Source organism: Wyeomyia smithii, chromosome 2, assembly GCF_029784165.1.
Source record: "Wyeomyia smithii strain HCP4-BCI-WySm-NY-G18 chromosome 2, ASM2978416v1, whole genome shotgun sequence".
Lineage (NCBI taxonomy): Eukaryota > Metazoa > Arthropoda > Insecta > Diptera > Culicidae > Wyeomyia > Wyeomyia smithii.
In genome coordinates, this window is record NC_073695.1 from 2,206,400 (window position 1) to 2,341,869 (window position 135,470).

The following is a 135,470-nucleotide window of genomic DNA, read 5'->3' on the forward strand; positions in this document are numbered from 1 at the left end:
CTGCTAAGGAAGGACGACTGCTGTTGTCGCTGTCTAGAACTATTATGAGCGGCTCCGGCTGAAACAGGCTCTTATATAGGCCAAATAGCATGTTTTCAATTGCAAGGTATATGATTCTGTCGACCGTGCTTGGGAAGCAAGCATATAACGACCAATCAGAGGTAGAACGAAGGAAATTCATCATATACTAACCGATTTATTAGCATTTGAAATTGGACATATTTTGCACTTTTTTCGGTTTTAGATTTTCATTTCACATCCCTATGTAGCCGAACTTCCTGAGAGAAGTATTCTACTTCAAAAAAATATTGAATCCGGAGCCGCTCATAATAGTTCTAGACAGCGACAACAGCAGTCGTCCTTCCTTAGCAGCAGCACTAGCTCTGTGGTTGGTCACCACGTCTCAAGAGCAGCGCGGTTTTTCTCAGCGTGTGTCGCCAGTCAGCCATTATTCCCCCCGTGTTGGGGCAGCATGAAGATTGCCATCAGGAAATCCAATTTTGGAAATCAAAATGCCTTTTTGAAGGCAAATAAACAAGTCATTGAAAGTTAATCATTTTTGTCAACGCAAGCAAGCATTCTGTGTTGCATCCTAACAATTTAAATTTGTCGCACCCGTCTAATTTACTGAATGTGAAATAGCTTCCACAGTGCATGTTGTCCGTGTATCTTAATTCCCCCAATGTTAGGGCAGCTCAAAGGTTGTAATTAGCAACCGATTTTGAACCGCAACATGCTTTTTTCAAGGCAAATAAAAAAATAATTGAAGGTTAATAATTTTCTGGCATCAACACAAGCAGACATTCTGTGCGGGATGCAATCAAATTCTGTTGTAGTTGTCTAATTTTCACTTTATTTAGTAAACCCCCCACTGTAGGGGCAGCGCAAAGGCTGCGATCAGCATAACCGACATTCAATATTAAACTGCCCTGTTAGAACGCATTCACAAAAGCAGTTAGTTCGACTATGCAGAGCTAATATGAAGTCGATTCAAGCAATCAGCATAAAGAGAATTTCGTCGTCTCCCAGCTGCCAAGTTGCAACATGATGCAACACGCAACAGCGAGCAAACGAAATCGCTTGATGTTACAAACCGCAATAAGATACGGGTTAAAACCGTTGCGTGTGTGAGAGCACCATCGGTGTTTATTCGCTGGATACACTATCTACTGAACGCAATAATCTGCTTACAAGCGACACGGGGACGGGAACATTTTCTTCAACCAAGCTGCACAACACGACACAAAACATGTTATTTTGTTGCTTCAATGAGAGTGCTATCGGTCCGGCTCGACAAGAAATCATTTTTGTGCATCCGTGCTACGAAACTGAGGAAAAACTTTAGAAACTGAAAAAAGAGGTGGAGCTAATCAAATGATCGCTCTGAACCAGAATGAAGTCACACATATTTTTCAAGTTATATCATTCCACCACGTACGTAAAATAATTCATTCCTATTTTCATCCCTATATAAGAGCCTGTTTTAGTCGAAGCCGCTCATAGTAGTTCTGAACAGCGACAACAGCAGTCCTCCCTTAGCAGCAGCGGGAGCGAGCAGTGGGTACCATCGATAGCGGATAGCGGCCACAACTGTGGCATGGCTGCGGATAAGCGTAGCAGTTTCAGCGGATCTCACCATCGATAGCAGCAGGGCCAGCAGAAGCAGGTACAGCGGGTACCAATGGCGGCCACAACTGTGGCATGGCTACAGATAGCGTTGCAGTTGCTCAGCAGTAGGGCCAGCGTATAGCGGCCACAACTGTGGCATGGCTATGCATAGCGTAGCTGTTGCAGCGGGTATATCAGCATCGATAGTAGCAGGGTCAGCTGATGCAGCGACACTCCCTTCACTAAAATGCTGTTTCAGCGTGGTAGCGGTAAGCATCAGCAGCAGGCTTGCATGAAGTGAATACATCAGCCAGCAACTTTCTCTAAGGCCTCTGCCATAGTAGACGCGAAAAGCGGCGCAAACCGATTCGCTCGGCCGTAGGTTGATGTACAGCTCTACTGGTGGCTGTACATTAACCTACAGCTGATCGAATCGGTTCGCGTCGCTTTTCGCGTCTATTATGGCAGAGGCCTAATGGGAAAATTGATGTACAGCTCTACTGGTGGCTGTACATTAACCTACAGCTGAGCGAATCGGTTCGCGTCGCTTTTAGCGTCTATTATGGCAGAGGCCTAATGGGAAAGTTGTATCAGTTTGTTCAGAAGAATATTATTGTCGGTAATATTACAGAGATGCGATTACGTAAATCCGATTTTGAATTGAACAATTGTTCTTTTGAGAACAAATAACACACTTATTTGAAGAGTTAATAGCTTTTGGTACCAATAGCAGTATAGTGACAGCCTCAGCGGTAGATGCAGATACAGCCGGTACTTCCCTGAGGCCGATGTAAAGGTAAATGGGAGCAGCACGGCGAAACAGTTCGGGTTATGCTTAGACGCGCGTCATTTTTCGTTGTTGATATTCCCCACATGAAACGACGCGCTTTCGTATGATAGCGGTGGTATTAGCGGTAGATGCATTTGCCAACACTTCCTCCAGTAAAGCCGTGTCTAGTTTTCAATGTGAAAACACCTTTCTCATTGTGTTGACCGTGCGCCTTAGTCCTGACTTTCAATGATAAATTGAACAATTGTCCTTATAAGGACAACAAATGAATTAATGAAGATTCAATTTTGAATTAGAATACTTCTCTCAGGAAGTTCGGCTACATAGGGATGTAAAATGAAAATCTAAAACTGAAAAAAGTGAGAGAAATTTCAAATGCTAATAAATCGGTTAGTTTTCGATGGATTTCCTTAGTTTTTGCAGCAATCGATTAGAAAATCTTCTAAGATTCCTACCAAATGCATGAAATTGCAATTTTATCATTCGAACTAATGTACTATTGGAAACTCTTAAGCCTTGTCAAAACACAAAATTCGACCTCTGATTGGTCGTTATACCGGACCTAGTAAATTGGGAATGCATCATTTGGCCTATATAAGAGCTTCATCAGATAATAAACAAACATTTCATCGGATATTAAATTGAACAACTGAAATTTGAAGAACACAAATGATTATTTGAAGAGTGAATATTTTCTCGTTTTGCGCTATAATCCAAAGTTAATTATCTTCATCTACATGCATACTCTGATTATTATTACGTGTCTGCGTCGCTTAGTGTTTGGCTACGGTCATGCAGAACGCAAATAACGGCGCGATGCGATTCGTCAAGACGAAATCTGTTGAAATGTATAGCTCTACTTCGCCTTAAAAAGAGCTGTACATTTCACAACGGTAAGGCGAATCGCATCGCGCCGGCATTCGCGTTCTGCATAACCGTAGCCTTTGTTCCGTTCCCGTTTAATGATGTCGTATTAAATGTGCATATTACAATTCGGCAGCACTTCAACTTCTCATTTGCACACAATTTAAAAATATCCAATGAACTTCATTCGAAATATCAGACAAAAAGAAATTACAATACTGCCAATGAACGGTCAACGTTTATTTACTAGAAAAAATGACTGACACGCAAGCAGCCAGGTTATCTTTCTTGTAAAAGTATTCTACTTCAACCTTGCGGTCGTGGCTTTGCATACAACCTTCTTGTGATTTTTTTATTAGTGAAGCCCCATACAATCTGTTCCGCAAGGGCTTTTTTGGGGATATATCACTTATTTTGCTCTCATTTGATTCTCGTTCGACCGATTTTAATTCGGTTTGTTGCACAAGGTTAAAAGTTAGCTTTGGAACTCAATCTATTGTGAGTTTCTGGCGAATTATCAGTATTACATTAATGGTATATGGTGCTTTCATCAAACTTTACTCAGTTCTCTAAGTGAAGTGTTTCAATGATAAACGTGTTTCAAATGGTAGACTCCTAACATGTTTATTTTTAAAAACACTAGTACACGCTAAACACCACATCGACCAAACAATTATTTTTAAGATTCAATATTTGCATTATCCGATGCTTCCTCCACGTCCGAGTCGAGAATACACTCGTCACTAGAGGTTTTGCTGATGGTAATCACTGGGATGTTCTCCACCCATTTCGAGGTTTTACGATTTTGATCTACAGCAGCATTCTCGTTATTCAATCCAAGAAAAATGTCCTTTTTCGGTTTAGATTCTTTCGCTGACAAGCGCTTGGAAGGCACAGCCTTCCCGTTTTCTCTTTCGCTGATTTCTGTGAATAAAGTATTCTCCTTCTGAGCCTCTGGCTCCAGACTGTCTGACGCAGTTTTCTCCTTCTGAAGAACTTTTTTCATCATTCGTTGCATCAGCTCGCGGTGCTTATTCCCGCTGCCATCACCTACGTTGTTTTCGTTCGACGACGGTTGCAGTTTAAGCTGTGTTGAGTCCAGGACTTTGTGCCACGAGCTGGATAACCCGTTTGCTCCCTCATTCGATTGACAATGTTGGTTCGTGGCGATTTTGAACATTTTTCGCCGTTCTTCTGTGCGCTCTTTCCTGAGCTGCAGCTTCAAGTCTTGATTGGCTTCCCGCAGGGAACCGGTCAGGGAAATTAAATAGTATATTATTAGGATCAACAGGACGACCAGTGGAATAACGGCTGCAGGGGAAACTATGTAACGGGTGATGATATCTGGGACGATTTTATCGGTTGCGTTTGTTAATAGATGGTAAATTCGGTTCGAATGTGAAAACGGTCCACAGTGCCAGGATGGTTCCAAAAATACTATTGCATAACTGACAGGAAGAACACACAGGAAGAGCATGGTGAGCAGGAGCGCAAAGTAAAAATTGTTCGATCGGGAAGCCCTGTAAAATCGAGTGGATTAATTCAAAGCCATTGTTCCATGGTATTTCTACTCACCTAAAGACCACCTCGTGAGGCACGTTACACGTGAGAACCGTCCACGACCGAAGATACATGATTATGACTAGTTTGAAAATGTTAATCACTGCCAGTCCGGGCGAGAAAAACATTCCCATCCAGACCATGCCTTGGTTGTTCACTAGGTGCAAAATATTCTCTGCTATTTTAAAATCTCCGTACTGAAAAAATAAACAACAGGAAATCGTATCGTATTTTGAACTACGCTTTAGGTTAGTTATCAACCTTCGGGTAAGTTTTCTCCAAATCCCAGCACCAACAGTTGTTCATGAATCGTACAAATAATGCTCTTAGAAAATCCAAGATCATAGTCGAAAAAATTGTAACAATCTGCAATGCAAATAACCCTAAAAAGTTAAGGTTGGACAGTAAATTTAAGATTTTTTACCAAATCCATAATCGTTAATTTCGCCAGCTCTTGCCCGAACATGGTTTCCCAGCACAGAGTGCGAATGTCTGCGTTTCTGAATTTACTTTCCTGAGCACCCACGTGAGGTCGCTCCGTGCTGGAAAACACAGAAATGTGACTGGTAGTGTCAACCACAAAAACCTCCGGAGTCGTCATTACTGACTCGGTCGGAAACTCACTATCCCCAAAATCGAACCGCGTCGTGGTTGGGTTTGAATCCTCTATGCAAACCCATTGATAACATTTTGGTTCATCATGATCGCTCGTACTACGATCGGATGTTTCGAAGACCGCAGCATCCGACGGTTGTGGTTCGGTGAGCTCTGGTGCTACATCGTAATTTACCGCGTCATAATGATTTAGTTGTAGCGATTGAGTGATAAAATCGGCTAGCGATTCTTGGACTGTAGTTTCGGTAACGTTATAATCATCGAAGGTAGTGTAATTGACAATTTCCATCAGATCAAAGCTGGCGTTGATTTCTCTCTTATTAATAGGCACTCCCTCAAATTGAACGGATGGTAAATTACGCATTCGCTGCTCCAGATAATAGGCAGCATCTTCTTCGTCATAGTCAAAGTCGTATTCATCGGCTGGTTTCTCCTCTAATCCAGTAATGGTGGAAGAGGAAGTATAATCGGTTGTTGACGACATCGAGTCGTAAAGCATACTTAGGGTTGTCAAACCCTCGGTTGTTCCACTTGACATTTGAGTGACAGATTGGTTAGTCACGAGTAGGGTTGCTAGCAAAGTTGTGCTCAGCGTGTTTGGGGTGACGCAGTCTACGAAAACTTTGTAACAATTATCCGAAAGGTTGTAGAACAAATCCTGGATCAGTGGTTGCGACATTGGTTTGTCAAAAATCACACTTGATGTCGTCACAGGCGAACCAAATGACCGATTTATGTTTGACAGGAAGCACTGTGTATCGTAGGTGAAATTGGAAGGTTTCATTTTTCTCAACTCGTCCGTCATGTGGGTGATTTTATCGAAAAGAGCGAATATCAGCGAGTACAAATTGAGAAGATTCAGCACCATAATTCGGGCAAGTTGGATTCTGAGTTGCTTTCTTGGATGGTAGTATTCTAGCAAACCTAGTGCCTCGAAAAACATGGGGAAGAAAAATGTTATCAGTGACATGACTATCGTGATTTCATTCCGTGTCCACCACGAATCAGATTCATCGATGTCCATCGATCGTTGAACCACTCGAACAACGGCGAAGGCCGATATTGCTAACAGGCCTAAAATAACAAAGTTGACCGCTATTCGCAAAAGTATTATTCGCCAACTGAAAGAAACACATGAAATTAACTATTTTCTATCTTTGAATAAGGGTAACCAACTTCCTGGTGTCCTTTTTCTTTTCCGCTTCTTCAAGCAGTGCTTCCTTGAAACCTAGAATAATCGAGGCCATCCTATTCTGGGATGTCTCCGTATGTCCTATCATATAGTCCCAACCGGTGAAAAGCTTCCAGGAGAAAACGTAATCATCATCTTTGGAGGAAAGTTTTGACATTCGGGAGTTTTTCGCCATTCTGTAAAAAAACATCATGAATCCCTTTTCCTCTGAAAAATATTCAGGCAGCGTACTTTTTAAGCGTTGCTACAAAACTGTATATGTATACCATCAAACCAGTTAAAAAATATGCCAATGGTAGATTATATCCTCGTGCGATCGCTCCGGAAAACGTAGAATAGTACCTGTGCATTGTAAGTTATTTCTTTTGAATGAATAATAAACATAACCTCAAGATGAATTACCCGTAAAACAACGACGAATACTTCAAGCGTCCCTCAAACTCCCAAATCGTGCTAAAGTTCGACGATATCTCCTTTTCCTGGCGGGACATCGTCTTCCGGATGTCGCACTGCGCTTTCTCGGAATCGTTATAAATTTCCTCGGGCATCATTACGAACACGATAAGCAGAAACGAAATTACAATGTTCACCCAAAACAACCACCGGAGAAAGGTGAAATAGGACGCTACCACCGAACCGAAATGGGACTCGATTTCCTTGACCCGGGATTCCCACGGGATCAAATAGGTCGAAAGATTGGTCATCTCTCTCAGTATTTGGCGCCATTTCTGCGAAGAAATTGATCACTTTGGTTAAAACTAGCATTAGGTAAACTAGGGATATTCACCGTTCCCAGGAATATGTTGAACTGAGTGAGCAAACTCTTCGCCGTTCGTGAAGAGAAATGTTCCTGCAGGACGCCTTCATGTTTTGAGATGTAACTTTTAGCCTGCGAATTAAATTCCATTCGAATAAAATATCACACCTTAAATTAGGTTCAAACACGCACCTGTTTCACTAGCTTCAATTTCCGCTTCATACTCCATGGTTCAAGCTTAACCGACCTTAGAACCTCCTTGTGAAGACGAATATTCTCGAAAATTTTATCCTGTGTAGACTCTTCTCGGGCTTCCTCGAGCGTAATTGCCGTCCTGTTGTGGTGCGATTCAATTAAACATTAGCCGTTGTGATGAAGGCAGAAAGAAAACTTACTCCCCAGAGCTGCTGGTGTACACACTGGAGCGTCTCCGTTCACCACTTCCCATAGCTTGATTCGTCAGGCTCGATGACCGGCGAAGGTTTCGGGGCACCCGCTTCTTCTTGACACTAGCCTTGCGTTTCAAGATTGCGTTGATACTTGCCGAATAATCATCATCGTCGTGTTGTGAGGTCTGAATTTCACTGTTTACGATGCGCTAACTATTGCTATTCAAAAGAAATCTTGAAAATCGAATAATTTACCTGGACAGTAGACTTTCGGGAGATTTCATGGTTGTCAATATTTTTTCATCGAATACTTCATCATCGCTGACGTTGTTTCGCAAGTCCACTCCGCTGTTTCTACGATTGCCGTCCAATTGAAAAGCCCATGTGACGGATAGCTGGGACACCGATGAGGGCGGTGAAAACTGTAATTTTTCGGTATGTACAATCAAGCAGGGAGGTCAACAGGAAGTCGTAGTAAACCACGGTTTTTTTTTCGTTTTTTTTTCAAATTTTCGTATGAGCTTGAGGTTGGAGGTAAGTCTGGAGACAATGTTAGACCTTTGTTTTCGGTGCCGTATAGAGTGTAAGTGGAAAACGGCGGAAAAACATCAATGGCAACAAAATGTGCTACGAGCGATTAGTGTGTCAGTGAAATTAGGACACTCCCCAATATAGCATGTGAAGCAATTATGAATTAAGTTTAGTTTTATAAAAGGTTCAGTCAACACTGACGAACGGTCCTACGGCATTCTACGAATTGTTGGTCGCTGTTGGTTCGCCATCTCACCGAATCTCTTTAACCTCACTTTTCTGACAGTTAGTGGTAACTTTGTTCACATTTTGGACTTTGTGCTTTTTTGCTGGTGGAGCAATCGTGTGCGTGGTAAAAAGGCTGCTCAATTTATAATTGGTCTTAATTTACTGGCACTTCAGGGCATTTTGGTAACAATGGGGTCCTAAAGTTTTACACGGTTTTCTAATTTTTATATATCAGCTGAAAGCGTGCAATTTTTGACCAAAACGTGATTTTTTAAAAACGTTTATCGTTGTCCTTCAATTTTTGAATGAAGAATAAAAAACTGATCAAAATGCCTTAAATGACAGTTCTCCCATATACCGTACATAGGAGAACTGTCATTTAAGACATTTCGAGCAGTTTTTTGACTATTCATTTAAAAATCGAAGGAAAACGATAAACATTTTTCAAAAATCACGTTTTGCTTAGAATACGCAGCTTTTTCAAATGATATATGAAAACTGGTATGGCTTTAGGACCCAATTGAAATGATCCGCTATAATTGAGAGCAATACTGCATCGCCCGAAGGTAAACAAAGCTACCAGTGGCTGTCAAATTTAGATGCGTGACGTCACCGTGCGATGGTCTATTGTAGAACAAGACGGATTTTTCGATCAAGTTGGTTCGGGACGACCAGTTAGTTTATTTGATGAATTATCGAAATTTATCTGCTGCTGCCGAAGCTAAGAACTTATTATTTTATTTATTACTAAAGTTTATACTCCACCGGGTTTTCCGATTCAAGATTCGAGCAAATGATGTCATATTTCAGGAATACTTAGTTTCAAAAGTTGCCGAAGGTTAGGTCAAATATTAGTTTTTCAAACTCAATAAAACCATTGTTCTTTTGCTCTAGAAATTTTCAATCTGGATCACTTTCACGGTTTCAGGACAAAAGAAACCATACTTGAGAGGACACGGAATCTCTCCGCTTTTTCTATCAGCTTTCTACGAAATTCATGGATAATATCAATCAGTTAAGCAACGGTCAGAAAAATAAGTTTTCGATTTTCAATTTTCATCATCATTTTTCACTCTTGAAATTGAAAAACGATATGCACTCAAAAGCACTGCTGGTTAGTGGGAGTTCAATTGTGTGATTTTGAAAATATCGTGTTGAGCGTATTAGTAAAATGATATCAAACATCGAAAGAAGGATTACGCGAAAGCGAAGCAGGTGGTCCCCTGCTTTTCAATCATTGCAGGGCGCCAAATGAGTGGGCGAAAAATCGGAAAAAAATTTGAATTATAATAATAATTTAAATTTTAGTTGACTACCACTTTTTGACTGCTGTTTCGCAACATTATCGAGTAAATAACAAATTGTAGGATAACACCGGACTAGGACGGACAAATTTTCAGGCAAACGTTAACGAATGCGAAACAGTTTATTGGAAAACGATCCTGATCGGAACCTCTTGATTAAGAATAACTGAAAATCTTCTCCATTAGCGCTTGTTGAATAATCAAGGCCTGCTTGGCAGTGCCTACTTCGCTGCCACTTTTGATTATGGCGCCCAATTGTTTTTCGTAGGTCTTCGAATCATCCAACGTTGAGCGCTTTCGTGAAGATGTCTGTCAACTGCCTGTCGGTTCAAATAGGTTCAGCTGCAATGTGGTTGCGTATGAAATGTTGTTTGATTTCAGGTTGTGGGTCAGACCTATGCAACTACGGCTGTCCTTATAGATCGTCACCGGTTGCGTAATCTTAACACCAACATCATGCAGAAAACTGGCTAGCCACATCAGCGGTTAACGCCACGTGCTTCTTGCTTGACCACGAAACTGTAGCCATAAACTTCGAACAAAAAGCCAATGACTGATTTGCGAACCACTGTGTCCGCTTCAGTGTAAGGCAAACAATCTTCGTTGAACTTGACGTCTCTTGCAATAACGATTTTGATCGCCATTCGGTCCTAAAGCTGTTGTTACCATTTAACAGTTCTTAGGGTTTAATTTCGTTTCTCTGCTGGTTCGGAATTCTTGTTACAGCATTACATCCAAAAGTCCGTATCCTGTCAAGGCCTGGTTTTACCTTCATCCAATTCTCTGCACGGGTAACGTTTTCAGCCAAAGCCACCGTACGGCGTAAGGCAACCGTTCAGGAGAAGCGTTACTGTCGGAACCGCTTCCGACTACAACATCTTCGCAGTGTTTGCCTCAGGCAGAATTGATCTTAGCTCTTCGACCAGCGTCTGTCTAAAGCGCTCAGCTACCTACCCCGTTTTGCTGTGGGGTTCCTTGATACTTGTAGCAGTTGAATAGCTCATTTGAAAAATATTCACGGCCTAGGTTCACGGTGAGACTTTTATCCGCCGCTGAGCAGATTACAGCGAACGATACAAAATTACGTGATACATTCCATGCCCGCGATCCGACTGAATACTCTCCAACGAACGTGTGGTTTGTTCTCGAACTCTCTAAAATGGCTCCCGACACTGCTTTGTTATAGCACAAGAGTCGCAGAATCCAATCGAATCAGCTCCTTTACAATACCAAGGGTCATCTCGTGTTTTGCAAGGTAGTTCAGTGCTTGTTGACTTGCATGACCTATACTGCCGTGATATGACATTGTGACGTAGATCCAAGTGATCAGTTTTTCAATACGGCCCAAAAACGAATGAATTTCTCGCCACTTTTGTATTGAAACGGGTGCCTACCGTGCCTGCGTGACGGTGTCTCTGGTTGAAGAACTTATCCGAAAAAAATTAGTATCGCTCTAATACTCGTCATTCGAAAGCTTGAGCTGTCCCCTTTAATATCCTACCAAAATTGAAATGTTCTATCGGGGGGTCTAGAACAATATGTGTTTGAACATATATTTGTAAATGAAAAGCTAGTGAAATGGAAATAAATAATATGTTTCAGAAATATAAAAAGTTATCAGGGTTCTCTGATCGTCTTGAAATATTCAGGGTTGTTTTTATTTATATAACAAAACGAAGCTTCACATAATATCAGATTTTTTGAAAAGGGTTAAATGGGGCAAAAAAGACCCTCGAAAATTTGGAGTCGAAAATCAGCTGAAAAGAAATAAAATGTTGTCACTTTGATTACATTGATTTTGATTGATGATTGATTTGATTGATTCCTTCAAAATTTGACATGGTAATTCTATCCTATAAAAAATAGAAAATGCTGGTTGTTAAGAGTTCCTGTCGTGGTTTCGTTATAGGATATTTACATTTTTCTTCAAAAAATGGTGATTATTACAGCTCTTTTTTGCTTGTCAACAAAACTGGACCCTGTATCTAAGCTATACATTTTATAGAGCAACTTGAGCTTTTTATTTGATGTTATTAAAAAATGCACCGTTTTAGAACGACCGAGAAAATTTTATTATTCATACAGGTTTTAAACCATTATTTAAACCCATTGTGCCAGGAACGCAACTCCGTTTTGTATCGATGTCCCCCAATCGAGCTTAAATTTCCCGGGTTTGTTCATCCATGAATTAAATTGTACATATAAGTTTTTTGGGAAAGGAGATAGTGGGGTGAAATGCAGAGCGGGATTCAGGTGTTGGGGGCCCGGGACAAGAATTTTCGTGGGGCCTCTTTTCTCAAAAAATTAGTTGAAATGATTTAACGCTTCGCTGGAAGGTGACGAGCAAAACACAAAAAAGGTCTCCAACCTGTATTCACGTCTGGCCTAGGACCAGGGGGGGCCCTCGTGTCGAAAGGCCCGGGGCAGCTCTTGAGTTGATCTATAGAACGTATTGTTTAAATTTAGGACCTAGTCCTGATGACAAAAGAAAAGAGTCAGTCGAACTCTAAGCGTGATGGCGGAAACAGTTAAGTTACTCCGTTCAGAAGTGTGCCGTTCAAAGAACAGTAGTACCCCGCCGCACAGTGGTCCAAGGGCAGCCAAAACCTAAAAAGTCAAAGTGAACCAATCCGTAGAATTATATTTTGTATACTTCTTTAATCCTTTCGGGATATAAATCCAAAGTTTGAGTGTAATCCGTTGAGTTTTGATTTTTTTACAGCATTAAGAATAGACAAACATCGTGTTTTTCGGGGATAATCACTGAATGCATTTCATAACTTGAGCCCATCCTGTAGCTTAACAGGATGCGCGTACATGTGTGATGTCTTCAGAGAATCTGTTCACATATGTCCAAGGATTATTTCTATTGATTTCAGGAACTTTTAAACAAATAAAGGTTTGTGTATTGTGTTAAATTGTTGTCTTATAAACATATTCCGGGTTAAATATGCCCTGAAACAATAGTTGCCCATGAGAGCCCGCTATCCAATAGGTTTCATTTGAAAGGTTAATTCATAAGCTTCAAAATTGTGAAGGTTCGAGTTACCTAAAACTACCGATAAATAGCTTTTCATCCAATTTAAGAGAGCAAGAACATATTTTTACACGAGTTATTCTGATTGCGTATCAGGTTCATGCGCTTCATTCAATCGTAGTAGCCAAGGAACACGTGCTTCGCAAACGGCTGTTTCGAATATACACAACGTGGAGAACACGACGTTTAAAGGCTGGATTACACTCTTTGACCAAGCGTCAAATATTTGTCACTTTTTGACATATAAAAATTTTGTTAAAGATAATTGTTTGTCACTCTTCAATTTTTACATGTCGCAAACACGGGCAAACAACAATCATGATGTCAAATGAATTTGACAATTATGTCAGAAGGCCAAATATTTGACTATTGGTCAAAGAGTGTACTACCGGCTTAAGTGTAGCCGCTGATTCTCACTGATAACTCACGCACAACATTTTAAGGGCATTTTGATCACAATTGAGTACTTATGAATATTTCTCGAGAAAATCGTAACCAAATATCGCTAGCGGCGAAGATGTGTTTCGTGGAAGTTTTCTTCGGCCGGGTAAAATATCTAGATGTGTGAAAGTGGCAGTTTAATTTTTGTCAAAAACAATAAATATGTTTGAGTTTTTAATGAAGTGATTCATTCATGCGAACAGAAAAACTTCAACGTTCAAGGTAAGTTAACATACATTGAGTTTCTGAGTGGAATATAAGCAGTAGAGCTTGGCAAACTGAATCATGCCCACAATGCATATCATCTGACGAAGCCGTCAATTACCCTATATATATTAAATACGGGTCAATTTTTTTGATATTGATATGTCAAATGAATTGAAAGTCTGAGAATAATAATAGAATCTATTAGATTCTAATATTATTTTGAGGCGGGGCTTACCGAATGGAAATTGACTCCGGAATGCGCTGCAGGTACTCAGTCATTCTGCAAAGGGTCTTTGGAAGGTCGGTAGAGCTAACACCTTCTAGGTTCCGAAAACAAGACAGACGCAAAAACAAGAATCAACAGCATTGTCTTTTTTTCACTCTATCACTGCCAGACAGTGGAATCTAGAAATTGGTCATACATACATACATACATATAGTCCTGATGACAAAAGAAAAAAAATGATAATATCTAATTATGTAGTCTCGACAGCAACTTTCAATAACCAACATTGTATATTTTTATAGGATAGAATTACCATATCAATTTTCAAAAAAATCGATTAAGCGTACAAAAACTTATGGCTTTTTTTGTCTTTTCAGCAGTTTTTGGACTCAAAATTTTCGAGTTTTTTTTACCCTACTTTACCCTTTCCAAAATACTACAAGGTATATAGCCCATAGGGTTGTATGAAATGGTGACGTGGGACTAAACACTGTAATTAGGGGATTTTTTGTTACAAAAAATAGAGAGTCTGCAGACAGAACCAATGTGTTTGCTCAGCGACTGTACGTACAGTCAGGTTTTTTTTACGCGGGGGATACGTACCTCGTAAAAAAAACCGCGTAAAAAACCGCGCTAATTCAAAAATCCGCGTAAAAAAAACCGCGTAAAAAAACACGTTTTTTTTAAAATCCGCGTAAAGTAGTCCAGCAAGAAGGGCTTTAGAAAAAATCCGAGACACTCTAGAACCAGTAATTAATAGAGTATTTAATTGTCCTCTTTGACGGTCATTCCGGATCTTTCGATGGGCGGAGAGTATTTTTTGGACTATGTCTTTTACTAGATAAACACTTAAACGTTTCTAGTTCCAAACCCACGTTATTCCGGAAATTCGTGATTTTTTTTTTGATTAGCGCAGTATCGCGTGAAAAAAAACGCGTTAATTCAAAAATCCGCGTAAAAAAACCGCGGTTATTCAAAAATCCGCGTAAAAAAACCGCGTTAATTCAAAAATCCGCGTAAAAAAACCTCGTAAAACAAACGCGGTGAAAAAACCTGACTATATTTTTATTTTTAGCCTCCCCTGGAAATCAATTTTTGATATATATTCAACAACACTCGAAAGTATATCGTTTATATCTGACGATATTATGTCTGTAGTATTTTTTCGTGCAAACAACATGTAGTTGACAAGGCACAAGCATATCGTGCTTGTCGAAGAAGCACCAAGAATTTCTCATAGTCAAAGTCAAAGTCAGAATTAAAAAAGTCAGAATTAACTCTATATCCTCAAAAATCAAATCCAATAATACTTACGTTATCAAAATGAATGGTTTTGTCTTATTAAACTCTAATTAAATCAAATCTATAATATGGATCTTACTTTCAAAATAATATGAAAGCCCTTACGAGGGTTCATTAATTGGCAAACATAATAAGATTGTTCAAAATACAAAATCATTACCAAGTTCCAGCAAAATAGTAGCAATCCACAATTACAATTTTATTTTCTCTTGACAATTCTTTTCATTTGCCTACAACTACATTCGCTGTATTACGAACACAGATAATATACGTTTATTATGGTTAAGCTTAGAATAATAATATATCACCTAACAATTTTGAAATGTAAAAAGAGATTCTGTATGAATCTTAGTTAATAAACAATAAAATCACAAGCATTCGCAGGCTCTTACTCTTCTATAAATGTATATAATTAGGAATTCACTCTTTCTATACTATCCAATCATCATTTAGTGAATATCGAAGATAAAATTAAATAAATATCCGTTGCAAAAATTAACAAATCCTTGTTGAGTAAATTATGGTAATCATATTTATGAGATAAACCTTCAATCACCATCAACTGCAGCATTGCAGTTTTTCCTTAATTGCACACGAATAGAAATGTACGAACAAATGTGTACCACTGCAATACGAATAGTATTGCTGCAGTACGAATAGAAATGTACCGCTGAAATGTACGAATAGAAGAGTACCACTGCAATCATAGACGACGAGAGACCTGCGGTTCTTCACTTCACTGGTACTGTTGCTTTTACCGGCATGTTTTCTTTCAAGACATCAGTTTTTATTAGGTTCTTCAGAACCTAACACGCAGGTTTAGAAATTGTTCAAGGATGGGGATTGTTCCAAACTTTTAGGAAAACATTTACCTTCGAGACATCATATTAGTTTAAGCTCATGGAAGCAAAAATAAATTGACCTATTGGGACGGGGAGACTCTGTCAATTCTTATTTCGATATTGATACAGAGAATATCACAGGGAACTGATAGTGTCCATTCACGTCGTCTGTGCTGGAAATGCTCGCATGTAATTGGTTAATTATTCGCGTAAACTTGTTATTGAAACTTTTTATCAATTTTACCGCTTAGCAATGAAATTAAAGTGATAACTAGCATATTACAAAATTGTTATACATTTTATCTATCCAACAACATTAAGAGGCCGGGCATCTAGACAAAGCCGAATAGAGTCGTCTGGTTTGGTCACAGCGACAATACTCAAAGACCAATCGGAATCTGACTCTTCAATAATACCCATAGAACGCCAACGGTCGACTTCTTCCCAGACTTTAGACAGTTTTCTTGGGCTCATTTTATAAGGATATCGGCAAACAGGCGCGGCACTTTGGAATTCTTCCTTAATTACGATCCTGTGCTCTGTTAGCGAGGTCGTATTTAATTTTCCGGGCACTACAGCCTGAAAACAGGTCGTATCCTGTGCGATACAGGCCATCTGTTCCGGAGTAAGTATAGACTCACTCGGAGCATCAATCTCTACTTCTTTGTCCCGTTCCAAACCTGAGTTCAACAGAGCACAAGTTTGCAACTCGGGTGTTATTCCAAAGGCGCGCCAAAAGTCCATACCGAGTATTGAAGAAACTGTTAATTGCTCCACTACAAGGGTGCAAATAACTTGTTTGTCTTGTTTTGGAAAGTGTACGGAAGATATCTTTGTCCAAGGATCGGTAAGGTCTGTCCATTTGCTGAACGAAGTTCAACTGGCCTTTCCAAACCTTTCAATGGACTTTTGGAAAACTTTCGGTACAACTTTTCGGTGATAATGGTGGCATTACTACCACTGTCGAGCAAAGCCTTGAAGGAATGGCCATATACTGCGATAAAAACGAAAGGACGATTATCGGACGGATCATCGAGGCTGATGGTTTCAACAAACAACGGATCACGATAATCCTCAACATGAGCTGGTCGAAAACTGTTGTAAATTTGGGGGTCTAATTTTAGGCTTTCTATGGGGCGCACATCCTTACACAACTGCGACTTTAGTTGGTACGAATCCCGTTTTTTAAGCAGTAGGGACAGCGAGAGACATCGCAACCCTTGAATCCACACAAAATACAGAAGACTCGTCTTGGATTTCTGCACGCCTCATGCTCGTGTCCAGTACCACCGCAGTTGTAACAGACTCCGAGACTAGGAGGTCGATGCTGTTCCACCAGATAGTCGAGTCAAATCACCGGCTTTTGTTTGGATCCCGGTTTCGAATTTCTCTCGACAAGATTCTTTTCCGTCTGAACACCTGGCTTTTTCTTCGTGTTTTCAGACGGCGTTTTGGAAGCAAAATTATCCTTTTGGGAATTTTTGCTCCAAAATGTTTTGGTTTCAACGTGGCTGTTATTCGAACCACCTCCCTTTCCGTTTGGTTGGTCCTTTTTCGAGGGGTTAACCGGCGGATTTACCGAATAAGCAGCGACTTCCTTTTGAGAACCGAACACTTTTCGGTAAATCGGTGTTTTGTACGCATCAATCGATTTACCTAAAGTCATCAATTCTGCAAGCGTACTTACTGGCTTTGAAATTAAAACTTGCTTATAGTCCGGCCTGAGGTTCCGCTTGAGCACGTCGAGTTTTTCGCTCGGTGTCATGGGAACCGTCATAGCACGAAATATTTTTTCCATTTCCTGGAAATAGTCCAGGAAACACTCGTTTCGCATCTGCAGGCGCTGGGAAACCTTTGATTTGAGGGCGGCGTCAAGTTCCGGATGAACGAAATTTGCCTTAAGCTCACAAACCAAATGGTTCCAGTTGTAAAGCCTGTTCTGCGATCTCATAGCCCGATACCAAGTAAGAGCATTGTCAGTGAGTAGGTGCATTGCAGAATTGAACAGCTCCTCCTCTGAAATTTGCTCGCACTGAGCATAATTTTCAACGGAGTCCAGAAATTCATTCAGTCCTAGCCCATCATCTGTCCCAGCGTATTTCTCGATTTTCCAATCGGAAACACGCTGTGGTCGACGATTGTAATGGTAGCCCGAGCAGGATGGTATTTCATTACCCGTACGATTGGGCAAAGGAAAACGTCCACCTGTCGGACTTGACCTTCCATTCCCATGGTGTTTTGGGGCCTGGGACTGAATGGCTGGTAAAGCTGGTTTCGTGTTCTCAATCGGAAGTGACGGACATCGATCTTTCAGCAAGTCCAGGAGTAACTTTTCCACCACGGTTTGGTTCAATGTGGGCGCCAGTGGTGGATCATGTATTTCCGGTTCTACTGGCTCGTCGATTTCGTCCGTCTTCCGTCTTTCGTCCAGATCGGTCTGCAGATCAATCTCGGGAACGCCAGCTGGTTTTGAATGTACCAGCGCCCGAAGTTCACTGACGGATTCACGAAGTGATACAACTTCTTGAACCGTCTTTCGCAAAACTGAAGCAATAGTGTTCAGTGAAGCAATCCCACCCATTAGCGTCTGAGTAGCTTCCAAAAGGCTATCAGACCTTTCAGCCGCTAGAGCTTTATCAAGTTGGGATTGTTGACGTAAAAGTCGAATCTCGTCCCTTAACTCGCTCAAGACAGACCCAACTTCTTCTCCTACGAGCGGACCAGATCCTACACTTTGCGGGGAAATGGGTGCCGTTTGTGTTGGTGGCACGATCGTGCCCAGCAAATCTCCCAAACCTGCTCCACCTTCCCCAGTATTTTCAATTGTGGGAAGTACTGCTGACATATCAAAATGTTCTTGATATGTAGCAGCAACTTCCGCCAACAAACCCAAAATTTCCTGGTTGACCTCCCCTGCTGTATATTTTTGGATTATCTGGAGTCGAGACCCCAGATGGAGTAACCTTGTTCGGTAAACCTCCTTGTTTGGGCATCTATAACGGAGATCTTCCTTAATGGAACTCAACTTCCCAAGGCAGATCTCCATTTCTTCAGCAGCATCCCCAAGAAACACGTGCAAGCGTTCCACTGGAGAAGACCGTTCTTCGGCCAACAATCCCCGTAAACGACGCTGCCGCTGAACCCCAGATGGATCCGAATCAGCCGAGACGACAACATTCCGCGAGCTCAACTCAAAATCTAGCTCGTCGAAATTCAAATGGTCAACCCGCATCAACCAATAAGCTCTGTTGAGCTCTTCAACCATCATTGCCATTTTCTCAATATTCTTGGAAAAGAACTCAAAAGCACAAAGCATTAAGTATTGACACGGTATGAAACTTTGTATTAATTTCGCCCACTAACGATTCTCTTTTATTTCAGGAATTTGAGCTGAATTGGATAAATGTTTCGAATCGGATTTAATTTTAAAGGTTGGCAACCACCTTGACTGGGAAAGACTCAAGCTTTCCACAACTCGTCTGGCAATTCCACCAAAACCAACGCAAAATCACCGATTCAGAAGACAAAAATGATAAATATATAAAATATAAATTTTAATAAATAATATAAATAACAATAAAATTTAAATGAAAAATACGACCGCGAACAATATTGCGGAAGAAACCTCCCCACTTGCGTAACAAAAATTCTAGCAAAAATCCGAATTTTGATAGAGGTACCCCACACTCAAAAAGAAAAAATATTTTTCCTTAGGAAAATATTTTTTTCAGTGCGGTTTTTGCGCTGTGCGCCAATTGTAACAGAGGATCACCCTGTACACACTTAACTTTGCCCGGCGAAACCCTTACAGGGCGGCCAGATACCTCTAACGGACTTTCGGATCTTTGCTAGAACACTGAGAAAGAAAAAAAAATAAACAAAATAAATAAACAAAAACTTATCGGTTTATTCCGTCCTTTTCCTCTTGCTGTTTTGTGGTGGGAAGGAGAGGCTGCGGCGACGCTGCTGCTCGTTGTTGAAATGGCGGTTACCAACAGCTCCTGTAGCAAACTTAGGCGGGGTGGTTTCCTTCGCTCCTGTCACTTAGCCGGGGTAGCGAACACTGCTTACCACCGGCGAGCCAACACAAGTCGTAGCACACGAATCCCGGGCCAGCGGAACAACCTTCGCTGGTCTTACACGTATCCGCGGAACAACCTTCGCGAGACACACAGGACACAGACTGCAAAAAAAAACAGCAGTTAAAACGCGCACAAAAATAAACACAAAACGCGACGTGTGTCCTGTACCGAGATCGAGGCTAAACTGCTCATCCCGCGATGGCTGCCTATGTTGCCGACCACAACCAACCCGCCGTGACGTCTTAGTCAGCACTCAGCACACCACTTTTCCGCAGCTAGAGGGAAATTCCGGCCTATCTAACCCTAAACATTAATTCACAAATATAAAATAAAAATTATCGGCCCTACTAAACGCGACAATATCGTTCACAAACGAAAAAACGAACGAATATAAACGAATTTACGTGAACGATATTCAGCGCAAGTGGTGAGAACTGTCATAACAAGTACACGCTGCTGCGGGAATGCCCAAATGCGGGTAATTTTCACTTTACACTCTCTCGCAGCGGCACCCAAAATTAGGGTTATTTTTACGTTAGCGTTACACATAATTAAGTAAATTTCCCACTCGATGCTAAAATTGTAACCGCACAGGTTACACCGTATCAGCCAGTGTAGTGGAAGACCGTGAAATGTCAATTCGACGCCGATCGCAGCAATTGGGCTTGTGTTATTCGACTACATGGAAGATTTTACGAAAGGATCTTGGTGTAAAGCCTTACAAAATACAGCTCGTACAAGAATTGAAGCTGAACGACTTGCCGCAGCGTCGAATTTTTGGTGAATCCGAAAATCCACTTTTTTATCGAAAAATTGTGTGCAGTGACGAAGCTCATTTCTGGTTAAGTGGGTATGTTAATAAGCCAAATTGCCGCATTTGGATTGAAGAGCAACCAGAGGCAATACAAGAATCGCCAATGCACCCAGAAAAATGCACGGTTTGGTGCGGTTTACACGCTGGAGGCATCATTGGTCCGTACTCCTTCAAAGATGATCAAAATCGCAACGTTACGGTTAATGGCGCTCGCTATCGCGTGATGATTTCTGATTTTTTTTTTTTGCCGGAAATGGAAGAGCTGGGTCTTGTTGACATGTGGTTTCAGCAAGACGGAGCAACGTGCCACACATCGCGCGAATCAATGGACATATTGCGGAATGAGTTCGGTGAGCAATTCATCTCACGAAATGGACCGGTGAATATTTGCATATTTATTTTCGGTTGCAGGTAAACCATACTAACAGTGCAGTACACTCGGGTTATATTTGAGTTTCAATCCTGCATAACAACAATTGCATAAAAATCGAATTTCGATGAAATTCGCGCCGCGTCTGCTGCAACAGTTTGTTGCATTGTCCTTTGAAAGCATAAATTCGATCTAAAAACAAAACTCATCGCGTCACATCATCGCTTGCATCGTTGAATACATCGTGCACTGCATGCATTGCACGCATTTGAACTCAATCGATCAGAGTGTGCGGTGCAAAAAAAACTCAAACTTTCAAGAGGAAGCAGATTCAAGTTGAATTCAAATCTGGAAAAGTGTTACTCAGTTCAACTTTGCATGAGTTCATGCCATCACTGCTCGCCAAAAAACTGCTGCTCCTTCCGCACCACTTTTCCTCTCTTCGGTCAACAGCCGCTGTTTGACTGTCCTGCTCCTCTCGATTATCGTGTGCCGTTACCCGGGGATCATAGCTGTCGGGTAAGGTTAGGAATAGTTGAGCTATCAAGTCGCCTTCTTCCATGTTCACTCCTGCGGTCTTGAATTGCCGGACAAGATCATCAAATGCAACGAAATGAGTTCGCATGGAAATTTCTTTCTCCTTCCGTATCGTACCAACTGTTTTCTTAGCAACGTTTATCTTGAATCTGGTTTTTCACAAAGGGTTCTTCTAGAGCCTTCCACATTCCAGCTGCCGTTTGCTTTTGCCAAAAATTTCATTGAAAAACGCATGTACGCCTTTTCCATGAGAGCTTATCAACTCCTCAAAAACTGCTTGGCAGTGCCTACTTCTTTGAAAATGTTCATTTTGTAAACTTAGGGGAAGGGGTGATAAAATGGACACCCCTTTTCCCAATTTCCTCCACACTACAACTATGAGTCGATAGCGCACATCAACGGAGCCATTAATGGTTGATACAAAAAATACGAAGAAGCACTCAAATATAGTACTTTTCGTAGTTTTTATGAGCATTTTCGAAAGCAGTTTTTTGGGGGTAAAATGGACACGTGTGGGTAAAATGAACATAGGGAGGTGGTAATATGAACACCTTGGGCGTGAACATTAATTATCCCTTTACAGATAGTAAAATGTTGTTCCATAGCACGTGACACACGCATGCATTCACCAGCAGTTCAATTTTCACCGTTTGTCGTAGAATTAATAACAATATATGACCTTATACGCAAGAAACTGAGAAATGGCGGAAGCTTTTCTTACGGACATTCCGCATTCAACGGTACGTTTGGCCGCGGTCATCTGTTCATTGGTCCGAATTTACCCTTGCGTTTTTCTGATATAAACACGAAGCATCTAGATTTTTCAATGGAAATTAACACAATTTTTTCCCCATCAGCATGGGCTGTCCATTTTACCCGCACATACATATTATTGAAAATACCTAAATATATCGAGAAAATCATTTAAACAATTACTAACCTTTGATGATTTCTGCTGGTTAGTAGTCTGAGTACAGATATTAGCAGAGAAGGGCTTATAATGTACTGTTTTACACTAGAAAAAACCTTATTTTTTGTGAGCCAAACATAACATCACCACCACGAATGTACACGTGTTTTTTGTTTTTGTTTATTATTTTGACTGTTTGACTGTATCATGTCGCATACTTTATCTCGAATAACTTCTAGTGCCTCTAAGATAAGGTGCCAAAGAAGTTTGTACTATTTTTCAACGTAATATTCGAGATTTAAACGGGTGTCCATTTTACCACCCCTGTTCATTTTACCCACAGTTCCCCTAACAATGATGAGCGGAGGGTGTCAAATCCAATTTTCGCCTGTAGTTCAAATCGCCGTACGTTCACCCTGCCTATAAAAATGTTTCGTTTTAAAGGCTCACAAAAGTCCGGTGATGTTTTGGACCGATTTGGCAAACTGCCACTAATAGTCGAGAGGCGCCTCAGTGGTACCGTGATAGTCGGGTTGTTTATAATGAAAAAGCCCTCAATCCTCCGAAATGCCCCTAATTTCATCCAATCAAAAATTCATGAAAAATTTAACCTCAACCTTTTAATTTCTTTATTTGACTATTACAAACTTAAGCAAATAAATATGCGTATTTTTAATAAAGGAGCTAACTATGCTCTGTCAAGTTCACTATACAGCCTAACGTTTAGGTAGTTTGCAAGCTATTTTTCATAGAGCATAACTTTGTTTAAATTTGCCCATTTCTATAACAAATCTTGTTACCAGCATCAGGCACACAACTTACTACAGCACATGGGTAAAAAAGTAGACATTTTGGTGTGATTTTTCAATATCAAAATTACCTACAGCTTCCAAAAACGTTAATTGATCCATTCTTGGCCACATATTAATGCAATTCCATGATTCATAAACCTGATATTGGCCATATGTAAACAAAACCATGGTAACGTATTGATGTTTATGCGAAACATGAAATGTATGCAGTTTTTCGAGCTGATATTTTAAACGCATGAGATATGTGAAACTACAGTTTTGGATTAGAAAGTCTCGGTTTGTTCAGTTAATTTACAAATCTGTAACTTCTGTTGTATTTACCAAAACTAACGCTTCGGATTCTCAACCTTAACTTGACTATAATAAATGGCACTTAAGTTACCGAAGTTGATGTTAGCAAATAATACGAAAAAGTTTCTATATGAAAAAGGAAAGAGCGGAAACTTTTTAATGTAGACCAATGACAGACGAAAAATTATTATAGGTCAATGATGTGATGTCAGTGTTATTAAACATTCGATTAAGTTTAAACAAATTCTAACTTGAAGTACTTTGCCCTGCTAGCTATGTGTGAATATAATCTCATTATTTAGTTTGATTATTATATGTACTGGCCCTTCGGTTATTACAAAAACGAGGATTTTCTGCTGTTAAAATATATCTGTATGATAAAGTCAAAATATAAAATAAATTCGTGTGAATCCAACTTTTTCGCGAATTGGCCACAATGGGAGACCCAAGTGGCCAATTTAGAAGAGCTTTGGCCAAAACAGGAACCTAGAGAAGTTTTTTGATTGGAAAATATGTAAACAATACAACATAATTTGATTATTTAAACTCATTGTTAGTGCAGAATATAGGCGATTTCATCCGATTCCCCCGTTGAAATTATTCAATTACATATTTTTCGAAGGAAGAAGGTCAAATATCTCTCATACATAACATACTATGGCCAAAACCGGTGCCCTTACCCTACCTTCAAAGGTTCAATACTTCCCCGTTTTCCCTGATATTCTCTGACTTCCCTAATCAAAAAATGAATTCCCTGACATTCCCTGACTTTTAAGGTTTCCGCCACCCTGCGATGGATGTCGGCAGTTTCTTAAAATTGTCAGGCCCTAGTTACTTTTAATGAAAATTATATACAATTACAATAATTATGACTACCCTAGTTTTCATGACTAAGCAAGTTGAAGTTCTTTTTCTCTTTATTCCATGACTAACATTAAAGGATGCATAAAACAATTCATGCGTTAGAAAAACTATGATTTTCATGATTTTTGTGATTGATTTACTCTTTTACTTTTTGCAAATTTCTAAAGTTCATGAAATTGTTCCCATCGATTTTTTTTTTAGTTTGGTTGGAATTGGTTTAATCTAAAAAAATTGCGCTGAAATTTTGCCTAAAAACTTTTTTCAAGAAGCCAAAACTTTTTATTTCTAAACGAAAATCAAAGACTAAATTTTTTCACGATGACGTGGAGGAAGAGTTTTTATGAGCTTCTTGCTAAAACATATGGAGAGTGTCCAAAACAAAGAAAAACATCGATCGCCATCTTGAATCGCGCCATCATCTCGGAAAAATCAGAATTGAAGGTCCTCCTGGTAGTCAATTGGTAGACGGTTCCGGCGAGAATTGCTCTTGTTCTAAAGATTGGACTCTGAAAAAATGCGACACTTTGTTTTGTGTGTAACTTTTTATCGCGTGTGGTTCTGTCTGCACTGAGGTGAATTCCAGCCCTGCACACCAGTTGAGGGAGAGTTATCAAGAGGCTACAGCGGCCGAAAAGAAACGCAATCACTAAAGGAGGATGGTTAGTCGCAAATGGGACCTTTCACGGGTTACGAAGCCCGGTCAAAACACAGCCCACTTTAGATCACGTGACACGAATGTCGGAGGAGTGACCAGTGAAATATTCAGCAGAAAGCGCGACAGAGGTCCGCGACTCCTTAGCTAATCCCATACTCGTTGGATATGTAGTAAGGATGACGATTCCCTGACGGCGGGTGTTGGAGACAATTAGAGACAGTTATCGGTCGAAGCGACGATGCCCTCGAAAGGCGCAGTACACACACCAGATTTCTGTTATTTTTTGTGGAGATCCATTTGAAAGAAAAACATCGACGGTGAAAATTGGAAGTTGAAACTTTTTGACGTTTTAAAACCCGCCTACTTTTCTCCAATGAATTAGTAGAATCGGACGTTTCTCAGTGATATAACGCTAATCGAATATCGGTTGTTCGATTGTTTTGAAAAAAATTTAACACCCTAAAATCGAAGTTTCTCGAGATCCAGTCGGTATATTTTTTTTTATTTTACCAGAGAGGTAAAATGACCTCAAGAATTGACAATAATACTTGGATTTGATGGCCTTTTTTTCAATAACGCTCCAGCGGGACACCGTGAGATGACTACCCCAAGAACGATTGATGTGAAGACGTATTCTGGATTTGACAATGGGTTGTTAACGACTTGTCTCCATAAAATTGAAATTTTTAATTTTTTTTTATAATCAGGATGGCGGCTTTCGGTTCCTGGAAATTAGCCTAGAAGGGAAAAATACCATCTAATATCGAGATGAGGTCAGCAGGCCAGAATCCGACTCCAGGCGTCATTTCTAAAACCAAGATAACGACCTCCGGTTACACACCGCCTTAAACGGTCTGATACTTCGGAAACCGAAAATTCAATATGGGTGACGCTCAGAGAACGGAAAATTAGGGTAAATGTATCCTTAGTGGAGGTAGTACCAATAGTGGAGGTAGTGCGATATAGAGAGTTTTTTTCTTTTATTTTGAGTAAGACTGGCAAAAAAAGAATAATGCAACATGTTTGTATGGGTTTTATGTAATGTTTAAGGGAAAAATTCCCTTTTTCTAGTGAAACACTAAAGAGAAATAACGTTTTTCCAAATCACTAGCTGAATACCGCTTGATTTTTAGTGTTTTCTTAAGCTGCATTCGATTTTATTTAAGGGATATTTATTAAGTTAAAACAAAGTCTCATATAATTTTTAGTACTTATTGTGTAGAAAACTCATCAATTTAAAGATTCATTAGCACTTAAATCGTTTTTGTTTGATTTAACCCCGTTTTTTTTCAACTGCGCTATTATTGGTACACAGAAACACCGTTGCTCCCATAGTGGAGGCATTCGAATGTTTACAAGTGTCAAACGAAAACAAATCGTTTACAGTTCAGATTTTTGAATATTCAGCGCATATACAGTGTTTGCGCAGCGAACAGCTTTTGAACTATATCGTTACATCATCGCTGCAGGACAATGCCCTTCCTATTCACTACTTCTAAGCTACGAATAAAAACAACATTTCAAAGGACATTTCATTGACACTTGCACTGGAACAAAGGCCATTCAGCAGTCTATTCCACCAAGTTCATTCAACCGCATGGAAGAAGGTGAAAAAAGAGCCGAGAACTTTCTGCGACGCTATTAAACCGATATAAATACGGCACATTTGCGCAAGTTAGTTTTCATTCTGTTTTCAACCGTTTTCGAGTGTACATCCTCAGTTACACAAAAGCTATGATAACAATTGTTGATTTTTTTCAAATTCATTAGTTTTAAAAATGCACAACGAGTTATTTATCATCAAAACAACTAAATTGTCTATCAAATCATATGTTCATAATCCAAAGTTAACTAAGTCTCAATTGGATTCGTTAAAATTTCTCAGAAGTAGCTACTATTTGCGCCACTATTGGTACATTTACCCTACACCAGATATCATTTTGAATTTTTCTGAAACTTAAAAACAACTTATGGAAAGCATTCCGTCCCGAACGCTCGACGAAAACGGACGCATTAAGTGATTGTCTCGCTATAAAGTCGCTACTGTGTGAAGAAGAAATAAAGCATTGCTTACTCGGTCGTGTTTCAAAGAGTGCGAAGTGCGGTGTAAAGACAAACTGATAATCCGAAAGTCATCCTGCTATTGTGCTATAGCTGTGCCGCTGCGAAGCTGCCCGTTCCAGCACCGAAAGACTCGGTGATTGTGCTATTGAAGACAACAAAGAAGAAGAGGTACGTGATTCTTTGCCACTGTTCTTTTGCGCTAGTTTGAGCGCAATGGATGTGGATCCCTCAGCCCCCGATCCCCCGTCTCCAAACCCACCCGACCCTGTCCCTCCTGTTCACCCCCCCCCCCCCTCTGTCCCTGCTTTAGTCAATCCTCGTCCCAGGCTCTACCCAGACGGATCAACGGGTCCACCGGTTCTCTACATGAGGCCCAAACCAGGAGGAAAATCACTGAACACGTTACAAATCGCGAAAGATCTGACGTCACGATACAAGGCCGTGACCGAAATCGCAAAAGTCAGACCAAACAAGCTCCGTGTCGTGGTCAATGATCTGGATCAGGCCAACGATAGAGCTCGCTCTGAGCTCTTTACACGCGAGTATCGCGTGTATGTACCTGCACGAGACGTGGAGATCGACGGTGTAATAACCGATTCGAGTCTGACTGTTGAGTGTATTCTGGGAAGCGGCGTCGGCTGCTTCAAAAAATCCACTACCGAGGCGAAAGTATTGGATGTTAAGCAATTACGGTCCATGCCGCTCGTCTCCGGTAAAAAAGTATACACTCCGTCAGACTCGTTTCGCGTTACGTTTGCCGGATCTGCACTCCCTAGCCACGTTTCTATCAACCAGGCTCGTCTGCCTGTGCGTTTGTATGTGCCCCGTGTTATGAATTGTACCAATTGCAAGCAGTTAGGCCATACAGCTGCCTACTGCTGCAATAAGGCACGGTGTGGCAAGTGTGGGGAGACTCATGCGGAAGATTCTTGCAGTGTAAACGCTGAAAAGTGATTCACTGCGGGGAAAATCTACATGAGCTTTCCGCATGCCCGGTGTACATGCAACGCAGAGATAAAATTAAACGGTCTCTTAAGGAGCGCTCAAAGCGTTCTTACGCGGAGATTCTTAAGAAGACCGTGACCACTTCTACCATAACATCGAACCCCTTTGATCTGTTGTCTTCAGATGAAACCGACTCTGACGAACCACGAGAGGAAACTTCTTTTGCCTGTCTTGGGGAGACTAGAAAGAGGAAAAACCTTTCCTCTCCTAAGCTTCCCAGGAAAGGACCTAAGGTTTCTCAAGATGGAATGAATAATACGAACAAATCTAAAAGTGCTGCGGAAAAGCCGAAGCAAACTCCTCCTGGGCTTGCAAATTTAAAGTCCCAGAAGGAGTTCCCAGCACTTCCTGGAACATCTAAAACCCCAGTTGTTCCATTCGCACACCCAGATAATCAAATAAACTCTGGATTGGTGAATTTTTCTAACATCGTGGATTGGATTTTTGAAAACTTCAATATACCTGATCCAATTAAAAATTTCCTCACAGTACTTCTCCCAACAGTTAGATAATTTTTGAAGCAGTTGACTGCCCAATGGCCCCTCCTTGCAGCGATTGTATCCTTCGATGCCTAATTCATCCGCGTATATGAAGGATCCTATCTCTGTCTTACAGTGGAATTGTAGAAGTATTTTACCAATAATTGATTCATTTAAAGTTTTGATAAATAAAAACAAATGCGATGCATTTTCCCTTTGTGAAACTTGGCTTACTTCAAATATTGATCTTAACTTCCATGATTTTAATATTATTCGCCTTGATCGAGACACCCCATATGGAGGAGTACTTCTAGGGATTAAAAAGTGCTATTCTTTCTATCGTATTAACCTCCCCTCGATTCCAGGCATCGAAGTTGTCGCATGTCAAATGACAATACAAGGTAAAGAGCTTTGTATTGCCTCAATATATATTCCTCCCAGAGCACAGGTTGGGCAACGGCTGCTCTTTGATTTAATAGAACTTCTTCCCTCGCCACGTTTGATTTTGGGAGACTTCAACTCTCATGGTGTGGCTTGGGGTTCCCCTTACAATGATAACCGCTCCTCTTTGATCTATAACCTTTGCGATGACTTCGACATGACTATTTTGAACAACGGTGAAATGACACGTATCCCGAAACCTCCAGCGCGCCCAAGCGCTTTGGATCTATCCTCGATCCTCACGGTAGCGACTATTTGCCTATTCTTATTTCAATTACTAACGGTTCAACTCGCATGCGACCAATTGATATTCCGTATGACCTCACACGGAATGTCGATTGGAATTTATACGAGGAAATGATTTCGAAAACGGTCGATTCGATTCAACATCATCCACCGCTTGAAGAATACAACCTCCTCGCGGGCTTGATTCTCGACGCCGCGTTGCAAGCTCAAACGAAGAAATACCCTGGCGTAACGATCAAAGAACCGCCTCCCACTCCGTGGTGGTACAAAGAGTGCTCCGATGCCTACACGCAAAGATCCGACGCGGATCTGACCTTCCGGGATACAGACGATGCCGACGACTTTAAACGTTATTCGGAGCTTGATACCAAGTTTAAAAGCTTGACTAAGGCAAAGAAACGCGGATATTGGCGTCGGTTCGTAAACGAGACGTCGAGGGAGACATCAATGAGCACTCTTTAGAACACAGCCCGAAGAATGCGGAATCGCGTAACGGTCAACGAAAGCGAGGAGTCTTCGAATAGGTGGATATTTGATTTTGCCAGGAAAGTATGTCCGGACTCTGTTCCTGCGCAAAACCTTGTTCGCGATACGTCTCCGGGCCACGACGCGATAGAATCACCTTTTACGATGGCAGAATTTTCAGTTGCCCTCCTGTCCTGTAACAATAACGCGCCTGGGTTAGATAGAATCAAATTCAACTTGTTGAAGAATCTACCCGGCAATGCCAAGAGGTGCTTGATGAACTTGTTCAATAAGTTCCTGGTGCAAAACATTGTTCCGCAGGATTGGAGGCAAGTGAAGGTGATCGCCATCCAAAAACAGGGAAACCAGCTTCTGATCACAATTCTTATAGGCCGATTGCAATGCTATCCTGTATCCGGAAATTGATGGAAAAAATGATACTCCGTCGTTTAGACCATTGGGTCGAATCAAATGGCCTACTATCAGATACTCAATTTGGCTTCCGCCGTGCCAAAGGGACGAATGATTGTCTTGCGTTGCTTCCAACAGATATTCAGCTGGCGTATGCTCGCAAAGAACAAATGGCGTCTGCGTTCTTGGACATTAAGGGGGCTTTTGATTCCGTTTCTATTGACATTCTTTCGGGCAAACTTCACCGACAAGGATTTTCTCCAATTTTAAACAATTTTTTGCACAATTTGCTGTCCGAAAAGCACATGCATTTTACGCACGGCGATTTGGCAACTTTTCGCATTAGCTACATGGGTCTTCCCCAGGGCTCATGTTTAAGCCCCCTTCTTCACAACTTTTATGTAAATGACATCGACGAATGTCTGGCAAATTCATGCACGATAAGACAACTTGCAGATGACAGTGTAATCTCTGTTACAGGAGCCAAAGCTGCCGATTTGCAAGGACCATTGCAAGATACCTTGGACAATTTGTCTGCTTGGGCTTTACAACTAGGTATCGAATTCTCTCCGGAGAAGACTGAGATAGTAGTTTTTTCTAGGAAGCATGAACCTGCTCAGCTCCAAGCACAATTAATGGGTAAAACGATCTCTCAGGTTTTGGTGCATAAGTATCTTGGTGTCTGGTTCGACTCTAAGGGCACCTGGGGTTGCCATGTTAGGTATCTGATGAAGAAAAGTCAGCAAAGAGTAAATTTTCTTCGTACAATAACCGGATCATGGTGGGGAGCCCACCCAGGAGACCTTATAAGGCTTTACCAAACAACGATATTGTCTGTAATTGAATACGGGTGTTTCTGCTTCCGCTCCGCAGCAAACACACATTTGATCAAACTGGAGCGAATACAATATCGTTGTTTGCGTATCACCTTGGGTTGCATGCAATCAACCCATACGATGAGTTTGGAGATCTTAGCCGGAGTTCTACCGTTGAAAAACCGCTTCTGGAGCCTGTCTTCTCGTATTCTTATCAAATGTGAGGTCTTGAACCGTTCTGTGATTGAAAATTTTGAAAGGTTAATCGAACTCAATTCTCAAACCCGTTTTATGACATTGTATTTCAATCACATGTCCCAAAATATTAACCCTTCTTTGAATATTCCAAATCGTGTCAACTTATCAAACTCTTCTGATTCTACTGTGTTTTTCGAAACATCCATGATAGAAGAAACTCGTGGAATCCCGGATCATTTACGCGTGCAGCAGATCCCTAAAACTTTTTCCAATAAATATCGAAACATCAACTGCGACAATATGTACTACACTGACGGATCACTTCTTGATGCGTCCACTGGCTTCGGTATCTTCAATAACAATTTAACCGTCTCCCATAAGCTCAATAATCCTGCTTCTGTTTACGTCGCAGAATTAGCTGCAATTCAGTACACCCTAGGGATTATCGAAAAAATGCCCACGGACCATTATTTCATCTTTACGGACAGTCTCAGTTCCATTGAGGCTCTCCGATCGATGAAAGATGTTAAGCACTCTCCGTATTTCCTGGGGAAAATACGGGAACATCTGAGTGCTTTATCCGAAAAATCTACTCAGATTACCTTAGCGTGGGTCCCTTCTCACTGCTCGATACCGGGCAATGAGAAAGCGGACTCTTTGGCTAAGGTGGGCGCAACAAACGGTGGAATTTATGAAAGACCAATTGCCTTTAATGAATTTTTCGCATTTGTACGTCAGAATACGAGCATCAGTTGGCAAAATTCTTGGACCAAGGGGGAACTGGGAAGGTGGTTACATTCCATAATCCCCAAGGTGTCGACGAACCCGTGGTTCAAGGGGTTGGATGTAGGTCGAGATTTCATTTGCGTGATGTCTCGGCTTATGTCCAATCACTATAGATTTGATACGCATCTCCGTCGTATTGGGCTCGGGGAGAGTGGTATCTGTGCCTGTGGTGAAGGTTATCACGACATAGAGCACGTTGTTTGGTCATGCCCTGTACACCGTGACGCCAGGTCTAAATTAATAACTTCCCTCCGGGCCGAGGGTAGAGAGCCAGCTGTCCCTGTTCGTGATGTCTTGGCGAGTCGCGACCTACCCTACATGTCCCTTATATACGTTTTCCTGAAATCCATCCATGCCCAAGTCTAGTCCCATTCCTTTCCACCCACATTCAACAAAACGGCAAGAACACGTCGTAGACCTCGATTTTGGAACCAGCAACTGAACCCCACACGAACTCGCTTTGCAACCTAGGTTGTGGTGACCCCAATTTAATGAAAAGTAGTAATCTTCTGAGAGGTCACACCGTCAATCAAATACTACAAGGTATACAGCCCTAGGGGTTGTATGGAATGGTGACGTAGGACTAAATATTTAATATATGCTAAACTAAATATTATTATATGCTGCGCTTAACTGTTCATAGGTAACACTACCGTTAATTTTTGATAGTCGTTATTTTAAAACTAACGAAGCATGGATACATGAAAATTTTACACTAGTAGTAGTTGCGAAAATTCTCATAACTCTTATCTTCAAGCATCTATAGTTCTGAAAAGAACCGATTCCATAATATTCAGTTAAAAATTCGTGCTACAGCTGAACGCTGATAATCGCACCATGAATATTTTGAGTTGACTCGTATGCAGCTCTCGTTTCTCAATGTCGCGTACCTTTAACAGCTGCACTGCTCTAGCTTATGTGTAACAAACTAAACTGAAGCTGAATTTTCTACACGCAGTCTTTTGTATCGAGTTCAGAGCAGATTTTTGCAATTAAGGCGTGGCTACGTAGCTTCGAGAAAGAGGAACAAACCAAAACACCTTCAATACTACTGAGTGATTTTCATAAGCATCAAAAGAAAGGTTTTGCTTTCCCGATGCGCAAATCACTCTGGTTCTTAGATTAACTAATTTTCGTTTCTAACATTTGACTGATAACGGTGTTCGAGTGAACACAAACAAACAATTAAACCGGAAAATCACTCAATTTAGCAGTGAAAATTCTTAAAATGAGGGTTATGTTTTGTTGTGATAAACTATTCATAGGTCTTTGGTGCGCCCTGGTCGTTATTGTAAAAATGATTATTTAGAAATAGATAAAAATTTCACACTAGTAGTAGTTGTGAAAATTCTCATAACTCTTATCTTCATCATCTTATAGTTCTAAAAAGAACCGATTCGATAATCTTCAGCTCGAAATGTATGCTACAGAATGCTGATAATCACACCACTACCGGTAGCATCGATTATTTTGTTGGCCGCGTATAAAATTTGCTCTCCGCTGTGCCCTCCAGCAGCTGTGCCAGCAAAATATCCTGCAGCGTACAATGGTTATTATTGCTGCCGTGTGCAGAATACAGGTAACATGCTCCGCGGTGCCTGAGAGTTGACTCGTATGCAGCTCTCGTTTCTCAATGTCGCAAAGCTTTAACAGCTGCACCGCACTCGCTATTGTGGAACAAACTAAACTGAACCTGAATTTTCCACACGCAGACTTTTGTATCGAGTTCAGCGTAGATTTTTACCATTAAGGCGTGGCCACGCAGCTTAGAGTCAAAATATGTAGGCAGTGGAATTTATTTCGTCCATGTTATTGATATCTGTGCTTGGGAAGCAAGCCAAGAACAAGGGAAATGTATGGGAAAGCTTGACCTTGGAACTTTTCACCTTTTTCCACCATTAAGCAGTAAAGTAACAATGTTGAACATAATATCAAAAAATTGTTACACATTTTACCTATCCACCGAAATATAAATGACTAAGATGCATTAAGTCGTTCGCTTGCTATAACCGTTTGAAATCTGACGCAACATTTGCCAGTTTCATTTTCATTTTCACAAAGTGTAATCTAGTATAGAAAACAAAGACGTAGTCCTACGTCAAAAACTTCAAAGGACGTCTGCTACGCTAAATAATTTTGTACCAACCGAGCCAAGTTTTGGTTTATCCAATAAGCGTTTTTATGACACTTCAAGCAACACTTTTGTTCCGTGTGCCGTGTCAAACAACTTTGTGTGAACAAAAAGAAGAGTTTATACACTGAAAAAACTCCGCACGCTCCATCCAAGTGTTTCATCAATTGGATATGAAAATGACTCTGCATTGTTATTTGTAGAATTTTTTTCATCGAATTCAATCATTTTTCACTTTCGTTTCAAGTTGTCGCACACATCAACTCATATCCATGAGCCGCACTTCATTTACGTATGATTCCAACATTCCTTCCAAGTGAATTGCACTTGAATCTGCCCCACTGTTTCATCACAGTGATTATCATGTGCGAAACACTTTCAGTTGATTTGTTTTGTTTTTATATGTCAAATGAAGTGCCGTTTGTGCTGAAAAGTAGAAAAATGGCGACAGATGAAAAATCAGCGAGTGTAATACGGCTTAGTAGTTCGACGATTTTCCGGACTACATCTTTAAATTTCTGCAAGGTAAGTGATTTATGTCACGTAAAAGAATCGAATTCTTATCTTATTTCGTCCTTCCAGCACAAGATCACAGAGATTCTGACGAAAACATCTTTACGCTAGAGGCAAGTATTTGTTTATTAAAACATCAATTATTTAAATTAAATTAATTTAATTCTTTGTTTGTTTTACAGGTTTCTTTAACCGAAACAAATAGTTTATATTTGGTGATGAATTTTTATAGTAAAATTCCAAATTTATAAATAAAACAAAGGTTTCATTATATGCAATCATTTCCAAGTAAAACTGTTTTCATTTTGAGATCGAATAAAAATCATTCGAAGCTCGGTGAACATTCATTTGAGATTCGAAATCCAAACACTTTATGTTTATATGTCATAACAGGAGAATTGAATGTGTTTTCCTTTTGAAAATGAGGTGTTGCACGATAAATAATTCTAAAGTGTTTCGCACATGAATTTTAAATGTTCTGATCAGTAGGGCGAATTCAAGTGCAAAACACTTTATAATGTCGTGTCGAGTTCTTTCAGTGTACCTATGTGAACGTGACTGTACAAAATTTGCTGGCAAAAGTCTATTTTTTGTGCTTCCTACAAGGATTTAGAAACTACAACAAAACAAGCGTGTATCAATTTTTTTCAATTAAGCGTTGTTTGAAATTGGGGCGTTTTTTCGTGATGATTGCCCTGAAAAGTTTTGAAGCGATTTATTTTTTAATATTTTTTTTCTTGAGCAGCGTGTTTTTTTTTAAGAAACATCTTGAGAGAAATCACTCGTAAAAACCCTCTATCGAATACAAATATTTATCTGTCGAGCTCGCAAAGTATCTCTAAGACATTTTTTTCTGTCTAAGCCTTCCTAGGTTATAGCAAAAAATATACATAAATAGCACAAAAAAGACAATACAGTAATTGGTTGTCCTTACAACTGAACTACAAAACTTCGAGTATCTTCAGTAATTTAGAGCTGATAAAAAGAAATTAAAAATGTATAATCACAACAGCTGTAGACGTAAATTGAAGAATTGAACAAGCTTCTTTCTCCACAAACAAATTTCACCGGCAACTTAGAATGATATCACTACACCACATTTTCCCACTTGAAACTAGATACCAAACGGGAGTAGTTCGATTCCGATTTCCAGGAACGGCGCTTACGTTCACCCGCTACTCGAAACACGACAATACTGAAAGGGTCAAGCGCTGAGTTCGCTGCTTTCTGCGCTGGGTTCGCCACCCGCTGTGTCATCCCACTTGTTTTATCGCCTGTACGAAATTAATTTTTTTATCTTCCTTGTAAAAGCTTACAAACCCGAGTGGCACGGTAAGTGACGAAATGGAAATATTCATAGCCGATTCGTAGGCACCCATCCTTCGCCCCTTTTCCGTGAAGTTTTCCACTAATATGATGCAGTTTCGTTTGCTGACGAGTCGTATTGAAAACCAAATTTGCATTTCAAAGCACGCTTAGTAAACATAATTAGAAATCTAAACTATCACATGTGTACTATTGGGCAAAAATAGGTCAGATACCCTATTCGCTTACACCACCACTCTCACTTGTTACTGCGTTATCCTTCAAAGCGACTCCTTTTGTGTCAGATTCGCGTTGCTGATAAAATTGAAGTGATAGACATTTTCGTTACATTTCTTGGTTTATATTTATAATAAAGAATCACGCTATGCGTTCTGCCTCATTTATTAATTGCAATGGACGGCTGAAGGGATAGTGGCTTTTTGCCATGCTTCCGCTTTCCGCTGTCTGGCTAGGCAAGGCAGGACAGACAAAGTTTTACCTCGTTTTTATGAGCGGCCGTTGTTTCACAACCAATCGAAGACGAGCCTGACAAACTGCGGGTTTTGAGTGTGTCCTGTTTCAAAATCCCCGACGGTTTCCGTTTGATCCTGCCAGGCTGAGAACTATTATCACTCATTTTCGGAAATTCTTGTTCTACCTGTTTGCGTCTTCACTACCCAAATGAACAATGTAGAATGATACTTAGCGTGATGATGCAATCCACCAAAGCAGCGGACGCCCTATGCTACTGTATAAATATTTGCAATCTATGCTCGGTTCCTTACATGTACGCTACCTAGGCTAATAGACGTTAGTAAAATCCCTAAAGGGAGACATGCGAATTAGCTGCCATTAATTGGAAAAGGGGATTGTTCTGGGGTTCTACAGTGATGATTGTGGAAATTACTGCTTGGATTTTTTGTTCCCCATACTATACGTTGTAATTCCAACGCTTTCCGGCGACCACCAATCGAAATGTATCGGTAGGAAAATAGATGGAAAAGGTGGTACATTAGATTACACGTCTGCCATTATTGCCGTGAAGAAGCACGCAAAGGAGTTAAAGCTCTGAAGGGTTGGACAGACGGCTGATATTTATTATGCTTGTCGCGAATCGGTCTATCTAGTGCAGTGATATTTAGTATCCCAATACGTATAGTTTCAACAACACAAATCATCCATTATTGTGGAAAATGTACTGAACAAACCTTATGATCAGATGAAAATGATGTGTTCTAAATTCAAATTAGATAATGTATTTTTTTTGTAAATAAAAATGGTATTGTAGGTCAGTATTTCAGGAGCAATCTGTCTGCATTCAAACAAACAAAAAATATTTCAAATCCATTCAACTTAGCAAACATAGGTACCGTGCTGGATCGAAACCCGTACAGTATCGAAATCCGTACACCTTGATTTTTTTCTTCAGTTTTAAGCATTATAAAAGTGAAAATTCATATGATAGTTACATGTACATATCCGTTGAGTTGTTGGCCTTCTGTTAAATTAAACTATGCGCCAGTAGGCCATGAAATAAAAATATTAAAAATGAAAAATCAATCGTGTATCGGTTTCAGTTGTCATTTCGTTGTATCGTTAGAGAATTTACTAAGGAAACGTTCTTCAGATAAAAACGATTTTTAAGTGGGATATAAGTGTTTTACTCTGTGAATCTCTTTAAAATTGATGGAAAAGGTAAGTCTTGTCTAATAAATAGTGTAAATTGTATTTATTCAACAAAAACAAACGGATTTTGATTCTTTATATTTGTTTGAATCGAAATCCGTACAGCGTGTGTATCATGCATATATTGTTGAACTTTCTTCTTGTTTTCAGCATATAATGGAAGAAAACAAGTATAAATCTACGGCAAACAATTTTAAACGAGCTGTGACTGAGGTGCGCAAGGGAAAGTCGTACCGGGAAGCTTCGAGAGGTTCCGGCGTTCCGGCTCCTACGAAATGCTACGAAAATTGCACTATTTCAGCTGATATCAAAAATTAGAAAACCGTGTGAAACTTTAGGAGCCAGTTGATCCTCAAAATATACTTATTCGGTAATTTAAAGATAAATTATAAATAAAAGATGTTCATTTTTGTACTTCTTCATCTATAGGGAGTTTGATTTATTGTTGTATGGACTTTGATCCAATCTTTATCGCGTGTGGGCGGATTTCGATACAAAAGTGTACGGGTTTTGGTTCAGACAAAAAACTGTGTACGGATTTCGATTCAAAACATGTTCTATTCAAACATGATTTTTTCGAGTTTCAGAGTGATTTTAATCATTTTGCTGGGAAATAGTGATTAAATATAAGTAGACCTATAACTTAATATGTCAGTTTAAAGCAATATGTGATTACTTGATTTTATATTGACCGTCGAAGATTATCATGTACTTAGGTGTACGGATTCCGATCCAGCACGGTATCACTTTCTGAAAATTCAAATTTTGTCTTGCAGGCGATTAGGGAACGCATCGCACAAACCTACAGGTTTTTTTGGTATTGTATCCCAGCCTGCCACTAGATGTCGCTTCATGACTTCTACACTTTCATGTTTTAGTGCAGGTTCCGGCCTCCAACATATTCTAGACGGCGAAGTCCATATGGTTCGGGTCCGGCGAACTCGTTGGTCATTCAAAGCTCGAAATGAACCCTGGAAAATGCTCCACAACCCTCTACTAACACGCAGAGAATCCTGAGTAAGAATCCCCAGGATACCTTAACTCGTTGACGGAATCGTGAAAGGAATCGCAAACACGATCCGGAGAATTCCCACTCAGGATTCTTATTCAAGAATCCTAGTATACCGGGCATTCCTGAGGATTCTTTTTTCAGGAATCCTTTTCAAGGACGCTCACGAATCCAATGTGAGGAATCCTAGAGAATCTATGCGAATCGTATGTGTTCGTCCGGGAATTCAGTGCTGGGTTTTCTACGCTTTGTTAGTCGGTGTTGAGTTCTTTTAGAACGACCTGCTCGACAGCGTTCTGTAGAACTAGTTCCCGATATGCATGTTTGTTGATCTTCACTCCTTTAGAGACAAAAACCAGCAGAGTCTGACCATCACGGGTGATTCCGACTTAAACCATCACCGATGCTGATTTCTGTAGCTTGGTTGCCGTCAGCTCGCTGGCGTAGGTTGACGATCTTTTTGGCAACCAAACTCTGACGTGCTGCTTATTCACGAACTGTTGTTGGTAATATGTTCTGATGTTCTCTAACTTTCCTTTCACGGCGACATTTACCATCACCTCCGGTTTTTACCCGTTCTAGTTTCTGCCTCACCGAAAGCTTTTAAACCTTTCGGATCTTGTAGGGTTTAATTGGGAGTGTATTTTTCAGGACCCGGAGATCAGATATATTGCGTTCACCGCCAATTTATTGGTAATTCGTCAGGGATTTAGATTGAAGCGTCTCTTAACGATCTTCACCATGGCAGGTGTCACCACAGTACTTCGTTAATAGGACAGCTCACGAACTATGTTTCTATGTTCGAGACCCCCTTTTTCCGGATAACACTCGATTAGGGACCATCCACATACCACGTGGACAGCTTGGGGGGGGGGGGGGTTGTGTAATGTCCACGGTCCCTACAAAAAAAAAAGGAATTAACATGGGCATTTGTCCACGGGGGGGGGGGGGGGGGTGTCAAAACCGTTAAAATTCTGTCCACGTCGTATGTGGATGGCCCCTTACAAAAGTAACACATACATCTACTGACAGCTAAGACACAACGTAAGTTAAGTGACGACGGGTGTTCAATGAATAGTTTTTGTTTCGAAAATTTCTTTTATGAATACTTTTTTATTTACCTAACAACCGCCATGACAACGATGATTGACTATCTACCGATGATTGGTGGAAAAAAGAAGAAAATAGTTTTTCCCAATTTTCTTATTTTTATGGTAAACTGAACTGGTACAGAACGAAATAACACTAACTCAATAAGAACCATTGTAAAATCGGGAAGGGTTTATGCGGGATGTAGCCAAAAAGTTGAATCTGTCCAAGTCTTTCGTTCAGAGAACCAAGGACCGGGAAGGACTGCATACGTACGCAGAAGGCTCCAAATCGTGACGAACGGAAAAATAGGCCCGAAAACCCAGATGCTGCCCAGAAACCTTATTGTCTCATTATGGATGATAAGACTCACGTCAAGGTGTACTTCCGGTATCCTCCGGGTTATTCACTGTCCAGCACAAGTTTGATGTTAAGGAGGAAGTAAGGAAGCAGAAACTCTCGAAGTTTGCCAAGAAAAACTTGATTTGACGAGCGAAAAATGTGGCAAAACGGTGGCGCCGTTTCTGACCACCGGGACTGTAAACGGGGTGATCTAACATCCTCAAAAAGTGACTACGGAAGGGGGACCCGCCAACAGCCATAAATCCGATAGCCATACGGATGCCTGAACTATTTTTTCTTCCCCTTCCAATTTTGAAGACATAAAATGAAAAAAAAAAAGTAACGGCCTAATTAAAGAATCAAATGAGAGGGTCTTTTCAATCAATAGTTATCGCAACGTATAGATATAGGATAAAAATCCAGATTTTTTGAAACTCTTTTAGCTGAAAGTAGCTCTCAGCCCAAAAATTTTCCATGTTAATTTTTTTCGGAGGTATTACTACAACTTGATGTTTCATACATTTTCAAGGCAAAGCGGCGGCCTCTCGCTTTAAATGCGGAAGGGGGTTGAATATGGACTCAAAATATGGCTATTTTCAGCAAAAAACTAGAGATATCTTTACAACAAATAAAAATATCAAACCAATATGTTGTACAAAAATGCGAGGTTTAGCAGAGTTAATAAAATATTAGAACATCTTGAGTTGTTTCGACGATTACAGAAAAAGTTATGGACGAAAAACTAATTTTGAGGAGTGTTCCTCGTAAAACTCTATTTCGACGTACAGATAGAAGATTACAGTGTTCAGCAATTCTTTTTCTTATAGATTTTCCTACAACTTTGCTGAAGAAAGCAATCTGGTATTTTGAAAATTATAAAAAATAGTTTTTATATCTTACTATTAGGGGGATTGATAATGTGGAATAAACTTGCTGAAGACACTGGGTACATAAAATTAATATTTCACAGTCAAATCTAAAACGATCACGATTTTTCGAGTACAGACCACTGTGCACTGTTAGAAAAATTGTAATTTTAATTGTTAAGTATTGTTTGCTTTCGCATCATACGTAGGGATTTGAACCTACTTGTCAAAAAAGGGAAGTAAACTTAATTGCTATAAAGAGAGCTTATCGTAGCAAATGAAGATTGCAACGATTTTTGTCAAAAATTGGTAATAATTTATTTGACATAGTGTACCAAACCAAGGAGGACGCTATTCCTTTGAAGCGTTTTCTTCCTTGTTGAACAACAACTTGACCAGATCGGTACAGCATAAAGCATTGCTGGTCTAAAAATTTGTTTTTAAATCAAAAGTTTATTCTTTAAACAAAGTTCAGAATTCCCGTTAATGAGAGGATATAAACATCTCGTATATCTTGTTAAACTCTCAATGTGCCCTTTGAAAATAAGTTTTAACCAATCTGCTGTATTTCTAGGCTTACTCACTACTGAGGGTTATCCCCTACAGCGTGGAAAATTCCTTTAAACGCAGTATCATTTTATTCTTCAGGTAATTTAGCGAACAATAATTAAACCAAGACATTAGAATATGTTGGCTAACCCAAATCATAGTGAATTGCAGTATTGATTTCAATTTCAAATTAACATTTGGCGCTGTTAGAGACAAAAATAGGTTTTAATCTGAAAGAAAGGCGCCAGCTGGCTTTGTTTTTATTCTCACGAATGTCATCGTGAACCAGACAAGAAATGTCATTGGGAACCGGGAGGCATGATGAAATAAAATATGGAGTGTATCGCAGTCGGTGTAAATTCATCCGGCATTTATTTTTTCAAGATAATTTCTCTATCTTTCTATCTATTCTATTCTATCTTTTACTGTAGTTCATTTCCAGTCTATAGATTATATTTAAGTTGCACATTTACTAACTTTTTCTCTCACTTTATCAAAAGCAAGCATATCAATATTTTGACTAACGTCGCTCAACCATCAAATTAGAATTGAAATACTGTATAGTTTATTTTTAATTTACAAGTAAATATGAACTTTCACTGTTATTTGAAATTGACGGTGAAGTTAATATCTCTTCACATATATTGTAAAAAATGGTGGAGTTTTTTTAGTAAAATAATATATAACCATCTCCTAACGTCATGTAGAAATTTATAATTAGATTCGTAAAACAACAATTTGTTTGTGCCGTGTCGAATAAATGTTGTGTGAACAAAAAAAAAATGATGTAGAAAATGGAATAAGCTTAAAGTAAGAGCAATAATAATTTTGACACTCTCAGTATAGATGTAAATTTCATATAGGTGAGATCTCATTAGGCAATGACAGTTGATATCGAAAACAATCTGCCTAAAACAATAAAACATTGCTGATGCCTGTCACTGTAAAATTGAGATTGTTTTGAGTTCCTAACATTTATTTGTAAGAGCATTGCGCGGAAGCGACACATCGACTGAATTGGTTATTATTTTGAGCTGGTTAACATGCATTGCATGATTTCAAGAAAAGTATTATACCCAACTTAAACTCTTTAGGAATATATTAAAACCGGAACTACATATTTGGATCTCATGCGATCGTACAACGTCGCATTCGGCCTCGCGTCCATTCGGCCTTGCGTCCATTCGGCCTTGTGTCCATTCGGCCTCGCGTCCATTCGGCCTCGCGTCCATTCGGCCTCGCGTCCATTCGGCCTCGCGTCCATTCGGCCTCGCGTCCATTCGGCCTCGCGTCCATTCGGCCTCGCGTCCATTCGGCCTCGCGTCCATTCGGCCTCGCGTCCATTCGGCCTCGCGTCCATTCGGCCTCGCGTCCATTCGGCCTCGCGTTCATTCGGCCTCGCGTCCATTCGGCCTCGCGTCCGTTATGCCTTTTGGCAGTATGCCTCGTATCCATTATGCCTCACATCCATTATGCCTCGCGTCTGTATGCCTAGCATACTATGCCTAACATCCATATGCCTAGCGTCCATATGCCTCGTGTCCCGTCCCCGCATTGCATACCTTTAATGCATATGTCCGTTTCCAACCGCACGGATGCACGGATGGGAACTGAATCCATGAATCTACTTTCGCTATATCAAAAATATATTTTTATAATTAACCGATATGACAATCATCTCAAGTTTGAACATATTTTTGAATAACATCATCACAGATGCGCACGCTGACTTGATTAAAACGATTGTAGAACGAAGTAGACGAAAACAAAATTGAACTGTCATTGAGCTGGCGCCTCTCTCTTAGGCTATTGACATACTGAGACGTCAAATGAAGCGAAGCAAGAAGCGTCGCAAAGCGTCCGAGCTACTTCTTCGAACGTCTATATGAAACGCTCAAACCGGTCATACTCGAGTGGCAACGACGCGTCGGTAGAGGCGGCGAAACAGTACGAGTAGTGTTTTGACGCGCGTATACTTACGCGGTAATACCTTGTTCAGACTAAATTTTTCATCGCAAGGTGCTTTATATTTGCTTTGTTTTGGTTTGGTAATTGAAAAAAAGCAAATAGAAAACATTTTCGTTTACAAAATGTTAAAATGTTTGAAAAATTTTAGTGCAGTTCAGACTAAACCTGATATTGCCAGGAGCTTTATGTTCGCTTTATTTTGGTCTGAAATATAGAAAGTATCGGGGAAAATTTCCAGGTAGTCAGGAAAATAACACTGGTATTTTTGATTGATATTGCATGCCTAACTAGCAATGGGCGATCTTTGAAAAAAAAATCGATTCTCCTGCATCGATTAATACAACCAATAAAATCGATTTATAAGAAAATCGAGTCTGAAAAATCGATTCAACAAAAAATCGATTTTTGTTTGGTATAAGCTTTTTACGACCTTTTTTGGCTATATTTATGGTGATTTTGTTTTGTTTGCGTTTTCTAGTTTATCAATCATGTTCAACGAGTTTTCGTTCACAACATCTACTAACGATACGGCTTTTTTAGTTTATTGCCATCTTCTTTTGCCGCGTCGCCTTTGGCGGTGTTTTCCACTAAGAAAAACTTTTCGCCACTTTTCGTTGTCGCTCATCCCATAGACCATTTCACGAGACGTTTGTGAACTTGATTCATGAACGAAATTTTGACAGAAAGTTTCCTTCGGTTCTTAAATAAAAAACAAAAATAAATCGGCACAATGACAGTTGGTAGATGGGCGAACTGTCATTGTAGCGGTTTCGAGCAAATTTCAAGCAGTTTCAAATCGTGATTTAAAAAGCGAAGGACAATGATAGAATTTTTTTTAAATAATGTTTTACTTAAGTTCCGAACTTTCAGATGATAGAAAAAACTGATATAGCTGAACAACCCAATTCATAAAAAAATCGGTACATCCGCAGCACAAACTCAAATAAACAAAAATGGCGAGCGCGACACCATGCAGAACAGAATGCAGCAAAGCATATACACGAACATTTAATTCAACTTTTGCAATATTTAAGTTAACGAGTACCCCGCTACTCATAGTTGAAAAAGAAGCGCATACACTGAGAGAAAAACACTTAAGAATTTCATAAGTTACAACTTATAAACATGCTTAATTTCGTTTTCATAAGACACTTATGCATTACACATCAAAGTGTATAATCTTTATAAGTCTATCTTACGATTTGTATTTATACGTCATATGCATCTCATATGCGTAAGTTATGATTTTCATAAACGTCAACATTGTGAAAATTTCATACTCATATCTTATGAAACCTGCAAAATGGCGAAGCAGTATTGCATCGTTCTTGATGAGCCGAGTTTGTTAGATACAAGTTATAAGCTTTTCAGAAGCGCTAATCTGAAATTTGCGCAGCGAGTGTCTTTTAATGAAGAAACTGTTAACTGTTAATGAAGAAACTGGTAAAGAATTATTTTGAAACTGGGTTAAAAATTGTAGAAAAAAGTGTAAGTACCTATCAACAAATCCCATAATTACTTCATGTCATATATATTTATTTTAGCATCTGTTCGTTGAAGAAGACAACGCTGACGACATTCAGCAAGAGGAATCAAGAGAAATAAAATTTGAAGTACTTTATTATCATCATAATATCACCACGACATAGCAGGATATACTTTTTAGGACAAAATTAACAGTTTTTGAAACTTTTACTTGTACTTTATATTAATATTTGTGATATTTGTGAATAAAAAAGAGTACGAACTAAAGTAAAAAGCTATTTTCTTATCAAAACATATTGAGGTACTCAAAAAAGTTCAAGTTTTTTCACCATAGATTGAGTATCCATATTTATAAATAAAACTAAAGAAAAAGAACATGCACAGGTGTACATTTTATAACCTAACAGTTATAAAGTTCATGGCAAAAATTATGAGTTTTATAACATTAGACTAATGATATTCATATCAATCCCTTCATAAAACTCATATTTAAAAGCTATGATTTTGATATGTCTATTCTTATAGCATGCATACTACGACCAATAAATTTTATAAGTATGACTTATGAAAATCGTTAGTGGTCGAAAATCAATTTTCCCCTCCAATTCATAAGGCAAAACTTATAACTTCCATAAGGGATCCTTGTGGCGCAAAATCATAAGTTGTTCTTATGGAATTCAATAGTTATTTTCTCTCGGTGTATGCCTTTTCTACCGAAATTAGGGATGGGCGAACGGCTCACGAGCCGTTCATATGAAAGAACGAACGGCTCACGAAAGAGAACCACGGTTCTTTGGGTGCAGCAGAACTGTTTGGTTCGCGCGAACCCGAAGTTTACCGAGACAACACGAACTGTCACCGCTCGTGAATCAATGCGATTCATGAGTCAGTTCAGAGCCGCTTGATATATTTCACAACGCATGTGTATTAGCCAAATTTCATACAGGTTTGTCTATTGATGTCGCGTTTACAAAGGCAAAAAAATGGTTACTGCGTTAAAAATACTGGAGGGACTTAATTTGGCTGCGGATTGTTCTTTTTCAAGTCGACGACAAGGTTATCCAGCTTCCCTGACCTACAGAAAACGTCAAAATGGACAGCGTGCCCTATCCGCCATTCGTGGAAAGCTGGATATTCTGGAACCTTGTGGGGGTGGTGACATACTCATGAAAAAAGTTGTCATGGACGTAGATAATTGTTTGAACCAACAAAAACATTTGAAATGCGTTTTTCTTGGTTTCATGTCTATTGAACTTTAGGCCATTCTTCAACTATGGTCATCCCGGTAAAAAATTGACACATTTTTCAGATCAGTGTCCGAGCTCCGAGCACACACTTCTTCGGAGAGAAGAAAAAAAATTTGTATACTATCAATAAAGAAACTTTCTTCTCTTCAAAAAAAAGTGTTCTCGGAATTCGGCCGCAGATTACGTTAGCAACAATAAATGCAATTACTATTGTCTTCAATCCGTTTTGCACACATTTATTTTTCAGGCGAAAAAAAAACGATCTTGCCATCCAAAGAATCGATTCAGTAGAAGATCGCGCGCCTAGAAATCGATTCAAAAAATCGATAAATCGACCCGAAAAAATCGATTTTGGAAAAATCGGATCGATCTTGCCCATTGCTATGCCTAACATGCTGCACTTTAGTCGCGAAACGCCAGTCGCTGAGTAACTAGCTGTGCTCACAGGGGTTATTCAAAGCCCAACAGATATCATAAACTAGTTGAACGTTACTCGGGGTTAGCGGGTTTAAATTTTAGAATAATTTCTTATATTTTTTACTACGTCTGTAGTGCAACTGACTTCAGAAATATTATTTTACTTCATAAAAAATCTCTATGTTTACTAAAAACGTGATTTACCGTGCTTGAAGAAGCAAACAAATCTTCATTGGACGAATTCATATTTCCTTCAAACGAAGCCGCTGCTGGAATCTAGGAATATGACAACACAACGCATTTGCGACGTTCGCTCCAGTATGTCATAGGAAGCTTCACCCAACGCTTTTGTTTATTCCGCTTCTAATACGCTCAACGCTTCGCTTCATTTGACGCCTCAGTATGTCAGTAGCCTTAGGTTTTAATGGGGGAAATTCGTTCAAACGCACCTTTTAAAAATCATCAACAGGCTCACCTGCAATTCGAAAACCTTGGTGATCTGTCAGCTTAGTATTGTAGTAGTGTAAGTACGCGGGACTCAAGTTGATGCTGGCTTTTTTTGTTGCTCTGGGGTGACGAAATGGCAAAAAACTAGAGTGAATCAGAGTAAAATGTTGCTGTGTAACTTAAAAAAAAACTGGCATGAGTAACCGTGAAATTGCGAGAAGAGTTAATAGATCCGAAACAGTGATTTGCTCAAGAAAGGTGATAAATAGGGTGTTAAGGAAAAAACTAAGGCGAATACCAAAATAAGTAATCGTGACAGGCCTTTTTGAAAACTAAGATTACAACTTTTTGGAAAGCAGAATAAAATGGTCGAATACCACCTAATATGGGTATTTCCGAAATCGGGATGGAGCCCAGAGGCTATTTTGAAGCCCAAGAATGCAACTTCCGCTTCTTAAAAACAACGTTTACCATTTTTTTTTTGCGTTTAGAGTAGAGGACGAAGAGTACTAAGTATGGAGAATCTTTTTTTCAACTCCAATATTTATTTAGTCCCAACCGCAAAGCATAACGAGGTCGAATGTCTTTTTGAAGTAGGGAAAAGCTAGTTTGAGTAGAGCCTGGAGAGATGAGAAAGTTTTTATGCCTGTTTGAGGAGGGGCAGCCGGTCCTACTCAAACAGGCATAACAGGCATGCTCTCATCTTTGCTATTTAAAAATACAGTTTAAAAATACAACTAACAATTACGTTAAAGTTCTATCTATATGGTTAAATAATAATCCTTAATAATTTTCTTTGAGGAATGATCAAAACCTGAGTGCAGAAACAGAGTGCAGAAAAACAAACAAACAAAAAACAACGATTAGTAAAAGTCATCCTCAACGATCTGGATGAAGAAAAGGAAAAAGAGAATTTAGACTCGATAATTTATATATTTAAATAGTTCATATATAGGGGTGAGAAAGCTGGGATTATGGCTAGCAATGCATCACGGACTAGCATTGCAGATAGTGCATTTTGTTACCGGAGGGAATCAAAAAGTTTAGGGGTCTTCACATCGAGCTCGTATACGAATACCCAGCCGTAAACTGTGTATCTTCCATTACTCGTCAATGAAGGTGAGTATTTTTACGGCTGGGTATTTGTTTACGTGCTCGACATGAATACCCATTTTATTTTTTGCCCTATGGTATTTAGGACATCAGATGTATTACAAGACGCAATGGAAGAAAATATGCACGTGGACATCGTATCTCTGGATTTGGCAAAAGCATACAACCGCGCGTGGACCCCACGCGTTATTCAACAGCTTATCGAATGGGGACTAGGCGGACATCTATTGCACTTCATAAATAATTTCCTGCGTGGTCGAACTTTTCAAGTAGCCATCGGCAATCACCTCTCTTCAACCCGAACGGAGGAAACTGGTGTTCCGCAAGGGTCCGTCCTTGCAGTCACCATCTTTTTAATAGCCATGAACGGTATTTTCAAATCCCTCGTGAAGGATGTGTACATCTTCGTAGGGGAGAATTGTACAAAACGCACCAGTCAAGCATTTACGCAATTTACAGTGCTTCTAATCTTTTTTAAGCACCGTTGGACGTGTAGGATGCTCGAAGGATCTTTATAATTTATATTTAGGACTAAGTTTCATTCTAAAATACTCGATATCAATGTTATTTTTGATAAAAAGTACCATTGCTTCAAAACCTACCATTGGGCAAAATGCCCAAGTTCGTTGCCAAGACGCACCACAACAAAAGGGTAGAACGAATCAGAACAAATGGGTAAAATGCACCCAATCATAAACAACAACCTTCAAATAAACATTAAGTCTGTTTATGTAAACAATTTTAGGACAAATCGAAGCAAACAGCATTTTTTATGCTAATAGAGACAAAACAATCCACGCAACCACAGAACTTCAACCATATTTTCCTGAACATCATTATGCCTTAATAAAGATAGTTGGATCAAAATTCAATTCATAGTTAATTTTATCTGGTGACGAGTCAATTGAAAATGTAAGAATTCATTGGCAATCAAAGAGAATAAATCATTATTCGTTATTGAGTTGTACCTAAAGTTAATCCATGTGAGAGTAAAGGCCCGACTACTCAACGCCTTCCTGACGAAAATTGTCAGTACCTTCTTGAAACCTCCCAATGTGCCTTCTAGCTACTACCTCCTTCCACTCGTCTACACAAAAAGGCACAATCGCGCTTTCTTGAGCTCCGCTGTGTGCACACTTTCTTGTTGGCGTGCTTCCTAAATTATGTTTATTCATGTTTATTGGAGAAAAAATAAAAACAACAAACAATATCGCACGCTTAGCCTGGGGGTTAATAGCGGTCTCGATCAACTAGATTAGTTGAGAGAATTCGTTATCGATATTGCTTTCGGCACATTTTGCATGTGTAAGATAAGTACAACGATACATCGTGCCCCAGTGCTGAGTCGAGAAAATTTCCTGCTCGATCCTAGACTCGATCGGGAATCGAACCCGACGTCACAACCATGCGGGAGGGCTAGCCGACCGACATCGCTAACCACAGAGCCACGGGGACCATTCCAAAATAAAACAACATACTTCTTAAAACACCAGGAGGCGGAAAATGATACAACACGGCGTTGCTAGCGCCTTCACCAATCGAAAGCGGCGCAAGGCCGTGTAAAGGACGTTCCGTGCAAGGCAATCAAGTGCGCAGTAGAAGACGGCGGGCGACCATCCAGGCAAGCAAAGCATCCCAACGGAAGCCGCGATTACGCCTTCTAATTCGTATAGAGAAGGTGTCATTACGCCGTGTGTCTACTCGGACCTTAAGTGTCTGAATTGAACTTATAGTTTTATCTATTTTTTTCAATTTTAGCAAGATGTCTATGATTACGATCAAATTTCAAAACTAAACAAGTATCGAGAGTTATGTCATATCAAAATCAATTTATTCCATGAAAAAAAAAACAATATTTTATTTCTTAGCGAAGTAACATTTCATATTTCAGTAACATGTACTGTGTTTCAAGGTAACCTGATAGAACCAAGAATAGCAACGGAGGCATCTATTCCATCTATTGCCATTTCCAGTTGAACTAAATAAATACCCACAAGTGAAGCAAAAAATATCATTAACAGCATCAGCTGTTTGTTTTACAAACTCCAGAAAGTGCTCAAACTACAAACTACGGGTATTGGAGTTGCTCCAGTCGCTGGGATGGCACATAAACAAGGAGTTCTCGGGGGCTCCAATTTTGAAGTATTTGTTCATTCTGGCTCGAGCAAACACAAAACACAGATGAAATTCCCGCTATCTGACGCTTTTTTTTTCAGCGAGCACTCTGACGGATTTGTTTTGAACCTAAAAATACAAATTTGATTATGATTTTTTTTTTCATTTTTTTTTTTGTATTAAACATACTGTGCTAAAGCCAGTTTCTTCAACATTACAAATTTGCTCCTAGGAATAATTATATTCCGTATACATCTTTCGTAGAAGCTGATTGAACGAGTTGACCGCTTCCTTATTAAACCCCTTCAATGCGAGCTAGCGATGTATTTTCCGCCTTTCGTATGCTGAGACCCGGATGCCTCCCAAGGAAAGATCGTAACCAACCAGCTTATTCTTCCTCTCGATTGAAAGGATGTGCAATGTGGAGTTTCTCGGCCTTTTGGTATGTTTCTCTTCGGATGTCTATGTGTTAGTCCAAATCCACAATTTGACATATGAACGATGTGATTCACAAAATCCTTTTCCTGGTTTCGGTGAATACGGTTTTAAACCAGTCCATCCGACAGAGTTCCAGTCTCCCAATTTCGTTTTGTTTGTCCAAATAGCGGAGCAACGTTCTTTTAGGTATAGCATGCAGCTTAGCTGAAGCAGAGATTGATACACCCAATTTGACTGCATTGATATCCGCTCTTAAGCCTGTTTTTGTCCACGTCTGCCGCGTAGTCTTCCGCATGTATCTCATTTTCAATTTTATTAACTTCTTCTCAAACGAAAATAAATATGTCACTGAGAAAAACAAAACCAACAGCTAGATGAAAGGATTGGGCAATACTCGTATCGATACTGATGGTCTCGATACTTTCGTTTGCAGCATCGATATTCGTTACGAGAGACTACCCAGCAAATAATTTTGTTGATTTGCAGCTTAGTAAGCGCCTATTTAGTGAATTTCGGCTGAACTATAGCCCAACAAGTCGATATCTAACAAAATTGTTTGTTGGGATGCCGTCAACCATCTCATATATTAAATCTAGGAAATAGAAAATTTTACTTCCATGAAAAATATTTCGTTAATAAACGATATTGGTTGATATATATTGATCACATTGACATCCTATCGACGGTAATAAATTCTATACGCTGACGATATTGTCCTGCTAGCAGTGGGTCGCACTCTGAAAAGACTACACACGAAAATTCAAGCCGCCGCACAGTGCGTTGAATGTATGGGAACGCGGGACAAAAATCAAAACAGCCATTCCAGTTTTTTTTTCAATTGGTGTGGCACGAAAAATGTTAAGTACTGATGAGAGCTACTATTTGAATAATTGGCGAATGCCAAATACGTAATCGCAAAAATGTCTCAAACGTCATTTTTTTGTACATAGGCATAAAATGATAATTTTTCAAAAATATTATCCATTACGAGATAAAAGGCTTGAAAAGCATATTCATATAATTTATAGGCGATGAAAAAGTGACCTAAACGCCATCACAATTAGTTTTTATTATTATTTTTATTTAATACCCTTTTGATTATGTTTATATACGGTTTACTGTTGAAAAACATTTAGACATCCTTAATCCAGGAATCTTTTATGTGTTTTACACATAAATTACGTGTTATACATAAGAATAAGTGACATATGTACGATAAACTGCTCACTCTTGGTTCCAGAGGTATCATTCGAAAACGCGAATTCCGGTTGAAAGAGCAAACTTGAGCAATGGGAATCACTTCCAAAGTTTGAAGAATATTCCAAATAAGGGGAAAAAGTGAAATTCAGAGAGGTACTTTGGGGTACTTTTTTTGACGATCGATTTCAAATCGAAAGTGTCTTTTTTCTTCAAGCATAAAGAAGCATGACCAAGAAGCCTTTAACTTCCAGATGCGCTGCGTTATGTCTCAATAGTAACATGTAAAATGTTGTAGTTACATGCCTCTTCCGTTGCCATATTGGTTTTGACTTGAAAAGATATAGAGTATATTAAAAAATTAATTTGAAAACTATGAGAATTTTTCAAAAATACCGTATCTTTTGAATAGTTGAAACCACTTCACATGAGATGCGTTTCATAATCGTATGGGTGAACTTACGAGGTTAATAATATCATTACAGTACGTCTCAAACATGTATAAACCATAACAGCATATATAATTGGTTCGATAAGAAACCAACTTTTTTGATTTTTGTCTATGGAACGTTGCACTGTGCGCCGTATCAGCTGCTACTAAATGGGCATCCAAGGCCGGCTTCGTTCTATCAGCGGAAAAGAGTGTGAGGTCCCATATATGCAAATCTCGCTATCGCCCACAACCAAAGGCCGTTACTTCAAACGGAATCCCAATCCCTTTTAAAAAGACTATTCAAATCCTCGGTGTACGGCTGGACCGCTGCCTTAAATTTGTAGATCATTTCAACGATACTAGAGAAAAATGTAAGACTCGTTTGAACATACTCAAAACGCTCTCTAAACCACACAAGAGCAGCAACAGAGACAATCTTCTCCGAGTCTCAAAAGCCACAATAAACAGTGAATTATTTTACGGTATCGAGTTATATTGCATGGCCGGCGACTCGATTAACACAAAACTTTCTCCCATATACAATCATGCAACACGAATCATCGCAGGACTTCTCCCATCTAGCCCTGCCGAATCTGCCTGCGTTGAACTCGGCATCCTGCCCTTCCAGTACCAATTCGCGGAAATATTAAACTGCAGAACCATCAGTTATTTAGAGAAAACCTATGGAAACTCTGAAGTCTTTCTCCTCAAAGAGGGGAATAGAGTTCTCAGCTCCCTCACACATCTAGAGCTCCCTCCGGTGGCATGCTGGACTGGACTGAAACTAGGAGATGTAATGCGCCAGCTCTGAAAATCGATCGTTCCATTAGTAACAAATTTCGAACAGGAGATAATTCTCATGCCATGCACGCACACGTTGCGGAATTGCTGGGTAAGCAATATCAAGATTTTCACCACCGGTTCACTGACGGTTCTAAGACTGCAAGCAGGGCAGGTTTCGAAATTGCCGATCAGACTTGCAGCGTTTTTTCTCGTCTACCAGATCAATGCTCGATCTTCTCGGCCGAAACAGCAGCAATATTTTACGCGGCCACCACACCAGCTAACAAACCTTTATGTATTCTGTCCGACTCCGCTAGTACCCTCGCTGCATTGGAATCACCGACATCAAAACACCCATGGATACAAGCAGTACAAAAGTGGGCCCCCCAGAATACAGGTTTTGTTTGGATCTCGGGCCACTGCGGAATCCAAGGCAACACTGAGGCACCATCTTGCGGCTATTGGCCGTTCCGGCACGCTGGCAACCAAATATGTCCCAGGACACGACGCTAAAAAATTTGTGAAATGTGCTCTTCGTTCTTCCTGGTCTGCAGAATGGTCAAGTAAAACGATACTTTTCACCCGTAAAGTAAAAGGCGAAACCACCAAATGGGTGAATGTTTCGAACTGGCGCGACCAACGCGTTTTATCCCGCCTATGATCAGAGCAACAACCTTTATAGAAAGATGCGACACTTGTTATACTACAATGACGGTGGAACACGACAGGCAACCGAAAACGAAATAACACCGATAAGAACATAAGATAAGAAATAAATATTTAGGACATACGAAGACTATGTGGTCGATATTCTCGTACTCTCTACATTCGCATAGATTAATATCGACTAATCCTATTCGATAGAGATGGGTGTTTGCAATGTTCTGGTTTGACATTAGGCGCGAAATAACTCGTATAAAATCCCGGGTTGAGTGGAGCCCTTTGAACCATGATTTCGTTGACACTTTGGGCGAGCTCGAGTGCATCCATCGTCGCCGGATTAAACAAGGAAGGAAGACCCACACAAAGTTAATAAAAGACCGACCAATCAGCACCTTTAATATCCGTCTAATTTCCGGGAGAGAAATGACGGGTGCATGACCGGTTCAATCGATCAGAGAGCCACGTATATGGAGTATGGTTGTGCCAATTTGCGAGATTTGCGATGATCAGTGTTGAAACTGAACTAAATGTACAAAACAACTTATCTAGTGGGGGATCAGAGCTCACAGGCGGTCCCATTATCGTAAAAACCCACAAAGATACTGGGGATGCTGGGACGAATATCAACGTTCAAAGCCAAATCCCAGGATCAAGTGGAGTTAACGAAATGAGACGTAACTTGGAGCAAACTGATCGTACCACACAAAATGCAAACTACGGGAGGATAAAACTGCAATCGAGCGATAATCCAAACACTGGCAACCGCATGTCAAACAGTGGGAAGAAAAGACCACCACAACGATGCGGAGATTCAAGCAGAAGAAATGAATGATAGAAATATCAAATGCGTTCAAGTGAATCTGCACCACGCAAAGGGAGCAACCGCTGTACTTTTGAAGCGATTCACGGAGAGCAAACTGGATGTTGCGTTAATCCAGGAGCCATGGACATATAACAGTAGGATACAAGGATTTCCTTCAAACGTATGTAAGCTAATTTATGACGATTGTCAGCCCTCGCCGAGGGCCGCAATGGTAGTAAACAGGAGAGCTAATTTCTTTCCAATTACAGAATTCATTTCAAGAGACTTGACAGCAATCACGTTGGAGGCACCAACGACCCACGGCAAAACTGAAATTTGTATCGCGTCAGCATACTTTCCAGGTGACGTGGGAGAAGTTCCTCCACCAGAGGTCGCTAGATTGGTTTCTTACTGTAAGGAACAAAACAAAGCTTTTATAATTGGATGTGATGCAAACGCCCATCACACGATTTGGGCCAGCACAGACATCAACAACAGGGGTGAGTACCTTTTAGACTTTATATCATCACAAGGGATAGATATATGTAATAAGGGGGATAAACCAACTTTTGTAAATGTATTAAGACAAGAAGTTCTTGACCTTACACTATGTAGTCCGGTGATATCCGGCAGAATAAAAAATTGGCACGTATCAGATGAAGAATCTTTATCTGACCACAAGCAAATCTCATTTGATTATGAAGCAAATCAAGAACGCACTGAGTTCATAAGGGACCCCAGAAAAACAAACTGGGAGCTTTATAATTCAAAGCTAATGGCAGCTTTGAACAGCTTCGGAGGATGTTCCAAATCATACAGAGAGTTGGAAAAAAATTCCAAATATCTCTCAAATTTGATCCAACAGTCTTACCTTGATTGCTGCCCTGCAAAGACACGCTCTACAAATAGAGAAGTACCTTGGTGGAATCAATCTCTACAAAAACTTCGGAAAAAAACTCGGAAACTCTTCAACCGGGCTAAACGAACCCAACAGTGGGACGAATACAAGCAATCCCTCACCGCCTATAATAAAGAAATAAGAAGATCTAAAAGGATTCACTGGAAGCATACATGTGAAAACATTGAAAATACTCCAACAGCCGCCAGGCTGCAAAAAATCCTTGCGAAAGATCACTCAAATGAGTTGGGTACTCTAAGAAAAGAAGATGGTTCTTGTACTAGCTCTGCTAGAGAAATATTAGAGTTAATGATGAAAACACACTTTCTGGGTCGATCATTAACTCAAGTGAAGACCAAAGTACATCTGTATCAAGTACTGGAAATCTTATAACCAGGACAGAAATTCACGAAACAGTGAATACGATGACTGGGCTAGTAAGAACTAGGGATGATGCAATTACTTTGGCCAACCAAATTTTTACCGAAAGTAGAGTTGAATGGGCAATAGACTCCTTTGAACCCTTCAAGTCACCTGGTAGAGACGGAATCTATCCGGTACTACTACAGAAAGGTAAATTAGTTCTGATGCCCATTCTAACACAACTCTTTCAATCCAGCTTAATTCTAGGCTATATTCCGGAAGCGTGGCGACAAGTACGGGTTATTTTTATCCCTAAGGCCAACAAAAGGAACAAATCTCTGCCAAAATCCTTTAGGCCAATTAGCTTATCGTCAGTCGTTCTCAAAACAATGGAAAAAATAATCGGTGAGCACATCAAATCATCATATCTTTCTAAAACTCCTCTTAGTAAATATCAATTTGCTTACCAGGAGGGGAAATCGTCGGTAACTGCACTCCATACTATAGTTACAAAACTAGAAAAATCTTTTGCTGCAAAAGAAATTTCCCTTACGGCGTTCCTTGATATTGAAGGGGCATTTGATAACTCGTCTCATGACTCAATGGCTGCTGCAATGGAGAAACGTGGTTTTGACAATTGCATTATTCATTGGATAAGCGAGATGTTATCAAAAAGAGAAATAGCAGCAAGCCTTGGTAGCTCTAATATAAGTGTAACAGCTATAAAAGGGTGCCCACAAGGAGGGGTGATATCTCCTCTGCTGTGGTCATTAATAGTTGATGATCTTCTAAAAAAAATTGATGGAAGAAGGCTTTGAAGTAGTTGGATTTGCTGATGATATTATCATTATTGTTCGTGGCAAGTATGATGATATCATCACAGACCGAATGCAAACTGCCTTGAACATTATTTACTCGTGGTGCGATAGGGAAGGCTTAAATGTAAATCCTTCAAAAACCACTATTGTCCCTTTTACACGTAGAAAAAAGACTAGGCTTAATGATATTATGCTAAAAGGTGAGCTTCTTAAACTCTCAGATAACGTCAAATACCTTGGAGTAACTCTTGACAAAAAACTTAACTGGAATACACATCTAGAGCAGGCAATAAAAAAAGCTACAAATACTCTATGGATATGTAATAAAACTTTGGTAAACAATGGGGACTCAAACCGAAAATGATCCATTGGATATATTCGGCTATAGTGAGACCCAGAATTACCTATGCTTCACTAGTCTGGTGGACAAAAACAAGGGAGAAAGGTGCTCAAGATAAGTTGGAAAAACTTCAACGGCTAGCCACTCTCTCAATAACGGGTGCAATGAGAAGCACACCCACCAAGGCATTGGAAGCTCTACTGTTTATGCTTCCACTACATCAATTCATACAATTAGAAGCCGAAAAGTGTGCCTTACGGATCAAAAGATCATTAAGGCTCCTTGAGGGTGATTTAACGGGTCATCTAGGTATTCTAAAAACTATTCGTATCAATCCCCTAGTGATAAACAATGAAGACCGGATGGAGAAAAGATACAATTTTGAAAGACGATTTCGAATGTTTGAACCTTAGCGTGATGTTTGGGAACGCGGTGGTCCAGATCTCCGCCCAGGATCAATCATTTTCTACACAGATGGTTCAAAAATGAACAATCGAGTGGGAGCAGGAGTAACTGGCCCAGGAATAGACCTGTCAGTTCCAATGGGCCAATGGCCAACTGTCTTCCAAGCTGAAGTCCAAGCAATACTAGAATGTTCTGAAATATGCCTACGCAGGAAATACAGACACTCAAACATTTGCATGATGTCCGACAGTCAAGCAGCGTTGAAGGCTTTGAAGTCTGCGACATGCACATCAAAACTAGTTTGGGAGTGTGTTCAATCACTCCAAACACTGGGTTGTAATAATCAAGTAGACTTATACTGGGTTCCTGGTCACTGTGGAATAGATGGGAACGAAAGAGCCGATGAATTGGCAAGACTTGGATCGTCTCATCAGTTCATAGGACCAGAACCCTTCTGTGGTCTATCCGCTTGTTCCCTTAGAATGGAACTAAAAGCATGGGAAACTCTGAAAGTGGAATCCAACTGGACAAACACCTTCATCGGTAGGCAGTCGAAACGGTTCATCACTCCGAACGTTTCTATGACTCGTAAAATACTGGATCTTTCAAAAAAAGATCTAAGCACGTATACTGGTTTAATAACAGGGCATTGTCCGAGCCGTTATCATTTGAAGGTTATGAAAAAACTTCAAGATGATACATGTCGAGTATGTGGCATGGAAAAAGAAGACTCGGAACATCTGTTATGCCGATGTCCGGCAATTTTTATCAAAAGATATAAGTTCTTCGAGAGAGGTCTTCTGGAACCCTCTGAAATCTGGAGAACAAATCCCAGTACGGTTGTGCGCTTCATACGAAGTATAATACCGGACTGGACTAATGCTATTGGCCAGACTATAACGACCACTTCCAATAGTGATACGTTATCCTGACTAAGCAAAATTAAAAAGGGGGAATATGTCACAAAATATCAAAAAATTGGTCGTAGTGACGAAAATACCCAACACGGAAAAAAAAATCAGTGTTGAAAACGCCATACGTCCATCTATTACGGTTTCGTCAGTAAAGAAGGTATTCTCTTCTGGGAGGGGACCGAATTTTGCGGAAAATGTTGATGGCACTACTGTTGGTCTAGGGTGTTCGGGAACTCCATGGAGCAACAACCGAAGGGTTTATCTCCATAGACATAAACCGCTGGTATACTGACATACGTTGTTTTTGAACAACTTCCAAATTTTTTTCATAGGTCGTAATAAGCATTGAATTTGCTATCTCCGACTTAATGAAATGGTAACGAAAGGCCTGCTCAAAGAGCGGCTCTTTGAGTGGTAGCACTCCAGCTATGACCTCTAGAGACATGGTATTGTATCCTCTCTAGCTTCAGCATGCCGTATTCTATTGCGAGCGGAATCGTGGATTGGTAGAGTCGTATCAAATCCTCTGGAAGGGCTCCCCACGTGGTTCCTGTTTCCATTGGAAGAAAATTAATTCTCGGTTGGCATCTTTGCTCCAGGTAATTGACATGTTTTCCCCATGTGCGCTCAGAGTCATATCATACTCTGAGATATTTAAAGCTAGGCGACTGAGTGATAGGTCTTCCGGACACAGTGGTGGTCGCTCATTTGGAAAGACTACCATCTCCGTTTTTTTTTTCAAGCGAGAACTCAATTCCAAGACAACTGGCCAAACCGGTCAGATTATCTAGCGTATTTTGCAGGCTGTTTTTCATGTCTACAGCCAGAGACGCCGTGACTGATACTACGCAGTCGTCAGCTAACTGGCGTATTGTGCAGCCGTCCGTCAAGCACGAGTCGATGTCACTGATGTAGAAGTTATACAATAGTGGACTCAGACAGAAGAAAGACCTTGAGGAAGCCCCATGTAGCTTGTTCGTGTTATTTCTTAAGAACCGTGATTGAAAAGTAAATGTTTTTCAGACCGCAGGTTGAGTTTGTCAATATAGGAGAGAATCCTTTTCGATATAGTTTCTCGGAAAGAATTTCGATTGAAACTGAATCGAATGCACCTGCGATATCCAGGAAAACCGACGTCATTCGTTGTTTGCTACCAAGGGCCATTTCCGCCTCTGTGACTAGCAATGCTGGGCAATTGTTAGGGTCCTTGCCCCTACGAAAGCCGAATTGGGTCTCTGAAAGTTGGTTAGTTGTTTTAGGAACCGGCAAAAAACTCATTGAAATCCGTTGATCCGATCTCGACTGATGGAAAACTGTATCTCGATTCATACGACAAGATTCTTTCGGAATAAAATAACTTTCAACCGAATGTGCTTTACTTGAACTAAACTGAATGAATCTTTATGTTAATGTATACATCTCTCCTTAGTGCCATGTGTCTATTGTAGACGTTATTATAGTTAGCAAATAGGCAAAATGCGCTTTTATCTCTCTCTTTTTTACTATGGAAATGAAACTAAACAGCAAAAAGTTATTGTACCTCAATATTGCTTGCTGCTGTGATCGTGAAAGGAAGAGGTTGTTTAAACACTATTCGTTTCCTTATCTTTATCTAAGCAAATTAACATAATCATCGCTATTTGTTTAAAAATGTCAGTCTTGATAATTGTTCTAATGTGAATTATCTTTGATTACTTTACGCTCAACGGCAGCTGTAAGTTTTTTGTTTCCAATATTGATGTTTTTTTTTTGTTTATTACGTTTGGGGAAGTAATACTCTTGTTTTTGTACATAATCTGCTTACATACGTACTACAATTTCAATTATTTTCTGTTGAGTTTTGTCAGTAATTCTAGTGAAACAAAAAACAAAACGTTATACCACATAAATTAAATCCTACATTGAACTAATAGTACGTAAAGAAGTACGTTGTTTAGCCACAACATATTTCGGTGGCCGCGCTTGTATGATTATTATCGGTACGATATTTGTTAGTGCTGAGCATTGTTTCAATCTCAAGTCTCTTTTGGAAACGACTTTTTCCAAAGCAAACAAACCATATACCATCTGAGCTATAGAAGAAAAATTGAATCTAATTGTTAAGTATTTACTATTGAGAGCCTGTAATCGAACTAAACTCGGTTGTCATTATTTCTTGCTGGAAAAGTTGAATCTTCAATCGGTTAATTCAATGTCCTTTTTACTACGTTAAATGGAATGTTGTATTTTGACTTGCTGATGGTTTTAAAGATAACTTATTTTTAGCACATTGTAAACTATATTTTAGAGCATTCATAGATCAACTACGAAGGTGGCATTTTGGGTATAAATCTCAAAACCGAGATTTTATTAATAGTTAAACTTAAACCTAAGTAAAGTGCCCTACCCGGCACTGTTTTAGATTATCTATGAGAATATTAAAAAGTTGTCACTTTGCCTAGCTTCATGCTGAGAAGCTTTTTACGCTTCTTCACGTTCAGCTTGCTCCAGAGATTACTTGTCCCCTCAATCAGCAGATATTCGTCGCACAAATCAACATGCTGATGCGGCCGGTGATCTTTGGTTATACTATCCGTGATATCGGCTTCCGATTTCTGAATCTTTTCCGACCGCGAATCACCTGATACGAAACCACTTTCCGGTCTAGATAGCGGCTGATTCTGGTTCGTCCACTGCAGCTGGTGAAACCATCTGGCAACCTTGGCGGTAGAGGAAAGCTAGAAGTGGGGAAAAAATTCGATTTTATCATGTTGGTAGCGAACGGGTAATCGAAGTAACCCGGATATGAGCTGACTGACTGCGAGAATTAGTCAATGTTTGTTGATGTACTTCTTACACCAAGATCAGTGCTTTGCAGTCGAAATTGTTGATTGAACAAATAGGACTAAGCCACTTGTACTAGAACGGATTTCTATCGTCTTTAGAATTGAAAATGTCACAAAATGTCAATAGTTTTCAAACTGTCAAAGAATACATGTCAAGAATGTAACAAAATATTTCATGCAGAGGGGATTCACTGCTGTCAAATTTCATATATGTGTGCGTTATCGCAGATCAGCTCTGGTCCATGACGTTTGTTGGTTCGTGACGTTTGTAACTATGAACGATAATGAGGAAAAAATCACTACACAACACATTCATAAAAGTTTTCCGCGGTTTCTCGAGTTTTGATAAAAAAAAACGTTAATATTCTATAATATTTCACATCGATCAATTTCATTTTTTCTTCAAAAAGAACAAAAACCAAAACAAACACCATGTTGCCGAATATGTTGGTTACACGATGTTTGACAGATAGATCCCCCCTGATTTCATGTGTCAAAAATGACAAATAAGTATTAACAGTTTGCTAACAATCAAGAAGGTAAGAAAATGTTGAAGAATTTAATAGGCATGATTTTACAATTTGCATTTGCCTCCAAACCACAGAAGACCCAAAATTAGCAATAGGATTTAAATTGTAAATGTCAAAACTCAGGGAACTAGCTTCAAAAATCAGTGATTTTTTTCAGGAAAAATAATTTATTATAACATTTTAGTTTGCGCTCTCTATATTCGGATAATTTACGCTCGACATGACGATTCGGCTTTGCCTCTCTCTCTCTCTCTTTCATTTCGTGGTATGGCGAGCCCACTGTGTGCGCTGGACTTGGCTCATGATTTGGCTGCGGTTCGGAACCTTCTCGCTGGTGCTTCGCGTTATGAAACTGGGCGTCGCGGGTAGCCTACGCGTTACCATTCCCCTCTCGTCGGTCACCTTCAATGTAACTAAGCTTGGAATGGAAGACTTCTTATCTTTCGAGTCCTTCAGAATAGAAATATTTTTACTGCTGCTTTCTTTGCTGCTGTTACTCGGTAGATCAGAAAATGATGTCGACTTGCGGTTCATCATGGACGGAACCTCGAGCTGTTGTTCGTTTGCATTGATGGGCACTATAACTTTAACTTTCCCATCGGTATCGAGAGTCGTTAACGTTCCCACCTGGGACAGTGGCTTAATGAACTGTGGTCCCTCGAAGGAAGTTGACCGATCGCTTGGTTTTAAGTCTTCCTGGGATTTAATTTTTCTAGTATTTTTCGTATTATCAAATGCCAGCGATAATCTATTGTTATTCTTCGAAACATCTTGCGTTGGTAACATTCCGGTGTTATCGATATTTACAGTATTGGCAGGGGATCTCTTACTTCCGTTTTCATCCGAACTGGCTTTCAAACTGGCGAACCCTGCAGCATTTTGGTTGGCAAACACGAAACTTCCCAGCTGCTGCTGACTGGCACTCAAACTAGCTGGAGAAAGTGGATATACGGGGCTATAGTTCGGATTCGTCAACTGATTTAAGATGTTTTGATTGATTTTAAACAAATCCTGTGTGGTGAGAGGCGCAACCGCCATTTTGTTTGGCATCTGGAGATTTGTGTTCAGACTGTGCAAACTGGCCAGCTGCGAATAGGTCGTTCCGCAAGCATTACTCAAGGGCTGCATCGCTGGGAAATACTGGCCCAAGTTTCCTCCGGAACCGAGCAGATCACCGATCGTTTGAGGATGAGTCTGTAAAGATGAGCATAGGATACGATTATGGGAATCTCTCAATTTCCTAACACAATTATCCACACAACAACGCATGCACACTTACCTTTCAAATCGTTCCACTTCGACCCAGTTCGACTATCACTATCAGCGATTGTTAGAGCTTTTCAAAGGCAACAACAACTATTGAACACTGCATTTTGTATTGAACAAAAAAGCGGTTAAAAAATGCTGCACAGACCGAAGAAAGGTACACACTTTGTTAGGATTAAAATTTAGTGGGACAGATTTGCACAAACAATGTCATGTTCACGAGTAGCTTACCTGAGGAGCAAGTCCAATGGCAGTAGAGGAAATACCGGGTCGATCAGGCTCGTGATATCCACCGAATGCGGCGATATGCTCCAGCAGCTCTCTGTTCTGTTGCACCAACTGTTGAATACGCGTCTGATGTTGAGAAAAGAAAAAAAGCATTAGTCTTTCTAGTACCCAATTTACTTGATCTTTACACCTACCTGTGCTTCTATTCTAATATTGGTCTCGGTGATTAGCTGCTCCCGAACAAGCACCAATTGAGCCAGAATCTGTCTTGTTTGAAGATTTTGCTGATCCAGTTGTTCTTTCAGCGATACAATTTCCTTAGAAGCAGTTAGTGGTGTCTTTTCTAAGCGTTCGTCTTCGATCTCCTGGAAGGGAAAGCAGCCCATATGAGTTTTTCTTTAAAAGGAAAATTATACTGACAGGTACCTGAGTTAGCGTTCCCGGGACTGGACACGGATTCAAGGAAGGTGATAACTCCAAATGACTAGGCCTGGTTTGTCGCGGTGGCTCTTGGATGGGCATCGCGTTGTCTGTAAGTTTTTTTAGGGAACCAATTAGAACACAATGAATTACGCGAGTCTTCTTAGTTACCTTTTTTCATATCTTCTTCATCGCTCAATCTGTCCGAGTTCCGGTCCAACTCCGAAAAATCACAATGCGATGTTTCCGAGTGTTCATCGGCTCGCTCGGTGCTGTCCTGCAGGGACAATTTGTGACAGACCTCGAACGCTTGGCCGACGGTTCGAACAATTCGCATTGCCTGTGACTGTAAGTTTTCCGAGAAGAGGTATATTAGTTAAAGCTTGTGATGAATTTTCTATTATAGAATATATGGCTCAACATCAATCGATTCTTTGTAAATGTACAGCACTCAAAAGCTTCTGAGCCGAATGGATGTATTTCAATCACATTATTGGTGTTTTCTCTTTTTGTTTTTTTTTTTTTTTGTTAGAAAGATCAAAGCAACCATCGCGTGCGTTCTGAGTGGATAGCATATACGAAGCTGATTCATTGACAATCGCGTTATATGTATTTATTGACATTCGTTACATTTATGAGAATTAATTTCAAGGTGCTATTTTACAACAGTGCAAACTATTTCTAGCAGCTTCCAGACACACACAATCAGAACGAATATCTAGATCGAATTTGGTTGCTCCGAAAACTTTGTAAATCTGCTAACAATCGAAAAAACTCTACTTTTTCGATCCTCGCTCAAGTGAAAGTTTGCAAAAATTTACTTGTACATATTTCAAAAAAGTCTCTGCAAATATTAGAAGACTGAGATACGAGCTAAAAAAAATTGATAAATATCCTCAAAAGTACCCCAATTTTTTTTCCTGACAACTTTTCGTGGAACTCCTCATGTTGAGAAATCTGGTAATCTAAAATAAACTGTTTAACGACGGTTTGCCATACAGTGGAGGAAAAATAATGAATAAGTGTTGAAAAAGTTTTTCAAATCATCTGAAAGAGCTGTATTTTCAAAGCAAAACTTGATTCACAAAAATTTGCAATCGTTGTCCTTCAATTTTAACATCACGAATTAAAATTGCTCGAAATCGCTACAATGACAGTTTGCCCATGTACACACTGCACTTATTTAGAGCCATTTTCGAATCTTCATTTAAAAATCCAAGGACAATGATATAAAATTTTAAGAAATCACGTTTTTCTTAGAAAATTACACTAAAAAATTCGTGAATAGCTAAACAACCCAATTGAATCGGTACAATTTTCAGTGGCGTAAACCTAACTAGAGCCCAACGCCTTCTTTATACAAGCGAGGAGTTATTGTGAGAAAAATTATCATTTTGTATCGGTTAGAGGCACAGCAAACAATTAAATGGGGTATGAAATCTCCTAAAGTATGTTTCAATTAGTATTTGGCCGTTTTTTGAAGTAGAATACTTCTCTCAGGAAGTTCGGCTACATAGGGATGTGAAATGAAAATCTAAAACCGAAAAAAGTGAAAAATATGTCCAATTTCAAATGCTAATAAATCGGTTAGTATTCGATGGATTTCCTTCGTTCTTGCAGCAATAGATTGGAAAATCTTCTAAGATTCTTCCCAAAATAAGATAATTGTAATTTTATTATTCACACTATTGTACTATTGAAAATAGTCAAGCCTTGTCAAAACGGAAAATTCGACCTCTGATTGGTCGTTATATGCTTGCTTCCCAAGCACGGTCGACAGGATCATATACCTTGCAATTCAAAACATGCTATTTGGCCTATATAAGAGCCTGTTTCAGCCGGAGCCGCTCATAATAGTTCTAGACAGCGACAACAGCAGTCGTCCTTCCTTAGCAGCAGCACTAGCTCTGTGGTTGGTCACCACGTCTCAGGAGCAGCGCGGTTTTTCTCAGCGTGTGTCGCCAGACAGCCATTATTCCCCCCGTGTTGGGGCAGCATGAAGATTGCCATCAGGAAATCCAATTTTGGAAATCAAAATGCCTTTTTGAAGGCAAATAAACAAGTCATTGAAAGTTAATAATTTTTGTCAACGCAAGCAAGTATTCTGTGTTGCATCCTAGCAATTTAAATTTGTCACACCCGTCTTATTTACTGAATGTGAAATAGCTTCCACAGTGCATGTTGTCCGTGTATCTTAATTCCCCCAATGTTAGGGCAGCTCAAAGGTTGTAATTAGCAACCGATTTTGAACAGCAAAATGCTTTTTTGAAGGCAATTAAAAAAATAATTGAAGGTTAATAATTTTCTGGCATCAACACAAGCAGACATTCTGTGCGGGATGCAATCAAATTCTGTTGTAGTTGTCTAATTTTTACTTTATTTAGTAAACTCCCCACTGTAGGGGCAGCGCAAAGGCTGCGATCAGCATAACCGACATTAAATAATAAATTGCCCTGTTAGAACGCATTCACAAAAGCAGTTAGTTCGACTATGCAGAGCTAATGTGAAGTCGATTCAATCAATCAGCATTAACAGATTTTGTCGTCTCCCAGCTGCCAAGTTGCAACATGATACAACACGCAACAGCGAGCAAACGAAATCGCTTGATGTTACATACCGCAATAAGATACGGGTTAAAACCGTTGCGTGTGTGAGAGCACCATCGGTGTTTATTCGCTGGATACACTATCTACTGTCTACTGAACGCAATAATCTGCTTACATGCGACACGGGGACGGGAACATTTTCTTCAACGAAGCTGCACAACACGACACAAAACATGTTATTTTGTTGATTCAATGAGAGTGCTATCGGTCCGGCTCGACAAGAAATCATTTTTGTGCATCCGTGCTACGAAACTGAGGAAAAACTTTAGAAACTGAAAAAAGAGGTGGAGCTTATCAAATGATCGCTCTGAACTAGAATGAAGTCACACATATTTTTTAAGTTATATCATTCCACCACGTACGTAAAATAATTTATTCCTATTTTCATCCCTATATAAGAGCCTGTTTTAGTCGAAGCCGCTCATAGTAGTTCTGAACAGCGACGACAGCAGTCCTCCCTTAGATAGCGGATAGCGGCCACAACTGTGGCATGGCTGTGGATAAGCGTAGCAGTTTCAGCGGATCTCACCATCGATAGCAGCAGGGCCAGCAGATGCAGGTACAGCGATTACCAATGGCGGCCACAACTGTGGCATGGCTACGGATAGCGTTGCAGTTGCTCAGCAGTTGGGCCAGCGTATAGCGGCCACAACTGTGGCATGGCTATGCATAGCGTAGCTGTTGCAGCGAGTATATCAGCATCGATAGTAGCAGGGTCAGCTGATGCAACGACACTCCCTTCACTAAAATGCTGTTTCAGTGTGGTAGCGGGAAGCATCAGCAGCAGGCTTGCATGAAGTGAATACATCAGCCAGCAACTTCCTCTAAGGCCTCTGCCATAGTAGACGCGAAAAGCGGCGCGAACCGATTCGCTCGGCCGTAGGTTGATGTACAGCTCTACTGATTGCTGTACATTAACCTACAGCTGAGCGAATCGGTTCGCGTCGCTTTTCGCGTCTATTATGGCAGAGGCCTAATGGAAAAGTTGTATCAGTTTGTTCAGAAGAATATTATTGTCGGTAATATTACAGAGATGCGATTGCGTAAATCCGATTTTGAATTGAACAATTGTTCTTTTGAGAACAAATAACACACTTATTTGAAGAGTTAATAGCTTTTGGTACCAATAGCAGTATAGTGACAGCCTCAGCGGTAGATGCAGATGCAGCCGGTACTTCCCTGAGGCCGATGTAAAGGTAAATGGGAGCAGCACGGCGAAACAGTTCGGGTTATGCTTAGACGCGCATCATTTTTCGTTGTTGATATTCCCCACATGAAACGACGCGCTTTCGTATGATAGCGGTGGTATTAGCGGTAGATGCATTTGCCAACACTTCCTCCAGTAAAGCCGTGTCTAGTTTTCAATGTGAAAACACCTTGCTTATTGTGTTGACCGTGCGCCTTAGTCCTCACTATCAAGGTAACACAGAGATGTAAGATAAACACTACATCCTATGATAAATTGAACAATTGTCCTTATAAGGACAACAAATGAGTTAATGAAGATTTAATTTTGAATTAGAATACTTCTCTCAGGAAGTTCGGCTACATAGGGATGTAAAATGAAAATCTAAAACTGAAAAAAGTGAGAAAAATTTCAAATGCTAATAAATCGGTTAGTTTTCGATGGATTTCCTTCGTTTTTGCAGCAATCGATTAGAAAATCTTCTAAGATTCCTACCAAATGCATGAAATTGCAATTTTATCATTCGAACTATTGTACTATTGAAAACTCTTAAGCCTTGTCAAAACACAAAATTCGACCTCTGATTGGTCGTTATACCGCGCTTTCCCAAGCACGGTCGGCAGAGTTATGGACCTAGTAAATTGGGAATGCATCATTTGGCCTATATAAGAGCTTCATCAGATAATAAACAAACATTTCATCGGATATTAAATTGAACAACTGAAATTTGAAGAACACAAATGATTATTTGAAGAGTTAATATTTTCTCGTTTTGCGCTATAATCCAAAGTTAACTATCTTCATCTGCATGCATACTCTGACTATTATTACGTGTTTCCGTCGCTTAGTGTTTGGCTACGGTCATGCTGAACGCAAATAAAGGCGCGATGCGATTCGGCAAGACGAAATCTGTTGAAATGTATAGCTCTACTTCGCCTCAAAAAGAGCTGTACATTTCACCACGGTAAGGCGAATCGCATCGCGCCGGCATTCGCGTTCTGCATAACCGTAGCCTTTGTTCCGTTCCCGTTTAATGATGTCGTATTAAATGTGCATATTACAATTCGGCAGCACTTCAACTTCTCATTTGCACAAAATTTAAAAATATCCAATGGACTTCATTCAAAATATCAGACAAAAAGAAATTACAATACTGCCAATGAACGGTCAACGTTTATTTACTAGAAAAAATCACTGACACGCAAGCAGCCAGGTTATCTTTCTTGTAAAAGTATTCTACTTCAACCTTGCGGTCGTGGCTTTGCATACAACCTTCTTATGATTTTTTATGTACGCCAGCGCATCAAGTTGTCACATCGTGAAACTAATGACAACGTATTGAACCGGATAGTTTGTTTATTGGCGAATATGTCATCAATATTGAAGCACACACAACGAAGGTTTTCATCATTTGTTACCCCATGGATGGAAAAGTTTACAAGGAGGAGTACCCTTGAAAGAGGAGTTTGCTATTCATTCGATCACCCGTAGTTTCGGTGAAGTTCTGGCCTGACTTGGTAAGCTGCCATTGTAGCCGGAATGTCGTCAAGTGGTATAACAAGAATATTTCATTGGAAAAATTATCAATTCGTTAAAAAATACTGGTTCGTCCTAAGGTGGAAAAAAAGTTTTGCTGCCTAATTGGATCGGCACGATTTTCTGTGGCATGAATATAGCCATCTAGAACCCCAAACCTCTTTTTATATTGGATACTAGCTGACCCGGCAAACTTCGTCTCACCTATTTTGGTGTTTAATTTAATAATTTTAAACATTTCAAATTCATTGATTCCTTGCGATTTGTTTATATCGTTTGAAATGATTGGTTTAATCGGAATGACAACATTCTCGACTTTTGGCTTTTGTACATCACCTCTATTCCGGAAATATATTGGGTGCATTTCAGTTATTTTCGTTGTTTACCAGAAACTGAAAGTGGTCATCTTCGAATTCCAAATGGTTTCCAGGGTCAATGCTTGGCTTCTTTACATCATTTCGATTACTGACATATCCATATGTAGTAGTTTTCGGTTATTTCCGTTGTTTCCCAGAAGTTGCCATTTTACAATTCGAACTGGTATTTGGTCACTTCAGGCTATTTTTCAGAAACCGTAAGTCGCCATCTTGGATTTTAAAATGGCATTGGGAGAAAATTTCTGGCCCTTGAGCGTCACCCATATTGAGTGTTATTTGGTCATTTTCGGTTGTCACCAGCTTCGAATTCAAAATGGTGTCTGTGGTCGATTCTAGCTCCTCTGTATCATTCTGGTTCCGAAGATACTCATATTGTATGGAAATCGGCCATTTTTGGCCGTTTTTTTGAAACCGAAAGTTGCCATCTTACAATTCATAATAGTGTCTGAGGTCAATTTTTAACTCCTTGCATCATTCTGGTTTCGGAGATACTCTTACTGGGTGGTATTTGGTCATTTTAGGCTGTTTTCCGGACACCGGAGGTCGCCATCTTATAATTCAAAATGTTGTCTGAGGTCGATTTGTGGCTGCAGTGCATCATAACAATTCCGGAAATACCCATATTGGGTGGTATTTGGTCATTTGTCGCTGTTTTCCAGAAAGTGGAAGTCGTCATTTTGAATTTCAAAATGACATTAGGAGACAGTTTTCGGCCTCTGAGCGTCAATCTGGTTAAAGAAACACTTATATCGGGTGTTATTCGGTCATTTTCGGCTGTTTTCCAGACACCGGAAGCCGCCATCTTACAATTCGAAATGTTGTCTGAGGTCGATTTGTGGCTTCAGTGCATCATAACAATCCCGGAAATTCGCATGTTGGGTGGTATTTTAACCGGAAGTCGCCATCTTGGATTTCGAAATGGTATTTGGAGACATGCCAGAAGAAGGAAGGGTGTCGAAACATTATGGATATGTTTGTTACACCTAAAAACATTCACTTGCCAAATTTGGTTATATTTGCTCTATTAGTTCTCGAGCTGTGCGAAATTTGAGTTTCATTTGTATGGGACCCCTCCCTTATAGAAGAGGGAGGGGTGTCAAACCATTATGGTATATTTGTTACCACTAAAAACATTCACCAGCCAAATTTGGTTCCATTTAGTTGGTTAGTTCTCGAGATAAGCAGAAATTTGTGTTTCATTTGTTTGGAACCCCTCCCTCACATAAGAGGGAGGGGAGTCGAACCATTATGGACACATTTGTTACCTCTAAAAACATTCACATACCGAATTTGGTTGTATTTGATTGATTGATTCTCGAGCTGTGCGAAATTCATGTTTCATTTTCATGGGACCCTTCCCTTGTAGAAGAGGGATGGGTGTCAAACCATTATGGATATATTTATTACCCCTTAAAACATCCACCTACCAAATTTGGTTCTATTTACTTGGTTGGTTCTCGAGATGTGCGGAAATTTGTTTCATTTATATGGAACCCCTCCCTTCCAGAAGAGGGAGGGGTGTTGAACCAATATGGACATCAGGGTTGATATTTGTTGACACTCTTGAGTGAAAGTGAAAAAAAGCATCCATAAACGTTTTTTTTTTTTTACAATCCTTTCAGAGTTCTCCCTTCCCGCTTTTTGCATGAAAGTGAACTGTCAAAACACCTCATTATGTTTCATGCGATGGAAGCAAAGCAACAAAATCAGTTTATCAGTTAACGAAGATTGTCAAGACATCGGTCAGTGAAAAAGTGTTTCGGTGAGGTTCATATTGGTTGAGTGGACTTTGAAGTGAAGATCGCGATCTATTTCATCTGAGTATAACAGCACGTTACTAGAACGAAAATCTAGTGTATCTGAAAGAGTGCTGCGATCATTGAAAGTGAAAATTGTCAATGATTGGCTGTAATTTTCGAAAATTTTGCTGGGGAAAATGACTTTTATCAGCACTGATGGACATATTTGTTACTCCTAAACACATCCACATACCCAATTTGGTTCCATTTGCTTGGTTAGTTTGAGAGATGTGCAGAAATTTGTGTTTCATTTGTATGGGGGCCCTTCTTTCCAGAAGAGGGAGGGGTCCCAAGCCATCATACGAACCTTTCTCGGCCCCCTAAAACCCCAACATACTGGACTGGACTGCATTTTTATAGGTATAGATAGATATAGATAACATAAAAACAGTTCTCCTTAGTGTGTTGAGAAGATTTACTAAGCTTATAGTGACAAAAACCAATATTTCGCATTGGTCAGAAGCACAGCAAATAATTAAATGGGAATATCCTCTGTGAAAAATTCCCCTTTTTAATCAGATTAGAGTTTTTTAGGTAAATAGTTATGTATAGAAATAAAAGCCAGCATGTTGATAATCCTATTGGTTTTGATATTGAAAATCGCAATAGTGGCGAAAAAGTTTTCCAAGTTCATCACTGACATTTTCTAACATTCTCTGAAATACAAAATTGACTTTCCTGATACTTTTCAATCTTATTTTTGTTTCAATTTCCTCCGTCATCATCATCATTGACTTCTCTGATCGAAAAATCATGACATCATTCAAAAATATAATCCCTGAAAATCATTCAGGCTCTCGAAACAGGGTTTAGTTTGAAAACACCAACAACAAAAAGAAAAGCTGTCAAATGCCGTACGAATAGAATGACGGTGGAGTGTAGTTTCGTTTGGCTGTTTGTTTTGAGCTGCAAAGTGTAGTCCGGGATGGTATATCACCGTTGCAAAAACGAATTGGACATTAATAAATAAGAGCTCAAGGTCAGATCAACAAATTCTTCATAAGTTTTTGTTCCGTGTGAGGTTGACATGCAACAAAAATAAAGAAAATCAACTTGTAAAGTTCAAAAATCTTGATCCGCCTTTTATTCAAAGAACAACACTATCGGAGTACAGTAAAGTTTTTTTTTTACACGGTTTTATTTTACACGATTCTTTTTTACGACGATTTTCCAAATAACACGATTTTTTTTACGTCGTTTTCCCAAATAACGCGATTTTTTACACGGTTTTTTTTTGCACGATTTTTCGTCTTCGCGTAAAATTGTTACAGTAAGTAGCAGTAACGGTAACAAACTATAATAGGCTGTTTTTTACACAGTTCCATTTTTACACGGTTTTTGTTTTACAAAATTCTTTTACGACGTTTTTCCAAACAACGCGGTTTTTTTTACGACGTTTTTCCAAATAACGCGGTTTTTTAACGACGTTTTTCCAAATAACGCGGTTTTTTTACACGATTTTTTTTGCACGGTACGTAGAATTGTGTAAAAAAGAACTTTACTGTACTATAATAGAACACGTGCGATAGACAGCACATTAAAAAACGTCGTCAAGGCGGTAGTCAAGTCAATAAAAATGTTCATTAAGGAAGATCGTAAAACAAACGAATGCTATTTATATTATTTCTTAGTGACTTTTGAGTTGATTTCCAATAAGTTCCGTGACTGTCTACTGTGAAAGGAGTATATTCCAAAGAAGAAGAAGAAGAAGAGAGAATTATTGTTTTCCTACCAACATTTTTGTTAAATTCTTAGAGATTTTTCTGTTAATTCCAGTTGATTTCGGTGAATTTCTACCTGTTTCAATTTTCAAGAAGTTCCTATCTATATTGAAATAATGGTCTTCGTGATACTGACGTGTACGTGTTCGTGTTGAATTAACAGTTTCCCAATTTTTGATTTTTCCAATTATGAACAAGAATTCATTGTAATTTTAATGTTAATTTCAGTTGGTTTTGGTAAATTATTGCCGGAGTGCACTGGATCATAAAATACTAAACAATGCCAGCTACACCTAAGACGGCAGTATCATCAGCAGGATGTAGGTAACGCGACCCTGGTAAGCTAGCATACCGAAACCTCTTCTAACCACGAACAGCAAAATTAGTAATACGGAACGAAACAATCGGCAAAAACCTAAGCTACGAACACGGATACAGTGAACGAATTAAAATTGGAAACTTGGAACCTCGCGAGCTGGTATGCTTGCTCGAGAAATATAACGGCAGGCAGTTATAAGCTAGGCGATTCAGGAGGTTCGGTAGGCAAGTTCCAGGGAAAGGGAATTCCGTGCAGTAGACCCCATTGCACACACTTCTTTCAAGTACCACATCTACTACAGTGGCAGCAAAGTAGCGGAACGTCGCGTCGTGCTGGGTGGAGACCCGTATATGACCGTCGTGGACGTGTTGAGAATACAGTTCAATCAACACCTACACATCGACGAACGACAAATTCGATGACGTCAAAAATGAGTTCTATGAAAAACTGGAACGAACCTATGACGAGTGCCCAAAACACGACGTAAAAATCGTCACTGGAGATGCAAACGCACAGGTTGGGAGAGAGGATTTCTTCCGTCCGGTCATTGGAAGGCACAGCCATCGCTCGTCAATCAATGAAAACGGCCTGAGGCTGATAAAATTTGTCGCGGCCAGAATAATGGCCATATGTAGCACACCTAGAGCCATCCAAATGGAAAAGCCTGCTCTCAGATCGATCACGTACTGATTGACGGTCGGATGTCACTGATGATAGGACTTTTCGGGGACCAAACATTGACTCTAACCATTATCTCGTCGTTTGTAAAATCCGAGCACGGTTTTCGAACGTGCTGAAATCTCACACAGAGAGGAGAGGATGATGCATTGCAACATACAAGGATTGATGTTGATGGCGTAGCAGAAAAATACGCCAGAGAGCTGGATTAACGGATCGCCGAACAGCAGGAGAAACGAGTGGAAGATATAAAAGGGCTGTGAAGTAGTAGTCACAGTGCCATTGAAACGAGAGAGGTGCTTCACTAGACTTAACTAGGAACGACGGGCGATGGAACAGTCAACAGAGTCAGGAGCAGGAATTTCTCCGCGCCGGTCATGTGTAATGACAAGCACGGCAACCTACTAACGAATAAACCGACGGTTGCAGCCAGGTGAAGGGAACATTTTCAGGCGCTGTTAAAATCCCGAACGACTGGTTGGGAAACCTTATAAGCCCAATCTACAAGATGGGCCATTGACTGGATTGTTGCAACTATCGAGGCATTACCGGTATTGACCGTAGGGCCGTGAAGGAAGCCTTCGTGCTTTTGGAGAGAGAAGCGGCGAAGTTGGGGCTCAGCATTAACTCTGCCAAAACAAAATAATGGTAGCTGGCAGGGAACGTGGGAGTTCCGGAGGTGTTCGTGCTGGAATTAAGATTGATGGAGAACGATTTGATGTGAAACGACGAGTTGAAGCTGCAAACAGGGCCTTCTACAGACTACGTGACCAGCTATGATCCCGTAGTTTGCTAACTCGCACTACACTGACGTTGTGTAGGACGCTGATCATCCCGTAGGCCCTTTACGGACATGAAGCATGAATGCTGAAGAAAGCTGATCGACGAGTGCTTGGAGTTTATAAGCGTAAAGTTCTGCAGCTACACAAACATGCTGAATGTAGTGCAGTGGAGCAGGTTTCAGTGGGCTGGACATGTAGCCTGAATACCTGACGAGAGAGCCGCCAAAGCTATATATAGCAGAGAACCAGGAAGAGGTCGTTGACTCCGTGGTAGACCTCACACTCGGTGAATGTGCGCGGTGGAAGAAGCTGCACGATCTACTGGTGTACGAGTTAAGACAAAAGAAGCAGGACATCTCTAATTCGTTTGGCCAACAAAGTTAAGTAGGTGGCCATCCAGGTGGACAGCTGGGGGGGGGGGACTACGGTACCAACTTCCACCTACTACGATTGCGCCCGTGCCAATTTCGATAACATCAACTTATCGTTGTCTGTTATCGATTGAAATACGGTCCTGAACACATACGACGTGAATGCCGCAGCCTTAACATTGTCTCATACTCTAAACTACGTCATTGGCTGACATGTACTGAAGACAACTATCTCCATTCAACAGCGATTGCCTATTTTTTTTTTTTATTTAAGGGGGGATTTGTTAGTAGCTTAAGTATTTATGATAAATATTAGTAAATAATGAGTATGTGTGTCCAATCACAAATGGTGACTTCTCAACACTGTTAGAAATTTGAAATTTTAATTGTTAGGATTTGTTTGCTTTCGCAATTAGGACTTATCATTCGTAGGGATTTAAACCTACTTGTCAGAAAAGGGGAAGTAAACTTACAACTAACTTGATTGCTAACTTATTGGCTATAAAGAGAGCTTATCGTAGCAATTGAGGATTGCAACGATTTTTGTCGGAAATTGTTAATAATTTTATTTGACATAGCTTCTAATGGTTCAACACCAGTAAGTCTATGTAATTCGAGTGTACCAAACCAAGGAGGACGCTTCAAAATCATTTTCAGAATTTTATTCTGAATCCTTTGGAGCATTTTCTTCCTTGTTGAACAGCAACTTGACCAGATCGGTACAGCATAAAGCATTGCCGGTCTAAAAATTTGTTTGTAAATCAAAAGTTTGTTCTTTAAACAAAGTTTAGAATTCCTGTTAATGAGAGGATATAAACATCTCGTATATTTGATGCACTTGGCTTGTATACTCTCAATGTGCTCTTTGAAAATAAGTTTTTTATCATAAATTAGTCCCAAGTACTTAACCTTGTCGGACCAACTTAAAATAACCCCATTCATCTTGACAACGTGATTATTGTTTGGCTTGAGGAAAGAAGCCCTAGGCTTATGCGGAAAAATTATCATTTGAGTTTTAGAAGCATTGGGAGAGATTTTCCACTTTTGCAAGTAGGAAGAAAAAATATCTAAACTTTTCTGCAATCGACTGCATATGACAAGAAGACTTTTTCCTTTTACGGAAATGCTTGTGTCATCGCAGAACAATGACTTTGTGCATCCTGGAGGCAAATCAGGAAGATCTGAAGTGAATATGTTGTACAGGACTGGACCCAAGACTGAACCTTGAGGTACACCTGCTCTGACAGGAAATCTATCAGATTTTGAATTCTGATAGACAACCTGCAGAGTTCGATCAGTAAGATAATTTTTTAAAATTTTGATTAGGAAAATTGGAAAATTAAAAGTTTGCAATTTCGCAATCAAACCTTTATGCCAAACACTGTCGAATGCTTTTTCTATGTCTAAAAGAGCAGCTCCAGTGGAATAACCTTCAGATTTGTTAGCTCGTATCATATTAGTAACTCTGAGCAATTGATGAGTTGTGGAATGTCCATGGCGAAATCCAAACTGTTCATTTGCAAAAATTGAATTTTCGTTGATGTGCGACATCATTCTGTTAAGAATAATTCTCTCAAACAGTTTACTTATTGAAGAAAGCAAACTGATTGGTCGATAACTTGAAACTTCAGCTGGGTTCTTATCCGGTTTTAAAATGGGAGTAATTTTTGCATTTTTCCATAATTTGGGAAAATATGCAATTTTGAAGCAGCAATTGAAAATTTTCACTAAAAATTCCATTGTGCTCTCAGGGAGATGTTTGATTAGTATATTAAAGATTCCATCGTCACCAGGTGCTTTCATATTTTTGAAATTTTTAATAATTGATTTAATCTCATTCAAGTTAGTTTCAATTATTTCTACAGGTAAAAAATTCTGGGAAGAAATTAAATCAAATTGACGTGTGACTTCATTTTCAATTGGACTCACAAAATTCAAATTTGAGTTATGAACACTCTCAAACTGCTGAGCAAGTCTTTGAGCCTTTTGTTCATTGGATACAAGAAAACGTTCACCATCTTTTAAAACTGGAATAGGCTTCGAAGGTTTCTTAAGAATCTTCGACAGCTTCCAAAATGGTTTTGAATATGGTTTCAATTTTTCAACTTTAGTCTCAAAATTTTGATTTCTCAGAAGAGTAAATCTATGTTTAATCTCTTTCTGTAAATCTTTATAAATAGTTTTAAAAACAGGGTCACGAGTACGTTGATATTGACGTCTGCGGACATTTTTCAAACGAATTAGAAGTTGAAGATTTTCGTCAATTATTGATGAATCAAATTTCACTTGAGCCTTTGAAACAGAATAATTCCTGGCATCAACAATTGCACATTTTAATGTTTCCAAAGCGGAATCAATATTCACTTCGTTTTGCAAATCAAGCTCATTATTGAAATTTCTCTCAATATGAGTTTTGTATCTTTCCCAATTAGCCTTGTTATAATTAAAAACAGAGCTCATAGGGTTTAAAACTGATTCATGTGATAAAGAAAAAGTTATTGGAAGATGGTCAGAATCAAAGTCAGCATGTGTGATCAAATCACTACATACATGACTTTGATCTGTTAGCACCAAATCAATTGTTGAAGGGTTTCTTACAGAAGAAAAGCATGTAGGACTATTCGGAGACAAAATAGAATAGTATCCTGAAGAACAATCATTGAATAAAATTTTGCCATTGGAATTACTTTGAGAATCATTCCATGAACGATGTTTAGCGTTAAAATCGCCGATTATGAAAAATTTCGAACGATTTCTGGTGAGTTTTTGTAAATCAACTTTAAAATAATTTTTGAGCTCGCGTGTGCATTGAAATGGTAAATATGCTGCGGCAATAAATAAAATCCCAAGTTCAGTTTGAACTTCAATTCCCAAAGTTTCAATAACTTTCGTCTCAAGATGGGGAAGAGCACGATGTTTGATTCGGCGATGAATAACAATTGCAACTCCACCGCCGGGACCCTGAATCCTATCATATCTATGAACCACGTAATTGGGATCATATTTTAATTTTATGTTAGGTTTCAAAAATGTTTCAGTAATAATTGCAATATGCACATTATTTACTGTTAAAAAATTAAAAAGCTCATTCTCATTGGCCTTCAATGAGCGAGCATTCCAATTTAATATTTTAATTGTTTTATTTAAAATCATTGCTAAATTTTAAATCAGAAACAATTTTAATAGTAAAATTAGTGCCTATTTGAATGGCTTTAAACATTGATTTTGCCTGCAACATGGCGTTCATAAGATCGAACATTGCCTGTTGCAAAAAAGAAAGTTTACCTGCCGTAATAGGCCCCAGGCAGTTGACATTAGAAAAAATATTTTCGGTAGCAATATTAGCTGGAGTGATAGGTGTACAATTATTTTCTAGCGTGTTTTGCTTACCCATATTAACGGTCCTTTTCGAATTACCAACACTAGGCGGTATAATGTTCGAACTACCTGTAACCTGTGCATAAGTTATACGGGTATGCAAAGGAGAAGGTAAACTATGCGTCACTGGTACGCTTGGAGAATTTTGTTTTGAAGTTGGTTTTAATTGAGAAATTGAATTTTGTTTACCTTGCCTTGCCTTAACAATTGCTAAACGGACTGGGCATTGATAAAAATTTGACATATGGTTGCCGTTACAATTCGCACAGCGAAAAGTTTTACTCTCTTTCACAGGACATGTGTCCTTTTTGTGAGAAGAGTCTCTACAATTAAGACATTTTTGGTCCATGTTACAGAATTTGGAACCATGGCCATAACGTTGGCAAGTACGGCATTGGGTGATATGCTTTTCACCTCCGCCATACTTCCTATACATTTCCCACTTTACACGCACATTATACAAAGCATGTGCTTTTTCAAAAAATTTTAAGTTGTTAACCTCATTGCGGTTAAAATGAATTAAATAATTAACAAGGGAAATTCCAGTTCTCTGACTGTTTTCGCCTCGTGATTTTTGTTTCATTAGAATTACTTGGGTAGGGGCTATGCCAAGTAATTCTGTTAAAGTAAGTTTGATCTCATCAACGGTTTGATCGTTGGTGAGACCTTTCAAGACAACCTTGAACGGCTTGGCGTTCTTGGTGTCATATGTAAAAAATTTGTACATCTTGTCAGTTAAATACTGGACAAGACGATCACGACCCTTTACTGAGTCGGCTATTAAGCGGCATTCACCTCTACGGCCAATTTGATAGGTAACTTTAACGTCAGAAACAAACGTTGAAAGTTCCTTTTTGAATATATTAAATTCAGAAGAAATAGTTACCACAATAGGTGGAACTTTCTCCTTTTTTAAAGATTTTATATTTTGTATAGTTTCATTATTAATAACTTCCATTTCACCAGCTTCTTGCTCAGGCAAAATATCAAAAGGATTGTCACTACAGGCACTCGAAGTGTCAGAAAGAGATGCCTCTCTTTTCCTCCCCGCAGCGATGCGAGGTTTCTTTTTCCGTCCAGCCATTTCAGGTGATACGAAAAAAGTTAAAACAAATGTTAAATTCAAAAGTAGGTAGTCTTGAGAAAGACTGACGGGAAATAACTTTCAGGTAGTCTTTAAAATACACACTGACAAAACACAAACTTTGAAGCTATAGGCAGTCAAAGACCAGTCCACAAGCAACCGAAAAAACGTCTGACCTGTAGGACAGTTCAAGACGCACTGTCAGCGATTGCCTATGTTGAACACTACGCTACGACGTCTCAGATCAGAGAGAAAAGCAGCCTTGAGAAGGTTCTCAAAATAGAGAACTCTACCTCTACGGAACTACTACCTATTGCTCTGCATTCGCTATAAACAGCTTAGTCGCCCCTGCTTTCGAGGCTTTCTTCGGAACGTAAAGCACAGGCTCAAACAGTACCCCAAATCATTTTGAAAATATGTCGACGAACAGCGGAAAAACCGGAGGCCTTCCATCAAGCATCTAACTCAGTGAATTGTGTCGCACAGATCTGTCAACTATTGCGGTGCAAATTCTCTAGCGTGTTCGTAAACGGAAGGTTAATGACGGACGAAATTACTTCTGCGATGGCACGTGTCCCTTTACGCGGTCGCCATACCATCCGTTTCCTGAGAAACTGCATCAGTAGTCTGGCTACTCTTTGAGCCCATCGTGTTGGAACCCACTTTCTCGTACTTCAAGCAGTACATCGGAGACGAACAACACGGTTTCATGCCTAAGCGATCTACAGCCACGAATCTCCTGAAGCTTACATCTTACGTAATGAACAGTTTTGACGATCAGCCTCAAACGGACGTCATTTACACGGACCTTTCCGCCGCCTTCGATAAACTGAACCACCAAATCGCCGTCGCGAGGCTTGAAAAGCTCGACATCGGAGGACAACCACTACTTTGGTTTAAATCCTACTTGACTGATCGGCGTTTAGCAGTGAACGGAGTTTCTACGACTTAGTTTTTTCACTCTGGCACCCTTAAGGTAGCCACCTCGTGCCATTAATTTTTCTAATCTGAACGAAGTCATCTTCCGGCTTCAAGGCACTCGACTGTCTTTTGCTGACGATTTGAAGCTGTTCGCTAAAGTAAAGGTCCCATACTACTGCTCTTCAGGAGCAGTTATCGATTTTCGCGACATGGTGTGTAGACAACCGCATGCAATTGTACGTCGACAAATGCGAGATAATTACGTTCTCAAGGAAGTTTAGCCCAGTGACCTTTGATTACAACCTGTCAAAAACACCGCTGCGACGCACAAACTGTGTTAAGGACTTGAGAGTACTGCTCGATTAAACTAACTAAACTAACATTCAATCAACATATGACTTTCACCATCGACAAGGTCAGTCGGAACCTGGCATCTACAGTCTAAAATCTTTATGTTGCGGTTACTGCGCTTCGATGCGGAGTCCCTAGTATCTTGACGGACTGAGCAGAATCGAATCAGTGCAACGAAGGCTCGTACACCTTGTTTTTCGAAGACTACCGTGGACCTACCACTTTGAACTACCAAGCTACGAACAGCGATGCAGACTTATTGGTTTGAAAACCCTGCAAGTTGCAGGATGTAATCCGAGCTATATTCGTCTCGGACGTGTTCACTTCACGAATAGATTGTCCGGCGTTTCTTGAGCAACTAAACATCTATGTCAGACCACGAATCTTGTGAAATAGCTTCTTCCCTCACGTTCTTAGATTAGGAAATCAGTTGGGCCAGCTTGTTGATGTATTTTCACAAATAAACAATTAAAATAAACAAATATATGGAATCTACTAATGCTAACAATGGTTTTGGAAATAATCGAAAATTGAAGCAAATCAAGGATTCCCAATTTGACTTTAGGGCCAAGAAATATTTGTTCAGTTTTTGTTGTTATAAATTTTATTGCAACCAAGACTGTAAAAATGTTTCGATAATAACGTGGAACCGAAGGTGAAGGAACCATGCGTGAGGTTAAACAAGTTCAAAGTTAGGGAATCTTTATGCTTTAAAAATTGGGTGAAAAAATACTCATCAAAACACAATGATGATATCAAATCATGAAAACAGAGTAAAATATACAGAACAAAATATTGGTTGGAAATTTAGCTTTCTATCTCCTGGTATTCGTTTGTTTTGAAAGTTTTGACAGTTTTTTATAAGCGATTAAAAATCTTTTTCTTGTACCGAGATTACTTTATCAAAGAGCAAAGCTTAGAAGTAGACCAAGTGGAAAATTGATACTGATGCTTATTCAATTCATTCAACGTAGTTTTGAATAGGAAGTATTGAACCCATACTAAAAAAATGATCTAATAATGAGAACGCTTACTTTTGAAATCGTTCTCATAGAAAAAAATTGCGTTTCGCAAGCGAGTAATATTTTTAGTCAGTTATTAACGTTTCTGTTCATAATTTTATTCAACAGACTTCTATCAAAATTTTCTTGTGAATGTTGGTTCTGAAGTTTTCTTTTACAAAGTTAGTGACATTTTATTGAATTTATTTTGTTCAAATAGTTAAGGCATTGTTTTGCTTTCGTCTCGATTAGACGCAAATTGTTTATCTCCGTTTGAGTTCGCAAAATAACAATACACGAGTTATCGCACGGGTGTTTTTTTGTCGATTAGTTCTTGTGCTGCGCGATAACAATAGCCTGTTATATATCGGCAGAAACATCTGCACACTGGTAGGGGCAGGCTACCCCGCCAGTGATTCGATACGCAGCTGATATATCAGCAAGAATAATTCTCCCGCACCGCTGTTACCCCGCTAGCAGCACGGACCATCATACGATCGAGCGAGTGGAAGTCAACTACAAGTGGCATCTACAAGGTCGCGTGTAGGACACGGCCACTGCGTCTCAACACGAAGCTGGATCGTCATTGTTTGTTCTGCGGAGACGCTCGATTAATTCTACTATCAGCCGTGAGGTCGTGACTTAGACGTTCGGTGAAGTATTACCTTTAGAATTTTTACTATTATTATCAATATTATTACTATGTTATAATATTATTATTAATATTATTATTGATATTATTATTGTTATTATTAATATTATTACTATAATTATTATTATTATTATTACTATTGTTATTAGAATTAGTATTACTGTCTTTTTTTTATTTGATCCATTGTAGATTGAAAAATTGTTTTTAAAATTTAACATCAGCTACTTGAACCCCCCCCCCCCCCCCATATTCGAATATTTATCGTTTGTGTGCGGTAGAGCGTAACGCTCCCGCAAAATGGACGACATGCAGGTGCAACTTTTCCTGGAGGTGGAAACAAACGGGGAAGAAATTGAAATTTCTCCCATCAGCTCACCCCTACCTTCCCCTGTGCCCTTCCCTTTGCCAAGTCCTGTACCAAGAGTACCGGAAGTACGGGTAAAAGCTTACCCAGATGCCGCTGGCGGTCCCTACGTTGTTTTTTTCCGGCCCATAAAGAAGCCATTGAATATTATTCAAATTGGCAAAGACCTGGCAAAACATTTTTCGGCCGTAACCGAGATTACGAAGGTGAGGCCGAACAAACTGCGAGTTGTCGTGAGTAGCTTGAAGCAAGCAAACGAAATTGCTGGCTACGAGCTCTTCACGAGAGAGTATCGCGTGTACATTCCTGCCAAGGATGTAGAAATCGACGGTGTGGTTACCGAGGGGAATCTCACTGTCGATGACATTTTGCGTCATGGAGTTGGCTGTTTTAAAAACCCCTTGATGCAAAGTGTAAAGATACTGGATTGCAAGCAATTGCATTCAGTATCCTTCGAAGAAGGGAAGAAGAAATTCCTCCCTTCGGATTCCTTCCGAGTAACATTCGCCGGATCCGCGCTGCCGAACTACGTCCGCTTGGACAGGGTTCGTCTACCTGTACGCCTGTTCGTACCGCGGGTCATGCATTGCCAAAACTGTAAGCAGTTAGGTCACACAGCCACCTACTGCTGCAACAAGGCACGCTGTAGCAAGTGCGGAGGCAATCATGCTGAGAACGCTTGCAGTGGGGATACTGAAAAGTGTCTTTATTGCGAGGGAACTCGGCATGACCTTCCGGCATGTCCCGCGTACAAACAGCGCGAGGAAAAAATTAAGCGTTCCCTTAAGGAACGATCAAAGCGCTCTTTTGCAGAAATGCTTAAGAGGGCTGAGCCACCCTCGACAGGAAACATCTTTTCCTTTTTGCCAACCGATGAGGGTACATCTGACGATCCCGTCGAAGGGTGTTCCTATGCCTTGCCAGAGGGATCTAGGAAGAGGAGAATGCTCAACTCTCCTAATCTTTCTCGTAAAGGTCGTAAGATAACCCCTAGCGGAATGACCAATAAGACAACACAAAAAGGAAGCGGTGAAGAAAAACCGAAGCAAGTACCCCCCGGTTTTAATTTCAAATCAAACCAGGAGTACCCACCGCTTCCTGGGGCACCAAAAACCCCTCGTGCACCCATTTCTCGATCAGAAGACATAAAAGAAACAGGGTTCATAAAATTCTCTGATATTGTGGACTGGATATTTAAAACATTCAACATACCAGATCCCCTTCAAAACATTCTTCTTGCCCTTCTCCCAACAGTGAAAACCTTTTTGAAGCAACTCACAGCAACTTGGCCCCTCATTTCAGCTATCGTATCTTTCGATGACTAATACGTTGAAAGAGGTTAGGAATTTTGTCACTGTGTTACAGTGGAACTGCAGAAGTATCATCCCCAAATTTGATTTATTTTCACATTTGATAAACACATACAATTGTGATGCGTTCGCGCTTTGTGAAACGTTTCTCAATTCAAATGACCAACTTAATTTTCACGATTTTAACATCATTCGTCGAGATCGAGACTCACACGGTGGAGGGGTACTTTTAGGGATCAAAAAGTGCTATTCTTTTTTCAGAATCGACCTCCCCTCGATCTCGAATATTGAAGTTGTTGCCATTCAAACGAATATGAATGGAAAAGACCTTTGCCTTGTTTCGTTATATATTCCCCCATCCGCACGGATTGAACAGAAGCAACTCCTTGATATAGCAGAATTGCTTCCCGCACCTTTTTTGATTTTGGGAGATTTTAACTCTCACTGTTCGCTATGGGGGTCGCTGTACGACGACAACCGATCTTTCTTAATTTGTAACTTGATCGACGACTTCAATATGACACTTTTGAATACTGGGGAAGCGACACGTGTACCTAATCCTCCAGCACGTGAAAGCGTGCTTGACCTATCCCTCTGCTCGACATCACTTGCGTTAGATTGCCAGTGGAAAGTAATCAACGATCCCCACGGTAGTGATCATCTTCCAATCGTTATATCAATTGCTAATGGTTCAACTCCCCCGAACCCAATCAATATTTCCTACGACCTTACACGTAATATTGATTGGAAGCGTTATGAGTCTATTACAGCGGAATCTATCGAGACTCACGAGGAACTTCCTCCGGAGGAAGAATACGCGTTCTTAGCTGGCTTGATAATCGACGCCGCGACGCAAGCTCAGACGAAACCGATACCCGGGGTAACGATTAGACAACGCCCTCCCAACAAATGGTGGGACAAAGAGTGCTCTGAGCTGTACGCGCGAAGGTCCGCGGCGTATAAGGACTACCGGGAGTACGGCACTGTCAACCTACTACGAAAGTACGAGGCACTGGGCAGGCAGATGAAGAGCTTAGTAAAGGCGAAAAAACGCGGGTACTGGCGGCGGTTCGTAAACGCGTTGTCGAGGGAAACAGCGATGAGCACTCTTTGGGATACCGCCAGGCGCATGCGGAACCGTGACGTTTCGAATGAGAGTGAGGAGTATTCAGATCGCTGGATACTCGATTTTGCCAAAAAGGTCTGTCCGGATTCTGTACCGGAGCAGAAAACCTTTCGCGACGCGTTATTAGTAACTACGGAAGAGCCTCCATTTTCGATGTTGGAATTTTCAATGGCTCTCCTGTCGTGCAACAATAAGGCTCCAGGGTTAGATAGAATAAAATTAAACCTGTTGAAGAATCTACCCGACTCTGCAAAAAGACGCTTGTTGAATTTGTTCAACAAGTTTCTTGAGCTAAATATTGTTCCGCATGACTGGAGGGAGGTAAAAGTCATTGCTATTCGGAAACCCGGGAAACCTGCCTCTGATCACAATTCATATAGGCCGATTGCGATGCTCTCTTGCCTCCGGAAATTAATGGAGAAAATGATCCTCTTACGGTTAGACAAATGGGTCGAAACAAACGGTTTACTTTCAGATACTCAATTTGGCTTTCGCCGAGGCAAAGGGACGAACGATTGCCTAGCGTTGCTTTCTACTGAAATTCAACTCGCATTTGCTCGAAAAGAGCAAATGGCTTCTGCGTTCTTGGATATTAAGGGGGCTTTTGACTCTGTCTCTGTAGAAGTTTTAAGCGCGAAACTTCATTCGCAGGGACTTTCACTAAATCTGAATAACTTTTTGCTCAATTTGTTGTCAGAAAAGCATATGTATTTCTCACATGGCGATTCGACAACTTCCCGAATTAGTTACATGGGCCTTCCCCAGGGCTCATGTTTAAGTCCTCTCTTATATAATTTTTACGTCAATGACATCGATGAATGTCTTGCAAATTCATGCACGCTAAGGCAACTTGCAGACGATAGCGTTGTATCCATTACTGGTAGCGAGGCTAGCGATCTGCAAGGACCATTGCAAGATACCTTAGACAATTTGTCTGAATGGGCTCTTAAGCTGGGTATCGAATTCTCTCCGGAGAAAACTGAGTTGGTCGTTTTTTCTAGGAAGCATAACCCAGCTCAGCTGCAGCTCCTACTAACGGGTAAAACGATCTCTCAGGTTTTAGTCGCTAAATATCTCGGGGTCTGGTTCGATTCTAAATGCACCTGGGCTTGTCATATTAGGTATCTGACACGAAAATGCCAACAGAGGATTAATTTTCTTCGTACGATTACCGGAACCTGGTGGGGAGCCCACCCAGGAGACCTTCTAAGGCTTTACCAAACAACGATATTGTCAGTTCTTGAGTACGGCTGTTTCTGCTTTCGCTCCGCCGCGAACACGCACATTATAAAATTAGAGAGAATACAATATCGTTGTTTGCGTATTGCCTTGGGTTGCATGCAGTCGACCCATACGATGAGTCTTGAAGTGTTAGCGGGTATTCTTCCGTTGAAACATCGTTTTTGGAATCTCTCTTACCGGTTGCTAATTCGATGCACAGTTATGAACCCATTAGTAATTGATTTTCTTCATACGATTCCTCCAATGTCGCACTTTTAGATACTTCTAATAACGCTATATTCTTCGACACCACCATGAAACAAGACATTTCTGGTATCCCGGATCAATTGCGACCCCAAGAGATCCCTAAGATTTTTTCGAATAAGTTTAAACATGTTAGTTATGATAAAAGGTTTTACACTGACGGATCTAATCTAGATGAGTCCACTGGCTTCGGTGTTTTCCACGAAAATTTTACCGCCTCCTACAAACTCGATGCTCCTGCTTCCGTGTACGTCGCAGAACTTGCTGCTATTCAGTACTCTCTTGGAATCATCGAAACCCTACCCACAGACCACTACTTCATCTTCACAGATAGTCTCAGTGCCATTGAGGCTCTGCGATCGATGAAGCCTGTGAAGCACACCCCGTATTTCCTGGGGAAAATACGGCGGTTTTTAAGTGCTTTAACAGATAAAAATTACCGGGTTACCTTAGCGTGGGTCCCTTCTCATTGCTCGATTCCGGGTAATGAAAAGGCTGACTCTTTTGCTAAGGTGGGTGCTATTGATGGCGATATTTATGAAAGACCTATTACTTATGATGAATTTTATAGCATTTTGCGTCAGAGAACACTCAACAGTTGGCAATCATCATGGAACTCAGATGAACTGGGACGGTGGCTACATTCCATTTTTCCTAAGGTATCGACGAAAGCATGGTTCAAGGGGTTGGATGTCGGTCGGGACTTCATTCGCGTGATGTCCAGACTTATGTCCAATCACTACACGTTAAACACGCATCTCTTTCGTATAGGGCTTGTAGACAGTAATCACTGCGTTTGTGGCGATGGCTACCATGACATCGAGCATGTTGTTTGGTCGTGTACCGAATAGTGTGGTGTTAGGTCCGAGCTTATAGATTCCCTTCGGGCCCGAGGAAAACAACCGAACGTACCCGTTAGAGACATTCTGGGAAGCGGTGATCTCCAGTACATGACACAGCTATACTGCTTTCTGAAAAACGCTGACATTAAAATTTAAAATTTTCTTTGTCTATTTGTCAGATTAAGGATACAAATATGCTATGCTGAAGACACGGAAACGAAGAGCCCGCATCTATGCTTACACAAATATTTTGAACCCACAACAAACAAGAATACAATTGCTCTACCAGTTGAAAAACAAAGTTCCAAAATAGTTTTAAGTCAAAATTGTATCTCCCCTCCTCTCACCTTAAATCCCCACTAGCTCGTAGTCGGCCGCGAGAATAAAGAAAAGGCCTCCCTCTTTTCCCTGCTAACGTAGAATTAATACGAATTGTACTTGGCTCAGTAAAACAGAAAATGTATCGTGCCGTGTCAAATAAACTAATTTAAGCCTAAAAAATAGTTAAGGCTAAAAAAATTTAAAAAAGGCGAAAGTTTTCGTTTTAATGTAGCAATATTGTTAAAAAAGTGATTTATTTGATAATTTTCATAAAAACAAAGTGTCCACAAACTTCATGAAGCAGAAAAAAATGATAAAAATCAAACCAAAAAAACTACACACTTTCTGTAAAAAATTGTTTCGCTAACCTCAAGCATTACCTCCAGATCGGAGTCCAGACTGCCGCTTCGGGGCCGTACCATATCCATATCCAGATACTCGTTGGTGTCCTTATCCAGCTCACCGCGTTTAGTGGGCTTCCGGCTGCGCGGTAGCGTGTCACATTTCACTCTCTCCTCCGCGTACGGTTCTTGGAAGTAAATTTTCCTAGAGTTCCTTTTGTCCGCTCCAGTTTCCTCCGCTGGATACTGATGTTGTCGCGCATTTGCGCCCTCATGATTCGGATCGACACCGATGGGATTTCGGTAGTCGATTGAGTAATCGCGTGACAGTGTGGGTCTCATGTGGGCATTCCGTTGGGCCATTCTATATTTGTCATCCAAATGGGACGGGTTGGAGGATTTTTCATCTTTCAAAACTTTCCTATTTGCCAGTGGCGTTGAGTCCTGGGTTCTGCGGCTTTCTTTGGCGGAAAATGATTTGGTAGGGACATTTTTATGTTTTTCTCTACCGTAATGTTCACTCAGTGATTTAGTTTTACAAGGCCTTTGGGTATCTCTGTAGTAGAGGATATCGTTTTCCTCATTGAAGAGAATGTGCTTCATTGGGGTTGGACTAGAGGGGGAGGAAACTTTTCTGAGGCATTTGGCATTTACTGGCTGTTCGTTTGGATATTTTTCACTATAGTCATACTGTTCCTCTCTGTAGTCGTAAGTGGGATTATACTTTTCGTTGTACGACTTGGGACGATTATCACAGAATTTGTCTAGCGTATCTCGGTCTATTGATTGCATTCCTTCCTCCATCGAGCGGCTGGTTTCGGGGTCTTGACTAGTCTCACCTGGCGCATCATCATAATCTGAGAAATATTTTATCCGCTGAGATTGTCCCTGAGGACGGATCGCTGTGTTGCTGCCGTAGCTATTCTTCTTTACAGTGCCAGTCGTCGTCGCTTTTGATTTAATGGTGCTTTTAAATACACCTGCTGTAGCATCTTTTCTGGTTTCCTCCTCCGCTTCCTCCTCGTTTACGTCGCTCAATTGTGATGTCTGTGGTCTTAGTTTTTCTTTTTTCGAAGATTTAGTAAAATCCTTACTTTTGCCTCTGGACCAGGGGAAAAAATCTAGCGAACTTTTGTCTTTGGGTGTTTTTGGACTACGGGGCGTTCCTGTCCCTGCTGGAGGATAGTCGGAGTCCTCTGGGTTCATGTCCCCTCCGTATGAAACATCAGCACCGGTAATCGACAGAGTTGGATTGGTTTTGCCACCCTTCAGAACATCTCCCAAGCTACTAAGTGTCGAACGAGCTTTCCCCATCATATCGCTCTGTAGCTGCCGTAAGGCCGATTCATTTTTACGCTTACTAGCTGGTGACGTTAGCGGATTGGTGCATTCCATTTGCAAACCTTCCGTCTGATTTTGTCGAATCATTTCCAATGTCTAGCTTCAAAGCCACGTTTAGGTTCTATAACTTTTTTTTACATTGTACGTAGTTTTTGGGCCATTCCTGCATAGAACCAAAACACGAACATTTAGTCTTACCTCATGTGTCATCACAATATGACCGAACCGGTATTATTGTCTCGAAAGTAATTATATTTCATCGCAACCGTCGCTTCCACTACAATCGTCTGCGTCGTCGGCTAAGCAGACTAATAAAACTTGAAATGTATATTTAGAATAGGTCAAGCTTCTCCTGCATGTTCTCCCTTAAGCGCGTCGCTTCATTATTGCCAAACTTATTTTTATCCACAAGCTTCAATTATTGAATCCAAATACTAATTTTATAAATTATTGTTACACTAACACCAGTAGCACACCTTTTTTAGGGGTGGTGGGGTGGCAGGTGATAAAAATTGCAGTAAACTTCTAGTACTAGATAACAACCAATTCGCAGCTACATGATTGTACAAAAACTATTCCTGTGACATCCGAAAACCCCAACACTCGAAACTGTTTGTTTTACATCACAATTCTCGCGTGCGCACTCGGATTTGGTGGCTTCAGTTTTCTGTTCGTTACTTCTTAGGCTTGAGTTGTACTTTTTTTCCTCTCTTTGAATTAACACTTTTATCAGTTTTCTATTGAAACGATTTGTTCGTTCTTCTTTTATTTTTAGAGCCAACCTAATTTTTTATCTTTCTCGAATTCCACAATGTCACACCATTTTGCTCCTTTCGATTCGTTCCACGTTTTGCTTAGTAGTACGTATGCTTTTACGCCGACTGTCTGCCCCTTCCTTCTCGGTAAATGTCCTTTTAAGGATGTTATATAATTATAAAACTAGCGATGGTCGATTGGAAGTTCCTCCGTGGAGATCCACACACAAACTGCACAACAGTCAGAACTCATGGCATATGCGAGTATGGGAGGAGAAGAATCTGAATCTGAAATGATTTTTTCTCCTCGGCGCAAAATTTATTCACTATTATTTCTGCCACTTTCTGTGAAGGTTTCGAATGATAAAATAGGCTAATACGTCATCTGCTGTACACTATTCGGAAAATGACAACGGTTTATGAGCAACAGAAAAAGATTAATTATTTTTCGCACAGTGCACAGATTGATGCGATTTGCTTTCCAATAGTAAACCATTCTGGTTCAATACTCGGTACGCACTAACTATGTGCAGACCACATTGAGAAAAATCTCCGTCTTCTTCGTGTTATGAATTTTGGTATAATTTTAAAATTCTGCTTCAGAAACGTTTGGTACACATGGACGCACAAGTTTTTTTTTATTATTTTCCTTCCACTGACCACATGTGTTGGTGAGTTTAATATACAGGAGAGTCGTGTAAGCAAATATTTTCAAACGAGCAAGAGAGCTCCGACGGGAGAATCGAATAATAATAAAAAAAAAACGCCACTCGATTCGGACGCTGCCGCCGCTAGACGCTAGAGCTGCTGCTGTTGGGAAAGGTCGATATATCTTCCACTCGGAGGATGTCTTTGACGAACATCTATGATAAATGTTTCGGTGCGGCATCCACAAAAGCAGCTCTACGCCAATCTAAGTTGGCCGCTCCGAGGAAAAGCGTGATGGCATTGCCAAGCCAAACAACTCGCGCGCCGAATGACAACTGCAGCCAAGCATCGGAATCGAATAATAATACTAGCAACAACAACAAAAACAAATTGTTTACACCTTGCACATCCAACGCGGTTTGGTGAGCGAAAGAAAAAATCTTAATGTCTGAATACAGTTTCCTTTTTTTTGTGTGTTTCACAAAGCTGGAAAATCACCCACAGATAAACGGATGCGAAAAGTGTGACAATTTTTAGGTGCAACTTTAGTCGAACGATAATCCAACAGCAAGATAATAAATACTTACAGAAATCTTAATTTGAACAAACTACAAGGCGCCCGCATAAAATGCAAATAATGGGGCTCATAAAATGTACGCTACGAAAAGTTGAGAATATTACGGAGAATTGTGACTTGTGTTGCAAAGTATTGTACTATTGAAAAATGTAGGGCCATGTTGAACCGGCAGGACAGCATCTGATTTTAGCGCAGCAATGCTGAGCAGGCGACACATTCGATCGCATCGTTTCACATGGACCAACCGGCGAACCGTGGCACTGCATAGCATTGCTAAACATGTCCGGATATGTTAGTAAATTTGTCCGGATTTCGTTTACTTTCAGCCTTTCCGGCCACTGTTAATAGCTGTGAGTGTGCCGGTAGCGTGTTTTATTATCGATTTCTGGTTAAGGTTGGTGTATATGGTGTAAAAATAATAGAAAGGTGAGTGCCTCTAAACCAAAGAATTATAACAGCATGTTGAGACAAAGTCCTAGAAAAGTCAACAAAATCCGCTTACCTTTTTGTTTGTTTTGAAAACGCAACACTTGAAGATATCACTGCTGCCGTCTCTCGCTATGTAGCTGAAGATTTTCAAATCGTTACTATCGTGTGATACGTAGAATATCCTATAGATGGGATGACTCAATAGCTCCACCTCCGGCGGGTCGCCCCAGTATGGTTGTTTTTTCTACAGGAATTAGAATGAGGAAAAATGGTCTCAGAAACTCAGAGATATGTTCAAACGTCGAACGTACCTTTCGCTTTTTTCGCTTCAGACAAACGCGTACACCGTCAACTGAGATATGAAACATCACCTTTTTCTTTTTTGTGTTTTGTATTTTGCATTCATACTGTGTGAAAAAGAAAGAGAGAAGAGTACAAATCAATTGAGATTGGTTGGTGTTATTTTGTATTTAGAACGAAATCATTTGAACAATTTAATTTTACTCACCCGAATTCTACGCATTGCTTGTACTATTTCAGAACGACTATTAGGGCGTGTCACTATCTGCCATCCAATTAACTGTAAATATAAAAAAAAACACGAACTTAGAAATTTGTTTCAATCAATCAGTGTAATGTGAAGATATGATTTACGATGTAGAATGAAAAGTTCAGGATGATATTTAACAGGAATGCATCATCAAAACATGAGATTCGTCTTGAGAAAGTGAAATTTTGAGACACTTAGAAAAATATTCATGTTTTTTGCACATTTAATTTTTTAAATTTCTAGTGTTGAAAATTGAAGGGGAAGAAAAAAAGTTCAATCCGTTTTGTTAATATTATTGACTTTTCGACAGCGTATAGGCTTCATTTAGCAACAAACAAGTCCAGGGACAGTGAAAGTGTCATCGAAAGGCAAGACAAATGATTAATAATGATAATAATGTGATATTTTTCACCACACTTTTGCATGCAAGTTACAAACGTCGTAACTTGCACACAAGTTTTATGCAAGCTTTTTTTCTTAGTGTTATTTATTTTTTGACCTTCCCTTAGCTAACTATTCAAAATTTGTATCAGCCGTATTCAATAAAAAGAAAATGACAAATTTATTACATTTTGCAGTGATACTCACGCAGTCAATATCGCACGCTTAGCCTTGGGGCTAATAGCGGTCTCGATCAACTAGATTAGTTGAGAGATTTCGTTATCGATATTGTTTTTTTGGCACATTTTGCATGTGTAGGATAAGTACAACGATACACCGTGCCCCAGTGCTGAGTCGAGAAAATTTCCAGCTTGAAAAGATCCTCGACTCGATCGGGAATCGAACCCGATATCACCACCGTGTTGGAGAGCTAGCCGACCGACATCGCTAACCACAGAGCCACGGGAACCGCAGTGCCAGCGTGAATATTTATTATTTTAAATAATTATCAAATCAGTTGTTAAGAAGGAACACAGTAACGAATAACGTCAGTATAAAATCAGGTCTGAACTTTACAGGCACAATGTGAGCTCTAATATACGGAAGAATACGTTTTCTCGGGTACTTCTGCTTATACATTTTTAAATCCATAGTCTAGTTTGTCACGAAAACCTGAGTTATTGCTACCAGATTTTTATTTCTGTGTGAACTCATAACTGCGACCAGAGAAATTTGATCTATTGTGATGTTGCCCAGGTGTTTTCTGTACTCTGCACTTCATATTATTGGCAGAACCACTATTGAAGTAAGTGATACGCTCATCATTTATACCCGTGCTCGTGTCTGAGTGGTTACCCTCCAGTTTCAAGCTTACTGCTCCACTATACTGAGCCTTATTCCATCTTACTAACATCGTCTAGTTACAACTCCCTGGGGTGAACAGGAGTACAGTAGAATTCAGCTTGAAGGAAGGGTATGTATTGGGGAGCTTGAGAATAACACATGTTAAAGTCCTTTGACAACCAAATGGTCTGATTTTACTAAGATTCGAAACCACGATCACCTGCTTGTCAAAGCGAACGCAGTAACGTTGCACCTAGGAAGCTCTCCTCACCAGATCACACACTTTCTTGTGAATTAACCGAATTTAAAATTGCTAGGAACGTCACCTCGACCAATGGCTTTATAAGATCTCCGGCTGGGAAGCTGCCCATACTTTATATTCCACGTAGGGTAATTTGGGGAGAAGAACCCCTATTATTTCGAAGCCTATATTTACTATTCCAAGAATGTAAATATAGAATATAACAAGACGTGGAAATAAACATCTTCTACAAACTGCATACAAACTCGAACTACCAGGACCAAAACGTAACTGTAGATCATACGACACGTGGCTCAAAACTCTACAAAAAGAGCTAAACTCGTTGGGGAAGAGGAAGACAATAGACGACTTTCTTCCTTTCTCGACAGACACGAGTTGAAACAAAAAATCAATGAAATATACTCTGCTAGACAACTTCCAGATAGCGAGTTTTCGAATGAAGAGAATTATGAGGATCAAGAGACTTAAGACGACGGATGGATGTAATTGTAATAAATATAAGATTTAATAGAGAAAATATTTTGGTAATAAAATACGAGTTAGAAATATCATTCTTCTTCCTTTTTGGATAAAAAGAAACATTACCTTCATTATTATTTACTAACCCATATTCCTTTCAGAGAGTGTACTTTCTTAGCTTCATCACTCCCAACGAATTAGGTATATAACTTCTTACATACGGATCGATTGGTACAGATTGTCCCCGTTCTTAAATTATATTGTATTATATTGCGCTCATGAGCCTGTAAGTGCTTTCCAGTTTACCTCTGAAGCAGATCGTACCTAACACCTTGGACCAAACTGGTACTCCACACTTAAGTATGGATGTAGTCACGCTTGCAAGTAATTTGTCCTTGCTGCCTTATACCGCTGAGCTTCTATTAATCATGTACGATAATGCCGCGATGGCCGTTAAAGCCCTCTTCCAGGCGTAGTCAGAGTGGCTCCCAAAGGTGAGCTTGTCGTAGGAATTTCAGTGACCGCTTTGAGGCTATAGTGCATCCGCTGCACTAATTTACGCCTCTGCTCCGATTAGCGGTTGTTTAACACAATGATCTCCGTCTTGTGGTGCGCTAACTCCAGCTTCATGGAGTAGAAGACTGGATCTTCTACGATATTAATTGAAAGAACAGCTTTCAACTCGACCTCCCGTATGGCCTCGCCTTAGACTTCTAAAGTTATGACGTCCGCAAAGCCAACAATCACTACTCCGAGAAGAAGCTTCAGTTTCAACACACCGTCACCGTCATAGCATTCCACAGTCCAGGATAGAACCTTGCAGTACACCTTCGGTGTACTCCTACTCCTTCCTAAGTTCGGTGACTGGGACGCATTCTGACTCTCGTCTGTGTTGTAAATGTGTTGTATACGTTTCTGGAAGCGACAACGGAACGTTTTTATTTAAGGGGGGGATTTGTTAGTAGCTTAAGTATTTATGATAAATATTAGTAAACAATGAGTGTCCAATCACAAATGGTGACTTCTCAACACTGTTAGAAATTTGTAATTTTAATTGTTAGGACTTGTTTGCTTTCGCAATTAGGACTTATCATTCGTAGGGATTCAAACCTACTTGTCAGAAAAGGGGAAATAAACTTACAAATAACTTAATTGCTAACTTATTGGCTATAAAGAGAGCTTATCGTAGCAATTGAGGATTGCAACGGTTTTTGTCGAAAATTGTTAATAATTTTATTTGACATAGCTTATCTAAACATTTTTGCATGACCACCCTGAATAACTCGGGGCTACCTTTATGGCCAGGTTCGGGATTTCATCTAGTCCCGGCACCTTGCCCACCTTCATCGAGTTTGCGATATCAAAGAGTTCCTCATTCGTTACCCTTACCACTTTCTAAGCCTCTGCACGGCTGCCGTCACTCACAGTTTGTGGTGGTTCAACAACTTGGATCGTGGCGTGAAAATAGTTCCTTAATTATCCGCGTCAACATCGCTTGTGATTGTCCGGCCTGTGCCGACTCTCCTCTAGTCTTGGCCATTACGATCCTGTAGGCGTTACACTACGTATTCGTGTTAGCGCATAGTCTGTCTAAGCAGGCTTGTTTGCCTTAATTGCGCTCTTGAGCGTAGTTTCCGCCGACGCGGATGCGGTATAACGCTCCTCTTTTTGCACGTTGACGCTCGCCGCGATTTTGCCTCACACGAAGGCATGCTCTGTAATGATCTGCTATCGCTTTAGTCCATCAGTATGCCGGCCACCTTCCGTTTCTAGGTTGCCCAATCCTAGGCATCGTGGAGTCGCACGTCTGCGATAGTATAACAATTAGTTGATCAGCACTCGGGTGGGACTTCCCACCTTCTCTTCTAAATGCTTCGCCAAATACATCATCATCAAAGTGCGTTGTCTTCCAGCCGCGAATGGTTGGTGTATTGGCTCTACCTGTCGCTAGCTGTCTCGCGTTGTGGTCTACATTATAGCGTACCGACTTGTGGTCGCTATTAGTGTAACCATCGTCTACCCTTCAGTTCGTAATCAGTCCCGGGCTGCAGAACGTCACAACTTCTGTAGCCGTTGCATTTATTAGTAACTTCGAAATCTACATAACTGCTGGCGCCAAGATGTAGGCTAGCTATTTCGGTACACTTGTCGCAATCCCATCGCATAATTTCTCTCTAAGTGTCAGCCGCTCACAATCCCGTTCAGACTCACTTAGCGCGATAGTCTCTAAAGAAACCTCGAAGAAAGGTTGGAAAGGGACAGATTGAGCCAATTTAAAATTCCAAAAGAATCGTAGATTTCCGAAGTAACCCGAAGAAGTTGGCGGGACATTACGTATTTCCTGTAAGTCGTACGGAATCATCTTCCCTTATCTGAGGACTTACGTTGCTCGTTCATTTCGTCCTAGTCCGCCAGGCATTTCGGAAGTGTCGCGCGTGTGTCTGTTGTCCGCGTTTTTCCTTTAAGTTTCTAATAGTAAGTCATATAATGTGAAGGTAGTAGAGTTTTAAATTAGATTTCGAAGTGTCGATAAAGTGTGCAATAGTTTCGCTAAAATACAAAACGTGTGCAAGAAAGTTCAGAATAGGTAAATGTGCTCATGTATAATGTCAATGACCCGCTCGTGTGATAATGACCCTTTGTACAATAGCCAGCGGCTACACACGTTTATTCGACAGCCACCAACGACGAACGAGAGGAAAGGGACAGCGAAAGGCGCACCGCGCACTGGTTTTTTCCATCGGACGAAATTTCCCGACAGCGCTACATCGTCGGAAGACACGCGGTATTCCCAAAGTCCGCATCATCTTGTGACATCCTGTAGATCGGAGCTCTCCGGTGAGCTAGTGTCCGTTTCAGGTCGAGATATCTTACTGTAAGCGGCACTAAGGAAGCGAGTTTATCCCCGCCGCAGTTCATCCCCCGTCGGCGTTTGCCGACCGATCGCACGCACGTTGCCACATGTGATCGTCATCACCAGCAGCCAGCCGTAGCCAGCAAAGCAACTAACATCATCATCAGCAGCCAACCGTAGCAGTATCCAGCGAAGCAACCAATAGCAGCAACAACAGCGACCGTCGCAGCAGTCTCGGTGAGTCGTATCGTTCTTTCTATCAAAGAGGTCTCCTTAAAGGACGCCCTGTAGATGCTGTAATAATTTTCCCGACTTAAGTCGGCCTTGACCGGCATGCTAACGCCGTGTCCTAAATTATAGGGTGAGCATAATTTAGCGTGCACGTAAATATGACAGAACCACTTTTATGAACGCCACCTTACCAGATTAGACACCCGGGTGCAAGCATTTGCTTAAGCCGGTAACGTCACTGCAGATTCATTATAAAGCAGCTGATTGAAATATAAAGCACATGGGTCCACGAGCACAGTAGAGAGAAAAAGTACACGAACAATAGAAGATAGGCCTAGAGTTAAGAAGTACATATACCAATACAACACACATTAAAGCATGCTAGTAATATAAAATACTAACCTGTCCTTTGTTGTCTCCAAGAAATGGTTTGATTAGTTGAACAAATGATGTAATGTGTTTACTGGAAGGATTTGGTACGTTCTAATATGTTCACGTCATTCGTATTCGTGTAGTTCGGTTCGTTGTGTCTTCCGCGCGGCGGAATTTGAATGCCGAGCAAAGCTCATTGTTCGAGATGTTTGCGCCGTCTAGCGGCAAATAGCGACTTTGCCTGTGATGATAACATCAAGGTATGGGTGATTCCTTACCGCAAGCTTTCTTTGCGTTTACGTAGGTGTTGAAAATTTCTGCTGGCTGATAAAAGGGTTTTCTACCCGCTTTTGGAGCCCTAAATTTATTAGCCTATCTGGTCCGATCCTGATTCCTTCTCTTTATGGCAACTTTGTCTGACCCGTAGGGGAGTCTCACCGGGCAAACATAGCGTGGCGTGCAGTCTCCTAACGGAGTGGCGCTTAAGCTGCACGCTGATTAGGGATCGACCAGGGCCGGCTACACTTCCCACCGTTTCTTTTGTAGGTGCACTTATCGCCGATGTTAACCAGACCAAGTTGAGCTTCGCCAAAGCTTCCAACAGGGTCCGGCTCCTCGGATTCGAACAGCGACTTCCCTCCTCGACAACCCAAGCTTTAAAGTCACCCGCAACAACCTACGGCGTTCGGCCTGTCAGTTCCATTGACACTTGTCGACCATCTGGGTAAACCTTTCGATAGACCAACGCGGCGGAGCATAGCAACTGCAGTACAATACTACGTCCAAATTGGCCACTCTGTATCCCTCGTTTGACGTAGACACAATCTCCTGCATCGGGAACCTGCCTGTCATCCACATGAACGCCTTACCAGACTTGTCCGATACCAAGTTACCGTTTGCGGGTGGAATGCGGTACGGGTCCGCTACGATGGCAACATCAGACTGCGACTCGCACGCTGCCAATTGGTAGAACGGTCGAAGAACAATGATCGAACATCAAGATTGCCTTCATCACGACAAGTTATGATTTGATTGGCAAATTGCGTAGCGGACGAAGGGAATGAATATCGGATTAAACCTTGGGGATGATCAACGAGCGGAAAAAAGCAAAAGGCACAAACTAGAGCAGCCAAAACAGCTGCCCGCCAACAATACGCTGGTCTGGAAAAGGCTGTCAAACGCTTTTGTAGACGGGACAAGAGAGCCTGGGCCAATTGCCTGACCGAAGAGAGAGAAAAGGCCGCCGCCAATGGGGATTTTCGCTTGTTTTATGGCCTTAGTGGTGTTAGGACAAATGCCAAAATGCCGCTGAAAGACAGAGCCGGTCAGTTACTAACTGACAGAGCCGACCACCTTAAGCGCTGGATAGATCACTTTGAGTAACTCTTCCGAGTCTCAAACGTGCTTGATCAAGAAAACCAGCAGCGTGTAGCTCCCGTATTTCGACGTATTAACCGCGTCAATTCTGAGACTCCAACATTAGCTGAAATTAAAGCAGCAATCAAAAGCATGATATCCAGCAGAGCGTCAGGAATTGACTGCATTTCAGCCGAGATGCTCAAAGCTGACCTAACCCAGCACAGATGATGCATCATCTCTTCGGCAATATATGGGAAATCGCGACTTTCCTGGTGGACTGGATGCAGGGCATTTTAGTAAAATTCCTTAAGAAATGAGATTTAACGATATGTGGAAACTGGCCGATCATGCGTTGATCACATCGTAACGCTCCGTATTATTTTGGAGCAAGTCAACGAACTCCAGGAATCTCTCTTGCTGGTTTTCGTGGACTCCAAGAAGGCGTTCGACCGCCTCAACCGCGGTAACAGGTGGAACGCATCCAGGCGTAGAGGCGTCCCAGAAAAACTGGTGCAGCTCATCGAAGCACACCAGTTTTTCTGGTGTTTCACACGTGTAAAGTGCTACATGATGTTGCAATGCGCATACGGAAGGCTCGGGGTGCTTTTGCAGGTTTGCGCAACATTTGGCGGCTCTGGTTCGACCACCCTGCATACGAAAATTCGTATCTTCAACTCTAACGTGAAATCCGTACTGCTGTAGGCCTGTGAAACATGGGGCGTCTCGGCGGATGTAACGCAAAAACTGCAGGGTTTCGTCTATCGTAGCCTGCGTTGTATTATTCGTGCCTGGTGGCCTCATAACTGGATATCCAATTCGGAACTCCACCGTCGATGTCGCCAACGGCCGATAACAACAAAGATACGGGAACGAAACTGGGGGTGGATCGGCCACACCTTGAGGAAAGGAGCAGGCGAAATCTGCGAGGAATCTCCCGACTGGAACCCACAGGGACATTGTAGAAAAGGCAGACCTAGGGGCTCATGGCGGCGAAGAGTGGCCAGCGACATCCAGGTTGCTGACGAAAATCTATCATGGCGACAAGTGAAAGCCATAGCACGCAATCGTCGACAAAGGAGAACCTTCATCCCTTTGTGCCTCCCTACCGGCGGACCTTCACACACAGTGACAAAAGAACCCATGCAGCATCAATCATAGTAATCCATGAGCCAGCAGAAAATAAAATGACAGCTCTATCAGTCGAACTCTAACCGTGATGGTGTAAACAATGAAGCTACTCCGTTCAGAAGTGTGCGCGTTTAAAGAACAGTACCCCGTTGCTTTAAAAACGGATATCGTGCGACAGTTCGTGGAGACAACGTCCCTAAGCGCATCTACAACAATTAGAACATCGAAAGAAAGCCCGGTTCCGGACGGCCGCCGACCTTAGCGACAAGAAGTTCCATAGGATGCTGAAGAGCAAGACCGAGGGAATGGATCTGGTGTCAACCCATTACTCGAAGCGATCGTTGAAGGAGATGGAGCGGCTAAATATCGATGTGGTACTCAAGTTGGCGAACTCGCTTAACGTCCCCAAGTTGCGTCCCATCGAGGCCCATTCTGGGCAAACCTGAAGCGTAAGATCTACTCCAACAATTTTGTCACGGAAACTGAGGAGGAAAAGATAAAAAAAACGAAGAACAAACTCAAAAAACATGCTTACACGCATGTTTTCGTCCGTCATGGCGTATGTTAACTTTCTTAAGGCTGCTCGCAAGGGCGTAGAATTTTTTTGCAATGAATCCGACCTACTAAAACCCCCAGTCTTCAGTCCTAATATTGTATGCTCCCTGGAACTACTGTGAGCTTTTACTACAGGGTATCGACTTTTGTGCATGATTTTGCTAACTAGCAGGAGACAAGAAGTAAGCACACTCCGGCATTTCGATGGTCATTCCGTCGATTAGTGCCTTGTAGGGACTATTAGCGAAGTAGTCGCACTGAACGCTCTTCAGATAGCCTCGATAGCGCACATTCTGTCAACCAAATTCTCCGGGATGGTGTCCGGTCCAAACACCGCCATCATATCGCTCCTCGCTTGCGCGACGTTTTCATTTCGACGTTTTAACGTTTTCTCACCATTTTAAAACCATAGCCAGATCTGTACTTATTTGTACTTTTTCACAAAAAAAGTCTGTAATCTGTACCGGAAAAAAAAAACAAGAAAAACTGTACGTTTCCAGAAAAGCTACACAGTTGGCAACAATCATCTGACGAACTCGAGTAAAGCTTCTTTTATATTCATGCATAAAAATGTCATGAATATTAAAGAAGCTTTACGTGACATAACTAAGGCTTTTGGAACATATTCGATTATAGCAATCGGAGTCTATTTATAGAGCCCTAGGAATTTACGATGAGCGAGATGTTATTTTCTTTTTTTGTTAATTTTTATAGGAGCATTAGATAAAGCACTCCGTTCCGTTTATTAAATACAAACTTTGCAGCGTACTGTGTTAGGGTACAAAAAAATTGCGGGGCTAGCGCTACGATACTACTGACACTAGCAGTTTCTCCCAAGCCGGGATTCGAACTCACAACGACTGACTTGTTAGGTCAGTACTGGTCCTTTAGATGCCAGTGTATCTGTACTTTGGGGCATTAGAACACTCATGGATCAATTTTTTACCGGGAAGGGGATTGCTGTGCCGTAACGTGCTGCTTTTGAGAGGAGGGGAGTCGTCAATGTGTGACAAAACGTGACAATTGGTGGAGGATTAAAATTTGATCAAAATTTACGTGACATACCTGGAATGGATGCCGCCTTACAGGGTATAGTGGACTCCTTGGGTTTAGTGTATATTGTTTCAGGCTTTTGCTCAAGCAATTCAAATGTCTTTGTTTTTTAGATATCATTTATTGTTTCAAGGCATGTGTAAATTGATCCGACATTTCAATTCAAAATTTTATCTGATGCCTTGCTTATGGTTTCTTTAGCCTTCGCAAAATACTGCTGCTCATAGACAATTTTGGTCTTAAGACTTGAGTATTGACCATAAAATCGTGAATGATTGTTTAGGCATTTTGTCAATTCATTTTTAATATTATGTTGTGACGCGTGCTTATATGCATTTTAAAATCCTTAAAAAAACCGCGTAAATTTCGAAATTCACGTGAAAAAAAAATGTAAATTCCAAAATCCGCATAAATTCTGATATTCGCTTGAAAAAATAATACGTGTAAAAAAACTGCGTAAAAAGATGTTAGTGTATCTACTTTTTGAACTTTAAATGCATGAACTTTGCTTAATAAGGTATATTTCCTAGCACTGCGTTGACTAAGAAAAATATTCGCACTGTGCTTTTATTACGTTTGTTTATGTTAATCATGTTTAGGCTTATGATCATGCTCAGTGTTCCCATAAATACACAAATGACTTCAATTTATACTTTCCGGTAGTGCGAAGGTCGCGGTTGATAATTTGTACTTTCCCGTTGCTGAAACTAACTTTTCCCTCATTTCGCAATCCTCAATTACAACAATTAGCTCACTTTATAATATTTATAATATTTATAATATTTATAATATTTTATTTATCATCATAACGTTATTTTCTTGCAACAATCACACGAATAGAAATATGGAGTTGTGCTGCACTGATAGACGACGAGTAATCAGCTCAACGTGGTTCGTACCGGGACCGTTGCTATAAACAGCTTTTCCCTTTTAAGAGACCAATTTAAATTACATTTCAAGGTTTAATTACCTGATCTCCAAGACATTTTTAAAAAAGTTTCACCTTCGTGACATCAAATATGAGAGCAATGCTGTTAGTACGAAGAGGATCTGTTAAATTTTTCATTGACACTCGTATAGAAAATATCATTCCTGACGTCTGTGCATGGGGTACTCGCAAAATTTTTCAACATATTATCTGACCATGGAGCAAAATGAAAGATTATAGCTTTTCTACCAGGTAGCTTTTTTAGAGACTTAAATGAGTTTTCCCATAAGCCAATGTAGAAGTGACGAACTCGGCGAGCAGTTCCTATGCCGCACCTTGAAGCACTACTGCATACACTAGAGGCACCAAAATTCGCAGGAATGGTTAGAAAGCTATAATCTTTTTGAGGCAACTATTTTGAGTTTTAGGGCAACATTTTTTTCTTTTTTGTCGACCAGTGTTATCAACCTTACAGAATGAAATCCAGTAGAGGAAACCAAGACGTAGTCCTACGCAAACGAATCTAGCAAAATTAAACTCAATTTGAAGAAAGTTTTAGTCGTGTATTATTATTATTGTTATATAAGAAAGCAGAAAAGAGATTAAACCGATTTGCTAATGCTGAAATAAAAATTAGGCTACTGACGTCATGTCCAGCTTAACTTGCACCACAAAACAAACAAAAGACAGATAATGTGACATACTTTGTTTAGTTGGCTAGCTATCAGATATGAAACAAGAAAGGAAATATCTACCGGAAACCACAAACATAGGAACGGCACTATTTTCAGAAGAATGTGCGATGTCACGATAGTGTAAGCAACCATTAGTGAGTGAGTCAACAACATCATCCCGAGTTGCGATTTTTCTAGTGAAAAACTTCCACAGTTCAACAAATCAAGGCTGCTTACGTTAATCACGAGTCGATGCTTAATTGCACCTCGCCTCAGATGCATTATTATACTTTGGTAGATAAAGCTAAGATATTTTACCTCCTAATTATCGTAATTGTTGCTGCCTGGTCGCTTGGGAAAGACGAGAAGAATGGACAAGTTTTATCACTGAAGTTCACCTGGGCAGGTGTCCGTTCATTCGCCGAAAACTGCAATATAAATTGCACCTGCCTCCGATGTAGAGAAAGCTGCGATAACTAAGGAGACGAAAACGGAGACTGACATTCTCAAGCAAGCGGTCTCTACATGGAGAGATATTTGCACCACTACATTTTTGGTGACTCAAGCAGTTTATCATCCACGAGACGAACGTTTCAGTTTTGGTCAAAATTATGGTTACCGCTATGAAATGATTTTATGTGCAAAATCCTGTGTACATGAGTAAAGCTTGAATTTAAATTTCAATAGCACACTTAGGCGGACTTTGAACAGAAAAAAATAGTAGAAGTGTCATGCACGATACCAGGTAATATGAAAAAAAAAAACTATTTGCATAAAGAGTCAGTGTTGGGCCCAACGCGAAATCGCATTATAGTGATGCATGAGACACACAGCATCAAATGACTCATTTAGTTGCAATGCACCAACCAACGAACAGTCATTCGTTCGTTTGGCTCTCCGTAGGTATGCCTTTTTCGAGTTCATAGAGGGAATGTAAATAGTTAAACCGAGTTTGTACAGGTACGCATATGCTGGAGCTTTCTTAACTTTGCCTTTGAATCAAACACTTGTAAGCCCAGGTGTTCAACTTACCCTTGCCTGGAACGTGAGTCCATTTCCGTAAAAAGCTTGTTCGGGATACAAAGGTACACGAATGTCTTGATCATCCTTTACCAAATCGTAAGGTTGAGAAGGCATTTTGTTTCCAGTGCTTCCTGCCAGCAGCCAGCTCCTGTTCACAACTACACTTGATTAGTGATGATGGAACCACCGATAGACCAATGAATGCACTTTTTTCTTATTTTCAATTATCGTAATCACTGACAAAAAACGTTCTCAGAACCATTTTATTTCTTCAGATATAATCTCATTCACTTGCCATCGAGATTTTTCTACTAAGAGCTTTTACTGTTACACTTGCATGTCCTTCGCCGCCTGCTGCTTTCTTGATGCTCTTCTTCTATAGAGGTCAATCACATTTGATAATAATACAGATGCTGTAACACAGAACAGTACTTAAAAAAAGCACAACGCAAAGGGAAACGATAAGCGCACAATATGAAGCACCAGCAGCAGCAGCACCACCAGCAGATCTGAAGCACGGCCCGTTTTCTTACGCGAACTCACACACTAGACTGGACTGGACTGGCCTGAACTGAACGGACCAACTAAGATTGAGAAAAGTTAATCGCGATTTCCTCCTTGCCTACTTTTCCAGCAGCAGCAGCAACGTTTAGAACATTCAGCATCGTTATGTTCAATCATACCTTTACAACCACCAAGTTCATCATCACACACGCGGGCGGCCCGGGAAGAAGTAAAGTAGAAAGCAAAGCAGAAAAGAAAAAGTTTATGAACCTAGTAGGCATGTATTGTTCGTTAAGGTTCCTTTTTGAGAAAAACTGGTTAAACCGGTTCCCAGTCCGGGAAGTCGCGGAGAGAAATGCATAACAAAAAGGCATAGAACTTAACACTTTATCTTTGTTGTCATATTTGCCTTTCCACACAAAGGAAAAACGGTGTGTTTCTTTTTATTCAGCGCTCGCCCTGTGCCTACTAGACCTGTGCGCCGATCATATCGTTGACGACGGCGGCGTATGCTTTCTTCATACAAATGGTTCTTCAAATCGAAGGTATCAGATATTCAGGACGCTTAAAACCATTTGCAAGCATTGCAGAAAAAATTTAAACTCTGAGTGTAGGGACACTTGCATTTCAATATTTGAATATTCAAAGGAATGTAAATTCAAATACTTGAAAATTTAGAAAGCAATTATCAAGTAGTATTGAAATTAAGACTTACACAATCCAAAACTAATAAAAGTCACCGGAGCACTTTAAAAATGGTGTCGGTAATGCTAGAAAATGTGAGTGCGCAAATCTTCTAAGATTCTTCCCAAATGCAGATGATTGTAATTTCATTTTTTAAACTTTTGTACTATTGAAAATAGTCAAGCCTTGTCAAAGCGAAAACTTCGGCCTCTGATTGGTCATTATATGATTGCTTTCCAAGCACGGTCGACAGAATCATAGACCTTGCCATTTGAAATGTGCTATTTGGCCTATATAAGGGCCTGTTTCGCCCGAAGCCGCTCATTACAATTCTAGACTGCAACAATAGCAGTCCTCCCTTAGCAGCAGCAGTGGATACAGCAGCAGTAGCAGTGCAGCGGACAACGGCCACAGCTGTGGTATGGCAACGGAGCGCGTCTCAGCATCGATAGCAGGACCAGGTGATGCAGGGCAGAGCTGTATGCCACCACGGGTCGGTAATTGGCGATCACCGAAGGCCACGGAAGTGCTCACTGCTAGCAAGCAGTCCCGGACCATCAGCGGGAGCTAGCCTAGGTCGTGGCGAGATTCAGGTACTGGGCCGCTGAATTCTCGCAAAAGCCACACTGGCCGGAAGCAGCTCCGACGGAGCGAGTAGTGCCGCTCCCACCACCCAAATGCACTATACCGCCCATTGGGACTGATGCCAGTAATGTTCCCAATTACGGCAACTGGTCGCACCACTATAGGATACGAGTCGGATTTCGTTTTCGTACCATGATTTTGGGCTGGCACCTGCGCCGAGCTCCCTTAGTAATGTCGTGTGATAACGGCTTGAAACGGCGAGATTACAACCGGTGCAGGGGTCTCCGTCCCGTAAAACCTGGCAGGCCTTCCAGTACGTTCCGAGTCCATTGCCTGGTGGGAACCAGGCAGGAGTAGGATCAGATGTCTTTTCCTGACTTGCGCCGGTCGGGGGTGTCATAGTTGCCCATAAGGCGCTATGGCAGCCGCCCCTAGCCATGGCCTCACTGCTCCGGCATAGACTACCTTGGGACCATTTAGGCGACTACTCCATTATGGATAAGGATAGCGGCTGGTAGGGGGACCCAATAAACAAGAATGCAGAAAAACAAAACTCTGGAGATGGGGGCAGATGGGTTGGAAAACCCATTTGCGCGAGGTGGCATCCAGCGGTCTCCGCCTAGAAAAGTGGAGACGGATGCAGTGAAGGTCGCCTGCGAAGACGGTAAAGGCAGTACGCCTACCGGATCTACGCAAGACATCGCGGTGGCTGGTCCACAGCTATTAAAGGCGGTCGGAAGACAGCGGGACACGCTACCGAGGGTAGTGGCCCTGTCTGAGCAGCTCGATGCTATAATCGAGTTTGCGAAAAGTCGCAGCAATACAACGAAGTACTTGAAGCAGGCCCTCTACATGCTTCGGTCCTCCGTCGATGCTGCGAAAAAGGAGCACGCCGAGCTCGAAATGAAAGCTGCGGCTGCGGAGAAAGAGGAGACGAAGGTGACCGAGCTGGCGACGAAGTCGGTCCAAACGGACGCTAGCACGTTTGCGGCGGTTAGCGCGGCAGGGCCAGCTGCCAAACGAACGCGACAGTCCCCGGGAGAGACGGCCCCCGGGGGCACCAAGAAGCGTTTAATCGCAAACAGCCCTCAGACCGGTGTAGGAGTGGCGCAAGCAACGCCCACGGTGGCAGCCAAGGAGCAGAAGGCTCCCGGTAACCCGTGGGTAACGGTTCCGGGAAGGAGTAGGAACCAAAAAGTGGTGGCCAAAAAACCGCATCCGGTTACAAATCCTGCGACGAAGAAAGTTAAAAATAAGGGCGACGCACTCATCCTTAAGACAGAAGAGTCAAAGTACTCGGAAGTCCTTAAGGCAATGAGAGGCGATGCGAAGCTCAAAGATCTGGGGGCAGATGTGCGTAGCATCCGCCGATCCCGCAAGGGAGAAATGATCGTTGAGCTCCGCAAAGAAGCCAGAAACAAGGGCCCAGCCTATCGGGCATTGGCCCAAGAGGCGCTTGGAGATAGAGTGCAGGTTCGGGCACTCACGTCGCAGGTAACCCTACAACTTAAATACCTGGACGAAGTCACCGAGGCATGCGAAGTCGTGGATGCCCTCAAGGAGCAGTGCGAAGTGGTTGTGGCACCAGAGGCAGTTCGACTGCGCAAAGGCCCAGTAGGAACCCAGACCGCCACTGTCAGGCTTTCGTCAGTAGACGCAAACCAGGCGCTAAAGGTAGCGAGGCTCAAAGTGGGCTGGTAAATGTGCCCACTCAGCATCTACCAGCCGCCGGAGGTCTGCTTTCGATGCTTCGAGCAAGGACACAAGTCCTTTAGCTGCAAGGGGCCTGACAGGAGCTCCCTTTGCAGGCGGTGTGGTGCTGCAGGCCACAAAAGCAAAGACTGCGGAGAGCCCCCGAAGTGCTTGGCGTGCGCCGGGAAGCGTGACACAAAGCACATAATGGGAGGCCCGAGGTGCACGGCCGGTAAGCCGACTAGCAAGCCACGGGCGTGAGAGTGACACAGCTAAATTTGAACCACTGCTTCGCGGCTCAGCAACTGCTATACCAAGCAGTCACTGAGTCGTTGTCGGACATCGCCATAATCTCGGACCCCTACCGAATTCCTTCCGGAAACGGTAACTGGATTTCGGACGGGTCCGGTATGGCGGCAATATGGACGACGAGCAGGTTCCCGGTTCAAGAGATAGTGTCAACTTCAAACGAAGGATACGCGGTTGCCAAGGTGAACGGAGTGTACTACTGCAGCTGCTATGCTCCGCCTCGTTGGTCTACCGAGCAGTTCGCAAGGATGATCGACCGAGCCACCGGGGAGCTGATCGGTCTATCACCGTTGGTAGTGGCGGGCGACTTCAACGCATGGGCAACTGAGTGGGGAAGTCGACGCACAAACCAGAGAGGCCGGATCTTGTTGGAGGCTTTGGCGAAGCTCAACATAGATCTGGCCAACGTCGGCTTGAAGAGCACCTTCAGTAGAAACGGCGCGGAGTCGATCATCGATGTGACATTCTGTAGTCCAGGATTGATCACGAACTGGAGGGTAGACGATGGCTACACTCATAGCGACCATCTGGCGGTCTGTTATAGCGTAGACTGTAAAACGAGACCGCATGTGGCGAGTAGAATTAACACTCCAGCTCCTCGCGGGTGGAGGATATCACACTTCAACGAAGAGGTATTTGCGGAAGCAATTAGACTAGAACACGAGGCAAGCAGAATTCGTAACCCGAGCGCTGATCAACTTGTTGCCATACTTTCGCGGGCGTGCGACGCCACTATGCCTAGGAACCGCCAGCCTAGGCATGGAAGGCCACCAGTCTACTGGTGGACCGACGCGATAGCGGACCTCCGCAGAGCGTGTCTTCAAGCGAGAAGAAGGATTCAACGTGCGCGAACCGACGAAGAAAGGGAAGATCGTCGAGGGGAATTCAGTTCCGCAAGAGCGGCGCTTAAGAGAGCAATAAAAGCTAGTAAACGTGCGTGCTTCGAAAGACTGTGCGCTAGTGCCAACACTAACCCGTGGGGTAACGCCTATAGGATGGTGATGGCCAAGACTAAGGGTGCGATGGCGCCCGCAGAAAAATCACCAGCGATGCTTGAGCGGATCATAGAGGGACTCTTTCCACGCCACGAGCCAAATCCTTGGCCTCCGGCTGGCGAGTCACTTCACCGACGTTCCAGTATCTCAAACTCAGACCAGAGGTGGTCGGCCAACCTGCCGAACACCCAATATATGAGTGACGGCGTTAGCCGTGCCGAGGCAGAGGAGGCGGAAACGGTTACGAATGAGGAACTCATCGCGATCGCCAACTCCCTGAAGGTGAGCAAGGCACCATCAGAAGGCCATCAAAGAGGCCCCCAGACTATTTCGGGAAGTCATGCAGAAGTGCCTGGATGACTGTACATTCCCAGACAGATGGAAGCGACAGAAGCTGGTCTTATTGCCGAAGACAGGGAAACCACCTGGTGACCCGTCGGCATACAGACCGATATGTCTGCTCGATACGGCGGGTAAGGTGCTCGAGAAGGTTATCCTCAATAGACTGGTTAGGTACACCGAATGTGCAAACGGTCTGTCGAGTAACCAGTTCGGCTTCCGAAAAGGCAAGTCTACGGTGGATGCTATTCTGTCCGTCACCAAAACAGCAGAGGTAGCACTCCAGCGTAAAAGATGGGGCATTCGCTATTGCGCAATCGTCACGTTGGACGTGAAAAATGCGTTCAATAGTGTTAGCTGGGATTCCATAGCCCACTCGCTTCGGAAACTAGACATTCCGGTGTCTTTGTACAGGATTCTGGAAAATTATTTCCAGAATCGTGTGCTAGTTTACAGCACAGACGAGGGTCAAAAATGTGTCCCAATTACCGCAGGGGTTCCACAAGGTTCCAACCTGGGCCCGGTACTGTGGAATATCATGTACGATGAAGTGCTGAAACTAAAGCTCCCTCAAGGGGTTGTGATCGTTGGGTTTGCGGACGACATCACACTTGAGGTCTACGGCGAGTCGATCGAGGAGGTTGAGTTGACGGCTTCGCACTCTATAAGCGTCGTCGAGGACTGGATGCGCTCCAAAAAACTGGAGCTGGCGCATCATAAGACGGAGATTTCAGTTGTCAATAACCGCAAGTCGAAGCAACAGGCGTTGATCAGTGTCGGGAATTGCACCATCGCCTCTAAGCGCTCCCTGAAGCTGCTGGGGGTGATGATCGATGACAAGCTCGCCTTCGGGAGCCATGTCGAATATGCCTGCAAGAAGGCTTCAATGGCTATTGCAGCATTATCTCGCATGATGTCCAATAGCTCAGCAGTGTACGGCAGCAAGCGGAAACTTCTAGCTAGCGTGACTTCGTCCATACTGAGATATGGCGGGCCAGTGTGGTCCAAAGCACTAGGTACTAGTAAACATCGGAGTAAGTTGGAAAGTACCTACAGGCTCATGTGCCTGAGGGTTGCGAGCGCGTATCGAACTGTGTCATACGACGCAATCTGCGTCCTGTCCGGCATGTTGCCTATCAGCATAGCCATTAAGGAGGACGTAGAATGCTTCGATCAACGTGACACAAGGGGCATACGAGGTACCAGAAGATCATTCTCGATGATCAGATGGCAGCAGGAGTGGTCCAATTCCGCGAAGGGTAGATGGACGCATCGACTTATTCCGGATGTATCCGGATGGGTCGGGAGGCGCCATGGAGAAGTGAACTTCCATCTGACACAGATTCTGTCAGGCCATGGTTGCTTTAGGCAGTATCTACACAGATTCGGGCATGCGGGGTCCCCCATGTGTCCCGAGTGCGCGGATGCGGAAGAGACTGCTGAGCATGTCTTCTTCGTGTGCCCTCGTTTTGTGCATGCGCGGAGCGACATGATGGTAGTGAGCGGGCCAGACACCACTCCGGACAACCTAGTTCGGAGGATGTGTAAAGACCCAAACATTTGGAGGGCGGTTTGTACAGCCGCCTCTCAAATAGTTTTAGAATTGCAAAACAGGCGACAGGTTGACCACCGACACGCCAGTGTTAGCTAACGGCCAGTCTCCAGGTTAGTTAGCTAAGTTAGCAAAAAGACCTAAAGAACCAAGAGGGTGCACAGAGCACAAAAGCCGCTCCCCGAAGCAATACCTAGCGGTGGTCCCGGGGAGTATTATGGGCTGGAGACTGAAGGGGTTTTAGTGGGTCCGGTCACTGATTCAAACCAACCCCACACTCCCTGAGGTTGGTCACCTCAGGGGTTTGGATGCAAATTTCCCCTTCACCTGAAACAAAAAAAAAAAAAAAAAAAAAAAAAAAAAAAAAAAAGGGCAGCGGATACCAATGGCAACGGAAGCGTCCACTACTGTGGCAACGGGGATACCGCAGCGGTTGACGTTGGTCTCAGCATCTATATAAGCAGGGCCAGCTGATGCAGTGTGGCATTTTAGTGAAATGCTGTCTCTGAGCGATAGCAGGCACACTAGCAAATGCATCCAATACAAGGAACGTTCTGGAAAGCTTTCCAGTGTTTATTTTCCACCAAGGAATACTTTATTTGCACTGCCAGTGATAACGCAAAGATGTGATCGGCATCTTATCAGACATTGAATTAAACAACAAATTGTCCTTTTAAGGATGAAATAAAAACCTAATTGAAGACTTAACCGTCTCTCTACCATGGTTACTCTAGAGCACCATAGGTTTGGATTCAAAAAGTCATCAGAAATATTTACCAATCCTACTCAAAATGCATAAATATGTTCTCGAACAATCAGTATATTGTTGAAGAATATATTCATGCATTTTGAGTAGCGACTTTTCGCATCTGAGCCCATGGTGCTCTAGAGTAACCATGGTAAAGAGAGGGTTAATATTTTCTCTTAACCCTCTAGTGCCCAATGCCGCCATTAGGCGGGCTTCAGTTGAAGTTCCGTAAAGCTTTAATAAATACTTAAAAAGTGTTTAAAATGGTTTATAATGATTTTATCGAAGTCCGTTTAGAAATTAATTTGGGCACTAGAGGGTTAAATCAATTTACACTTTCAAGAAATTTGGAACAGATACATATTTGGCTTCATCTTCGTGTCTCAGAACGTACTGAATTATCTTTTCCTTCAGTCATGAGCACTACATCCGTAAAGCTTTCATTATCGGCATAAAAATTAATTTTTCGCATAATCGAAATTCAAAAATTATCAAGTCCAAATCATGACAAGCAATAATATTATTGAGAATGGTCAATCCTTGTTGAAGCGCGAAATTTGACTGATCTGATTAGTCGTTAATATGATTGCTTCCCAAGCACGGTCGACAGAATCATAGACCTTGCCATTTCAAATTTGCTATTTGTCTGTATAAGAGTAAGGATGGGAAATATCGACTGAAATGGCTATCGATAATTATCGATGATTTCCTACTACTATCGATAGGTTTTTCATCCCTATATAAAAGCCTGTTTCAGTCGAAGCCGCTCATAATAGTTCTAGACAGCGGCAACAGCAGTCTTCCCTTAGCAGCAGCAGTAGCAGTACAGTAGATACCAGGCGGATAGCGGCCACAGCTGTGACACGGCAATGGATAGTGCACTAGTTGCAGCGGATCTCAGCATCGATAGCAGCTGATGCAGTGAGGCACTTTAGTGAAATGCAGTCTCTGTGCGACAGCAGGCACTAGTAGGGTGTTTGATCCTGGTTCGAACTAGTTTCAGCATTTTTCATGATACACTTGGGTTGATCTCAGCGTTTCTAATAAATGATGGCAGTTATGTATCAAGATTGACTTCTAATGTGAAAACACACTTATAACGAATATATTGTAGTACTCAAAACTGTATTTCAATGCCTGAATGATTTACTTTTCGATATTTAATGACAGAGAAATAATGATCCAGGTTCGAACGATGCTGATTGTGGTTTGAACCATTTATATAATCCTGGTTCGAACTACTGATTGAATCGAGCAAAAGTTTTTGAAGTAGAATACTTCTCTCAGGAAGTTCGGCTACATAGGGATGTGAAATGAAAATCTAAAACCGAAAAAAGTGAAAAATATGTCCAATTTCAAATGCTAATAAATCGGTTAGTATTCGATGGATTTCCTTCGTTCTTGCAGCAATAGATTGGAAAATCTTCTAAGATTCTTCCCAAAATAAGATAATGGTAATTTTATTATTCACACTATTGTACTATTGAAAATAGTCAAGCCTTGTCAAAACGAAAAATTCGACCTCTGATTGGTCGTTATATGCTTGCTTCCCAAGCACGGTCGACAGAATCATATACCTTGCAATTGAAAACATGCTGTTTGGCCTATATAAGAGCCTGTTTCAGCCGGAGCCGCTCATAATAGTTCTAGACAGCGACAACAGCAGTCGTCCTTCCTTAGCAGCAGCACTAGCCCTGTGGTTGGTCACCACGTCTCAGGAGCAGCGCGGTTTTTCTCAGCGTGTGTCGCCAGACAGCCATTATTCCCCCCGTGTTGGGGCAGCATGATAATTGCCATCAGGAAATCCAATTTCGGAAATCAAAATGCCTTTTCAAGGCAAATAAACAAGTCATTGAAAGTTAATAATTTTTGTCAACGCAAGCAAGCACTCTGTGTTGCATCCTAGCAATTCAAATTTGTCGCACCCGTCTAATTTACTGAATGTGAAATAGCTTCCACAGTGCATGTTGTCCGTGTATCTTAATTCCACCAATGTTAGGGCAGCTCAAAGGTTGTAATAAGCAACCGATTTTGAACCGCAACATGCTTTTTTCAAGGCAAATAAAAAAATAATTGAAGGTTAATAATTTTCTGGCACCAACACAAGCAGACATTCTGTGCGGGATGCAATCAAATTCTGTTGTAGTTGTCTAATTTTCACTTTATTTAGTAAACCCCCCACTGTAGGGGCAGCGCAAAGGCGCGATCAGCATAACCGACACTGAATAATTAACTGCCCTGTTAGTACGCATTCACAAAAGCAGTTAGTTCGACTATGCAGAGCTAATATGAAGTCGATTCAATCAATCAGTATAAACAGAATTTCGTCGTCTCCCAGCTGCCAAGTTGCAACATGATGCAACACGCAATAGCGAGCAAACGAAATCGCTTGATGTTACAAACCGCAATAAGATAAGATAAGATAAGATAAGATAAGATAAGATACGGGTTAAAACCGTTGCGTGTGTGACTGACACGCAAGCAGCCGGGTTAACTTTCTTGTAAAAGTATTCTACTTTAACCTTGCGGTCGTGGCTTTGCATACAACCTTCTTGTGTTTTTTTACTCCTCCAAATATGCAATATTCTTTCAAAGACTCAAACAAATACTGAGCGGATATGGATAACCCCTAATAGCATACTAATTTACCAAAAAGTTTTTAAATATTTGGACTGCTTTGACTGAAATATACAAAATGCGCAGCGACTCTAGCGGTGATATAAGGAAGCTTGCTAGTTCGAACCACGATCATCGGTAGTTCGAAGCAGGATCAAAAATATACTGTCATATTTTTGTTTAAAATTTATTTGAACTAACCTTTCAATTGAAAAAATGTTACAGGAATGGAATAATATTCATGTCTAAATATTTCAAAACTGTTCTTGCTCGAATATAATTGCTTTGGATACTATATAATAATGACGACGAACCAGGTCGTATATGAACTACCGAAGCCAAAATCAACGCTGTTTTAATTGTAAATAAATTAACTTAAGGCTGTAATTTTAATATGTAAAAAAATCCTATGTTAAGACAGATATCGAAGGCATATTATGCAATCGTTCTAATCTTAAATAACTGAATTTAATAAGATTATTCGGGATTTTTCGTAATAGTTCGAACCAGGATCAATTTTGGCATGGTTCGAACCAGGATTAAAAACCCTAAATGCATTCAATGAAAAGTTGACTCATTTTGACAACACATGAGCCGTCTAGTTTTGAGTGTTAAATCAGCTTTTCACTGTTTATTTTATCACAAGGAATACTTTATTCGCACTGTCAGTGATAACGCCAAGATGTGATCGGTATCTTATCCGATATTGAATTAAACAACAAATTAAAAAATGACTGACACGCAAGCAGCCACATTTTCTTGTAAAAGTATTCTACTTCATCCTTGCGGTCGTGGCTTTGCACACAACCCTCCTGTGAGATTTCTGCCTTGGCTTCTTTACATAATTTTTTTGTGTATTTTCATGCAAAACTAAATTTCCCCGAGTTTGAACATATTTCAACTTTTGAATTTTTGAGAAACCGGTAATTTTTTATGTTTTTTCGACGCCATTTTGTTTTAAGACCAAATATCAAAATTCTAAGAGTTTGTCCACATATTAGCATCCTTTAACCCATCTTTTGAAAAAACAGATCTTAAACCGGACAAAAACCGAGCTCAAAACGGTGATTCTACGAAACGGGTTTTGGCATAGTTTTAGTATATTTCACAAAGCAAAATAATATCGATTATTTCTGAGCATTAATGGTAATTCGCTAATGTCTTAAAGTGGTAGTCAAATTATATCTTATTTTGAGTAAAAAAAAAGTCTCAGAAATCGAATGGTAGGTGTCTGATCTACGTAAAATGTCAGCAGATAAACCTATTTTTGTATTGTAGGGGAATTGGGGCCCCCCTTGCGACTTTAACCACGTGGTCTTTTCGTTTGTCAAATGCCAAAAATTAGCTTAAATTTTTTAAATATTTATTATTTAACATTCAGTACATTCTATATTTCTGAAATGCAAAAGCTTTTGTTTTTGACTTGGTGGCAACAATAAATTATAAGTCAGGAAAAAAGACCACGTGGTCATTTCGTTAAATGTAAGGGAAAAAGTGCCAAAAAAAAAACATTAAAAATTGAATTTCGTGCTTTATGGACGGCCTTAAACAAAAAAGGGATGCCAGATTCGTGTTCAGCGCCCCAAAATTATGTGAATACCAAGTTTTTGTCGCATTTATCGACACTTTTTTCGCTTGGCCAGTCTTTGTATGAAGTCGCCCCACTGTGCATAGGTGCAACCTGTGCATTGCAAACGGGGACGCCAGGCAAAAAAAAAATATTTCAAACCCAAATTTAAATTTATATTTTATTGATTTCAAGTTTCCCTATCAAAGAGTAACAAAGAGACTGATTTGAGTGATTAGGCGAACATGATTGAGATTAATTTCCCAAACTGAAACTGTTAAAAACGATTATATATATTTCTCAATATAGTCTTTTTGAAACGAAATGACGTCTAGATTCCGTTGCGTGATTATGTCGGAAAAGCTGGGGAATATTGAGGAAAAGGCGCAAGCACTCCTCAATATTGGTAATTCTGGAACTGATGGAACACCAGGAAACAGGAAATTGACGTGTTTTGATGGCATTTCGAATTCGAATTGGTGATTTCCGGATTCTGCGAAGCTGTGAGAAACTTAAAAAAGTTCAAACACTTTCCAATATGGATACTTCTAGAACCGGGACTATGCCCAAAAACTGAAAATCACCATTTTGAAGCCTGATGTGGGACTTACAGTTTGCAGAAAGATAATAACGCTCAAAAGTCGGTATTTCCGTAAGCAGAGTGACATGTAGAGGAGAAAAATTCGCACAGCCTCGCTTTCGTTATAGCATTGGCCTCACTTTCGTGAATCATGATCACCTGACATCCCGCTCGGATTCGTGCCTAAGGAGTCATTGGCGACAGCGTGGAAGCACCAACAGGCATAAGGAGATGAAAAATAACAGCCCGTTTGGCATTGCATGGGTGTGCTGTCGTCAGTTGCTGTCGGACTGTGTACCGAACGGATGGGAAGCAGAAAGGGCTGCGCAATACAATGTGAGTTGGATTAGTTTAAAGTTTGCTGTCACCGAATAACAGTCATTTTCAGAAGCCTGGCTATAGCCATAAGCCAAAAATGATGGGACTAGTTGTACCCAAGTTCCAACCGTAATAGTTGAAGCGAGTAAAGGCGCTATATCCTCGGTTTTGAAACCCGAGCATGAGGAGGAAATACCTATGTTCCATCCCAGGAAATTGCTCAACAAAGAGTCTACTTTCTTAGCTTTGTCACTCCCAATGAATTATATGACTCATATTTAAATCTTACATACGGATCGATTGGTGCGGAATGTTTCCGTATATTGATTATATTATATTATATTGAGCTACACAGTAGGCCTGGCCGTTGACAAGAAAAATGAATGGAAATCATTTTTTTAATAAAAAAAAGGATGGATACCTTTTCCCAGGAATCTTTCAAGCACTGGCTGTGTTAGTGTAGACTAGACTAGACAGTGAATCGGTATTTTTCGATATTCTGCGGTATTCACCCTTTTTTCTATCTATAATTATTTACTGTTTGGCTATAAGATATTTTAAGTATATCTAAAGTGGGTAATTACCAGCGATTTTAAGACTTTAATGCGAATATTTCTAGAAAAGCACCTCCTTATCCACTTCAATCATCGCTTTTTAAACGCCGCAACTTGATATAACTAAAATTCTAGAGCAGAGTCCGAAATACGTTACAAAAAGTTGCTGAGGTTGAGCTATTAATAAAAAAAAATTGATCGAAAACATCGATCGAACAGGATAAGAGCTTTTGAGTTCTATCCATATAAAAAGAAATTTTATTTAAATGTATGATCCATCATGGCTCCGCAACAGTTTGGCTTGTCCCTGTCAAACTTAGCATTTCTTAATACAAAAAATGGTTATAGAATGGTAAACCAGAGATTGGCCCCTGATGGACAAAATGATCTTCATACAATCCGGTTTAAAATTATACATTCAATAGTAACACAGAATTTCAATTTTCAGGCTCAACCAATCAGACCTCAGTAACTTCTAAGCCACCATAAAAACATTAACTAAAATTTGATCCCGAGCAAGATTGGGTATTTAGCTAGTACATTGCTTTTTCGATTTTATCACGGTCAAAACAAATTTAACCGTGGGTTTAGCGAAATGATAAAAAATAGATTTTTTGTGTTGGATTCAATTGAAACTTATAATATTTTGAGTAAAATTATAGACTTTCGTAGTTCAATGGAATATAAGTTTAAGATACAAACGAATAAACAAAAATGCCGGGTCAAATAAATGTTGTGTGAATGAACAAAAAAATATTAGTTCATAATATTTTCCTTCATAGCTTGTCGTCAATTTTTTTCAAGGTAATACATACCCCACTGCCCATTCTTTAGCATAGTTAGGAGATTTTAATGCTTGTTTGAGTTAAATTGTGGAACCACTAGACTTTATAATTTTTAAATCGACATTCTATGAGCGCTAAACTGCAGGGCTATTTGAGCTATAAATAGATCTTTTTTCTAAACTGCTTGAATAATACAGTAACTGTTCGCTAACTGGGTGCTGTTTAACTGGGCTGCTTTTTAACTGGGCGTTCGCTAACTGGGCTATAGCCCAGTTAAGAAGCAGATGAACGTCAAAAATCAGCGTTTGGCATATTGCTGTCAAAACGAGATAGGGGCACATGAATAGTGAATTGAGATTGATTTTTTCAGTTCAATGGATTTTGGTTGTCATCACACATGCGATCCACTAGATGTTTATCTATTCGTTTCCAGGTCAAATAAATGTTTTATGAAAAGAATATGTTTCCAGGCAACGGTAAGTGCATATAAAGCACACGCAAGGCTAATAATTTATTTTTTCTCATTTTCTGTTCATCAGTCAGGATTCTTAGTGTATTGATTTGAAACATTTTCAAATTTTCGCTGAGAGTTTTGCCTAGCGCCATTACATCGAAATCCCCCTCGATATTTGACGACATTTGAAATGTCAGCCCAGTTAGCGAGCGACATTCGTTAACTGGGCTAGGCCCTCAGCCCAGTTAGCGAACGAACAGTGTACATTATGTTTGCTCCAAGGTCAATGAAATACGAATTTCACGGTTTGTTTTTCACAAAACTATTACACAAATAAATTGTAATAGATATGACACTTGGTTGCCCTATCCAGAAAATTTATCAAATAAATTGAGTTAATAAAACAATACACAAAAAGTTATACACATGTAAGGACACAAGGCACAAGGAAAAGTATGTTTCAAACACACTGCACAACTGAAAGTACATTATTCTTGATTTAAATGTTTTTTTTTAAAGCCTGATGAAAGCGAAAAAAAAGCGTGAGAAAATCGAGCGTGAATTTGGCGAAATCGACTGTTGATAAAATCGAAAACGCACTGTATATTATAAAGAACTGTTTTTAGTTATTTGCTCTTTCTTCTCGATTTTAGAAAATTAAAAAATTAAATTTTTCAAAAGCTCACGACCTTAATTGGGCATATGCAGCGTCGTCGCAACCGATATTATAAAACGGCCATTATCCAAACGTTGAGGTGCAGTCGCAAACACCACTAATTAACTTTTGAGCACCATCAATCGCTAACCCGTAAAACGAAAAAATTAACGCCGCTAATTGCTGCACATAAATTAGCGAAATTTTCTCTATGTCTATCGAAACTGTCTAGTGAACAGTTTACAGCTACAAGAGGTAGTTCACACTTATAGACAGAAAACAAAAGAAATTTTTCTTGCGTGTCAAGTATATATCGAAAACCACCTTTAGCCGCCTCAAAATCATCAGCGGCGGCGGCGCATAAAAAAGTGTTGACAGCGGCGGTTCGACGCCGCGGCGCACTCGTCTAATGCCTACATCCTACATATGATTCCATACCATGCAGGTTTCCATTAGAATTCATGCTGGTTCAATCAACAACACTCACACTGCGGTAATGGTAGGAGTTTCAAGATTGGTGTACAGCTTTGCGGTGACCTGGGCAACGTAGAACAAAGTCTTAAACTTAAACTGTTAACTAAAGTTGTACAGAAAATACCGTTCACCTTAATTTATATCAAATGACGTTTAATTAAAAAATTACTCATTTTTACCAGCCTACTTTGTATACTAAAGCTTTTATCTCATATAAATGTTTAAAAACAGGGCAACAGGTTCCCCCAGCAATATATGATATTCGATCTTTTTTTCTAACTAAATTAAATTAGTCCGTTGTAACCGATATAGGCTAATACAATCCTTGGCTATCGAAGCATCGGCAGCACACCCACAGCGGCGAGCAATTATCCGCACCAACACAAACAATACCCTCTATCTATCCAACCATCCGTCCGCTCTGGCGCTGGATGATGATGCTACTAAGCTGTTTGACCACATTTCACTCGACTTCGCTCCGCTGAACGGCTATGTTTCATATGATTAATATGAGATGATTGATAAGCAAACGTTACGTACGGTACGGTACTGTAGTGTAGTACACTGATTAGCACGAATAACTCAATTAAATCATATCCTGCAGGTTTTCATGTTCATGATTCTAGCCGCGCCTGCCTTGGTTGCGCTTTACCCTCCTGTTTTTGCTCTTCCTTCATTCGCAAGAACCAGCTAAAGGCATGAAATCTATTTTTGAAACATGCGATGGATATTTTAAAGAATGATCCAAAACTGATTTTGATTTATCTTGTCTCGCGATGTGATGATGGTTACAAACGTTGCCTGCCTTCCCTAGCGCACTTGGTGTGAGCTGGAAATACTCGCGTGACTGTTTTCAGCGTTTTCTTTATTTTTCTGCAAAATAAGCATTGCACTGCAGCAACTGTCGTCATACCAAGCAAAACTAATGCTAACTCAGTTCCTGTATGGTCGGTTCAACTAATAATAATACTGCCCAGCGTATATAAGGCCGATATGGTATAAACCTGGAAGCAGAATAAAACAGCTTCCGGTTTGATTGAATAAAAATCGAGTTATTTTTTCTCTCGCTTTTCCCATCCCAAGACCCCAGAACACAGCGTACATGATGTAGGTACAAGCAGCTAGCAGAACCTGGTTGGTTGTACGATACTGAACACTGAAGCTCAATAGTTCGATTTACGGTAAATAATGCACTTGGTTGTCGCTTTGCTCGCCCTTTTAACGCATTTAAACGCACATACACTTCACTGGTCATGTTCTCATAACAGTATGCACTTCTACAATAAGATGAATTGAACGTTCGGCAAACGAAAAAGTGAAACCATTTTATTTTCACTATGCATCTAGATCATGATAGCTATAACCAAATATAATTTAAAAGAAAAATTTAATACCGATATCAAACGCCGTGAACAACACCCATCTAACGCGACAAACTCCAGTTGACTGACTAAACCTACCAACCGATACTGAAAACTTCGCCCACAGCAGTGTTAGTGCAAACAAGCCTGTAGGGTGACTCGATTCTTCGCTTTTCGCATAAAAGTTGGTGTATTAAATTTTGATGAGCATGTAACTGTTGAAGGGGGAAGATTTTTCAAATGTTAATAGCTCCTAAACAACTGTACCGAATGCAATAGCCAATGTGTCGTTGGCTAGCTTAAATGTACAATATTTTTATGATGTGATAATTATCACAATATTCAGGTACAATATCCTTTTCCAGCTCAAATAGGATTGGCTCATTTTCCTTACGCAGACATTAATAAGGTAGAAGAAAAAGTTATAAGCAAACGGTCATCACCCGAAAACCATCAAAATTGATGTTATTGTACATAGTTATACCATAACTAAGTCATGTTTTGCCTTTCTCCTAGAAAGGTATAGCAATCACTGGAAAAACCAAAGGTATAAAAGTGGTCCCAATGGCCGAATGTCATATACCACTCGACCCCTTTCGACGAACTGAGCATTTTCTGTATGTATGTATGTATGTGTGTATGTGTGTGTATGTGTGTGTGTGTGTGTGTATGTGCAACTTATTTTTCTCACTCACTTTTCTCAGAGATGGCTGAACCGATTTTCATAAAATTAATTGCAAATGGAAGGTCTAGTTGCGCCATAGGTTGCTATTGAATTTCATTGTAATCGGATTTTTAGTTTAGAGGTTATGTATCACAATGTAGTAATCAAGAAACATCAATATCTCAGCAACCACACAACCGATTTCAATAAAACTGGTTTAAAATGATTAGGCCGTCCCCAGAACCCTTAACTTTTGAATTTCGTTATGATTGAACATATGGTTCAAAAGTTATGTAAAGAAAAGTTATCCTGAGGTTGTTTAAACTCACTCATTTTTCTCAGTGATGGCTGAACCGATTTTCACAAATTAGTGTCAAATGAAAGGTCTAGTTGCCCCATAGGTTGCTATTGAATTTAATTGCAATCGGATTGTAACTGTGTCCGTTGTTAATAAAAATGTGAAACCACATAATGAAAGTAATCATATTGACTTTCTCCTAACGATCACTGGCTAATTAAAAGGTAGAAAAGTGATCCAAATGGCTGAATGTCATATACTACTCGACTCAGTTCAGCAAATCAAGCATTTTCTGCATGTATGCATGTATAGGTGTATATGTTTGTGTGTGGGTGTGTACGTGTGTATGTGCACCTTTTTTTTCGCACTCACTTTTCTCAGAGATGGTCTGACCGATTCTTTCTATCTTGGTGTCAAATGAAGGGTCTATTTGCCGCTTAGGTTGCTATTGAATTTGATTGTAATCGAACTTTTAGTTTCGACGTTGCGTCAGAATGTGAAAATCGCTATTATATCTCAGAAGCCATGAACATAGTTGTATTCAAATTAATGGGCTTTTAAACCCTTCAACAATGAATTTCATAATGTTTAAACATGTGGTTTGAAAGTTATAGAAAGTAATGTAACCCGCGGACTGTTTAAAACTATAGCTACGATCAAAATATTGGCCTCAACATCATTTAAATTTGATATTGTACTATTTCAATGTTTGCGGCCTTGCTCAGGATTGAAGTTAAAATAAAAAGTCATTTCTATCATTTCACTTTTTGCCTTTCTCCTATTGCCTTTCTCCTAGAAAGGTATAGCAATCACTGCAAAAACTAAAGGGATAAAAATGTGCTCAAAAGGGCCGAATGTCGTATATCACTCGACTCAGTTTCTCAGAGATGGCTGAACTGATTTCAATGAAATTAATGAAAGGTCTAGTTGCCCTATAAGACCCTATTGAATTTTATTGTAATCTGATTTCTAGTTTAGAGGTTATGTATCAAAATGTGAAAATCACGAAACATCAATATCTCAGAAACTACACAACCGATTTCAAGAAAATTGGTTTCAAATTAACGGGCTACCTAAAAACCCTTAACTTTTGAATTTTATGAAGATTGAACAGGTGGTTCAGAAGTCATGGAAAGAAACATGTTCTGTAGACTATTACTGTAGACTATTCTATATAATTTCACCCATGTTTCTCAGAGATGGCTGGACCGATTTTCATAAAATCAGTGTCATATGGAACGTCTTATTGCCCCATAAGACCCTATTGAATTTTTTGCAAACGGATTATTATTTTGCCTGTTATGTTTAAAAATGTGAAATCCAGCTATGTAAAGAAACATATTCCGAAGACTACTTGAACTCACTCACTTTCCTCAGAGATGGTTGAACCGATTTCCACAAAATTAATGTCAAATGAAAGGTCTAGTTGCCTCATAACACCCTATTGAACTTTATTTCATTATCTTAGAAACTACACAACCGATTTGAACAATATTGATATCAGATGGACGGGCTAGTTAAGGGTTAACTGATGAATTATGATTGAACACGTGGTTTTAAAGTTTGGCTGTCCTATACGTTCTCTTTTTATTTGATTGTATAAGCAACCGTTATGTATTAAATTGTTAAAACAACGAAAGTCTATTATCTCAAGTATTACACGACTTATTTGAACATAACTAGTGTCATACAAACGATTCATCTCTCAAACTTACAAATAACAAACTTCATAAAAATTTGATATACTGTTCAAAAGTTTTGTAAAGAAAAGATATTCGAAGACTATTCAACACTACACACTTAAAACTGGATCTCGAGCTCGGCAAAAAAACATCCGAGTTCACTCGGCAACTTTGGATTCAACCGGTATTTCAGCAAAAAAATGCCGGTTTCCGACAGTTGTCAGATCATTTTGCCGAGACTTCGTCCAAAAAACTAAGCTTGACGAATCTCGTCTCTATTTTTTGCCGAATTTATCGTTAAACACTGTTGATGCCGAGGTCAGCAAAAACATTACTGGTATCTCGGCACAAATTTTACTCGTTGCCGTGTTTCGGCAATACAGCTGTCATTCTCATGAACGAGTTGCCGCCATTTTTCTTAGTGCAAATTTATGCGTGTTACGGGTGAGCAAACAGGAATCGGATACAAGTTTGGCTGAAATTTGTGCAAATTACAAGTGTTTACAATCCGGTAGCAGAAAAAAATTTAGTACAGTTTGGTGGAAAAGTGGCTGGAACTTAAAAAGTGTAGTTTCAAATCGTGTGAATACAATATTTTATTTGTTTTAGGGATAGGCATTAGACGTAATTTTAGATAAGATGTTTAGCTCAATGCCCTACTGGCGAGTAAGATAAAGATAAGTATTCAAGATTTAGTATGAATAAATTTCTTTACTTACTAAAACTCATCGAGCTTATAATTTATCTTTTGAAAAAAAACTACCTGATTCACAGCAAAACTATTTTCTGCGATTGGATTCCACTGAAAAAACGGCTCTTTACTGTGCCGAACATTCAGCTTATATTACCGAAAGGTCGTTAGACTGGTTTGCCGCTTCTCGGCTGGATTTGCCGAGAGCACAGTCAACTGTGTACCGCGATTCTCGGCATAAAATGACATCTGTCAAATATTGGTTTCCCGAGATTCTCGGCAAAAGAGATTCAGCCGAGATGGTTGCCGAGCACTCGGCTGTCCAAATCTCGGCACAAACAATGCCGAGATTCGGCGAAATTTTTTAAGTGTGTATAGCTGCTTTGATCAATATATATGGTATCGTACTATTTTAACGTTCCCGGTATCGCTCGTGATGAAATTGTTCGAAATTAAGAGTCATTTCTTTTATTTCGCTATTTCTTAAGCACTAACATTACGTCAAATTTCATATTTTATACTTCAATTACAACGTCAATATTTTAGAAGCCAAAGAGTAAATATACCTTTATTGGATTGAAGCATTCAAGTAAATCTATTTTACAAATAATAAGTTTGAATGAGAAAGGCTGAGTCTGACCGCTAGGTGGATTAATTTAGGTTTTTTTGTGTAAATTTATCAATTTTCCGTCAAGTATCATTGTCCAGAACAAAAAAAAACATTACTTTTGCCATTTTCACCATGAAACGAGGGATTGTTATGTATCTTGACAGCAATTTTTCATACCTTTTCCCCATTCATTTAGAAGTCACTGACCAATAATTCCAATAATTTCCATTTAAATATAACAAAACGGAGATAAAAAGTTCAACAATAATTTAGTTATTCCATTTAAATAGAAGAGATTTCTTCGGTTAAAATTCTTAATGTATACAATAAACGGAAATGTGGGAAAAATCTGACTCATTGTCAAACACCTGACAAAGTTTGATAACCTCTGCCTGCTCAGGGGGTGTTGGGTAGGGATATGTTATACGAATAATTGGAAACGAGCCCACAGCTAATCACCACTTTCCAGTACATTCGGCTACAGATAACACTCAAGAATTCATCATACAACAGCGGTGGACCAACGTTCGATACGGTGCCAAATGACTCTAAAATGATCGTATCAAAACGGCTTTAGGTTCAATCGCGACCGATCAACACCTCCCAGTGTCTAATGTCGTTTTTGTTTTCGCGGTGTAGCTACACTCAGACGACACTTTTGACATTGTAAATGTTTTATTTGACTTTTCGGACTACCCTTTTTCTGTCTCTGATTACACTTGTTTTGGTCCCTGACGACACCCGAAAAAAGCAGAGTGTACTGTAGAAAGACATCAACTCATACAAACGTATGTGTCAAAACTGGTTTGTTTCGGTTCTCTTCCACGTGGTAAAGTGTCAGGTAATTTTTTTTTCAGCACATTTGCGAGATGGACATATGAAATGGAAACGAGACAAAATGACGAATGCGATAATGACCAAAACAAAACGAATTGATAGCTATCCCATTATTACGCATACCAATGCAACGACACTGAAAATGTTTTATTTGAAACTGCAAAGTATAGTCCGGAAAAAGTGTAGCTACACCGCGAAAACGAAAGCAACTTAAGTACAATGGCTTGATGTGCCACAAAATGGCGGTGTTTTAGGTTTGGTTTTTACACCAAGTAATTCCCAGAATAGCATTTTGAAAATAGTTTCTTAAAAATGAGTCGTGTTTATTCTACCAGCTCACCTCGTTTTGACCTGAAAACAACCTAACTGCTTTCAAAACCCTTCTTTTTTCGCTCGATTCTGACCCAGTATTGATCTGGCGTGCTGACCGAAGTGCATTGTGAAATTTGTCAGCTCCAAGCTAGCACCGCACGCGCACGTGCTTAATTCGTGAACAATTATTTGAAATCTTTTTCATACTTGCGTCGTCAATCGCGATGTCGTTTCTTTATTCCTCGACAGATTTACCACCCATCAGCACCCATCAGCACCCATCAGCACCTTCATTGCACTTGTCGTAAATGAAATGTATAATCAGTTATCTGGCTGAAGAGCGGGTAGAGATCGATATTTTGTCGAACAATATCCCGAATCATTTCATGCTATTTCATTTACGATATGTGCTCTCGGTATAGCATGAGCGAATGTGATGTAAAGAGATAGAGAGAAAAAACGATCTGATTGTTTTCGTATCCTTGCATCGGTGAGTTGCGGCAAATCAAGTTCATGCAAGTTCGTTTTCATGCACCTCGAAGTTCAATCGGGATTTATCAGCGTGTGAAACGAGCGACAGAAAGTTCAGAGGTGAAAACGTATCGCGTTAGAAATTGAAATTTTGCTGACAATTCCAACACTGGTTCAAATGTTATATTGTTTGTGATATGTAATATTGTATTGACTCTCTGAAGATATTTTAATTGTTAGCTTTAAGTTACACCATTTGGGCACCAGCCTGCCTGTTGGTGAATATACCAAATAAATAAACTAATCAACTAAATGAAACCATACTTGGCAGGTGAATGTTTTTAGTGGTAACAAATATGTTCCATAATCGATCTCAGGCAACATTTTGGATTGTAAGATGGCAACTTCCGGTTTCTGAAAAACAGCTGAAAATGACCAAATACCACCTAATATGAGTGTTTGACGTATGACGTTCAAAATCCAGAAATTGTATCCAAATGCCATTATGAAATCCAAAATGGCGACTTCCGGTTTCGGAAAAACAGCGGCAAACGACCATTTACCACTCAATAGGGGTATTCCCGGAATCGTAATGATGCACTGGAGCCACAAATCGACTTCAGACAAGATTTTGAATTGCAGGATGACGGCTTCCGGTTTCTGGAAAACAGCCGAAAATGACCAAATACCACCCAATATGAGTGTTTCTTTAACCAGAATGACGCTCAGAGGCCAGAAATTGTCTCCAAATGCCTCTTTTAAATCCAAAATGGCGACTTTAAGTTTCTGAAAAACAGTGGAAAGTGAGCAAATACCACCCAACATGGGTATCTCCGGAATCGTAATGATGCACTGGAGCCTCAAATCGACTTCAGATAACATTTTGAATTGTAAGATAGCAATTTCCGGTTTCTGGAAACAGCCTGAAATGGACGATTCCCATTAGATGTGAGTATCTCCGGAACCAGAAAGATGCACAGAACCTATAATTTTATCACAGACACAATCTTAAATTTTAAGATGGTGACTTCCGGTGTCTGGCAAACAGCCGGAAATGACCAAATACCATTCAATATAAATGTTTTCGGAACCAGAATTACGCCCAGATGACAGAAAGTGACCAAATACCACCCAATATTGACCTCAAACACCATTATGAATTGTAGGATGGCAACTTCTGGTTTCTGGAAAACAGCCAAAAATGGTCGATTTCCGTCTAACATGAGTATCTCCGGATCTAGAATGATACACAGCAACTGAAATCGACCACAGACCCCATTTTAGATTCTAGGTTGGCGGCTTTCAGTTCCTGGGAAACAGCCGAAAATGATCGAATAACACCCAATATGGGTGTTTCTTCAACCAAAATGACGCTCAGAGGCCAAAAATTATCTCAAATACCATTTTGAAATCCAAGATGGCGATGTCCGGTTTGTGAAAAACAGCCTAAAATAACCAAATACCATCCAATATGAGTATCTCTGGAACCAGAATGATGCAATGAGCTAACAATTGACCTCAGGTACCATTTTGATTCGCTAAATGGCAACTTATAGGAAACAGTCGAAAATGACCGAATAATACTCAATATAGATATTTCCGTAATCGAGATGATGCATAGAAACCAAACATTGACCCTGGACACCATTTTGAATTTTAAGACGACCACTTTTAGTTTCTGGAAATTAACCAAAATAACTAAATACCACCCAATGTGGGTATTTCCGGTGTCAGATTGATGCCAGAAAATCTGCTGAAAATGATCGAATACCACCCAATATGAATATATTCAGAATTAAGGCGATGTACAGAAGCCAAAATTCGAGGAATTGTTATTTGACTTTGATCATATACTATGGCCGATTCGTCGTGCATTTGCAGACTTTAAACTCATCAATCAATCAATCAATGAATTTGGAACATTCAAATAGTACGATACCACATTTAAATTATGTTGAGGCCACATATATCGATCACAGCAGGTATAGTTTTAAATAAACTTTGAATTTCTTTTCTTTCCATAACTTTTGAGCCACATACAGTGACATGCGTTCGTTTAGACGCACCATGTTTTGAAGTAGAATACTTCTCTCAGGAAGTTCGGCTACATAGGGATGTGAAATGAAAATCTAAAATCGAAAAAAGTGAAAAATATGTCCAATTTCAAATGCTAATAAATTGGTTAGTATTCGATCCTTTGTTCTTGCAGCAATAGATTGGAAAATTTTCTAAGATTCTTCCCAAAATAAGATAATTGTAATTTTATTATTCACACTATTGTACTGTTGAAAATAGTCAAGCCTTGTCGAAACGAAAAATTCGACCTGTGATTGGTCGTTATATGCTTGCTTCCCAAGCACGGTCGACAGGATCATATACCTTGCAATGAAAACTTGCTATTTGGCCAATATAAGAGCCTGTTTCAGCCGGAGCCGCTCATAATAGTTCTAGACAGCGACAACAGCAGTCGTCGTTCCTTAGCAGCAGCACTAGCCCTGTGGTTGGTCACCACGTTTCAGGAGCAGCGCGGTTTTTCTCAGCGTGTGTCGCCAGACAGCCATTATTCCCCCCGTGTTGGGGCAGCATGATGATTGCCATCAGGAAATCCAATTTCGGAAATCAAATTGCCTTTTTTAAGGCAAATAAACAAGTCATTGGAAGTTAATAATTTTTGTCAACGCAAGCAAGTATTTTGTGTTGCATCCTAGCAATTTAAATTTGTCGCACCCGTCTAATTTACTGAATGTGAAATAGCTTCCACAGTGCATGTTGTCCGTGTATCTTAATTCCCCCAATGTTAGGGCAGCTCAAAGGTTGTAATTAGCAACCGATTTTGAACCGCAACATGCTTTTTTCAAGGCAAATAAAGAAAAATTGAAGGTTAATAATTTTCTGGCATCAACACAAGCAGACATTCTGTGCGGGATGCAATCAAATTCTGTTGTAGTTGTCTAATTTTCACTTTATTTAGTAAACCCCCCACTGTAGGGGCAGCGCAAAGGCTGCGATCAGCATAACCGACATTGAATAATTAACTGCCCTGTTAGTACGCATTCACAAAAGCAGTTAGTTCGACTATGCAGAGCTAATATGTAGTCGATTCAATCAATCAGCGTAAACAGAATTTCGTCGTCTCCCAGCTGCCAAGTTGTCACATGATGCAACACGCAAAAGCGAGCAAACGAAATCGCTTGATGTTACAAACCGCAATAAGATACGGGTTAAAACCGTTGCGTGTGTGAGAGCACCATCGGTGTTTATTCGCTGGATACACTATCTACTGTCTACTGAACGCAATAATCTGCTTACATGCGACATGGGGACGGGAACATTTTCTTCAACCAAGCTGCACAACACGACACAAAACATGTTATTTTATTGCTTCAATGAGAGTGCTATCGGTCCGGCTCGACAAGAAATCATTTTTGTGCATCCGTGCTACGAAACTGAGGAAAAACTTTAGAAACTGAAAAAAGAGGTGGAGCTTATTAAATGATCGCTCTGAGCCGGAATGAAGTCACACATATTTTTCAAGTTATATCATTCCACCACGTACGAAAAATAGTTCATTCCTATTTTCATCCCTATATAAGAGCCTGTTTTAGTCGAAGCCGCTCATAATAGTTCTGAACAGCGACGACAGCAGTCCTCCCTTAGCAGCAGCGGGAGCGAGCAGTGGGTACCATCGATAGCGGATAGCGGCCACAACTGTGGCATGGCTGCGGATAAGCGTAGCAGTTTCAGCGGAACTCACCATCGATAGCAGCTGGGCCAGCAGATGCAGGTACAGCGGATAACAATGGCGGCCACAACTGTGGCATGGCTACGGATAGCGTTGCAGTTGCTCAGCAGTTGGGCCAGCGTATAGCGGCCACAACTGTGGCATGGCTATGCATAGCGTAGCTGTTGCAGCGGGTATATCAGCATCGATAGTAGCAGGGTCAGCTGATGCAACGACTCCCTTCACTAAAATACTGTTTCAGTGTGGTAGCGGGAAGCATCAGCAGCAGGCTTGCATGAAGTGAATACATCAGCCAGCAACTTTCTCTAATGCCTATGCCATAGTAGACGCGAGAAGCGGCGCGAACCGATTCGCTCGGCCGTAGGTTAATGTACAGCTCTACTGATGGCTGTACATTAACCTACAGCCGAGCGAATCGGTTCGCGTCGCTTTTCGCGTCTACTATGGCAGAGGCCTAATGGGAAAGTTGTATCATTTTGTTCAGAAGAATATTATTGTCGGTAATATTACAGAGATGCGATTGCGTAAATCCGATTTTGAATTGAACAATTGTTCTTTTGAGAACAAATAAAACACTTATTTGAAGAGTTGATAGCTTTTGGTACCAATAGCAGTATAGTGAGAGCCTCAGCGGTAGATGCAGATGCAGCCGGTACTTCCCTGAGGCCGATGTAAAGGTAAATGGGAGCAGCACGGCGAAACAGTTCGGGTTATGCTTAGACGCGCGTCATTTTTCGTTGTTGATATTCCCCACATGAAACGACGCGCTTTCGTATGATAGCGGTGGTATTAGCGGTGGATGCATTTGCCAACACTTCCTCCAGTAAAGCCGTGTCTAGTTTTCAATGTGAAAACACCTTTCTCATTGTGTTGACCGTGCGCCTTAGTCCTCACTATCAAGGTAACACAGAGATGTCAGATAAACACTACATCCTATGATAAATTGAACAATTGTTCTTATAAGGACAACAAATGAATTAATGAAGATTTAATTTTGAATTAGAATACAGTCAAGTTTTTTTTACGCGGTTTTGACGTAGGACTACGTCTAACCGCACTATACCGAGATACATTCCGCGAAAACTAAAACCAAGATGTAACGAAGGAATGAAAGATTTCAAACGGTTATACTGATGTAACCACATGATGGACCACAATAATCGATATGTCGTTGGATTGATAAAATGATGGACAATTTTGTGATTCTTCAATTTTCATTATCACTTCATTGTTAAACAGTGAAAATTGAATAAAAGTTTCAAGGTCGAATGTTCACCAACAATGTACCAATCATATGCGAGCACGCCTAGCACAGACTTCATGAATAGACACCAACTGCCTGCAGTGATATCCTGTATAGCAGTGGCAAAAAAAATTGACAGAATCTCCCCGTCCCAATAGGTCAACTAATGTTAGCTTCCATCAGCCTAGACTAAATTGATGTCTTGAAGGTAAAGCTTTTTCGGAAAGTTCGTAACCACCTCCACTACCAGACAGTTTTACGTTCTGCTGTTAACAAATATGTTAATGTTAATAAAACTGATGTCTTGAAGGAGAATATGATGGCACAGGCAACAGTACTGCACCGAGCAATGTATGAACAGAGCGCTGGTTACTCGTCGTCTATCAGTGCAGAAAAACTCGATATTCATTTGTGTGCAGTCAAGCCAAGTGAAAACTACATTGCCGCTGTTGACTCGCAGTGAGGCGTGGAACACAATCGAATTGCCGTTTGAATCGTCTTTTTCTTCTTCTTCTTGTTTCGTATAGCAGCAAATATCAGAATTCAATATGATTTTTCGGATGTCGCAAAATAGGCTGCGCCGCCGGGGACAACAAAATGCGTTGTTTATTTTTGAACTCTACACTCTGCCTGTTTTAGGTTTATTTAAATAACTAAATATAAGGTATTTAAAAGACAAAAGAAAACCAAAATGCTCCGTACAGATCTTTGAATATGTAGTTAAACGAGCTGTACTGATGATTATATTTTACTAGCTAAATGAATTTAGTCCAATATGACAATACTAGTTGCATCACGCGGTGGCGGTTTAGAGAAAAACCAAATTCATTTCATCTTTATATTAGAGTTCCGACGTTAGTGTTTGTATTTTTCAATTGAAATTTTTTTGAATTAGCATTTGCAAGAAAATATTACTTTCCATAACCTTACTTGTAATTGAACAACGCTATGCAAACATTAATTGCTGAGGCTGATGTTGTGCATCACTCTAGCTCAGTTTATTTTCGAAGATAACGGACATATAACTTTCAAATATGGTATCTTCGTTGTTCTTTGGTATCTTGAAACTGATCAAATTTTTTTCTGATTGATCCTGTATACTGATAAAATGTTTAAATTGACCTGAATTGAATGTTAACATGTTCATAAAATTCTATGTTAATTTCAAATTTTCTGTTAATATACATTTTCTACTAAAACTGTAATTCGTTATCGATATTTTTTCCACGAGCTTGTAATTACAGGAAAAAAATTTATGTGACATCTTTGCCGCTTTGTGATCGGTGAGTGAGCCAACTTCAACAAGACAAATAGATATAGAAGGAAGTTTAATTTCTACTAAATCGTACTCAATTAAATATTTTATAGAAGGTTGCCTTTTCGCGCATTAAAGAAAATTCGCTGTATTAGAATGAAAGGTATTCATCAATGGCCCAGAAACCAAATTTAGGGGAAAATCAAGTATCTAACTTTTTTACTTTTGTAGATAGAAAACCTTGTTTTACAATTTTATAGCTCCAATAATTTTAAGTAACTTTGTAAAATAAAGTTTTTTTCTAAAACATTGCTATAGAGCTTTTCTCCTAAATTTGGTTTCTGGACCATTGTGAATGTTAAAGAGAATATTTTTTCTTCTAAGATAGAGTGCTGCAAAGAAATAATCAAAATACAGACCCCGTTCGATTTTGGCAACACCTCAGAATTTTTTCTGTTGCCAAAATCGAACCTTGCCAATAATGAACGGTTTTTTTCATTACTTTTTTGACTTTTTAAATGGTCAAAGACGACCTTAACAGTAGAAATGGCCACCAATGAACTAGTTTTAGTTCCAAGTCGTTTGAGGTGTCGCTTGATGAATTTGGGCTGACGACCTAGATACTTGATATTACCACCGGAACCAAAACACCTTCCTTTTGGAAGATGTTGAGCTCAAATTGGTTAAAACAAATCAAACAAGCAAACTACAAAAGTAAAACGAGCTCAAATCAAACATAGCTTCTAAATAAAATTATAAAATTATTGTGGTCCTACGTCAACTATGCGGTCGTGTCTTGGTTACCACCCTTCTACTATTTTATACGCGGTTTTTTTACGAGGTTTTTTTTTACGCGGATTTTTGAATTAACGCGGTTTTTTACGCGGATTTTTTAATTAACGCGGTTTTTTTACGCGGATTTTTTAATTAACGCGATTTTTTTTACGCGATACCGCGCTAATTCAAAAAAATTTTCACGAATTTCCGAATTAACGTGGGTTTGGAACCAGAAACGTTTAAGTGTTTATCTAGTAAAAGACTAAGTCAAAAAAATTCTCTCCGCCCACCGAAAGATCCGGAATGACCGTCAAAGAGGACAATTAAATACTGTATTAAACACTGGTTCTAGAGTGTCTCGGGCTTTTTTCTGAAGCCCTTCTTGCTGGACTACTTTACGCGGATTTTTAAAAAAACGTGTTTTTTTTTAACGCGGATTTTTTAATTAACGCGGTTTTTTTTACGCGGATTTTTGAATTAGCGCGTTTTTTACGCGGATTTTCGAATTATCGCGGTTTTTTTTACGAGGTACGTATCCCCCGCGTAAAAAAACCTGACTGTACTTCTCTCTGGAAGTTCGGCTACATAGGGATGTGAAATGAAAATCTATGACTGAAAAAAGTGAGAAAAATTTCAAATGCTAATAAATCGGTTAGTTTTCGATGGATTTCCTTCGTTTTTGCAGCATTTGATTAGAAAATCTTCTAAGATTCCTACCAAATGCATGAAATCGCAATTTTATCATTGGAACTATTGTACTATTGAAAACTCTTAAGCCTTGTCAAAACACAAAATTCGACCTCTGATTGGTCGTTATACCGCGCTTTCCCAAGCACGGTCGGCAGAGTTATGGACCTAGTAAATTGGGAATGCATCATTTGGCCTATATAAGAGCTTCATCAGATAATAAACAAACATTTCATCGGATATTAAATTGAACAACTGAAATTTGAAGAACACAAATGAATATTTGGAGAGTTAATATTTTCTCGTTTTGCGCTATAATCCAAAGTTAATTATCTTCATCTTCATGCATACTCTGACTATTATTACGTGTTTGCGTCGCTTAGTGGCTACGGTTATGCAGAACGAAAATAACGGCGCGATGCGATTTTGCAAGAAATGTGGTGAAATGTATAGCTCTACTTCGCCTTAAAAAGACATGTACATTTCACCACGGTAAGGCGAATCGCATCGCGCCGTCATTCGCGTTCTGCATAACCGTAGCCTTTGTTCCGTTCCCGTTCAATGATGTCGTATTAAAAGTGCATATTACAATTCGGCAGCACCTTAACTTCTCATTTGCACAAAATTTAAAAATATTCAAAGAACTTCATTCAAAATATCAAACAAAAAGAAATTACAATACTGCCACTGAACGGTCAATGTTTATATACTAT

General features: G+C 40.4%; 2 protein-coding genes across 11 annotated transcripts; both read right to left on the reverse strand.

The window, feature by feature from the left end:
- Positions 1-3,326: 3,326 nt before the first annotated feature.
- Positions 3,327-36,758, reverse strand: LOC129725852 (transmembrane channel-like protein). 4 transcript variants are annotated; one of them, XM_055682175.1, is made up of 12 exons: positions 36,587-36,758; positions 8,031-8,197; positions 7,782-7,970; positions 7,579-7,720; positions 7,417-7,518; positions 7,032-7,357; positions 6,861-6,971; positions 6,614-6,805; positions 5,247-6,558; positions 5,084-5,188; positions 4,838-5,019; positions 3,327-4,782 (listed from the first exon to the last, which is right to left on the reverse strand). In XM_055682175.1, the coding sequence occupies exons 1-12, from the start codon at positions 36,722-36,724 to the stop codon at positions 3,942-3,944; spliced, it is 3,807 nt and encodes a 1,268-aa protein (XP_055538150.1). In that variant the 5' UTR covers positions 36,725-36,758; the 3' UTR covers positions 3,327-3,941. The 4 variants fall into 4 exon arrangements, with proteins under 4 accessions (XP_055538150.1, XP_055538154.1, XP_055538151.1 ...); XM_055682179.1 differs by lacking the exon at positions 36,587-36,758 and adding an exon at positions 35,905-35,955; XM_055682176.1 differs by lacking the exon at positions 36,587-36,758 and adding an exon at positions 35,717-35,882.
- A 23,085-nt stretch (positions 36,759-59,843) lies between these two features.
- Positions 59,844-121,611, reverse strand: LOC129725855 (capon-like protein). 7 transcript variants are annotated; one of them, XM_055682185.1, is made up of 10 exons: positions 121,522-121,611; positions 104,726-105,129; positions 92,553-92,624; positions 92,356-92,451; positions 92,118-92,288; positions 63,915-64,089; positions 63,750-63,853; positions 63,518-63,688; positions 63,327-63,449; positions 61,206-63,023 (listed from the first exon to the last, which is right to left on the reverse strand). In XM_055682185.1, exons 2-10 carry the CDS (start codon positions 104,828-104,830, stop codon positions 62,085-62,087), a joined length of 1,956 nt encoding a protein of 651 aa, XP_055538160.1. In that variant the 5' UTR covers positions 104,831-105,129; positions 121,522-121,611; the 3' UTR covers positions 61,206-62,084. The 7 variants fall into 7 exon arrangements, with proteins under 7 accessions (XP_055538165.1, XP_055538159.1, XP_055538158.1 ...); XM_055682187.1 differs by having other exon boundaries at positions 104,726-105,147; positions 121,522-121,561; XM_055682189.1 differs by having other exon boundaries at positions 104,726-105,092; positions 121,522-121,556.
- Between the last annotated feature and the right edge of the window lie 13,859 nt (positions 121,612-135,470).

What these genes read in the sequence shown, in the direction of transcription:
- LOC129725855 (XM_055682183.1), bottom strand. Translation starts at nt 89,722, where the DNA reads ATGATTCGACAAAATCAGACGGAAGGTTTGCAAATGGAATGCACCAAT. An exon ending in ATCTGGAGGTAATGCTTGAG is followed by an intron (nt 64,090 to 88,321) that starts GTTAGCGAAACA and finishes GAAAACTTACAG; the next exon opens with TCACAGGCAATGCGAATTGT. An exon ending in ATATTAGAATAGAAGCACAG is followed by an intron (nt 63,450 to 63,517) that starts GTAGGTGTAAAG and finishes TCTCAACATCAG; the next exon opens with ACGCGTATTCAACAGTTGGT.
- LOC129725852 (XM_055682175.1), bottom strand. Translation starts at nt 36,724, where the DNA reads ATGAGTGATAATAGTTCTCAGCCTGGCAGGATCAAACGGAAACCGTCG. An exon ending in CGGCCGCTCATAAAAACGAG is followed by an intron (nt 8,198 to 36,586) that starts GTAAAACTTTGT and finishes GAAAAATTACAG; the next exon opens with TTTTCACCGCCCTCATCGGT. An exon ending in AAGAAAAAGGACACCAGGAA is followed by an intron (nt 6,559 to 6,613) that starts GTTGGTTACCCT and finishes TGTTTCTTTCAG; the next exon opens with TTGGCGAATAATACTTTTGC.